This window comes from Ahaetulla prasina, chromosome 8, assembly GCF_028640845.1.
Source record: "Ahaetulla prasina isolate Xishuangbanna chromosome 8, ASM2864084v1, whole genome shotgun sequence".
Lineage (NCBI taxonomy): Eukaryota > Metazoa > Chordata > Lepidosauria > Squamata > Colubridae > Ahaetulla > Ahaetulla prasina.
The window spans coordinates 31525547-31653271 of NC_080546.1; the positions used below are offsets into that span (position 1 = coordinate 31525547).

The 127725-nt window shown below is 39.2% G+C and overlaps 1 protein-coding gene across 1 annotated transcript; it reads left to right on the top strand.

Moving 5' to 3' along the window:
* The first annotated feature begins 61126 nt into the window (after window positions 1–61126).
* Window positions 61127–119483, top strand: UGT8 (UDP glycosyltransferase 8). The gene is made up of 6 exons (XM_058193416.1): window positions 61127–61716; window positions 95350–96173; window positions 105250–105392; window positions 110362–110438; window positions 114781–115000; window positions 115842–119483. The coding sequence occupies exons 2-6, from the start codon at window positions 95352–95354 to the stop codon at window positions 116203–116205; spliced, it is 1626 nt and encodes a 541-aa protein (XP_058049399.1). The 5' UTR covers window positions 61127–61716; window positions 95350–95351; the 3' UTR covers window positions 116206–119483.
* Window positions 119484–127725: the final 8242 nt, after the last annotated feature.

The window sequence follows — 127725 nt, forward strand, 5'->3', positions numbered from 1 at the left end:
AAAACAAGGAAATTCAATAATAATCATTAAATAAATAAGTAAACAAACAAATAAACAAACAAATAAATCCTATGAAGAATAGTAATACATCATTAATAATAGATTACTATTAAATATGGTAATATTAATTAATTTGGCATTCAAAATTAATTAAATTGGTTTTGAACATATTGACAGTTATGCTAGTCTCCACGGGAGTACTATACAATAATAGAATAGAATAGAATAGAATTTTTTATTGGCCAAGTGTGATTGGACACACAAGGAATTTGTCTTGGTGCTTATGCTCTCAGTGTACATAAAAGAAAAGATACGTTCATCAAGGTACAACATTTACAACACAATTGATGATCAATATATCAATATAAATCATAAGGATTGCCAGCAACAAAGTTACAGTCATACTGTCATAAGTGGAAAGAGATTGGTGATGGGAACGATGAGAAGATTAATAGTAGTGCAGATTTAGTAAATAATTTGACAGTGTTGAGGGAATTATTTGTTTAGCAGAGTGATGGCCTTTGGGAAAAAACTGTTCTTGTGTCTAGTTGTTCTGGTGTGCAGTGCTCTATAGCGTCGTTTTGAGGGAAGGAGTTGAAACAGTTTATGTCCTGGATGTGAGGGATCTGTAAATATTTTCACGGCCTTGACTCGTGCAGTATACAGGTCATAAGGCATTTGATTTGTCATAGGAGCAGAACTGAGGATGTAATTTAAGCAGATTGATCACTGTTTTACAATAGTAAAATTGTATCTACCATTTGGGGTTGCTGTAAGCCACTAACTATTGTCCAGTCCTCTGTTCTGCAAATTGGATACTAAATAATAATAAAATATGCTTCAGACTTGTTGCACACTACTAACTCAGTCCAATTTGTGATAGGGACTTAATAACCCTAGACAATACTGGATAATTGTGATAAGCCTTCAGAGTCTCACTGAACCAACACTTTGGGAAGGATAAACTATATTTCTTTAAGTTAGTTTTTGGAAGGAGTTTCCTTTTTTGTGGCAGTATATTTGGGCTTACTTTATATTGGAGTTAACTAAAAATACACTGTCCCTTTTGTTGTTTTCAACTATGTATTTGCCAGTTGTACTAATGCCTCTCTCGCTGCCCACTGAAAAAGCCAATTTAGAAGTTTCTTCAGGAGGTTTTCTCTGAGGTTTTAATAGAAGATTGTGGAGTCAGGGAAAGTAGACAAATAATTGTACAACAAAAGGTAAAACATTCACATTTATTTCTCCTTTTTATAAATAATTTCTAAAAGGAGTTATCTTTTATGACCTGGATAACTACTAAGAAAAAAAAAGATACATACAGGATACTTTTTCAACATGCTACTGATCATTATGTTCGTTCTTGCAACTAAAAAATGTGAATCGAAATTCGAAAGATATTTTTTTCTAACATGAATTCCAGCCATTTCATTCTAATTTCCTGTCTAACCCAATTGTCTAATTATCTCAACCCTTGGACATTTTATGCCATGGAGTAATTATAGGGCTATAAGGGTTTTTCTCTCAACACTTTGGTTTTTCCCCAGCTAGACATTTTTAAAATTAGCAGATATCATGAATTACATTGTTATATTTTTGTATCCCAAAATCTCAATTTAAGCATGATCCTGGTTACTTATTTTCTTAGAATAAGTTTCTTGAAACCAGCTGAGTGTGTGTGTTTCTGTTAGAGAAGCATAGTTGTTTTTCAACATGTAAATCATGGTGGACAGTCAGAACAAGGAAACCTCAATTGTTACAGTTCCACTATTTGTTTGCGGGAGATGGGGCTAGCATTCTGGAGATCCAACCACCCGTCGTACATAACCCCCAACCGACTATCATTCAAAACTACGTACGCACGCCCCTTACTTCTTCTACACCAAACGCTGCAGATCTTAAATGCAAATTGATAAATGCAAGAAGCATTGTAAACAAATTGCCTGAATTTATCCTATTGTTAAACATTGGTACATTTGATATTATATTTGTTTGCGAAACATGGCTGAACTCATCCCTTCCTGACTCCATTATTTCAAACATCATGTTGTATCATGTATCATGTTTTTCGGTCAGATCGAGAAACCTGCAGAGGAGGTGGAGTAGCTATCTTTTACAAAAAGTCACTGAATCTAAAAAATATTCAAGTTACACATAAACTTTCTCTTCCTGAGACTATTGTATGCGACCTGTCCCTTAACATCACACTTCAATTCTTACTATGCTACAAGCCCCTGACTACGACATCGCCCATGCGAACAAATTAACCACACTGCTAACATGGGCTACCTCTTGCCCATATCCTCTCATCTTCCTGGGTGACCTTAATCTACCTTCTATTAATTGGATAACAAATGAATATACAACTGAACCCTATACAACGCTGTTACAAACCTTGGTCTAGAACAATTGGTAACTAACAATACAAGACTCAACAACTGCCTTGACCTCATCTTTTGCAACAACACAAACTCAATTTATGGACTACAAATAAAAGAACCCTTTTCCAAAGCGACCACAGCATGATAGACTTTTGTCTCAATATACGCCCTTACATAAATCGTCATAATAATGGTAGTCCAAACTACAATTTCAAAAAAGCCAGCTATGACCTTATTTTGCATTGGCAAAATCAATTTTTCTTAAGCAGTTAGAAGTAAACTTCCTTTCCCTCAAATCCAAAGTTACAAAAATGTGCAAGCATTTAATTTCTACAGATCGTTCAGTCAGATCTTTGTGACATACTGTTGCAAAAAAGCAATTGCGCAAAAAGAAGTACAGTTCTCCTTTAACAACCATGATTAACTCAGTCATTAAGTGAGTTATTAAGTGGTCACTAAATGAAACTCTCTTATGATTTTACTGCAGCTTTTCTTTGATTTACAGACTTACAAAGGTGGTAAACGTGAGTGGAGTGCTCGAGTGCGGGGTTTTTCTCCCCTGCGGTTGGAAGGAGCAGTTATTCTGGAGAGAGGAGAACTTAAAATAAGAAGATTACCGGTTTTGTGGAGCTCTGGAGAGAAGAGGTGATGGAGAAATTTAGGAGGGAAGGTTTGAGGCCCCTCCTTCTGGGGAACAGTGGTGGCGTCCAGCTTCCGCCTTCACTATGAGAATTTTGATGACATCACTTCCTTCGCTTCCTGGTTGACTAACTGTACTCTGGATTCGTTGCTCCTGTGAGTGCCCCTGGTGATCCGGAGGAAATTACAAGGATACTGTGCCTGCCTGAGGATTTTGTATTTTTTTTTTCCTTAATGGCAAAAGGTCAGAGACCAACTGCTGGAGAGATGGAGAGAATTTTGGAAAAGTTATCTAATATGGACAAGAAATTGATGAAATAAGAGCAGAAATTGTGACTATCCAAAAGGATTTAAAGGATACTCAGCAAGTTTCAGCAGAAAACAAGCAGAAAGTGGAAGGTTTGAGGGTGAGATGCGGCAGTGCAGAAAAGAGAGGAGACGACAGGCAATGCTGTGCTTGGACTACAGATGGATAAAATGTCTTATTTCCTTAGGTTTCAAAATTTGGAAGAAGTGGACCAAGAAGACTTGAGAGATGTTGTGACTAAATTGTTGGGAGAATTTCTTGGGAGAGGTGTTGATTTTCATGAATTGGGATGTGGATCGAGTTTATAGAGTTAATTCGCAATATGCACGCACGCATGCAGTTCCCAGAGAGGTTCATGTCAAATTTGTGAGAAGAGAGACGAGATGAAATTTTAGAAAACATAGGAGTGGGGCACTGATTTACAGGGGCAGGGAGATAGCCATTCTGAGGCAGATTCCCAGACAGGTACGTGAAAAAGAAAGAAATATTACTTTTGTCAAGCAAATTGTACCAGAAGGAGTGGGCTTCAGATGGCTGATGCCAGAGGGATTGATGATTTTCCGGGAGGGCATTACGAAAAAATCAGTACAATTATGGAGGCTACGGCCTATGTGGAGGAACACAAAGCCTCCTGGAATCAGATGACCCAGGAATTGAAGAAGGGAGGTTATAGATCATGGGGGAGCGGCTGCCGCTGTTGCGGCCCTGGAGTTGGGTCAGGCTGAACCCAGAGTTCTGAGATCCAAAACTAGGAAGTGATAAAGATATTTGGGATTGTGTTGGTTTTCCTTATTCTCTTTTGTACGATATTCTGTTTATTCTTGACTCTTCTTTATTACGTTTTTAAAATTTGTAAACTTAGCTACTTCGTGTCACCTGCTTGCCATATGGCTGTTGTATGTGTTAAAAAATTTGAGTAAAATTCTTATTTTAGATAAGAAAACTGAAAATTTACCATACCTGATATGTATTTGTATAAACCTTTTTTGACTAATAAAAACTTTTTGAATAAAAAAAAAAGAGAAACTCGCAGAGGAGGTGGAGTGGCTATCTTTTACAAAAAGTCACTGAATCTAAAAAATATTCAAGTTACACATAAACTTTCTCTTCCTGAGACTATTGTATGCGACCTGTCCCTTAACATCACACTTCAATTCTTACTATGCTACAGAGCCCCTGACTACGACATCGCCCATGCGAACAAATTAACCACACTGCTAACATGGGCTACTTCTTGCCCATATCCTCTGATCTTCCTGGGTGACCTTAATCTACCTTCTATTAACTGGATAACAAATGAATATACAACTGAACCGATCCATACTACCCTATACAACGCTGTTACAAACCTTGGTCTAGAACAACTGGTAACTAACAATACAAGACTCAACAACTGCCTTGACCTCATCTTTTGCAACAACACAAACTCAATTTATGGACTACAAATAAAAGAACCCTTTTCCAAAGCAACCACAGCATGATAGACTTTTGTCTCAATATACGCCCTTACATAAATCGTCATAATAATGGTAGTCCAAACTACAATTTCAAAAAAGCCAACTATGACCTTATTTTGCATTGGCAAAATCAATTTTTCTTAAGCAGTTAGAAGTAAACTTCCTTTCCCTCAAATCCAAAGTTACAAAAATGTGTAAGCATTTAATTTCTACAGATCATTCAGTCAGATCTTTGTGACATACTGTTGCAAAAAAGCAATTGCGCAAAAAGAAGTACAGTTCTCCTTTAACAACCATGATTAACTCAGTCATTAAGTGAGTTATTAAGTGGTCACTAAATGAAACTCTCTTATGATTTTACTGAAGCTTTTCTTTGATTTACAGACTTACAAAGGTGGTAAATGCAAGAGTTGGTTGAAAGTTGCTAAATTACACTTTCCACCACTGTAAATGTAAAGGGTCACTAAATTATTATTTATTTATTTATTATTTAATCAAATTTTTATACCGCCCTATCTCCCGAAGGACTCAGGGCGGTTTACAGCCAGATAAAAATACAGAAATCATACACAATAAAAATTAATTAAAAAACTTATTTAAATAGGCCAAAATTTAAAATTACAATTAAAATGATAAAACCCCATTACCTAAAAATTAACAACTAACCCCAGTTAAAATTAAGTAAAACTTTTAATCCAGTCCCGCTTGGATAAATAAATGCGTTTTCAGCTCACGGCGAAAAGTCCGAAGATCAGGCACTTGGCGTAAACCAGGGGGAAGTTCGTTCCAAAGCGTAGGAGCTCCCACAGAGAAGGCCCTACCCCTGGGGGCCGCCAGCCGACATTGTTTGGCGGACGGCACCCTGAGAAGACCCTCTCTGTGTGAGCGTACGGGTCGGTGGGAGGCATGAGGTAACAGCAGGCGGTCCCGTAAGTACCCGGGCCCTAAGCCATGGAGCGCTTTAAAGGTGGTAACCAAAATCTTAAAGCGCACCCGAAAGACCACAGGAAGCCAGTGCAGACTGCGTAGTAGTGGTGTTACATGGGAGCAACGAGTGGCTCCCGTTACTACTCGCGCAGCTGCATTCTGGACTAGCTGCAGCCTCCGGGTGCACTTCAAGGGCAGCCCCATGTAGAGAGCATTGCAATAGTCCAAACGAGATGTAACCAGAGCATGAGTGACCGTGCATAAGGCATCCCGGTCAAGGAAGGACGAACTGGCGGACCAAGCGAACTTGGTAAAGGCCCTCCTGGAGACGGCCGCCAGATGATCATTGAACAACAGCCGCCCATCCAGGAGGACGCATCTTTCCATTGGGGCCAATAACTCGCCCCAACAGTCAGCGGATGCAGCTGACTGTACCGGGTGCCGGCATCCACAGCCACTCTGTCTTGGAGGGATTGAGCTTGAGTCTGTTTCTCCCCATCCAGACCCGTACGGCTTCCAAGCACCGGGACAGCACTTTGACAGCTTCGTTGGGGTGGTCCGGGGTGGAAAAGTACAGCTGAGTATCATCAGCGTACAGATGGTATCTCACCCCGAAACCACTGATGACCCACATAAGGGTGCCATGACGCGATCTCTGCCCCCCTGTCAACACCGTCTGCGACCGGTCAGAGAGATAGGAGGAGAACCACCAATAAACGGTGCCTCCCACTGAGGCAGCCACTAAATGAAGACTACCTGTAGTCAATTATGATTTATTTGTGGCTGTAAAAACAACAGCAATGTGGAACAGGGGAGGAACTGAAAGGTACGTAGGTGTCCGTGATAGAAGATACTTTGTTAGATAGCTAATCTGCATAGGCTTTATATGTTATCACAACTACTTAAATTGTATTCATAATAAACTGCAAGTCAACACAATGCTTCAGATATATTTGTGATAAACCTCTCTAGCCATAGTGTTTGCATTAGTTGCAAATTTTAGTTTAATCTCAGGAACAGCCCAATGATCAGCATACAAGAGGAACATTAAAGGATTTCTAAATCAAAGGAAAAATGATAGATTAATGAAATTAAAAAACATCAAAACTACGTCAGTAGTTTGTCAAGCCAAAGGAAGATGCACAGAGAATCAAAACAAGTCAATGTTAGACGGATCCAATTACATACATATAAAATCAGAAAAAATGATTCACAACAGAGCTATTAATGCAGTTTGCATCACTAAGGATTATAAGCTGCTATTCCACTTCCCATTCATCTGAGAACTGATCTGAGGTGAAGATTGTATGAAGTATGGTGCCAAATTATTCAGAAATGAGTCCTAAAAAATAATAAAAGCCAAGATATTAATTATTATAATTATTAATGCTTCCTTCAGACTTATCCAAGGAGTAAAACTTGACCCAATGCAATCTCCCTAAGGACCAAATAATACTCGGCTTAGTTACAATATATCCATCAGGATATCTCAATATTTTCAAAAGGACTTTGGTAGGAATTTTTTTCAAATGTGTGAATTCTATTTATACTTCAAAAAGGCATGGATAATTGTGAGTGAATTAACAAAACCCTGTAAGGTACAAAAAGGGACAAGAATATCCATTGTCACCATTACTACTTAGTGTTAAGTACTAAAAGTACTTACTTTAATGCTGGAAATATTGAACAGAGATATAAGATGTGATGAAAGAAGAGTTGGAGTGAAGTTTAAATGAGAAACATAAATTATGGGCATATGAACCCCAGTGGCTCAGTGGTTAGAATGCAGTACTGCAGGCTACTTCTGCTGATCACTGGCTGCCAGCCATTTGGCAGTTCGGGTCTCACCGGCTCAAGGTTGACTCAGCCTTCCATCCTTCCAAGGTTGGTAAAGTGAAGACCCAGATTGTTGGGGACAATATGCTGACTCTGTAAACCACTTAGAGAGGGCTTTACAGCTCTTATATACCACTGTGAAGTGGTATATAAGTCTAAATACTATTGTCATTTGCTGATGACCTAGTAATAATTTTGGAAGAACCTCTGAAAGGAATATCAATATTAATGAAAAAATCTAAAGAATTTTTGGGGTGTTAGCTAGTTTTAAAATTAATAAAAAAAGATGAAGATATTAATAAAGAATATAAAAGTGAAAAAACAAATGTAACTGATGGAAAATGATAGATTAATGAAATTAAAAAACATCAAAACTACGTCAGTAGTTTGTCAAGCCAAAGGAAGATGCACAGAGAATCAAAACAAGTCAATGTTAGATGGATCCAATTACATACATACAAAATCAGAAAAAATGATTCACAACAGAGCTATTAATGCAGTTTGCATCACTAAGGATTATAAGCTGCTATTCCACTTCCCATTCATCTGAGAACTGATCTGAGGTGAAGATTGTATGAAGTATGGTGCCAAATTATTCAGAAATGAGTCCTAAAAAATAATAAAAGCCAAGATATTAATTATTATAATTATTAATGCTTCCTTCAGACTTATCCAAGGAGTAAAACCTGACCCAATGCAATCTCCCTAAGGACCAAATAATACTCGGCTTAGTTACAATATATCCATCAAGATATCTCAATATTTTCAAAAGGACTTTGGTAGAAATTTTTTTCAAATGTGTGAATTCTATTTATACTTCAAAAAGGCATGGATAATTGTGAATGAATTAACAAAACTCTGTATGATACAAAAAGGGACAAGAATATCCATTGTCACCATTACTACTTAGTGTTAAGTACTAAAAGTACTTACTTTAATGCTGGAAATATTGAACAGAGATATAAGATGTGATGAAAGAAGAGTTGGAGTGAAGATTAAATGAGAAACATAAATTATGGGCATATGAGCCGCAGTGGCTCAGTGGTTAGAATGCAGTACTGCAGGCTACTTCTGCTGATCACTGGCTGCCAGCCGTTTGGCAGTTTGGGTCTCACCGGCTCAAGGTTGACTCAGCCTTCCATCCTTCCAAGGTTGGTAAAATGAAGACCCAGATTGTTGGGGACAATATGCTGACTCTGTAAACCACTTAGAGAGGGCTTTACAGCTCTTATATACCACTGTGAAGTGGTATATAAGTCTAAATACTATTGCCATTTGCTGATGACCTAGTAATAATTTTGGAAGACCCTCTGAAAGGAATATCAATATTAATGAAAAAATCTAAAGAATTTTTGGGGTGTTAGCTAGTTTTAAAATTAATAAAAAAAGATGAAGATATTAATAAAGAATATAAAAGTGAAAAAACAAATGTAACCGACGGAAAAATGATTTTAAGATTGACAAAAAACTGAAATACTTGGGTATTGACATGAATTGTATGTTATACCACAATAATTAATATTTATGACATGGAATGAACTTAAGGACATGTAAGATGGAAAACGTTACAAATGTACTATAACTTTTGAATTTTCAAATTAGAAGGGCATGAACTGAGATTTGGATGGTATAGTTTTCTATATTAATGCAGATTTTAAGAATTACTATATTAGAAGTGCCATACTGAGAATTTGGAAAAGATATAAACCCAGACTGTATGTGAAAAGTTTAGGCTTTCAGCACAAGAGGAAAGGAACAATAGACAAAGAAAAATGGTTAATTTATTGAGAATTATTAAAAAAGGACCATGGACAATATAAAATGAAATTAAAAGAGCAGCTGGCTGTAGAGGGGTTTAGTTTTCAATGATTTTCATGTGCACAGTTAAGAGAAAGATTTAAGGTAGAGAATAAGAGATTTTTGCCTTTCTATGGTGAATTTATTAAACATAATCTGGCTCTTTTTCAGGTTTATTTTTAAGCCAAATAGTTTGTGCAGCTCTTGTATGTTTCTTTGTAGCTCTTCTGGGTCTTGTCAGAAAAGAACATCATCTGTAAATCTTAAGTGGCTTAAATAGGCACCATTGATTTTTATTCCATTTTACCCAGTCTACTTTGTGAAATACTCCTTCAAGGCAGACTGAGGAAAGGATAGATGATATTGTATTGTCTTCTCATACACCTCGTTGTATGTTGATTTCCATTTTAAGATCATTGAAGTGTTTTTTCATATATTGATCATAGTTTATGTAAGCAGTGCCTACGCCCTGGTTGAGCAATGCCTTAATTATTGGTTGCTGGAATACCGAGCCTTTTCGTAGTCAGTGAAAGCTATCCACAGTCCACATGGTGTACTCATGCCTTTCAATGACTTGCTGAATAACCTGAATAACCACAGTCACAACCTGGCTGTGATGCATTCTGCTGTAGCCACTTCTGAACCCTTCTTAATGTTCTCAATATTCTTTTTGCTATTATCTTAGTGAAAACCTTATAGATGACTGAAAGAAGGCTTATTAAGCAATGGTTCTTTAAATTATCTTGGGCCCCTTTCTTGTGTATAAGAATCACTTCAGCATTTTTCCATGCATTGGATCAGGGGTGGGTTTCACTTACTTTTGCTACCAGCTCATGCGTGCACCACTTCTATGCATGCGCAGAGCATATTTGATGACGTCCGGATGGATGGGCGGAGCCTCGCGCCGCTGCTGCTACCAGTTCACCCAAACCGGGGAGAACCAGTAGCAACCCACCACTGCATTGGATATTTTTTCTTCTCTGAGGTATCTTGAATATAGTTTTGCTAGTATAATGTATAAACTTTATTATTATTATTATTATTATTATTATTATTATTATTATTATTATTATTATTATTATTATTATTATTATTATTATTATTATTATTATTTATTAAATTTTTATACCGCCCTTCTCCCGAAGGACTCAGGGCGGTGTACAGCCAACGATAAAACAAAATATATACAATTAAAACAACATTTAAAACATAGCAAATTATAAAGGCTGATAAATTAAAATTTAGATTTTAAAATTTTTAAATATTAATAAACCCCAAATTTAAAATTCTACACTATTATGCCAGTCCTGCTTGAATAAATAGCTGTGTTTTAAGCTCACGACGGAAGGTCCGAAGATCAGGCACTTGACGTAGGCCAGGGGGAAGTTCATTCCAGAGCGTCACTGCCCCCACAGAGAAGGCCCTACTCCTGGGGGCCGCCAGCCGACACTGTTTGGCGGACGGCACCCTGAGGAGACCCTCTCTGTGAGAGCGTACGGGTCGGTGGGAGGCAAAGGGTAACAGCAGGCGGTCCCGTAAGTACCCGGGTCCTAAGCCATGGAGCGCTTTAAAGGTGGTAACCAAAATCTTGAAGCGCACCCAAAAAACCACAGGAAGCCAGTGCAGACTACGGAGTAGTGATGTCACGTGGGAGCCATGAGCGGCTCCTGTTACTACTTGCGCAGCCGCATTCTGGACTAACTGTAGCCTCCGGGTGCACCTCAAGGACAGCCCCATGTAGAGAGCATTGCAGTAATCCAACCTAGACGTAACCAGAGCGTGAGTGACCGTGCATAAGGCATCCCGGTCAAGGAAGGGACGCAGCTGGCGGACCAAGCGAACTTGGTAAAAGGCTCTCCTGGAGACGGCCGCCAGATGTTCATCAAAGGACAGCCGTCCATCCAGGAGGACGCCCAAGTTGCGAACCACCTCCTTTGGGGCCACTAACTCGCCCCCAACAGTCAGCCGCGGATGCAGCTGACTGTACCGGGATGCCGGCATCCACAGCCACTCCGTCTTGGAGGGATTGAGCTTGAGTCTGTTTCTCCCCATCCAGACCCGTACAGCCTCCAAACACCGGGACAGCACTTTGACCGCTTCGTTGGTGTGGTCCGGGGTGGAAAAGTACAACTGAGTGCCATCAGCGTACAGATGATAACTCACCCCAAAACCACGGATGACCTCACCCAGCGGCTTCATATAGATGTTGAATAGGGTAGGTGAGAGAATCGACCCCTGGGGCACCCCACAAGTGAGGCGCCTCGAGGACGACCTCTGCTCCCCTGTCAACACCGTCTGCGACCGGTCAGAGAGATAGGAGGAGAACCACCGATAAACGGTGCCCCCCACTCCCAATCCCTCCAACTGGCGCAGCAGGATACCATGGTCGATGGTATCAAAAGCCGCTGAGAGGTCTAATAGGACCAAGGCAGAGGAACAGCCCCTGTCCCTGGTCCTCCAGAGGTCATCCACCAACGCGACAAAAGCCGTCTCCGTGCTATAACCGGGTCGGAAGCTGGACTGGAACGGGTCTAGATAGACAGCTTCCTCCAGGTGCCGGGGGAGCTGCCATGCAACCACACTCTCTACAACCTTCGCCACAGAGAAGGAGACTGGACGATAGTTTCCCAAAATAGCTGGGTCCAGGGAAGGCTTCTTGAGGAGAGGTCTCACCACCGCCTCTTTCAAGGCGGCGGGGAAAACCCCCTCCACCAAAGAAGCATTTATAATCCCCTGGAGCCAGCCTCGTGTCACTTCCTGAGCAGCCAGCACTAACCAGGAAGGACATGGGTCCAGTAAACATGTAGTTGCATGTAACCTCCCCAGCAACCTGTCCACGTCCTCGAGAGCCACAGAATCAAACTCATCCCAAACAACCTCAACAAGATGCGTCTCCGTCATCTCGGTTGGACCATCGCAATTTTGGTCTAAACTATCCCGAAGTTGAACGATTTTATCGTATAGATAACCGTTAAACTCCTCAGCTCGTCCCTGTAAGGAGTCATCCCGTCCCCCTTGATGAAGGAGGGAACAGGTCACCCGAAACAAGGCGGTCGGGCAGTTATCTGCCGATGCAATGAGGGTGGAAATGTAGGAACGTTTCGCCTCCCTCATTGCCATTAGGTAGGTCTTAGTAAAAGACCTCACTAGTGTCCGATCAGCCTCGGAACGGCTAGACCTCCAAATACTCTCTAGGCGTCTTCTCCGGCGTTTCATCTCTCTCAGCTCCTCGGAAAACCAGGGAGCCAATTGAGATCTACGCCGGGTCAGAGGCCGCAAAGGCATGACACGGTCCAAAGCCCCAGCCGCGGCCCGTTCCCAGGCCGCAACCAGTTCTTCAGTCGTGCCGTGGGTAAGATCCTCAGGAAATGGCCCAAGCTCCGTCAGGAACCTCTCCAGGTCCATCAGGCGCCTGGGACGGAACCAACGCATTGGCTCCATCTCCCTGCGGTGGTGAGCGGCGGTCTGAAAGTCTAGGCGAAGAAGAAAATGATCTGACCATGACACCGGTATCTTCACTATATCTCCTAAAACCAGATCATTAACCCACTGACCAGAGATAAAAATCAGGTCTAGCGCGCCTCCCCCAATGTGTGTAGGGCCATCAGTTACTTGAATCAGGTCCAAGGCTGTCATGGAGGCCTGGAACTCCTGAACCACCGTTGATGACAAGCCGGCCGATGGCAAGTTGAAATCCCCCAAGACCAAAAATCTGGGAATCTCAACCGCCACGCCAGCAAGCACCTCTAGTAGCTCAGGTAGGGCTGTAGTCACGCAGCAAGGAGCCAGGTACGTGATCAACAACCCCATCTGATTTCGGTGGCCCCACTTCACAAGGAGGGATTCACAACCAGCTATCTGAGGAACAGTGGACTCCCTCGGCTCCAAACTTTCATTAATCACAACCGCCAACCCCCCACCCCTACCTTGGGCCCTCGGCTGATGGAATGCCTGGAAACCCGGAGGGCACAGTTCAACCAGGGGTACACCCCCTTCTGTGCCCAACCAGGTCTCCGTAATGCCCATAAAGTCCGCGGACTCCCTCTGAATAAGGTCACAAATCAGGGGAACCTTGTTGACCACGGACCGGGCATTGCAAAGCATCAGCCAAAGACCCAAACTCTGAGGGTCTTGACCATCCGGGGAATGAGTAAGGACTGGGGGGCCGGAGCACGTGATCGCCCTTAAACATCGAACACGTGCTCCCGAAGAACGATACGGCCCCCTGCCTCCACCATATCTGCCTCTCCCACTTACCATACAGATGGAAAGACATTCTCTGCTCTGCACAATCCCCTCCCCCCTTGTCTTCGGACCAACTAAAGTACTGTCGTGAGCACGCGCTGGGACTGGACATACCCTCCCCCCCCAACCCTTAAAATCCCCATTAAAACTCCCCTTAAAAAATCTATTAAAACAACTAATTAAAAAACCCCTAAGCCTCCTATTTTTCGCATGCCACCAGCCATGGAACTTTGACCACCAGCTTTCAGCATTTCTATTGTAACACAGTTATTTCCTGAGGCTTTGCTATTTTTTTTTTTTTAGGCACTTGATACTTCCTCCACTAGGATATCCAGCATTTCCTCTTCCAGTAGGACCCATGGAATGTCAGATTCAGGACACACAAAGCCAAGAATCACATGATGCTGGTCAAGCACAAGCATCACCTGAGCAGCTGGAGAAGTCAGATAAGGAAAATGACCTCCCAGCTCCCACACCTGGTAAGTAGAGCTGCTCTATGATGCTTCTTGTCAAAAAGCTAGTAAATTTCTTGATTAGAGTGCTGCCTGCAGTCTGTTTTAAAAGACAGCTCTGACCCATGTTCCTTTGATTCTTGCATGTTGTTCCTGTAAATCCTGTTTGTGTAAGAAATCTTCAACTTATGACTTATAGACTAGCTGACAATCCTGATTCAACTCTTGGAACTTTGTACTGAATCTGGACTATTCTTCTGCATGCACCTATTAAAACAACTAATTAAAAAACCCCTAAGCCTCCTATTTTTCGCATGCCACCAGCCATGGAACTTTGACCACCAGCGTTCAGCATTTCTATTGTAACACAGTTATTTCCTGAGGCTTTGCTATTTTTTATTTTTTAGGCACTTGATACTTCCTCCACTAGGATATCCAGCATTTCCTCTTCCAGTAGGACCCATGGAATGTCAGATTCAGGACACACAAAGCCAAGAATCACATGATGCTGGTCAAGCACAAGCATCACCTGAGCAGCTGGAGAAGTCAGATAAGGAAAATGACCTCCCAGCTCCCACACCTGGTAAGTAGAGCTGCTCTATGATGCTTCTTGTCAAAAAGCTAGTAAATTTCTTGATTAGAGTGCTGCCTGCAGTCTGTTTTAAAAGACAGCTCTGACCCATGTTCCTTTGATTCTTGCATGTTGTTCCTGTAAATCCTGTTTGTGTAAGAAATCTTCAACTTATGACTTATAGACTAGCTGACAATCCTGATTCAACTCTTGGAACTTTGTACTGAATCTGGACTATTCTTCTGCATGCACCTATTAAAAGCAAACCACTCAGCTAAGGATCTGTCAAAGACTCTGCTTTGATTTGTTGTCTCCTATTGTAAACTGCTAATTGCCATTCCATAGCAATTGTATGTATTTGAAACCAAAAGCAGGACAACACCAATGTATTGATATTGGTAATGATCTTATGGTAGTAAGGTATCTTATGGTACTTTAACCTTATCTCATCTTATCTTATCTTATCGTAGTAAGGGGTGTACATAAGAGCACAAAAGTGCCTACCGTTCCTGTCCTATTGTTCCCTTTATTATATCAAATTAATATAGCTAATGCATATTCTTTACTTACATATATATATTTTCTTCATGATATGTTTTTTTTTACTTATGACAATGTTTATGTATACTGTTATGACAAAATTAAATTAAAAAAATAGTTAAAAAGGAGATCTAGAGCATAAACTCTCCCAATTTCTAATCCAGCACTTTAATAACTAGGCATACCCTACCAAAAAAAAGTCTCTGGTGTCACATTAGTGACAGTATTTTAACATTTTTTAAAAAACATTTATATGACTGCCGGTCCCACACAGTGATTCTGGATGGCATACAATAAGACCTACTATTTCCTCATCTTGGAAAGTAAGATGGTCCAGAGGACAGGTGATATGGCAGAAAAGTCTCATGTTTTCTACTATTGTCAGAAAGTAATCTTTCCGATGGACAGAATCCTGATTCCCTTTATCTAATTTCTCTTCAAATTTGTTATGAGCTCTTAATTCTTCTTAAGATAAGAAGAATTAAATTGATTAAATAAAGCAAAGGGAAAGATAGAACTATTTTTAATATTTATTTAGATAACACAGTAAAGCCAATATGTAAAGTTAGGTGAAAGTCACTTTTGGTCTCTCCAACAGATTTTCACTGAAAGTAACGTTGGTCTTAATTATTTCCTTCCAAGTATTTACTTCAGAAGAATTCTTTTATGGCTATGCAACATTCTGTTTCAGTTTCTAAAATATATTTTGGAGTGTGCAGTGGCATGAACCCAATACTTCTATCTACTTTTTAAAAATATCCTTTTTTTCTAGGATTAGTGGGCCGTCACACAAACTCAGAAGAATGAAATGATATGCTGAAGTGATTAATGTTCATATTTCAGGACTTTCCAAAGTATCTTTTTATTTCTTATCCAGAATGCAACGTTCTATTAGGCCAATGTGTCCATGTAGTTTTGAAACAATTGTTCTATGGCTGCAATTCTATACCCACTTCCTGTGGTAAGATATTACATAAAATAAAACATGTATCCAAATAATTGATGGCAAGAATGAATGAAGTTTAAAGGATCTCCAACCCTGTTTAAAGCATTATCAGTCACCCAAGTTTTAGGGTAGTAATCATAACACAGCGATAAGTATAAACTTTTCATAATTAACTCCTCTGCTTCAATTTCTAGAAGCTATATAGCAGGAGGCCAATAGTAAGATATCTGATTGATAACAAGAAAAGCTATTGCCAATCAGCATAGATACTAAGGGGCTATTTGGATAGCTAAGCATATATAGATATATTCCAATGTTCATTTTAAGTCAACCTTTCCAGATAAGCTAAGTCAGGAATTAAACAATGTATGTAGGAATGTATATAGAGATACTCAGTTATGCAGGTAATAGCTGTCTTTTTAAAAAGCACAACAAAGAATGTTCTTTCTGCGCCAACTCAGAAAGCTCAAACTGCCCAAGGAGCTGCTGATACAGTTCTACAGAGGAATTATTGAGTCTGTCATCTGCACCTCTATAACTATCTGGTTTGGTTCTGCAACCCAACAAGACAGACACAGACTTCAGAGGATAATTAGAACTGCAGATAAAACAATGGCTACCAGCCTGCCTTCCATTAAGGACCTGTATACTGCACGAGTCAAAAAGAGGGCTGTGAAAATATTTACAGACCCCTCACATCCTGGACATAAACTGTTTCAACTCCTACCCTCAAAATGATGCTATAGAGCATTGCACACCAGAACAACTAGACACAAGAACAGTTTCTTCCAGAACGCCATCACTCTGCTAAACAAATAATTCCCTCAACACTGTCAAACTATTACTAAATCTGCACTATTATTAATCTTCTCATTGTTCCCATCACCCATCTCCTTCCACTTATGACTGTATGACTGTAACTTTGTTTCTTGTATCCTTACGATTTATATTGATACTGATTGTTTCCTGATTGCTTATTTGTACCCTATAACTATCATTAAGTGTTGTACCTTAGAATTCTTGGTGAACGTATCTTTTCTTTTATGTACACTAAGAGCATATGCACCAAGACAAATTCCTTGTGTGTCCAATCATACTTGGCCAATAAAAAATTCTATTCTATTCTAAAGGTGGTTTTTCAAAAGGCAACTGGAATCAGACCTGTATATTCACAGAAAGCGTCATTTTTAAATATTACATTCATTGCCTGAAAATCACAACATCCATACAAAAAGGCTTTAAAATTGCATTGCCCAAATTCATTAAAATTCAGGCTATAGCAATGGTATATCATTATGCCAATCATAACATTTGTTCTCCATTCTGAGACTGAATATTGGTTATATTGGAATAATGGAAAAACAATGTTGCAGTCATTTCGTCTTTTGCACTTTCTTTCAGTGTATAATTTTTTGGAAAAAAATTATTAACAGAAACATTTTGAACTGCTCCAACACTCTTTGTATTTTCTTATGAGCCCTTTTCCCCTACAGAAACCTGTCTCCTGCATTGTTTTATGCTGTTCAATCATTCTTACATTTAATTATGTGAAAAATAAAATGCTTTTTTTCTACATCTGGAAAGAAGGAACATTAAGGTAAGATCTGTACTGGTATGATCTAGGGCTCTTAATACATATGGTGGTTACAAATTAATCAAAATTTGTTTATGATCATCTTCTTTTCCACGAATACTATCATCTCTCCAGTAGTTTACAGTCTCCCTGCCACCTGAGACTTAAGTTAAATCCTAAGAGAAAATATTATATGGAAACTCTTCCCATTGGGCTTCTTCAAATCAGACTGCCAGAAGTGACAGCAAGGTAGAGCCCATCCCACTAATTGTAGCATCTTTCATTGTTTAGCAGTCAAGCTCAAAACCAGCAATTCTAATGAATTTAAAAGAAGATCTCAAGAGCCGTATGAATGAGATAGAAAACTGAAACCTGTTTACAAAAGAAGACTTTTTAAAAATGAACTTAGAGGAAAGATTTCAGCAGGATGTTTTTTAAAATGCTTTACAACTGATTGATAAACTATTGAAACAATTTAACTATTTCCTTTCTTCATGAATTATAATTATTATTACTTAAATGACTAAGCACAAATGCACACTGACACCTAATAAAATAATTCTGTTCCACAACGTAACTCTCTGCTTCTGTCTTCAGGAACTCATTGCCCTGATTAACTGGATTTGGCTTGGTAGCTCATTAAATTCCCTGTGCAGTTTCACATTTCTATCAGGAGGTCATGTTCGCAAAAGAGAGATGCCCTCTAGATAAGCTTGCAAAGCTTATAAAAGGCTTTGAATGTCATCAAAGGGACCTTACATAGGATTCTGTTAAATGGAAACACACATTGAAGATAGCAGCATTTAGGTTTGACCATAGTGACATGGTTATTAAGCAGATGTAGTAACTTTTGTTTCTTCAATGATGTAGCTTTGTCCTGGACTTATTCTTAGGATGCATGCCCCATTGTGAGTTTATCATAGGCTGGACTGGACTTTTACTTTGCATCACAAATTATATGTAAAGGAATACCTCAGATCAGCTGAGTTTTGGTATCTATCCAAATTAGCAAAAAGATGGTGAGGAAAACTTTATAGCTTGAAAGTTCTCTTCTTATGATTTGATGCATACAACACACACATACTTCCAAATATGTCATAAAATAATCTTCTCTGTATATTTATTGGGAATAACTAATTGAGGCTAGTTGGCTACTGTTAAAAGATGATGGAAAGCTAATTAAACTTGGAAAATAATTAGGTGGGACAAGGGATATCTCTGCACCTGAGAAAGTCTGAATTCTCAAAATGTCCAGATGTTATTTAAAGGCCTATGTTTGGACCTTAGAAACCTCATGAGAAAGCGAGATAACCCATTTTTTCTCTTTTTTGTTTGTCTTTCTGTCATTTCTTTCCTGCACTGAAAATGAAGAAGCATACTTTACAGAGTATTTTTGTTTTGAGAGAACAAATAACTACATCCTTAAGGGAATTTGGACTCTACCTAGGAAATTGATGCCCTTGCCTATTCTCCAATTACTTTCTCATTTAATTTCCCTTCAACCTTTCTTTAACAATAGACAAGTGTATGGAAATAGCTGACTCTTAGTAATAGAAATTGGAAATATTCTTTATTTAGATCAAATTTTTAGAATAGAATAGAATAGAATAGAATAGAATAGAATAGAATAGAATAGAATAGAATAGATTTTTTTACTGGCCAAGTGTGATTGGACACACAAGGAATTTGTCTTGGTGCATACGCTCTCAGTGTATATAAAAGAAAATATATCTTCATCAAGAATCATAAGGTACAACACTTAATGACAGTCATAGGGAACAAATAAGCAATCAGGAAACAATATCAATATAAATCATAAGGATACAAATAACAAGGTTACAATCATACGGTCATAAGTGGAAGGAGATGGATGATGGGAACGATGAGAAGATTAATAGTACTACAGATTTAGTAAATAGTTTGACAGTGTTGAAGGAATTATTTGTTTAGCAGAGTGATGGCATCTGGGGAAAAAACTGTCCTTGTGTCTAGTTGTTCTGGTGAGCACTGCTCTGTAGCGTCGTTTTGAGGGTAGGAGTTGAAACAGGAGAGTAGGATTGAAACAGGATGTCCAGTAAATATTTTCTCAGCCCTCTTTTTGACTCGTGCAATATACAGGTCCTCAATGGAAGGCAGGTTGATAGCAATTGTTTTTTCTGCAGTTCTAATTATCCTCTGAAGTCTGTGTCTGTTGCAGAACCAAACCAGACAGTTATAGAGGTGCAGATGACAGACTCAGTAATTTCTCTGTAGAACTATATCAGCAGCTCCTTTGGCAGTTTGAGCTTTCTGAGTTGGTGCAGAAAGAACATTCTATGTTGTGCTTTTTTGATGACGTTTTTGATGTTAGCTGTCCATTTTAGATCTTGCGATATGGTAGAACCTAGAAATTTGAAGGTTTCTACTGTTGATACTGTGTTGTCTAGTATTGTAAGAGGTGGAAGTATGGAAGGGTTTCTCCTGAAATCTACCACCATTTCTATGGTTTTGAGAGTGTTCAGTTCCAGATTGCTCTGGTTGCACCACGAGGCTAGTTGTTCAACCTCCTCCTCCATCATTGTCTCGAATGAGACCAATCACTGTTGTGTCATCTGCAAACTTCAGTAGTTTAACAGATGGATCGTTAGGGATGCAGTCAATGGTATACAGAGAGAAGAGAAGTGGAGAGAGCACATAGCTTTGGGGGGGAGTGGTTGTGCTAATTGTACAGGTAAAATTTATTATTGATTATCCAGAATATTTACATTAAAACATTCATATTCTGATAAATGACTGAAATACAATAAGTTTAGCTTTTGAAAATAACACCTTCTCAAATCACACATTATACCATATATTGGCCACTCATACTTTTCAGGTTTAAACCATAGTTTATGTCTTGTGCAAAGCTATTAAATGCCTCTACTTTTTCTCCACTAACAAATGATAGTGGAGTAATTTTCATTGCTTTCTTCCCTTCAACTACTTTAATCAAGATTATTGAAAAGGCAAATTATGAGTTCACTAGAAATAATAACATTATAGTCCGATGGCAAACCTATGGCATGCATGCCAGAGGTGGCATGCAGAGCTCTCTCTGCTGGCATGCGCACCATCTCCCCAGTTCAGATCTCCGTAGCATTTCTTTTGTGAGCTTCTGTTTCCCTGCAAATGATGAAACAGAAACTCATTAAAGAAAAATATCTTATCTCTTGCTGTGCTGCCAGTGTTGAGATGCCCCTCCTCCCGCTGGCCAGCTGGTCTCTGCTGTGCACACGTGCATGTCTACGCATGTGCACGATCATGCATGTCCGCATGTGCGTGTCCGCACATGCATGCGCATGCACCTTTTACTTTGGGCATGCGTGCACGCCCGGTTTGGGCACTCGGTGTCTAAAAGGTTCACCATCACAGGTCTAGACAATTGATTTACAGTGTAAATATATGTTCCTATATATATTTACCCATGTAAAGCGAATATGAGCAAAACCAAGAAACCTGGATTGGAACAATTCTATAGGCAAAAAAATTAACCCTGCCTGCAAGGGGGCAATGTTTCAAGTCCCCCAGCTGCCTTCACCATTTTAAATGAGTAAAGGACACTTCAGTGATTTTATTACTTTGCCTTTACAGAGAGCCAAACTTTTACTGCAGATTTACAAGCTAGTGAAGTACACTGAAAGAATTCATTTTGATTTTATGATCATTAGTTGATAAAAATTATATCTTGTAAATAGATTTTGCATAATTTTCCGTTTAAGAAAGAGAAGGTTGAAGGATCATTTATAGCTAGTACATCCTTTCATTCAATTAAATTTGAGTACCATGTTGCTAAGGACACTAAACTGTTCATTGCCGTATAAAAAAACGTTTTGAATATTCTGAAATTTCGGAAGATATGCTATGGGTAGCTAGGAATATTTTAATCTTAAAGATGTATGTGAAAGAAATAAAAATGAAGACTTATTTTTGAGTCTGGAAGAAGTGAAGTATCTTTGGGTATAAGATGAGTACAGTAGGTTAGGATGCTTCTTTGAGTCTCTTAAATTCACCTCTAATCAATATTTTATTTTTAAGTAAAAGCAAATACTATAAAATATCAATACTTTTTCAAACCTGTCTTATAACTGCTGAGCTCCTGAAATTTCTTTTAATTCACATGTAGTATCTTGAAGGAAAGGACGAAGGGAAATACAAAGCTTAGCCCTATTTTTTTGATAGCAGCTTTTTTATATCCAAGATTTGAAAAAGGAATATTTCTGAAATACGATGGCTTTTTTTTTTAACTCTGTGTGATATAAAATGCTTAAACAAAAGGCTGTGTTATAACAAAATGGTCATTTGACCAAATTCTGCTTTGTGGTGCATCAATGCTTCTTTGTTAGGGTGACATCTCTAAAATATGCCTTTGTCTTGAGTGGAATGTTTCTAGAGGCGTTCAACATAAGTAGCTTGGTAGGCAGTTGGTAGTCTCAGGATGAAATATGCAATCAAATCATTTAAAATCTAATTTTAAAACTGTATATTTTTTGTATCATATCCAGTTCTTTACCTTACTGAAACTTAATCCTGAACAGTACAGGTTAAACTCTCTAACTCAAGACATCCAAAATACTTTATATATAACTTATTGTAGAGTAAAGCATGAAAGAAAGGAGTATCACCTTTTCTTTCTCAGTATAACAAGTTGTTTGTTCAGTCCCTTTTGGACTTTGATGTCTCTGTTCACATATGGAAGTACTGTGAGTACTATACCTAGGAACTAAATTTGGAATCATATTATATTTGTCCTTCAATGAAATTGGGCAACTGCTTTAACCAGCAAATATTTGAAGAATGTTGAAATACAATTAATTGTCATATATGTGGTTTTATATATATAATTTAATAGTAGCAATAGGAAGAAGGATAATTTGAATCAGATACCAAAATACTTTTAGTCAATTATTAGTTAATTATTATATATTAAGATATATGAAGAATTAATCACCAATATTTCACATGTCCCATTCTCCCCATGTGACCAGATGATAGCATGGAAAAAGAACTAGATCTGCCAATAACTTTGAGGAAATAGCAGATCTCTCCAGTTGATAGATGAAAATCATCTCATATATGTCACTGCACATTGAAAGCACCTATCCACTACCTTCATAACATGGAACAATTACCACTCTTTTATTATATATTATAGAGCCAGTTAGGTTTAGCTGTACCAACAGAAAGAATTGAGAAGAATTACAGAGCTATTGGCTGAGAAATCAATAGTCTCACCTGCTTCCAGAAACAGTTACAGATCTACCCTTAGATGTAAATAATTAAAAAAATAAATAGCAGCTAGTTCCTATCCTGATTCTGAACCAGAAACACTGCATGGACAAGCAATCATGATGATATAACAGTTAAACCTCATTATTTTTCTACAACATCCTACACCAGGGGTCTCCAACCTTTGTCCCTTTAAGACTTGTGGACTTCAACTCCCAGAGTCCCTCAGCCAGCTTTGCTGGCTGAGGGACTCTGGGAGTTGAAGTCCACAAGTCTTTAAGGGGCAAAGGTTGGAGACCCCTGTCCTACACTACAGTACAACTTGTGCAATTCAATATGATCAAGTTATCATGTTTTGAGAATCTGAAGAAATTACAGGAAAATGAAATAACCATGACTTTGAATTAAACCTTTGAAATTTGGGTATCAGGCAGAAAAAGCTTTCTCATAGATAAGTGGTCAAAAGTACATGCATGTGTGTGTGTGAACTAACAACATACAAAAAAACCTTGGAGAACAATATAACTCATTCCTGAGATCTCAAGAATTCCCCATTTCTTATCTCAGTGCATCAATACAAGTCTTGTTGCCTATTTAGACATTAAATATAGCACATCAAATCAGGATAAATATAATTACCAATTGATTAGAATAAATTACCCATATTATAAATCTCCCATATTTTTTTAAAAAAAGAAACAGTTTAATATTACTGCTCTTGTTTTGAAGAAAATTCACTTATAGGTCTCCAATTCATCAAACAGAATTATTTTTTAAAAAATCCTCCTACACATATTTTCCCGAATACAGCCTGTTTTAAATGAATTGAGGATTTACTGAAATTGGAATAGAAAATACGTTTAGAAATGATCTAAACTGGTTTCTGCATTATGATCACAATTATCCAAAATTCACTTTTCTTTTGATAAATTCTAAAGCAAAATGTCCTTCACTAAATTGAAGGAGAATCATGAGAAAAAACTGTGCCTGACATCATTGTTAACTCTGATGTGTGAACAGGGATAACAATCAGAGAATATATACCGATACTATTGGTTGTCCAAAGTAACTAGGAAAGTCTCATTTCCTTTGTACATGTCATGCAGGAGAATTCACTGAAGAAAGCAATTATGTTTGGAAGAGTTAGCGGTAAAAGGAAACCAAGCAATCAAAGAACATGGTGGCTGGACACTATCAAAGCTGACACCAGCTGGAGCATAGAAAAACTCAAAGAAACAGTGCAAGACCAAAGATGTGGAGAAACCTGGCCCATAGAATCATCAAGAATTGGACTCAACTGAACCGATAACATCACGATCACCAAATGAACACAAAAACACAAGCATGTATAAATGTTAACCATGGTGTGAACAAACTACAAAGTCAGATTGATTCTGATTAAGTAGGAACCCAACTAATTGATTGGAAAGTGGGATCCTCTGGATACATTATGCAAACTTTCATGCTACATCCTAGCTCTTTTTTGTTTTAGGTTATTGGCTACTTCTTCAGGTCTATGGCAAAAGAAAGAATGTGGTCCAGTGGTGGGTTGCTCCCGGTTCACTCCGGTTCGGGAGAACCGGTAGTAAAAATCTGTCGGCATTCGGAAAACCAGTAGTAATGGCTGGCTGGCCATGCCCCTGAACCGGTCCCCCAGCTGCCATGCTCATCACCGCCATGTTCTTTGCGCATGTGCATACCATTGCCTTGCAAGCCCAATGGGATGTGCATGTGCAAAGAACATGGGGACGCTGCTGGTACTTTTTGGCAGCCTGCAGAGAAAGCGGCTGGCAAAAAAGCCTTTTTGGAGGCTTCCTGGCCAGCCACTTTCCAGCAGTGGTGACTGGCTGGGGGCCTCCGAAAACTTGGGTCAGCTTGCCTTCCTGACTCTGGACCAGCCGCCATGAAAGCTAAGCAGCCAAAAAAAGAGGCGGTGGTGGGGGAGAAAGGCAGGCAAGCGGGCCTGGCCACGGGGACCACCAGGAAGGCAGGCAAGCATGCTGGTGCTGCCCAGCTAGCTAGCTCCCTTCCCCATGGCCCTGCCATGCTTGCCTGCCTTCCGGCCCAGCCAGTGGTGAGCGGGTGGCCCTTCAGGAAGATGGAGCCATTGTGCTGGAGGTGAGAGGGGCAGTGGCAGCTGTGGTGCTGGGGGAGGGTGGCCAGATGTCACACACACACATACACACAAGCCCCTGTCACCCCACTGCCGCTTCTCATCCTTCGTAAAGTCTATCGTTAAGAGCTGGAAGATGTTTTCTTAGATCTTCCCCAAGTCATTGTTGCAGCATCAGAGATCTGAGAAAACATCTTCCAGCTCTTAACGATAGACTTTACGAGTGGTGAGAAACAGGCAGCAAAAGAAGTGGCAGTGAAGGCAACAGGGCAGGGCGTGTGTGCACTTGTGTCTCCCCCTTTACAAGGACTTGAAGGCAGCTCCTCTGAGGAAAAGAGGTGGCGAAGCCCTGGCTATCCCCCAGGAGAGGACCACAGAAGGACGCGCGTGCACACACACACACACAAGCCCCTGTCACCTCCGCTGCCACTTCTCGCCATTTCTTAAAGTCTATCGTTAAGAGCTGGAAGATGTTTTCTTAGATCTCTGACACTCCAACAATGACTTGGGGGAGCTCTTAATGATAGACTTTAAGAATGGCGAGAAACAGGCAGCAAAAGAAGCGACAGTGGAGGCGACAGGGCAGGGCACGTGTGTTTGTGTCTGTGTCTGTGTCTGTGTGTCCATTCGGAAGGACTTGGAGACAGCTCCTCTGAGGAAAAGAGGAGGCTGTGAAGCCCTGGCTGTCCCCCGGGAGAAATCGCCCTGTCTCTGCAGCATTGGTCATGTGACTGAGTGGGCGTGGCCAACTTGATGCCACTCACAGCAAGGTGCCGCCCCACCTTGCCCTGAGTGACTTCAAGTTGGCCATGCCCACTCAGTCACATTACCACCAAGCCACGCCTACCAAATAAGCCACGCCTAGAGAACTAGTAGAAAAAAATTTGGAACCCACCCCTGATGTGGTCAGCTTCCCCATTACTGTTGTAATATTGTTGTGGACTATAAATAGTCCCAATTGTCCAAGAACAACAAAGTTGCAGGGTCTTATTTTCTTTGGAAAAACAAACAGGTAGACTACAGTAGATAAGAAGAAGAAATAATGGGTAAGATTCACATTTTAATAAAGAAGATCTTAAAATGAATATAAAAATTAAACCAGAGATCTTTTTTTTAGGCTTAATGAACAAATAATTTTAAAAAAATCTGGAACCTTGCTTTTATATATGTTGTCAGCAGCAAGAATGGTTCAATGCACAAAAATGGAAAGATACTTTGATTCCCACAACCGAGAACTGACTGAAAAATTGATAGAACTATCAGAGACGGCTAAATTAACAGCTTTTAGTTGGAAAAAAAGAACACATCCAACTTTGTTTCTACTTGGAAACCACTTCTGAATTTTGTGGAAGAGATGAGGAAAAATGAAATATTGACTTTGTGTTTTGCTGATTAGATAAGTTGGTTGTTATAGAAATGGTTAGTACTTGTTAAGTATGTAAAAGGACAAAGTTGAGGCTGTGATGTTGTTATGTTATTTTCTTGCACTAAAAAGACTCAGAAGATCCTGCTTTCCTTTCTTTTCTTTTCTTTTCTCCTTTACCATACACTTCTTTCTTTACCCTTTTTCCTCCTTCATTTTCCCACTATTTTCATTTTCATTGATATTTTCTACTTTGATATGTTTAATAAAAATAATTTAAAAAGAAAATAAAAAAATGTTAAAGAACATAATTTCAAGAAACAGCCTGTATTTTTGTTTCTCTTTTTAAATTTAATTTAAATTTAAATTAAATTTAACAATATAAAATTATTTATAGCAATTTCAATTTAAACAAACTACTACAAACTAAAAAAATAGAATGGGCTAAAAAACAAATAGAAAGAAAAAATATGAATATAATAAAGAGGAAAAAAGAAGAAAGATGTTTAAAAACTACTTTCTCCTTCATCAGAGGTATAAACAATTTAGTAACCTTCTCTTAAAATATAATTAATGAGTTCTTTTTCCTATATCTCTCTCTTATGTATAAACCAACCCTTAAAGCCTTGTTATTCAGTCCTGACAGCAAAAACCTACTAAGAGTTGGACTTTTAACATCTATTTTAACTTTGAGCAAGTAAATTAATTTTAATTCTTTTCCTTTACTTTTAACATCTTGATCTTTAATCCCTCCAAATAATGTCTTGAATTTTTTTTATCCAGCTCCCTCTTTTGGTTTGCAACTTGTATATCCCCTTTAATAATTATGACATCACTTGGCTTCATTTGTATATCCAATGTAGCATCTTTTTCTATATCATTCTTGTTGCCTATAATTTTTAAATCCATCTTCAGTTCAGTCTCAGTGTTGTCAGGTAAAACTTGTTCCTCTTCCATTACTTCTTTTAAACAGTCTATCTATAATGGCAGGCATTCTTGAAATTAACTTCTGGGTCCATTGTTTAAAAATATCTTTCAGTACATCCAATGGTAAAATACATTGCTCCATTCTGTATTAGTAAACATAAGTGTTCTCCTTTAATTGTAATCTTTAGTACCTTCAGGTTTCCTCTAATGTCCAATTTCAAAGCTTCACCCTATCATTTTTAAGTAATTCAAAACAAAAGCATTTTCTCATAGGAAGAATTGCTATATTTAATTCCAAAATCAATGTTCTAATTATATTTTTCTGTTTATTAAAAATGTTTAAGCTCTTGAACTTGTATTTAAAAGTTTTTTTCACTGAGAAAGAAACTCATCCAGTGCTATAAAACCTGTCAATCCATAGATTCATAATAGTTAAAATGCAGCTAACAAGCAATTTCTTAAAATAATTGGGAAAGGAAGCATGAGAACCCAGAGTCCATAAAGGCACCAATAAAACATTGAGTGAAGCTAGCTTTCCCTTGCCTTCCAGAACTCTAAATCCATCAGAGATCACTGTTTAGTGGTCTGTTTGTGAGAAGTAACTGACTGAAGCACTTGTGGGCAATTTCAGGTTCTCTCCTTATCAAAAGAAGAATTACAAAGAGTCAGTCTACTTGAAGGCTCTTCTTTTCACTTTTACAGAGCTGTCTTCCGCTTACAATTTCTTGCCCAGAAATCCAGGGAATTTGGTTAAATTTTAGAAGCACCAAATTAACCCTCCCCTGTCAATATTTCTTTAATTATTACTACAGATTTTCTGATTTATTTATTTATTTATTTATTCACATTTTTATACCGCCCTTCTCCGAAGACTCGGGGCGGTGTACAGCAGATAAAACGACAATAATACAAAATACCATTTAAAATACCATAACAAAATTAAAAATCTAATTAAACTGCTGTATACTTAAAACTATTAGGTAAAAAATACAAAGATAAAACCCCTGTTAAAAACCCACTAAAATCCCCAATTATTAAAATCAATCAATCAGGCCAGCCCCGCTTGGCGAAAAAAGAAAGTCTTGAGCTTGCGTTTAAAGGTCCGAAGATCAGGGAGAAGACGGAGTCCCACCGGCAGCTCGTTCCACAGAGCCGGGGCCCCCCACAGAGAATGCTTTTCCCCTGGGGGCCGCCAGCCGACATTGGTTGGCTGATGACCCCCTAAGGAGGCCCTCCCTGTGAGAGCGCACTGGACGCACCAGACAATGGGAGGGAACTGGCGGCAGCAGGCGGTCCCGTAAATATCCCGGTCCGATGCCATGGAGCGCTTTAAAGGTGATAACCAACACCTTTAAGTGCACCCGGAAGACCACCGGCAACCAATGCAGCCCGCGCAGGAGAGGTGTTACATGGGAGCTACGAGGAGCTCCCTCAATCCCCTGCGCGGCCGCATTCTGTACCAGTTGGAGCCTCCGGATGCTCTTCAAGGGGAGCCCCATGTAGAGAGCATTGCAGTAATCCAGGCGGGAAGTGACGAGGGCATGAGTGACTGTGCATAATGAGTCCCAGTCCAGGAAAGGGCACAATTGGCGAATCAGGCGGACCTGATAAAAAGCTTCCCTGGCGACGGCCGTCAAATGGTCTTCTAAAGACAGCCGTACGTCCAGAGAACGCCTAAATTGCGCACCGATTCCCTGGGGGCCAACGATTCGCCCCCCATAGTCAGCAATGTGGTAAGCTGACTGTGCCGGGCTGCCGGCATCCACAGCCACTCCGTCTTGGATGGGTTGAGTCGGAGCCTGTTCGTCCCCATCCAGACCCGAACGGCTTCAAGACACCGAGTCATCACATCGATGGCTTCGTTGGGGTGGTTCAGGGTGGAGATGTACAGCTGAGTGTCGTCGGCATACAGCTGACAACTCACCCCAAAACCACAAATGACCTCTCCCAGCGGCTTCATATAAAAGTTGAACAGGAGGACCCCACACGTGAGTTGCCTAGTGGTCGATCTCTGACCTCCTGTCAACACCATCTGCGAACGGTTGGAGAGGTAGGAGGAGAACCACCGTAAAATGGTGTCTCCCACTCCCAAACCCCCCAACCGTTGCAGCAAGATACCATGGTCGATGGTATCGAACGCCGCTGACAAATCTAACAGGACAAGAACAGAGGAGCAACCTTTGTCCGGAGCCCTCCAGAGATCATCAACCAACGCGACCAAAGCCGTCTCTGTGCTGTACCCAGGCCTGAAGCCGGACTGGCACGGGTCTAGATAAACAGTTTCCTCCAGGTACCGGGGGAGCTGCCAAGCCACCACACTCTCAACAACCTTCGCTAGAAAGCGGAGGTTGGAGACCGGACGATAATTAGCCAAAATAGCTGGGTCCAGGGAGGGCTTCTTGAGGAGGGGCCTCACCACCGCCTCTTTCAAGGTGGCAGGGAAGACTCCCTCCATCAGAGAAGTGCTGGTAATTCCCTGGAGCCAGCCTCGTGTAACCTCCTGGGTGGCCAGTACCAGCCAGGAGGGACACGGGTCCAATAAACATGTGGTGGCATTCAGCCTCCCCAGTATCCTGTCCATGTCATCGGGAGTCACAGAGTCAAACTCAGCCCAAACAATGTTCTCAAGACGAGCCTGCGTCATCCCGCCTAGATCCACCCAATCAGTGTCCAACCCATCCCGAATCTGAGCGATTTTATCATGCAGATAACTTCCAAATTCCTCAGCTCAACCCTGTAAGGGGTCCTCCCGCGCCCCCTGAAACAGAAGGGAGCGCGTCACCCTAAACAGGGCGGCTGGGCGGTTATCTGCCGATGCTATAAGGGCGGAAAAATATTCATGCTTTGCCGTCCCTATTGCCACTAGATAGGCCTGAATATGTGACCGCACTAGTGTTCGGTCAGATTCGGAACGGCTGGCTCCCCAAGCGCTCTCTAGGCGTCTTTTCCGGCGCTTCATCTCTCTCAGCTCCTCAGTAAACCAAGGGGCCGGTCGAGAGCAGCGCCGGGTCAGAGGCCGCATAGGCATGACGTGGTCCAAAGCCCCCGCCGCCACCCTTTCCCAGGCGGCAACGGGTTCTTCAGTCGAGCCGTGGGCCAGATCCTCAGGAATTGGCCCAAGCTCCGTCAGGAACCTACTCGGGTCCATCAGGCGCCTGGGACAGAACCACCGAACTGGCTCCCTCTCCCTGCGGTGAGGGTTTACGGTCTGAAAGTCCAGGCGAAGAAGAGAATGATCTGTCCACGACAGGGGAGTGATGACTAAGTCCCCCACATCCAGATCATTCAGCCACTGTCTCGAGACAAAAATCAAGTCCAGCGTGTGTGTCCCAGTGTGTGTGGGCCCATTCACTAACTGGGTCAGGTCCAAGGCTGCCATGGAAGCCATGAACTCCTGAGCTGTCGACGATGTCTCGCCTACCGACGGCAGATTGAAATCCCCCAAGACCATAAGCCTGAGGGTATCAACTGCCGACTCAGCTATCACATCGAGCAGCTCGGGCAGGGCTGCTGTCACGTGGCAGGGAGCCAGGTACGTGATCAGTAAGCCCACCTGTACCCCTCGGCCCCACCGCACAAAGAGAGACTCACAGCCGGCTGTCTGCGGGACAGTGACCTCCCTCGGCTCCAAACTCTCATTAATAATAACCGCAACCCCCCCACCCCTGCCTTGAACCCTCGGCTGATGAAACCTGGTGGACACATTTCAACGAGGGGCACACCCACTTCTGTGCCCAACCAGGTCTCCGTAATGCCCATCAGGTCCGCTCCCCCCTCTTGTATCAGATCTGCAATTAGGGGGGCCTTATTAACGATGGACCCGGCATTGCATAACATCAGCCGAAGGTCGCGGCCCTGAGGAATCTGACCACTCGGGGAATGGGAAAAGGCAGCGGGACCGGAGCACGCGATCGCTTGTAAACAGCGCGGGCACACTCCATGATATGGTCCCCGCCTTCCGCCATATCTGCCCCTCCCATAAACTGTGCCAATAGAATAGTGCTCTTGTCCATGGGCATCAGTCACCCCCCCTACAATCTCTGGACCTGTCTTCATAACGCGAGCTCTAGCAAGGTCTGGCCCCCTCCCACATACACCCCCCCTCTCAACCCCCCCAGCCCTCCCACCCCTTAAAAGCCTTTAAAAGATTTAGTTAAAAACCTCCTCAAACCCCTTTTTTGTGCATGCCACCTCTCAGGATTCCAGAATCCGTCATTAAGGTAAGCCCTCGATAGAATAGGGGGCCATGTCTGTGAGAGAAGAGCATCTCGCAGACCCAAGAGTTGTGCGGGTGAGTATATCATAATACCAAATAACGGTCAGGGATCGAAGAGTCGTGCCCCAACCACACAAGATAGTCTCTTCAGTTCGGGTAACAAGATAACATCTCCCAAGGATGCTCTGCCAGTTCAAGAAAGAGGTTTCAAAGCACCAGTCAGATCCTAAAGAAATGTCCACCAGCTGATCGCAAAATGCTCCACCCGTCGGCCCAATATGTTCCTGCTGTCAGTCCCGAGTCCAAAGACCCAGAGATGTCAACGGACGATCCGCAGGAAAAGGAACCAAAGAGTCGACGGGGAACACCCGTAATCTGGCCCAGTCCGGGGGGGGCGCGATGGCCATCGCCGCCGCCCACTCCGGCCCTCTCACTGACAAAGCAGGTCGCCACCGTCTCCGCCGCCGCCCCCCGCCCCCAAGATGGGCGCAAACGGGCCACCGTAAACTCTCCAACTGATGCTGGCGAATTAACAACTCTCTGGGGTCCTGGGAACCGGGTCCACTTCCCGCCGTTGTTGTTCTCCCCAGGAACTCAGGCTCGCCAGAGTCCACATTTCTCCAGTCTTCTCCAGGTTCTCCTGGCCCTCCTGACCTGCTGATCAATAGGAGGTATAAATCTCATTTCAGAGTTGACCTCAAAGTTCAGTCAATTTTATTGCATTAAATTGGACTAGGTTCTAAAACATCAGACCATCAGACTGTAGTCAATGCATATCCTTACTGTTAACTAATAAAGCTAAAGGCATAGGAGGCGTAGGAGAAAAGCAGGAAGAACTGGAGGGTAGAGTTAAACAGATCATCACTTTAGAGTCCTTGTATTACCACAAAACATCCAAGTCTACCTCCCTTCCCTTTGAATTCCATTCCATCCTTATCCATCTAGCACCATTCTTGTGTATAGGTGTGAGCGATAAATCTTTCTGAGCTACAAGTCAAGCTATGGTCATGATGTGCCTGACAGTAGGCAATTTAGTACTGGGTTGTCTTAAGGGCTTTTTCTCTTTTTCTTGAAAACATTCTTCAACAATCTGAAGCCTTCCTTGGCTAGTGCTAACATACTTCTTTAATAAAATAGTTAAACAATATAACAAATAAATGATTTGATAAATATTAATATGATTTGTTAAGTATTACATAAAACACTTTAAATCCCTACTAATTAATGTGTTTCAAGATCTTGTTTTTATAGCCATAGTTAAAAAGCTGGGTTTTTGCCTCTGTACTTTTAGGATTTTTATTTGCAAGTCAAATTTTAACATACTCAGAAATGTGGCTTCCGGTTTTTTATTTTAAAATAGGGCAGGTAGCACCCTACTGAATGATTTTTTAAAAATTCACAAAACAATAAAATAGGATGCACCTTTTCAAGATCATTACGGTTATAGGGACAAAATGTTTGAGTGATGGGGAATTTTTGCAATCTACCATATGGAATGATGTTGCTATCGTACTTGACGGATACTGATTAAGAATAAGGATTCTGTGACTGCTACATCCTGAAGTCTTCTTCTTTCTCCTATTTCTCTATCACTGTGACTTCCTTCCATCTCCTAAAGAAACACAGCTTCCACCTTGGTAGTAACATGTGAAGCTGATGAGAAATGTAGCTCCAAATTCAGCACTTTTGTTAAAATTGAAATGCATCTTGCTACTCCCAAAGACTATTCAAAAGGGGAGCACATGTCTTAGATTATTCATAGTGGTAGATCAGGAGGGCAGTAGGTGGGAACTTCCCGATTCATGCCGATTCATGGATGAGAGTGATGTTATTCATTCAGTCTTGACCAACTCTTGGCAATTCTATGGGCGAAGTCTCTCCACATCTTCTGATCTTACACTGCTTCTTCAGGTTGGTCTATGCCCTGGCTGGTCAGCTGATCCATTAACTACAGCAACTGTTGCACAATAGAACTTACTTTGGAACAGACTTGCTTAAAATTACACTATAAATACCACAATGAAAAATCTGAATTTATGTACACAAAGTTAGTAAATTCAAAATGATCTTATAAATATTTTGCATGCATTAAGCTACAATATAAGAACAGTTGTCTCAATACCAATAATATATTTAGTCTGAAAATTTTATTGAAAGACATACTTCTCAAATACAGACTGTGGCTTATTTTTGTAAAAGCTCCCTCCAAACAAGTTAATGATTTAAGAACTATAGCAGCTGGGAACCAATAACTACACTTTGCTGCCTTCTAAAAGAGTTTTTTGAAATATTATTTGCATTATTCCAGGCTTATACAATTTAAGTCATTCTTCTGTAGGAACAGTATCAGCCTGGACAGTTGAAAGTATTTTGCCCTATTTTAACCAAACAACTCCTGAGCATTAGTTTATATTCATTCATATCAAACTAAAAATATTAATCTTAGGTAAGTACTCTACGTATAGAGAGATTTTTGCAACAGGTTTGGAAAATTTCATTTAGGATCAGCTAATGTCCTCAAAAAAAGCTTAAGATTTATTCTATGTGCTTGTCTAAGCTAGTGTAGCAGAATTCATCCTTTGACCTATTTGCCTACCTCAAATAGTGTCATATTACCTTTTTGTGATGAATAGGATTATATCACTATGGGGGAACCTCCTTGGGGTGTGAATGTTTGTTTTGAGATATTGGTCATGATGGCTGCAGAATCAAAAACTCCCAGTCTGCGTATTGCCAAATCTCTTAACAGAAACTATTTTGTTCTCAGTTTCACAAACCAGTGAAGTTCATCTGAAGTCTTCTAGATGAATTTATGAATCTGTTGCATATCACAGCCCAACAAATTTCACCATAACATCTCAAACCAGATGACTCATATGAAACCAACTGCTTGAGCCTTTGATTACTAGGAATGTACTCTTTGTTGTATCATTAGTATCATTCTTAGAATAAAAGAGAGCTTGCCACCTTGTACCAGTGTATTCACAGTCACCTTATCTTAGCTCCCTGCCCTACTTAAAAAAAGGAAGTTAGCAGTTACAAACTAAAACACCGTCCTTTAGTATCACTTTACCAGAATAACTTAACGGCATACATAAAATTTATAGAAAATAGAAATGGTGACTGTCAACAATTTTTTATTTTGTTTAGAAATTTGTCTAGCTACCTGAAAAAAATATAAAAGAAAGGATGTTGAGGTGTCAGATACTCTAGGAATTAGAAGAGATGGCAGGCATTTCTCTAATAAATCTGCATCTTATTTATTTATTAAACACATTTTTATGATGCCTAACTCACACATGAAGACTCTGGGTGGCATATATCAATAAACAGCCACAATTTTAAAAACCCAACACTCTCTCTCCATCCTGCAGCAGCAACAGATACAATCAAACAAACCACTCTGTCCCAACCCAGCAGGGTCACCAAGCCTGCTGACTGAACCATGTCTTCAGGGCATTTCAGAAAAGTAACAAGGTGAGAACCAATCTTATATCTCAGTGAACAATGCTCCACAGGGAAGGAGCCACTACAGAGAAGGCCCTCCATAAGAATTGGTGGGACCACTCCCTCTTTCAAGAAGGAATTAATCATTGCTCAGACACACTCACACATCTCCTCCCATGAGGCTTCAATCAGCCAAGAAGAGCAAGGATCGAACAGACAAGTAGCCAAACAAGTAGCAGCTGAGAGACCCCTGTCCACTTCCCCAGGTTCAATGGGCTCAAACTTCCCAGATTGGTTTGTAAGATGTAGTCCCCATCACCTCCATAGACTCTGCTCCAAAGCTGGAGTCCAACATACTCCAAATCATGTGACTGATTTTATCTGCCAGATGCACAGCATATTCTTCACAGTAATCCTTCAGGTAGATTTCAGCCTTACTACCTACAAGGAGGGACTGAGTCACCCGAACAGGGCTGCTAGGCAACTATCATCAGACCCACAATGGCAGAGAAATAATTACATTTTCCCACTCTTATCGCCATGAGGTAGATCTAAATAGTGGCACTAGCTTGTGTTTGGTCATCTTCACTCCCTGTCACCAGCGACACTCTTAGCTCACTTAAATTCCCTTAGTTCCGTTGTGCACCATGGGGAAGATTGGGAATCATGGGCAAGACTGGGCACAGCCACGCAGACGTGATCCAATTTAAAGCTGCTTGCCACATTATTCCATGAGGTTACCAAGGCTTCAACCCCAAGTTCCCTCTGGAACTAATCGGATCCATTAATCGCCTGGGGTGGACTGATCAAATCTGCCTGCTGAGAGCTGTGGCATTCAAGAAATCGAGGCTCACCAGTTAATGGTCTGTCCATTGCGGGGGAGAAATCAAAACATTCCCCAATTCCAGAACACTCTGCTCTGTTCTTCTTCTGTACTTCTGTTCCAACAGAAAAACCAATCGGGTTTATTACTGCTACCATGAGTTGATCCCTGAATGATTCTAGCTATATAAATAAGATATTTCAGCAGTAATAAACCCGAAGGGGAGTTTTAGTCTTCTCTGAGGTACATATGTGTAATATCCGCTGCATATTACATGAATTCTCATTATTTGTTTATTTAATTAGGAAGAAAATGGGCAGAGTAATGGCTTTTACCACTACAATCAGCAGGAATTTCTACAATTTTCTTTCTTCTAGGGCAATGATGGCTAACCTTTTCCAGACCAAGTGCCCAAAGCGTGTGCACATGTGCGCGCATGCCTGAACCTCCAAAAAACAATGCCCCTGTGCATGTGCCCCACTCTCTTTGCCCCCTGTACATGTCCCGCTCCCATTCATGTGCGCACAGCCCCCTGCACCTGCCCTGCACCCATCACCCCACACATGCAGCTGCCCCGCATGCCCCCACACCCCACACATGTGCACCGAGTCCCCCTGCACAAGCCCTGCCCTCCACATGTGCATGCCCCCTACATGTACCCTGCCTCCCCATGCATGCACTTCAGACACTCGAGGACCAGCTGGCCGGCGGGAGGCGTGCACACATGCACAGCGGAGCTGAACTGGGGTGACAGCTCACAGGCCATGAGAGAGGGCGCTGAGTGCCACCTCTGGCAAGTGTGCCATAGATTCGCTATCACAATTCTAGGGCAAATGGTATCTCTGAAATCGCGTTTGTAAAGGTCATGTAATTTTGAAAAAAACTATAAATCTTAAAGAGTATTCGCCAACAGGCTTAACAGTTTTATTAAGAGTAGTTTTATTGGATCCTATGTGTGTTCTTTGGACCTTTCCTTTACAATACAGCTTATTGTTGACAAATGTGGGTTTCACTTAGAGTCTGTGGGACTCTGGTGCTCTGATAAGCCGATAAACTGATAAGAAAATCATGAGTTAATTTGGGCTACTTCCTGGGACTTGAATACTGAGAGGTTTTATTAATAATCTTAAAACAAACAACTAAAGTTAGTATTTTGACCTTCTTTGAGGCTCAGACATTTGCTCTACTAAGAGCATTTAGCCTTCCTGCTTCATTAAGTCTAAAACGTAATACAGATAGTCCTCGACTTCCAAGCACAATTGAGCCCAAAATTTACGTTGCTAAGTGAGACATTGGTTGAGTGAGCTTTGCCCCATTTTACAGCCTTGCTTGCCACAGTTGTTAAGTGAATCATTGCAGTTGTTCAGTTAGTATCACTGTTGTTAAGTGAATTAGGCTTCCTTATTGACTTTACTTGTCAGAAGGTCGCAAAAGCTGATCACATGTTCACAGGACACTGCAATCACCATTAATATGAGTCAGTTGCCAAGCATCCGAATTTTGATCATGTGACCATGGGAATGGCTGCAATGGTCATAAGTGTGAAAAACAATCATAAGTCACTTTTTTTCCAGTGCCATTGTAACTTTGAACGTTCACTAAATAAACTGTTGTAAGTTGAGGACTACCTATAATTCGTGAAACTCCTGAAAGGGGGGTCCCACAGGGGTGGGGGTACTTCAGGTGGGCACTGCAGAGCACAGGCAAGCTGGCAGAAGCTAAGGACATGCACTTCTGAGTGTGAGAAGGCTGATGGGGCTGCAAATGGGCCGATGGGACTTCTGGCCATTGCTACAGAGTCCAGGTAATGGAAAATGCTCCAAAGCAGCACATCTTTGCAAAATTGGAATGTATCACAGGCATATATTCTGGAATTTAATTCGATACATATTTGGCTGTTGTTATATACTTTGGTCACCTAAAGAGAAGGAAGGACTCACTGGAGAAGAGCCTAATGCTGGGAAAGATTGAGGGCAAAAGAAGAAGGGGACGAGAATGAAGTGGCTGGATGGAGTCACTGAAGCAGTAAGAGTGAACTTAAATGGACTCTGGGGGATGGTAGAGAACAGGAAGGCCTGGAGGAACGTTGCCCATGGGTTCGCAATGGGTTGGACATGATTTTGCAACTAACAACAACAACAACAACAATAAATATAAATATAAAATGAAGATGATATACTTTTTTATTTCCCATGCACATTAAAATATTTTCAATAGTTTATTTTTTATTTATTTACTTGTTCATTTGTTGAGTAGATTTATATGGCGTCCAACTCATAGAAGGTGACTATTTTTTTTTTCTTGGGGGACTAAATAGTGGTTCTTCAGTAATCCAATTGCAGCTTCAGTCTCTAGTGTAGTACAGTAGGGCTATCACAGCATGACAGAACATCCATAACCCTGTTCTAAGAGCCTAAGGAAAAAAATATACAGTATAAATAGCTACATATGCAAATATGATGTTGAATTACACTCTTAAAATATGGAATTTGATCTTTTGTTAAAGATTCTAACTTTATGTATGTAGATACCAAAATTATATACTATTGATGTTAAAGAATGGATTCAAGATACTATATGTGTTCTTTCTCCATAGTATAAAAATAAAAAGATACAATTTAATCTAAATAATAAGATCTAATAAGATTGAGATTGGGTTAATTTTATTTTGATATCATGTGGATCTTATTGTTTTCTTTTTCTATATTATTTTCCTTACAGTTACTGTATTTTATTCATTCCCATGCATATACTTTCTTATTACCACTACTTACCACTACTCTTTTATTCCTTTTGTTTATTAGGTTTTTTTATAGTTCAATAATTATAATAAAAAACATAAAATAGCATACCCATCATAAGCAACATTTCCAACGTGTTCTAGGGCTGAAATGCTTGCTGCACTCACTGAATGACCATCAGAGCCAATTCAAAGATAACACCCATCATTGCTCTTTCTCTTTAGAGTTGCTGAAGGATTACTCACGACTTATTTGATCAGCGATCAGCAGTTATGACAAAATTACACATCAGTAATACAACATAGAAAGCTACTACATTATAAAAGTGAAAAAGAAAAACTTCAAAAAATGGTATTAAAACTATACGTAAAAATTTAACAACAGCAGATGAGATAACTCATGCTGGATATAATATTTACTCTTCACTAACTCAGACCTAGTTTTGTGATAGTTGTTTGTATACTTTCTTGTACCTTTTAGATCCACCATGTGAAAGGCTGAGGTTGTCCTTCATGGGATGAAAGATTATATTAATGAGGTAGAAATGTTGTATATGCTGGTGGAGTTATGTATTAATGCCTTGTGACCAAGTGCAGCTCAGTTGTGAAAAAGTTGGAACAGCTTTAGCAGATTCTCACAAAGAATAATCATTCGTGTTTTTATGTGTGGCTTTGATTCTTTCCATTACACTACAAGTAAACTCCTTCTGTGAAGAAAAAGGAATAAAGCACAAACCATCCCACCCTCCTGCTCAACTCAGTATTTGTCATAACTTTCTGATCTTGTTTTCTGCCTCTTTTTTGTCTGTGATGGATCAAAACAGATTCCAAATCCTACCTGTCATAGGTAGAAGCCTTGCTAGCTCGAGAGTCTTTTAATCAAAAATAGTAGGCTATGAGCAGTTCACCATGAAAGCCAAACAATTAGGAGCACAGGTACTTCAACAGATAAAGGTGAACATCTAGTGAGGGAATGGAGGACATTAAAAGTAAAACATTGGGTTTTAAGGGATGGTGCCATAGAGAGAAATTCAGATTCTATAGCATGGTCTACACTGTCTACATGAAGGGCTTCTGGCAGAGGATGACCAGCATTTTACAAGAACTGGGAAGTATATATTTGGAAAATGGCTGCCTTTGCTTATACAAAGGGCTTTGAACTAAAATTGAAGAGGAAGGGTGACCAATCTTTAGGCTCTTTAAGACTTAATTCAAAGAATAAACCCAAGACAACCAATCAAACAATGAAGCAGGGAGTCATGAGAAGGAAGGAAAATTCAGATATAAAACAAGAGATGTCAGAAGCAAATGTGGGGTCAACCATAAAAGACTCAAGATGTCTATACACTATGTTCAAATTTTGAGGAACACACTGAATGAAGTGCTAGTACACAAGGACAGGTATTCTATTGTTGCCGTTACCAAAACTTGGTGGGATAAAACTCATGATTGGAATGTGCTGTTGGAAGGATATAAACTGTTCAAAGGAAACAGACTTAACGAAAGAGGCAGTGGAGTTGCATAATATGTAAGATGTCACTATGCCTCTATTGAAATGCATAAAACCAAGGATGAAAGCCTTCTTCAATGCATATGAGTTCATATAAAAGAGCAACAAAATGACATTGCCATTGGTGTATACAGTACTATAAGCCACCCAACTAATTAGAGGAAATAAGGTGAATTTTTTGCTAATGTTAGCAATTTAAAATATGAATTAAGGTAATATTAGCTAGGAAACATGCCTAGTAAAGGGGGATTTTAACTACCCTGATCTCAACTGGGAGACTAATTCTGCACCAAATGGGAGATCAAACAGGTTTCTGATAAGCCTGGCTGACAACTTTGACATCCAAAGGGTAGAAGAGAAAATTACAGTGTTAGCTATACTTGACTTAATTCTTACTAACAGAGATGAAATGGTAGAGGGAGTTGAAGTTGTAGGAATTTGGAAGAGAGTGACCATGTCAGAGTGCAATTCAACAAATATAGACACAGGTCATTGAAAAAAGTCGAACTATTGTCTTAGAGTTTAAGAGACCAGACTTCAACAAACTAAGAGAGAGTTTAAGAAGGACTGTATGAATGGAAATCTTAAATCCTAACAACTCATGCTTGGGAAACTCTGAAAAATGAGATTATAATAATAATAAGGGGCGTGCATAAGAGCACAAAAGTGCCTACCATTCCTGTCCTATTGTTCTCTTCATTATAGTATTATATGCATATTTTTACTTATAATTTTACTTATATATACTTTTTCTCTCATGATGGGTTATTGTTTATGTTGATGATTGTATATACTGTTGTGACAAAAAAAAATTAAGACAATATTACAGAGAAAGAAAAACAAGAGACCCCAGACAGTACCATGGTTGCATAAAGGACTCTGTCACAAGCAGAAAAAAATGGACAAGTATAAAAAATGCAAAAAGGACATATAACTAAAGCAGAATACTAGCAAATAGCCCAAATCTGTGAGGACAAAATCAGGAAAGTTAAGGCTCAGAATGAACTAAGACTTGCAACAAATGCCAACATTTGTTTTTCCAATGAGAGAAGATGGCAAGGAGATGATGGTATCAGGGAGATAGCAGAATTGCTTAATTCATTATTTACATCAGTCTTCCTGCATAAGGAAAAAATAGTCCAAGCTACCAAAAGCAGTACCATAGGAGACCTCATAGGAAAAATAGGCAAGAAAATAGTAAGAGAATACCTACCCACTTTAGATAAAATCACCATGATCAGATAAATTATATCCCTGAGTTCCGAAGCAGCTGGCAGACATGATCTTGAAACTACTGAACATAATCCTTCAGAGAACCTGGAGTACTGAGAAATATCAGGGATTGGGAAAGAGCTGGTGTGGTTCCAATCTACAAAAAGGAAAAAACACTGGATCCAGGAAATTACAGTCCAATCAGCTTGACATTAATACCTGAGAAAATCCTGGAAAAGATAATCAAAGCAGTGCATTTATTAGCACCTAGAAATGAACAAGACAATTAATAGAAACCAGCATGCATTTGTCAAAAAATAGATCATGCCAGAAAAACTGCATCCTTTGACAAAGTGACTAAATTAGTGGATAAGGGAAACATTATGTGACATAGTTCACTTAGACTTCAGTAAGGTATTTGACAAAGTAGACCATAGCCTAATATAGAACAATGTGGGCTAGACAGTACCACCACCATACGGATTAGCAACTTTAGAATAGGTAGTATCTGGTTCGATAGCAGCAACTATAAGAGAGATCTAGGTGTCCTAGCAGACCACTATTTAAGTATGAGCCATCAGTGTGCTGCAGCTGCCAAAAAAAACCTAATGCAGTCCTAGGTTGCTTCAATAGAGAAATAGCTTCAAGATCACATGAAATGATAGTACTGCTTTATGCTATACTGGTGAAACCAACTCTCTTCATCTGTTCATTTACAATAAGTTTCAAAAAATTGAGAGATGGCGAACCTATGGCACATGTGCCACAGGTGGCATGCAGAGCCCTCTCTGGTGCCACGCCAGCCATCACTCCAGCCCAGCTCCACCGTGTATGTGCACGTGCCTCCCATCAGCCAGCTGGTCTCTGCTATGCATGCGCAGGGGGCAAGGCACAGGCAGGGACATGTGTGCACATGCATGAGGGCGGGGCACATGCATGGCGGGTGCAGGTTGGTGCAGGCTTTCCAGGCCCAAAACGGGGCACGAGGGGGCCTCGTGTGGGTGGGGGGGTGCATGTGCAGGGCACATGCATGGGGAATGCACACACATGCGTGTGGATGGGGCATATGCGTGGGGGGCTCGCATAGCATTTTGAGGTTCGGGCACGCATGTGTACATTTGTGCACGTGCACACTTCGGACGCTCGGCACCTAACCATCACTGATCTAACAGTTCTTATTCTATGTATGGTTAAAATGTGGCTTGCAAAATTGAGTATTATTTTATTAACATAAGACATAAGTGCAATTGTTAGTAGTTTAAGGTAGAATGCCTCCCCTTCCCCTTATTCTGCATTAGAACATATACTGATCTGTTGCTATCCCTTGGCTATTGCTGTATTTTCTATATCGGCTCACCAACCTCAAATATTTTAATTCATGACCCCAATTCCTTTAGCCTTGGGGGATATGCTAATTGAAAAGAAAGTAAGGAAAGTTCGTTAGGCTGTTTGTTAAAAAAATAAATAAAAGATCTTAATCTTTTAACTTGTTTGTGTTCACTGAACTTGATTTTCTTCTTCAGACAACTTATTACCAGATGCAGTCTGATAGTAAACCTGACAATTCAACCCCGAGCTACAAATATTTTCCAGAGTTGAAACTTTCATTTCATGCACTTCTGCTGAATCAATTTCCTCCTCAGGGCAAGAGGACCTCCTTGGATTTCCGAGAATGAATTTCAGTTAGTATATAAACATAAATGGGCTTATTTTGTAAATAGTTTAAAGCAAAGCACTTCCTAATCAAGGTCTGTACATTTGGGATTGAATAATAGCTGTTTTCTTCCATTCCAATATTTAAAGGTTGATCCCTAACTCACAATTTTTTGGCAACCTAGCACTGGTTGGCTGCTAAAAAAAAATGAAGTTTCTACCTGGTAGAAAGAAAACAAATTGGATCATACAAACAATAAGGAAGAACACACTGTCATGTTCTTTTTTCTTCTGGTTAGATAGCTTTTAAAGTGTCTTTAAAGCAAAAGAATTATATTTATAAAAGTATTCCAAATCTCAAAATCAGCCAGAGCCAAAGGCATACAGAATGCATGTCCACTATTATGTTCAGCAGACCATTCAGTTCAGTAACAGATGAATATTTTGTGGATTTACGTTCCATTTGCTTACTTGTGTAGACTATTTGCACATATACACATGAAGTTCAGCCATTTAGAGGATTTTTTTATATATATAAAAAGCAGTGGTTTTCATTTTAACCAGTCAGGCAAATAGCATGATGAGTGGATGAATAAATGTTCTGTTGGAATATTTTTCTTCTGTTTAAAAATTGTATAGGGAATAATTATTTTATAAAAGGAAAAGGCTGTCTTAACATTTGAGACAAATGGGAACATCACATAGTGAAATCCATGTATATCTATGTAAAGGAAGACATATGCCTTAGGCATAGAAAAACATATTATTGCCATTAATTCCATTCACTTTTCAATAGTCGTATTGTTTAACATCGTTGTCCTTTGTTTATTAAATTAAAGCCAACAAATATCCCAAAATATCCCTGTTATTTTTTTGCCATTAATATTTCTATTCCTTCATTTGATCCAGTATTCTCAATATTTCATCTTGTTTGCAATTTGGAAAGGTTTCAAAAGAGTTAATGAATCCTGTTTCTAGAACTTCATCAACATGCCTGAGATAATAATAATAAATAATAATAATAATAATATTTTAATTTGTATACCGCCCTTCTCCCGAAGGACTCAGGGCGGTGAACAGGCAGATAAAATATAAATACACACAATAATTTAAAAACAACCCTTAAAAAACTAATTTAAATGCCCAAAACGTTAAAAAACATACTCCCCTATAAAATAACACAATTTTAAAAACCCATCCAATAAAAATAAAAATCAGGCTAGTCCAGCCATATGAAATAAATAAGTTTTAAGTTCGCGGCGAAAGGTCCTAAGGTCAGGTAATTGTCGAAGTCCGAGGGGAAGTTCGTTCCACAGGGTCGGAGCTCCCACAGAGAAGGCCCTCCCCCTGGGGGCCGCCAGTCGACACTGTTTGGCTGACGGCACCCTGAGGAGTCCCTCTCTGTGGGAGCGTACCGGACGATGGGAGATAGAAGCCGGCAGTAGGCGGTCCCGTAGATAGCCCGGTCCTAAGCCATGGAGCGCTTTAAAGGTGGAAAACAACAGGTAGCCAGTGCAGTCTGCACAGGATAGGTGTTATGTGGGAGCTCCGAGACGCTCCCTCAATAACCCGCGCAGCCGCGTTCTGAACTAGCTGAAGTCTCCGGGTTCTCTTCAAGGGAGCCCTATGTAGAGAGCATTGCAGTAGTCCAGGCGAGAGGTAACAAGGGCATGAGTGACTGTGCATAAGGCATCCCGGTCCAGGAAGGGCGCAACTGGCGGATCAGGCGAACCTGATAAAATGCTCTCCTGGAGACGGTCGCCAAATGGTCTTCAAAGGACAACCGACCATCCAGGAGCACGCCCAAGTTGCGTACCTTCTCCATCGGGGCCAATGATTCACCCCCGACAGACAGCCGCATCTGCAGCTGACTGTACCGAGGTGCCGGCATCCACAGCCACTCCGTCTTGGAGGGATTAAGTTTGAGCCTGTTCCTCCCCATCCAGGCCCGTACGGCTTCCAGACACCGGGACAACACTTCGACAGCTTCACTGGGGTGGCCCGGGGTGGAAAAGTACAGCTGAGTGTCATCAGCGTACAGTTGGTATCTCACCCCAAAGCCACTGATGATCTCACCCAGCGGCTTCATATAGATGTTGAACAGGAGGGTGAGAGAATCGACCCCGCGGCACCCCACATATGAGGCACCTTGGAGTCGATCTCTGCCCCCCTGTCAACCCCGTCTGCGTCCGATCAGAGAGGTAGGAGGAGAACCACCGATAAACGGTGCCTCCCACTCCCAACCCCTCCAACCGGCGCAGCAGGATACCATGGTCGATGGTATCAAAAGCCGCTGAGAGGTCTAATAGGACCAGGGCAGAGGAGTAACCCCTATCCCTGGCCCACCAGAGATCATCCACCAGCGACCAAAGCTGTCTCCGTACTGTATCCGGGCCGGAAGCCGGACTGGAACGGGTCTAGATAGACAGCTTCATCCAGGTACTGGGGTAGCTGACATGCCACCACACTCTCTACAACCTTCGCCGTAGCGAAGATTGGAGACTGGCCGGTAGTTCCTAAAACAGCTGGGTCCAGGAAGGCTTCTTGAGGAGGGTCTCACCACAGCCTCTTTCAAGGCCGCGGAAAGACCCCTCCCGCAGAGAAGCATTTGTAATCCCTGGAGCCAGCCTCGTGTCACCTCCTGAGTAGCCAGTACTAACCAGGAGGCACGGATCCAGTAAACATGTGGTGGCGTTCAGCCTGCCCAGCAACCTGTCCATGTCCTCGGAGTCACAGGATCAAAGTCATCCCAAACCACCTCAACAAGACGGGCCTCGGAACCCTCGCCTGGATCTACCCAATTTTGATCCAATCCGTCCCAAGCTGAACGATTTTGTCGTATAGATAACCGTTAAACTCCTCGGCACGCCTTGTAGGTCCTCCGCCCCTCCTGTTGGAGGAGCGAGCGGGTCACCAAACAGGGCGGCGGGCGGTTATCTGCCGGCGCAATGAGGGAGGAACGAGGAACGCCGAACCCTCATTGCCACTAGGTAGGTCCTACTATAGGACCTAACTAGTGTCCGTCAGCCTCAGAGCGGCTGGATCTCCAGGCACTCTCTAGGCGCCTTCTCCGCGCTTCATCTCCCTCAGCTCCTCGGAGAACCAAGGAGCTGGTTGAGACCGACGCCGGGTCAGAGGCCGCAAAGGCACGACACGGTCCAAAGCTCCAGCCGCGGCCCGTTCCCAGGCCGCAACTAGCTCTTCAGTCGAGTCGTGGGACAGGTGTTCGGGAAACGGCCCAAGCTCCGTCAGGAACCTCTCCGGGTCCATCAGGTGCCTGGGACGGAACCAACGCATTGGTTCCGTCTCCCTGCGATGGTGGGTAGCGGTCAGAAAGTCTAGACGAAGGAGAAAATGATCTGACCATGACAAAGGTTCCACAACTAAATCATTTAAAACCAGATCATTAAACCACTGACCAGAGATAAAAATCAGGTCTAGGGTACCTCCCCCGACGTGGGTAGGGCCATCAATTAACTGAATCAGGTCCATGGCCGTCATGGAAGCCATGAACTCCTGAGCTGTCGAGGATGCTACGCCGGCTGATGGCAAATTGAAATCCCCCATGACCAGCAGTCTGGGGGTCTCATCTGTCAAGCCCGCCAGCAACTCCAACAGCTCAGGCAGGGCTGTAGTCACGCAGCAAGGAGCCAGGTACGTGATCAACAAGCCCACCTGAGTTCTACGACCCCACTTCACGAAGAGGGATTCACACCCAGCTATCTGAGGCACAGTGGTCTCCCTCGGCTCCAGACTCTCCTTGATGATAACCGCCACCCCTCCACCCCTACCCTGGGCCCTCGGCTGAGGGAATGCTCGGAAGCCTGGTGGGCACATCTCCACTAGGGGAACCCCCCCTTCGGTGCCCAACCAGGTCTCCGTAACGCCCATAACGTCCACGGTCCCTTCCTGAATAAGATCTGAAATCAGGGGGGCTTTATTAACCGTGGACCTGGCATTACATAACATCAGCCGGAGGCCCAGGTCCCGATTATCCTGGCCACTCGGGTCACGGGAAATTTCTGGGGGGCCGGAGCACGCAATCGTCAGAACAGCGAGGGCGAGCCCCCGAAACCTGATGTGGCCCCCCCCTTCCGTCATATCTGCCTCTCCCACTTACCGTAGTAATAGCTCGACCCTGACAAACTGGAACGACACCCCTCGCCATAACCCCAGGACCTATTAAGTTACACAACACATGGTGGACCTAGCCCCTTCCCTGACGGGCCCATCCACCCCCCAGAACCAAACCCGTCAGTTTCCCTCCCCCCCTTAAAATTCCCCTTAAAACTCCCTGGTAAAAAACGATTAAAACAGTTCATTAAAAATCCCCTAAGCCTCCTAGATTTCGCATGCCAACTCTCGGGGTTCCAAAACCCGTCCTCGAGATGTGCCCTCGATAGTGTGGAGGGCCAGACCTGCGAGAGAGGGGAATCTCGCAGGGCAAGAAGGTCCGCAGTTGAAAATCTTCGCATCAATAAAAATACAGTACAGTCAGCAGTCCATCCAAGCCGGTCAAGATGGCAAAATGTCATTGCAGCAAGACTAGACTTCCTGGCTGGCGAGATGGACCATGGACTTCCAGGATTCCGTGGGGCCGTTATTCTACCCCCAAACCCAGATGTTAAACCAAAGAACGTAGACCTTTTTCCATTTCAGAAAATATGAAGTCAAATATACCATTTGAACAGTAGAAAGAAAATATGTCTTTTTGAACAGCAGGCAGGAGATGGTGGTGTTATTTATTTATTTATTTATTATTTATTTATTATTCATATTTTTATACCGCCCTTCTCCGAAGACTCAGGGCGGTGTACAGCCAATAAAACGACAAGAATCCTAACAAATTAAAATACAATATCAAGTTTAAAAAACTGATTCAATCGCTGTATACTTAAAATATTAGCTAAAATTTATCAAAACTAAAACCTTAGTAAAACCCTATTAAAACCCACTAAAACCCCCATACTAAAATCAATCAGGCCAGCCCCGCTTGGTGAAAAAAGAAAGTCTTGAGCTCGCGTTTAAAGGTCCGGAGATCAGGGAGGAGACAGAGGCCCACCGGCAGCTCATTCCATAGAGCCGGGGCCCCCACAGAGAACGCCCTTGCCCTGGGGGCCGCCAGCCGACACTGACTAGCCGACGGCACCCTAAGAAGACCCTCCCTGTGGGCGCGCACTGGACGTACCGGACAATGGGAGGTAACTGTCGGCAGCAGGCGGTCCCGTAAATATCCCGGTCCAATGCCATGGAGCGCTGGAATATTAGGGGAGGGGGGGAATCTCGAACCTTTAACTATGGTGAAACTACTGGGAAATAACTAGAGTTGGTTTTAGGATCATCCATGCTGAAATGATGTACTCAATAACGCAGTTCTTTGAGGAAACAGAAAGTCTAGGAGTGCTGACATATTTGGGTTCATTAGTTGGAACCTTGACAATCGGTTTAACTCTAGCCCTTCTATTAAAGGTTCACCAATTCTCAGTCCAACAGCCCAGACAAGAGGCATGACTGTCTCAACACACAATAGAAGGACTGTAGATTAAAAAAAATAAAGTATGGTACACAGACCACATAGCACCAATGGGCTTGGCAGAGATGGGAAGGGATTACCTTTGAACATAAGACAAACAGAAGTTGCCTTCATGGTAGGCAAGGTAGATTAAGGATAGCATGTTATCATTATACCAGATCAAGCAGGAAAATGCAGATAAGTATTTTATGAGTTTTGTTCCAAAGGACAATACATTACAACCTTTTACACCATGATAATAAATGATGGCTAAAGCATTTTGACATGAAAATATCCCAACCTACAAAAAGCTGTTTCAAGTATGAAACAAAACAAAAAATAATTGCTACCAACTTGCCTTCCATTGAGGACCTGTATACTGCACGAATCAAGAAGAGAGCCGTGAAAATATTTGCAGATCCCTCGCATCCTGGACATAAACTGTTTCAACTCCTACCCTCAAAACGACGCTATAGAGCACTGCACACCAGAACAACTAGACACAAGAACAGTTTTTTCCCGAAGGCCATCACTCTGCTAAACAAATAATTCCCTCAACACTGTCAGACTATTTACTGAATCTGCACTACTATTAATCGTTTCATAGTTCCCATCACCAATCTCTTTCCACTTATGACTGTATGACTATAACTTGTTGCTGGCAATCCTTATGATTTATATTGATATATTGATCATCAATTGTGTTGTAAATGTTGTACCTTGATGAACGTATCTTTTCTTTTATGTACACTGAGAGCATATGCACCAAGACAAATTCCTTGTGTGTCCAATCACACTTGGCCAATAAAATTCTATTCTATTCTATTCTAAAACAAAATCTGGATTCCTAAAGATTTGAAAAAAGGAACAAAATATTTTCAGTTCTGACTTCAGAACAAAACATACCTGATTTTAGTGATGATGTAATAAATGTTTTGGGTTGCCATGTTGTTGTTTATGATAAATTTGTTTCTTTAAAACTTTTTCAGTCTAGCCAGTACAGTATTAGGAACAATCGTGTCTCTGCTACTGTTATCTTAGACTGAACAGAATAATGTACGAATGGAAAGCTGAGAGAAGTTTACTTAATAAGTTACTAATGCTTTAATAACACACACAAAACAAAATACAAGTCTTTGAAATAGAGAAGTCAGAATTCATGAAGGAGGTGAGATGCATATATATAACTCCGCCGCCTTCGGCATGACCTGATTATAACTCATAAAATCATCTGCTACAATGTCCTTCCTGTCGAAGACTATTTCAGTTTCAATCGCAACAATACATGAGCAGACAATAGATTTAAACTTAATGTGAACCGCTCCAATCTTGATTGTAGAAAATATGACTTCAGTAACAGAGTTGTTAATGCCTGGAATGCACTACCTGACTCTGTGGTCTCTTCTCAGAATCCCCAAAGCTTTAACCAAAGACTATCTACTATTGACCTCACCCCATTCCTAAGAGGCCTGTAAGGGGCGTGCCTAAGAGCATCAGCATGCCTACCATTCCTGTCCTAATGTTCCCTTTGTTTGTATCCAATTCGTATGGTTATTTCATGCTTATACTTATATATACTATTGTGTTTGACAAATAAATAAAATATAAATAAATAAATAAAAATAAAAATTGTGCTGTGTTTTATTTTCCAGGTAATTAATACAAAATTTTGCATACCCAAGTATGCTTGACAGATAAATTTACTCATTTGTCAAAATTATACAGCCACCCAGGTCATGTGATGTGACTCTGGGCAGTGTAAAATAAAACTGACATTTAAAACATTCTATAAAACCAGTTATAAATAAAGAACATAAATGCAGCACGGTCATGCGAGGGAAGTTATTGCATATAATACAACCAGTGCCCAGTGCTCCTTATAAGTAGGAGATCCACTTGCTGGGGGAAAAAACCAAGTTTTAAATGTTGATAATACTTCTATGTTTGTATAGAAACTACTACTTCAGTGTTTGATTAGTGGGCTGGTTTAACTTTGGAATGTGTGTGTTCAATGCATGCTCTTATTTTTTGTGTTTAGAATCTTATTCCTGCAACACAAAGTGATAAAAACATGGATTAACCTCTTCTACACATAAGCAAAACCATTAGCCTTGTGGTGCAACCAAAACCATAGCCTTGTGGTGCAACCAAAACAATCTGGAACTGAACACACTCAAAACCGTAGAAATGGTGGTAGACTTTAGGAGAAACCCTTCCATACTTCCACCTCTCACAATACTAGACAACACAGTATCAACAGTAGAAACCTTCAAATTTCTAGGTTCTATCATATCGCAAGATCTAAAATGGACAGCTAACATCAAAAACATCATTAAAAAAGGACAACAAAGAATGTTCTTTCTGCGCCAACTCAGTAAGCTCAAACTGCCCAAGGAGCTGCTGATTCAGTTCTACAGAGGAATTATTGAGTCTGTCATTTGCACCTCTATAACTGTCTGGTTCGGTTCTGCAACCCAACAAGAAAAACACAGACTTCAGAGGATAATTAGAACTGCAGAAAAAATAATTGCTACCAACCTGCCTTCCATTGAGGACCTGTATACTGCACGAATCAAGAAGAGGGCCGTGAAAATATTTACAGACCCCTCACATCCTGGACATAAACTGTTTCAACTCCTACCCTCAAAACGACGCTATAGAGCACTGCACACCAGAACAACTAGACACAAGAACAGTTTTTTCCTGAAGGCCATCACTCTGCTAAACAAATAATTCCATCAACACTGTCAAACTATTTACTGAATCTGCACTACTATTAATCGTCTCATAGTTCCCATCACCAATCTCTTTCCACTTATGACTGTATGACTATAACTTGTTGCTGGCAATCCTTATGATTTATATTGATATATTGACCATCAATTGTGTTGTAAATGTTGTACCTTGATGAACGTATCTTTTCTTTTATGTACACTGAGAGCATATGCACCAAGACAAATTCCTTGTGTGTCCAATCACACTTGGCCAATAAAAATTCTATTCTATTCTATTCTATTACCCAAAACAACACAGACTGTAATCTAAACAAGCTGACTATTCAGTGCAGCAGCCCATCTGAGCAATGATCCTTTTGCTTCCTTATGGAGATTTAATATTTTAAAAATAATCTCTCGGCCAAATCTTTGGACGGTAGGTACCATTCAGTATGGAATATGACTCCAATTATTCTTGGGCCTGGGGACAAAGAAGCATCAACGTCTCAAATTCCTATGCTCTGCTACATTTAATACATTTTTAGTTTATTATGGTAGAAAGCTTAAGTTTTTTCTTCTTTATTCTAATGATGTGCAATGTTTCATATACAACATTTGAAGATTTGAAGATAAATGCATTTTCTGTTTCTTGGACAATTCTATGACAGTGAATTTTTGGTACCGAGTACCAATACTGGAGCGCACGCATACGGAAGAGAGCAACTGGCCAGTGCACAAGTGCGCCAGACTAGCTGGCCGGCGCACATATGCACGACAGAACCTGGAAGAGCAGCTGGCAATGGCGCACGTGTCCACAGAAAGGGCTCTGCATGTCACCTCTGGCACGCGTGCCATAGGTTCGCCATCACGGCTATATGACATTACTTTTGTATTACATACTTTTACTATATACAGGTAGTGCACCAGTTCCAACCATTCATTCAGTTATGATGAGGTTGAATGGGCTAAAAACTGATTTTGAAGTTCTGGTCATTGCAGTGTCCTACTGTTATATGAACAAAATTCAGGTGCTTACCAACCAGCTTGCACTAATGATCGGTTGCTGTGTACTGTACTCAACTCATTGCCTTTTGCGATCTTCCCTCCCAGATTCCCACAAGCAAAGTTAATGAGGAAGTGAGCAGGGAAGGTTGCAAGTTGCTTGGTAAGTCTCTCTCTCCCTCCCCACCAGCCTCACTTTACTTGCACGTGTCATGTTCCCTTCTTCCCTAGCCTCCTTGCACTCACACATACTGTATGTCCATATCTCATGACTTATTTTCCTGACCTCCCTGTGCTTATTCACTCACAGATAGGAAGGTACCCCATGTCCTCCTACTCAGACCTCCCTGAGCTTGCATATACTCCACTCTTTCGGGTTCCTTAAAACCCTCCACCTAGCCAAATGGCAGTTTTGGTGGCCCCGCATGAAGGCAGAGATCGAGAACAATGTAAAAAGTTATCTGATCTGCGCAGCAATGAAGGTGAGGCCTGGAAAACCACTAGACCTCCTGCAGTCTGTGGCTGATCCTGTCAGACCATGGGAAGAGATCACCATGGACTTCATAGTAGAACTGCCAGAGACTAATGGGCACACAGTAATATGGACAGTCATCAACCTGTTCTCAATCAATCAATTTATTACAGACTTAGACCAGAGACCAGAACAAATAAAAGCACTCAGTATATATACACTTAAAAATTCTAATATAAAATAATAAATAACAACTAAAATCTATAATAAAATCCAGTGTCAATTATATATGGTCTTGACTATATGATAGTTGCAATCCCTAACCTGTGTGGCCCGTTGTAGATTCAACGCTAAAAGGGAAATGACTAAGCAGTACAAAGGGTTTGCTACAATTGTTATGTAACATCGCTGTGGTGGTGAAGACACGTGTTTGCGACGAATCCTCAGTGCTGCTGTGCAGAATCTAGCCACCTGCTCTGTAGTTATGGACTGTTCATCCTTAAGCAGCCACTGAAGATAGGTAGTGTCGGAACAGCCAGGATATCTAGCAGTTATTGGCAAATATGTTTTTTCCTAATCTCCATATAAAAGAAACATCTAAGGAGCATGTGCTCCACTGTCTCCACCTCTCCTGAGCCTCAGGGACAGAGTCTTTCAGTGAATGGTATTTATACTTGCTGTGCATGACTGCCAATGGAAACGCATGGTACTGTCCGAGTGCAAATGCTTTCTGGTGGTTTGCTGACTCCAACTGACTAAGATAGCTGGCAGGTGCAACCACACATCTAATGGCATCTGGAGCCAGAAACAGCGAGCTTTCCCTAAGTCCGCCTGCCTCTCGATGTCCTCCACCCTTTGTCACAAGGTTTGACTTGCTAGATCAGGGGTCTCCAACCTTGGTCCCTTTAAGACTTGTGGACTTCAACTCCCAGAGTTGAAGCTGAGGAACTCTGGGAGTTGAAGTCCACAAGTCTTAAAGGGACCAAGATTGGAGACCCCTGTGCTAGATCGTAGTCCATCTTGAGTATTGAAGCTGTGGAGAAATCTAGTTTGGCAAGATTGGACTCAGCAGCCTTGATCCATGATGAAAAGAATTTGTCTTGGAGGATTAATGGAGCAAGACCTTGCAGAAAGAAGTTAAGCTTTAGACAGAGATTTAAGGACGCTATACAGATTCTTGCTTTGACTTTTGTCAATCCTTCCTCCAAGCACAGAAGTGCATTTGAGATACAACACGGCATCTGGAGAATTGATCTAATCAATTTGGATTGAACTATTTCTAATGATGTAAAACATGAAGCTGATGGTCCGAGCAAGGTCCCATAAAGAAGCTGTGCTAGTGACTTAGCCAGAAAAAGCTTAATTGCAGCAGGGACATAATATCCTCCTTTTGTGCAGAAAAGTTTAAGAATGGTGTTCACTGATCTTCAGCCCAAGGCAGCTGCATATTCTCCATGTGCTTTTCTTGAACCATTGGCCTGAATGACCACCCCCAGGTATTTGAAGGTGGTTATCTGCTCTATTTTGTGGCCATTTAGATACCATGAATAAAGTTTTGGCCTTTTTTGCAAAGTCTTTGTTTTCTCATAATTTATGTCGTTTATTGTAATTACAATACTGGAAAAGGGCTTGTAAGGCTCTTTTAAGGCCTACTGGCATCCTGGAGAGGATCACAGCATCATCTGCATAGAGCAGGAGGGCGATACTTCGGTCACCTATTTTTGTGGGGGGGGGGATGATTTGGTTTGTTTAGCCATTTTACCGTGTTATTTATGTAAAAGTTGAAAAGCAGGGGAGCCATAATGCACCCCTGTTTAACCCCTTTTTCAGTTTTAACTGACTTCGAGAGGGACCCTTGTATATCACACCTCACCTTGAGGGATGTTTTAGTATGAAGGGCACGTAATAGATGAAGAAGCCTGTGGTCAATTGAGATAGCTTCCAGCTTCTCCCATAGCTTAGACCAGGGGTAGTCAACCTTTTTATACCTACTGCCCACTTTTGTATCTTTGTTAGTATTAAAATTTTCTAACCGCCCACTGGTTCCACAGTAATGCGCCGTGTATCATCATCTGCGCATGCCTCTTGCACATCATGGATCGGGTTTTGAGGTGTGTGTGCTGGCTACCAGTTCTGTTTGTCTGTTACAGCTGGATGATGTGGGGGGAGATGCATGGTTGCACTATAGCGCCATTTAGTTTCACTTACATAACGTGAACTAAACTTATGCGCAGGCAATACAAATAGTATATTTTCAGAAATTTAAATTCTCACAGGGAATTTTATGAAAACCTAATGAAAATGTTTTTAAATAATGCTATGCATTTTTTTAAAAAAAGTCAATTAAATTAAAAAAAAGGAAAGTGCTTCAGTAGGACAAAACCCCTACTGCCCACCATGAAAGCTGGAACACCCACTAGTGGGCGGTAGGGACCAGGTTGACTACCACTGGCTTAGACCAAATAAAAAGTTGTTCGATGTGTGCAGAAATGAAGGCGAGGCCTGGAAAACCACTAGGCCTCTGTGGCTGATCCTGTCAGACCATGGGAAGAGATCGCCATAAACTTCATCATAGAACTGCCAGACAGTAACAGGCACACCGTAATAAGGACAGTTATCAACCTGTTCTCAAAACAGTCACATTTTGTGCCATGCACTGAGATACTGTTGGCATGGCGGTTAGCCAAACTGTTTATTGTTCACATCTACCGTCTCCAAAGAGTGCCCCAATGTATCATCTTGGATAGGGGGGTGCAATTCACCGCCAGGTTCTGGCACAACTTTGTACACATCATAGGTTCCTCCCAAGGCTTGAGCTCAGTGTTCCAACCCAGCACCAATGTGGCCACCGAACAAGCAAATGCCATGGTGGAACACTATCTGAGATGTTATGTGTCCTAACAGATGGACTGGGCAGGCCTACTTCCTTTCATGGAAGTAGCATACAATAATGTGGTGCACAGCAGCACCGGGTTCACCCTCTTCCAAGTGGTGAATGGGGTGGAGTTTAAGCCCATACTGGAGTGGATGCAGGGTTCCCAGGGCCCGGGAACCCAGAAAGAATGGGCAGACAAGATACCAGACACCTGGGGAGCTGTAAAAGCAGCATTGCAGAAAGCAGCTGAAACCTGTAAGATTCAGGCTGATAAGAAACGAGCATCCCACAAACCCTTTCAGGTCAGTATATCTCTCCAAGAAATACCTCAGGCTGAGGGTACCATGCAAAAAGCTGGGGCCTAAGTACCTAGGGCCATTTCCTGTCGTTCGGGTAATAAACCCTGTGACAGTGGAACTGAAACTCCCATGCTGGGTGCATCCCGTGTTCCACAGCAATCTGATAAAACCCGTGGAGGCTAGCAACATCTGGCCCCTTCCTGAGCCACCAGGCCGTGGGACCAGAGACCAATATGAGATTGATGGGGTTTTAGACTCACAACTACACAGGGTTAAATTCCAATACCTGGTATGGTGGAAGGGCTATCCTGCTACTGAGGCATCCAGGGTAGCAGAGCAGGATGTAAAGTTGCACACTTCTTGTGGTGTTTCCACTGATAGTATCCCACCAAACCAGGAGGGGGAGTTGCATGCCATAGGGTCATATCTAACACATCTATCTCCTGTCTTCCAGGTGGAGCCCTGGTGGGGGGAGCTGCCTGTCAAGCCCCAGGCCAGGGCTCACCATGCCTGGGAGGGAAGAGACAATGCTGCCTGGCCATAGCATCAACCTACCAGACCGTGCCACATAGCTGAGCGCTCGACGGCTTCCGGTGGCCTCCAGGGCATCCAGGAGCCACCCATTGAACATTCCTCAAGGTTGTACCACCTGAGAAAATGGCTGCTTCTGGAGGCTCCCACGGCAGCCACACTCAATCAGCTGGGTCATCTTGACCACATGGGCATCGGCAACCAGACATAAATTGACCGCCGCCGTATGGTAGCTTACTGAGTGTGGCTGCTGGCCAGCCAAGGGGAAGGGCCCAAGGATTTCAAAAGGTGCTGGGAGAAAGGCACACCCAGTGCTGACTTTACAAGGACTTTTCTTTTTCCTGCTTGCTGTGTTCTGAGGCTCTGGCCTAGTTTGGAGTTGAATTAAAGCAGAGTTTGCCGCAGTTGCATGATTGTCCTGACTCTTACTAGTCCCCTTACTGGGTCTTGCCTAGACCGGCTGAGATACTCCCTCTTTCGCCAACCTCCCTGTGCTCACATGCACGCCTCCCCCCATGCTCCTTCCCAGCCCTCTCTGCACCCCACACATCTGTTCCTCAACTTTTCTGAGCTCACACACACACTCATGAGTGTCTTTGCCTTCTTTCTCCAACTTCCTTGAGCTCATATACATAGAAGCTTTACAACTGTATTTTCTTAACAATCCTGGTCCAAACTTCAGTTGTAACTTGAAAACTCCCTGTACCGTAGAATTTAGAAATTACATGTACAGATCCTTATTCACACAGGTAGCTCTCCCTTAACAATAATAATTAGACTGGAATTTTCATTGCTAAGCAATGCTATTGTAAAGAACAACATCACATGACTCTATTGCTTAATTAAAACCCATCAGTCCCTATTGCTATCGTTAAGCAAGGATTGTGAGTCATTAAATGAGGCTTCCTTGCAACTTTCTGCTAATTTCCAAAAAGGAAAGCCAGTGGGGAAGCCAGTAAGAAATTGCAAATTCTGAATGGTTGCAAGCAGGCTGGCAGATGAGTAAGTGGCTACTGCAATATGGTGTGTGTGTGTGTGACCAGATGCAGGGTGGCTGCTGCAGAGAACGGGAAGGCCTGCAGGTGGTACAAGTATAGATGGGCAAGGGTAGCTGGTACAGAATGTAGGAGGGCATTCAACAAGGGTCATTGGGAAAAAATGGCAGGAGTGGGAGTGATTTCAACTTTCTCTGTCAAAAAGTTCAAGGATCGGTGATTGGTATCACTCATTCAGTGGAGTCATAACTCTTAATGGTCATGGAATAAGTCAGGGGTCCTCAAACTACAGCCTGCAGGCCACATACGGCCCGCTGAAGCCATTAATCTGGCCCATGCAGGACCATGAGGCTGATTTGCCCACCCACCGGCCCCCACCTGCCAGCTGAGCACAGGATTTACCTTTGCAAACCCCATGGGCTAGAACTGGAAGGTAAGGCCAACATTTTTGGCCTGCAGAGTGCTACTGGAGGGGGGGAGGTGATAAACAGGGTGCACGGATGCCCCAGAAGGCCAAAACAGGCCTGTTTTAAGCCTGCAAGTGTTTCTGGAGGTGGGCCTACCTAGTCACATGACCTCCTAGCCACACCCACCCCAATCACATGACCTAGCCACACCCACCCAGCCCTCCAAGAGTCTGAGGGACTGTAAATTGACCCCCTGTTTAAAAAGTTTGAGGACCCCTGGAATAAGTGGTCATTGACTGAAGCCTAGCTATACTCATTATTTTAAAATACAAACATCAGTCAGCATATCTTAATAATAGTTATCATGCATTTCAAACGACTGATGTCTATGGAGATTCTCAGTCACACAGGTCATGATTGTCCCAAAGGTGCTTTTTCAAAAGGCAACTGGACTTTGTTTTTCCTTGAAGATGTTTCATTTCTCATCCAAGAAGCTTCTTTAGAACTTCTTTCCTTCAGATGAGAAGCAAAACGTCTTCAAGGGAAAACATTGTCCAGCTGCCTTTTGAAAAAGCACCTTTGGGACATAAAATGACTTAAGTTTCTCAAGGATTCAGTTGACATCCTTTTCCCACCTTACCTTGAAACATTTTAATGTTTTGAACTCATTTTTTCCTGAATGTTTATACAGAGAGATATGATATAAGGAGGGAAACTTATGGTTTTTCAGATGCCACATAACCGGATCCCAGAAATCCCAATTATAATATGAGGTGTATATGTATTACTCTTAACATAGCTTATAGGTTTATCAGAAATTTTACACTGTGGGTTCTCCCATTCATTATATTAAGAAAAAAGACATATATAGGGCAATACACACTTCAGATTTAATCTGCAAGGATTGCTTTAAAACAGCAGTTTCAAACTGGTGGCCTGTGGGTCATCACATGTAGGCCACGCCCATCCCAGCTCTGCAAAGGCAAAAAACATCACAATATGTCAGGTGACGCAATCGAATTTGACACCCGTGCTTTAGAAGATGCATGTATCACCTCCCTCACATGTATTCCATCCCCCTGCCACCAGAACTGATGAAGCTTCTTAGATGAGAAGCAAAACATTTTCTTCTTCCTTAAGAAAAAAGTCCAGTTGTCTTTTAGAGAAAGAAACGCATCTCTGAGACACCTGTCTCACAGCTGCTGCATGATCTCATGAAAAGATAAAGCTGTTTTAAGATGTTCTAGATACTTCAAGTGCACTCCAAAGTTTTTTGTACAGATTAAATCCAAATTCTGACAGCTCTCATAACATACAGGTCTGTAGGATATCAATTAAAGATATTCTAGATTCTTTGCCAGGAACAAAAGAATAGCAAGTAAAGAAGCAATGTCAACATGCATGATATATGAGTGTTCAATATCCAAAATAAAAAAATCTGATCCTTTATTTACTTGCCAAATAAACCCTACAAAGTTCAATTGTGACACATTTAATTATTAAAAACCTTGAATGCAGGTTTCAAATTTCACATTACCCAGATTGCCTAACAGTGCTTCTGAGAAATTAATCCTGGTACTTGCTATGCATATTACCCATTCTTAGGAGAAGAGCCATAAACTTGTTTTGTTTACCCAAACAGAAATACGCATATTGGAAATAGGAAAAAATCTTGGCAAAATACATAAACCAAGATGAATACCAAATATAGTAGTTTCTATGTTAATAGAGTCTAAGCCAAGTTGGGAAAGTAGAATTAAAAGCAAACATAAATAAAGTGGGTATTATAGAAAGATGTACAAAATGACCAGAGTGGGTGATGTTATTCTTTACATGATAATGAAACAACAGAATCAATATTGGAGATAACATCAAGTCCATAAATTAATTTAGAATTTAATTTTTCTACCCCTCTTGAGATTGTCTGCCTGATTTTATTTTCAGATTGATTCTATATTCTTATTGTCACTCTCCATTATATATTTCCTGTAATATTTATATCCTGCCCTCATTATTAAGATACTGGTTGATTCCAGCAGTGTCAAGACCAAGTCATGACATCAAAATAAATAGGTATCTTGTGTTTATCTCACAACGGCATGTTTAACATAAACCAAAAGTATACAGGGTGGAAGGCCAAGCCTTGAGGGTAAATAGCATAGTACAGTAACACACCACTCCACCCATAATTTAAGTGGAGCTTCAGGAAGACAATATAGCCTTGGTTTTAAAGAACAAATTGTTATTACATATATATCATTTCCATGTCATCATAGATGTCTAATTGGTGCCACCTAGGGTTGTCCATAATTCATAAAAAACATAGGTTAAATATTACCAGTGTCCCTAAAATTCCAGAAGATTCTAATTAAAAAGAGCATTAAAATTATAAATAATCAATGATTATTAGATGAGATGCTAGACATCAGATTCAGCAAGATGAAAGCTATTTATCGCTAATATAAAAGAGAGCTTCTTGACTGAGCAATCCTGCAATAGGAAAAACAGTCATTACAAACCAGGTCTAGGAAATATAGTCTTGATAACGTAAGAATCTCTGTAATATCTATATGGGGCCTGCTTGTCTCTGGAAGTGGACATTTTGTCCGAAAGATGCTTTCTCAAGAGGCAGCTGAACTTTCTGGTTTTCTTTAAATAAAACCAAAAAGTCCAGTTGCCTCTTGAAAAAGCATCTTTCGGACAACCATGACCTGGATGACTGAGAATCTCCACAGACATTAAGTAGAGATTTTGTTATAAAATCAGGTATTTTCACAGAAAGTACTGAAAACATCCAATTGAGTAATTGCCCATGTGAATAAATACTGTTTCTATGGGATAGAAAGCAATCTTGGAATAAAATGTACTTTTTCAATTGATTTTCCAGATATCTTAGGCTTTAGTGTACTAAACAAATATGAGTGAGTACACACTGTTTGTCAACAGGAGCTTCAACTTTGGACACTACAGACAAAAGTGGCAGCTGGAACTGGAAGGATGCTAGTATTGCTTTGCCTGCTGCAGCAAATTTTGCTTGGATGGCAGATGTTCAGGAATGTATAGAAATGACATTTAGTTTCATCAATACCTTAAACTACCAGACCAATCCGCCACCATCTTCCCCTTCTTTTGCTCTTCAAGGTACTACTGTAAATCTCCTCTCCGTTGTCATGGCGTTGGGAATCCTGGACGCCATCCAGGACGCCCCCGCCCATTGGCCGCCACGTGCCGTTTTCGCGTTAACCTTTTTTTTTTTTCCCCTTCCCCTGAAGGCTGCTTGTGTCACAGTCGCAACTCGCCTCTCAGATGACCCCTCCCCCCCTCGCCTGAGAGAGTCTCTAAGTGGCCAAACGGCTTGGAGGGAGGGAGACTCAGTCCCGCCTGCCGGGAGGTGGAGATGGGGATTGCCCCACGGAATGATCTAGGCAGCCTGGCCAGCGCAAGCGGTCAGAAGGCGTCCGGGGGCTTCTGGGAGCGGCTTTCGGCCCGGGAGGTGGAAGGAAACGGATTTCACCGCCGCCTCATCTTCTCATCTCTCTGGCTGGGGACTTTTGCTGTTGCAGCGCGCGAAGCTGAGGAGAACGTCTCCAAAACTCAATGTCATAGCGGTCCACGGGCAGCGCCGATGCCAAGAAGCCGATTCTGAAGTCAGTGGACGACGGCAGGGAACGAGAAGAAGTCCCGAGAAGTTGAAAGAACCCCGAGCTGCAGAAACCCTCATTTTTTATTATTATTATTTTTTGCCTGAAGCGCCTGCGAAATCTCGCAGCAGGTGCAGCGGCTAAAGAGAAGACCTTCCCTCCACGCGCCGCTACCGCCGCCGCAGCGGAGTTGAAAGATAAACGAGAACGCGCGCCGTTTAAAGAGAACGAGAAAATCCCCCTATCGCCGCGGGAACAGAAAATAATAATAATAATAATAATAATAATACTTCTAGCTGCAAAAAAGCACATTTCAACGCTCAGAAGGGCAGATTTTGGACCCTAGGTAAGTCAGCGCAGCCCAATGCCGAGCCTTGGAGAGAAAGCGGAGAGAGATATAGCACCTTTCGCTCTGACGAGAGCGCGCCCCAGAAAGAGAGGAGAGGGTTGCTGAAGGTGAAGTTGGCGCCGAAAGCGATGTGGGCGGGGGTGGGGCAAGTGAGAAAGTTGGAAGAGGATGCGCGCGACTGTGCTAGAGGTACAATTTTAAAAAAAAGGGAAGGAAAGGAAAGGAAAGGGGGGGGCTGGAGTTACGCGCGCGCCGGGGCAAGGAGGGATGGCTACGGAAGGCAGCTCGCCAGAAACTTGACTTTGTGGGTGCGTGAACCCCACGGAGGTTGGGGGTGGAGGTGGAAAATTGGCTGAAAGGTGTGGGAAGTGACGAGTGTGGGATGTGTGTTCGGGAGAGGAGCGAAGGACGCCGGAGGTTCTGATGGGGGTGGGGTGGGATCGAGAGTTATATGGAGGGGCGCATCACCTCTTCTCGGTGCGGGTTGCGCGAGCGCATCTCCCCTCTCCTTTCCTCAGTCGCAGCTGGCAAGTCCCTTGGACCGGACCGCCTCGCTCGCCGCAGCCTTTTCCCGGCCTCGGGCGCTGGAGAGTAGAGCCAGAAGTGTTCTGAATTAAGCCTTGGGGCAGCCTTTTCTTCCTCTTCCCCAGTGCTGCCTCCCCAATTACCTGCCTTTGCCGAGTCCAAGCGCCCCGGCCTTTCGCCGCCGGGCCTTGCTGCCTGTAGGGGGCACTCTCGTTTCCTTCGTGGGTGGAAGGCTGCAACCGAGCGCGGAGGGGACTGAGGGCCGACAACCTCAGGGGGTGAGGAGCTTCTTATCAGGAAAAACTATAGAGCGAGTGGGACTGCGGAGTTGGAGGATGGAGAAAATCCCATTCTGGGTTTGGGTCCTGAGGCGAAACCTAGCTTCTTCGGTGACAGGAAAAAATGGATACTGGCGGGCAAGGTTATTTCAGGGTAAATAGTATAACACACCGGCCCCGCCCCTGGCCGAAACGGGGCTTCAGAAAGAGGATACAGTATTGTGCTTTGGCGTTGAACCGCAAGTTGGTGGTTATTTCAGGAAGCAATGAACCCCAGTCTTTGAACTTCGAGGCAGTAGGACCAGAAAATAGGTGATTCTTGATAAGTCTGACCATGCTAAACCAAGGTCGCTAAAGGAAGAAGAAGAAAAATGAGAAAAGTTGTCTGGCTGTGGCTCAGATAGGGAGCTGAAAGAAAAATAGTTTTAAGCAGGGAGCACCCGAAGTTTGGTTTTTTTTAAAAAAGTTACATCTGAAAATCTTGGGTGAAATTTACAAGGGTTGAAAGATCATTGAAAGGTATTGGTTTTTCCCTCTGGAACAGCAGAAAAGGGAGCAGAATATGAAAAATATGATGGCCAGAAGATTAAATATAATTAAAGTGAAAAATAGGGGCTATATTTGGTGCTTATTAATGCAGGAATTGGTTCTGGTCCTTGGACAAAATGATAATGGAAGGACATATATTTGTGCACATACTGAAATGGATGAGGCAGTATAACCAAGGCCTTGTGACTTTAGGAAGATGAAATGTCAGGTGCAATTTGACTTTGCTGACATTCTTAAGCTGCACTACTGCAGCAATCACCTCCTTACTATCTTTTTCTTCTTATTGCTACTGAGTCTTAATGTCATTTGTGCTTCTCAGAATACTTGTCATGTAAGGTATTTATGATTTTCCTAATGGATTTTCAGGCTAAGATAACCAATGATAACTGCCTTGCCTTTTTATCATAATTTTAAACTAATTGTGTGGAGAGAGATTAGTGACAGTTACGATTCTAACATTAAAAGTGAAGTGTGAATACCTAGTACATGCTAATTGCTAAATAATGATTCATATAGAACAAATCAAATAACAAAACATACATAAGTGAATTGTATGTACATAACCTGCTTAGGCAAACATTTAGACATATTAAAATATTTTCTTGCCACGAAGTCGCCCTTTCAAATTGAGTTAAAGAGGATGGAATGATTCATGAGCACATGTGAAATATTGAGAACATGATATGGAAATGTTCATAAAGAACAACCATGGGAAATGTTACCTTTTCACAAAATAATAATTTACCAGAAAGAATAGAAATATTGTTAGTCCCCCATCCCAATATCCCACTTGGATTCTCTCAATGACCCAGCTTACCTTTTTTATGTTCTAGACACTTCAAAAAACAAAACAAAAACCCTTACTGCAGTTACTTAACGTTATTGTTTTCTAAGAATGTTTATTTTATCTCTAAATTTATATGCTGTCCATCTTTCAATCAGATGTCCTTTGGCACTTTTGCCTTATGTCATCACATTATCCACTTTGCTTTGAAATATGCACATCAAATTCTGTTTTGCAACAATGCCTGTTCAGGCTAATGTTCAATTGGCAATACTAGTCACAGTGTTGCAATTTTTCTGTAGGTGAATTATGCTTATCTCTAAGGGTTAAAGGTATATCCTTCACTTTCCATTTTCATAAATGGTTTAGGTTAAAAAAACTGCATGCTGTACTTTATTAAGTACATACAGTCTCTTTCTTTCTGAAATACTAAAATATTATAGAATTTGGTTGACCGGAGCACGGAAGTGTGGAGAAAGAGAGGAACATATGTATGTAAGTTGCCATAATGAATAGTATTAAAGCTAGCTGTGCAGTGGAGGAAGAACATAGTGCACTATCATGGTCTTGTTAGGCTAAGAAAAATGTCATGGGACACCCTTAGTAGAGGGAAAATAGTTACCCCTACCTGGTATCCTGTAGCCAGATTTGGGGCACCTGGCTTCAAGCTGGTCCTGGTTAATACTTATTTGGTAGTGGACAGATGAGCAATTTAGATTATATCACTGAGATCTGGTTGAGAGAAAACAGTGAGGTCTTCTTAGGGATCTACCCAGCCAGATTTCAGGCCTGTAGTAACTTCATTGCCAAGGCTGGGTTAGTGTTGATCTACTGTCATCAGCAGCAAGGATTGCTATTCCAAATGTGAGTGGATGTGAATGTCTTATCTGCTCAGTTAGATAATAGGACAAGCTAGGTGTACCAGTTGCTGTGCTCTTTGTCAGGATCCCTTCCTAAGTGACTAGATCTGGTTGCTAGAAATGGAGATAGAGATTTCCCCCTTGCCATGTGTTGGTACAGGAGAACTTTGGTGTCCAGGTGGAAGGGGCTAAGTCTTGTAGTGCTAGGAATTTCATTGGCCTCCACGACAACCAAGAGCCAATCCTAGGTTATATTCACTCTGATGCATGTAGACATCACGTGTTAAACTTAGGTTTTACATCTGAGCAGTTGTGTAATCTTGTTGTGGATGTTACTGTTATCTACCCTTTGTCATGGACAGATCACTTACTGATCCAGATGCCACCTATTTCTTCTGCAGGACCTGACCCATTTAGATGCCTTCTTCCTGCAGGTCAATCCCCTTGTTTATTGAGAACTTCCATGAGATGAGGTGGCAAAAGCAATGTCCAGTGCACGGGTAGAAAATAAGGTAGATTAAATTTTACTGAACACAGGTGTATGTTCCAGTTTGAGCATATACTCTATAGCAGACGTGTCAAACATGCGACCCATGGGCTGGATGTGGCCAGCAATAGGCCCAGAGTTGTCCCACAGGGCTTCCTGGAGACAGCGAGGGACTGGCCATGTTGTCCTGGCCTACCCTGGCTACACCCACCCAGTCAGCCGCGACAACCAGGCCATGCCTACCCCAGCCCCCCAAAGGCAAACAAAGTCCTGATATGGCCCACAGTGGGATCAAGTTTGACACCCCTGCTCTATGGCATACCTCTTTTCTACTTTGTTACTGCTTTGGCTGATTATCATCTGGTAGCCTTTTATGGGTGGTTAATTTACTTTTGGAAAGGAGCTACCATTTGTCCTCTGTGACTAGTTTGCTCAATGTTTTGCTTTAATTTTGATTTTATTTGAGATTTATTGAGGCAATTTGCCTGGTTACCTGCATTTCCTTTTGGCCTGTTATCTCTTGAGAAAGTAAATAGGGTGCTCTCTAAAATGTCTTTGGATCCTTGGTCCTCTTGGATTCTTCAGAAAGCTAGGGATAGGAGGTGAGCAATTTGTTCCCTGGATCTTGGAGGTTGTGAAAGGCTCACTGCAGGATGGGTTGATGCCTTCATTCCTTAAAGTGGTGCTGGATTACCCTCTCTTTAATGAGCCCTATGTAGATTTAGATATATTAGATAGAAATAGAAATAGAAGTGTCTAATATCTACTTTTCTCTTTTTAACAAAGATTATTGAAATAGCAGTTTGCTGTTATCTCAACCCTCATCTGCTAGGATTCAGAACTAGGTATGAGACAAAAATGGTATCAGTTGATCGATGATGTATGTCAAGACCATTACAGAACTAGTGTGCCTTATCCTGATGTCTTTGGATCTGTCAGCAGCCTTCAGTACACCAAACATGGAATTTTTCTGCACTGACTGAGGATTTGGGAACTTGTTTTATAGTGGTTCTGCTCCTTCCTCAGAGGCTGGTTCAAGTCAGTAGTGATTTGGTGTAGGATTTGGCCCAGTGGTTGCTCTAATTGTTGGATGCCAGCAGGATCTGTCCCACATTCTGCCCAGTTGTTGAACATTCACGTGAAGCTATTATGGGAGCTTATCTGTCAATATGAGATTGGTATCATAATTATGACTGGTTGTATGTTGGAAATATTATTAAAGTCTTTTTCCAATGTCTGAAGAATATGAGGGTCTGGATGGGAGAAAACAGCTTAAACTGTATTCCAGCAAGGTGGAGGTATTTTTTGTACATGAATTCCTTTATGTTCTCTGTTTTGTCTTAGATGGGGTTGTACTGCCCATAAAAGCATATCTGTAATGTAGGGATTTTCTTGGACTCCAGACTTCATCAGCAGGTGGAAGCCATGGCTGGGGGCGAAAGCTTTACCCAGTTTAGGCTGGTATGGTAGGATCTGACTACTTACGCCATGTCTACCTAATTGGAGTTCTGGATCATACTATATATAAGCCTGCCTCTCAATGCTACCTAGAAGTTTTAATTGGTGAAAAATATTTACTGTGGGCACATATTATGCCTGTTCTTATGGCCTCTGTACTGACTTTCTATCAGGATCAAGGTGCAATTTAAAGTGCTAGTTTTAACCTATAAAGCCCTTGATGGCTGGTGCTGGGTTATCTGTAGAACCACATTTTCCCACAAGAATTTTCTTACCACTTTGATCATGCCAAGAAAAGCAGTTAGTTAACTTTCATTTTGGGGAGATTAGGCTAAAGCCCAGAAGCATGGTTTCCTTTTCTTTTTTTCTTTTCAGATTTTTTTTATCCCATATTTTTATTATTATTTTATATAATAATTTTATATTTTTATTATTATTATATATTATTTTTTACACTTTTATAAATAATTCAAGGTGACAATCATACCTAACAGTCCTTCCTCCTCTTATTTTCTCCATAACAACAAGCCTATGAGGTGAGTTGGACTGAAAATGAGTGCCTAGACAAAGTCATGGAGCCAGGTTTCGTGCCTAAAACAGGACAACATCTCAAGTCTCCTGGTTTGTAGCTTAGTGCTTTACCTACTACACTAAATTGTTTTTTCTTATGAAAGGGCTGGCATGCTGGAATTTAAGCAGCTCAGAGCAATAATACTATCTGTTTCCTGGGGGTGGGAAATTGACAATAGATTTTCTGGAGGCTTTTAAGTGTTCTTTTTAAGCCTGTTTATAAGGCATTTGTCTTTGACATTATTGTGTTTATTTAGTATTGAGTGCCATCAAGAGTGTTTTTATGATTCTGCTGAGTTATTTGTATGATTCTGGTGGCTTATAAATCTGAAAAATAAACAGCTCTCCAGACCCAATTAAAAAAGAATAGGTATATAGTATCTTGGATGAGATTTTAGAGATAAACATTTGAAGTCACAGCTAAATGCACTTGAGGGTGCATTTTGTACTTCCTGGTGGTTAATACAATTTAAAATCATTTGGTATTTCTGAAGTGTATATAGTAAGGTTAACTATACACCATTTACCTTACATTTTTTACCACATTGAATGTATAATATTTTAATGCTTTACCATTTAGATCTAGAAAAAACTGAAAATATATACTGAACCAAAATGTTATATTGAAGTCAGATTTTTTTCAATCTCACATCCCCAAAATCTTTTTGATATGTAGTTTGCCTTCTTTCTATTTTTTATGATACATTTTATTCATGTTAATTCTTGGAAGAAAGTTTAGGAATCCAGCAGTGGTGGGTTTCTACCGGTTTGCCCTAATTCGGCGAACAGGTAGTGGCGACTGCAGGAGGCTCCGCCCACCCGCCCGGACGTCATCATGGACGCTCTGCACATGTGCAGAAGCGCCTCAAGCAAAGCGAGCGCATGTGCTTGTGCGCTCACAGTTCCAAACCGGTAGCAAAGGTAAGTGGAACCCACTACTGAAACCCAGGCATTTTTAGTAATTATAGCTTCAGTTGTACAAATAGTTTCGATTTTCATGAATAATTTTTCTCGGCTTGCAGGCGGAGACTAAACATTTGTCTCACATTGTAGTGGCTTCTGACACTGTAAGGGGGGAAAAACACCTCCTCTTTCAAATGTACAGAATGTACATCTTGTTGTATTCCTTTACCGTCTCTCAAATAAATTGGTACATCATTACATATTTGTAAAGAGGTCTACTGTGATCCTGCTTTGGATAATGTGTTGTTGTCATCTAAAGTACTCTCTCCCATATCTTTGCGAAATTTAATCTTTTACCTTAGCTATGTAATTCACAAAAAATAGGACTAAATATGGCATGGAATTGGCAAAAGCCCAAGGAAAAAAAGGATAGGAAAGGTGATACTGAAATAGAAAAATAAAGCCAGGTTAGTGTGGATACAGGGATAGAAAAGACTTTGAATAAAAAAAAATGAAAGAAATTGTGTAGGAAGTTAGCACCCACCCACCTCCTAGAAGAATGAAATGTTTTAGGAAATATTAAAAAGGCAGAATATTATATTTTCCTGGATGAGAAAAGGAGAAATGTGTTTTAAAGACAAAGCAGCTCCCTGCAGCTTCCTGCCCCCCCACCTTTAGCTCCAGGGTGATGGGATTAAGACATGGCCCCAGGACATGATATGTTTAACCCTCTACCCATCTAGCAACAGAACTCACCGCATGGCACCTGGGGAGATTACATCACCCAGCAAGATTCAACCAAGCTTGGGACTCTCTCCCTCTCCCATTCCCTCCCTCCCATATGCTTTTTTGCCCACGACCTCAAAACCATGTGGTCCTGTCCATCAATAAACCATCTTTTCAAGCAGTCTCCGTGTTTCCAGTGACTTTCTCCCCACTTGGAATTGAACCCAGATGGACATTTCTTCCAACGATAGTGAATAGCAGTAAAGAGGATATCTGGGAAAGGAATCGTTTTCTATCTAGGGGATTTGACATTGCACTGGTTGTACTCCTGGAGCTTGAATATTTCCAAACAGTGTCATTAACAAGATTTAGATAAATAGATATATAAAGATATAACTCCTTCTTGGTCTTTAAGGGCAGCTATGTTTATTTATTTATTTATTTATTTATTTATTATTCAAACTTATATACCGCCCTATCTCCCAAAGGACTCAGGGCGGTTTACAGGCATATAAAAACATCAATATACAAATTAAAATAATCATTAAAAAACTTATTATAATGCCCAATTATTAAAAAACAGAAATATAAATATTAAAATCAATTTAAAACCCCTCTCAATTTAAAATCTAAGCCAGTCCTGCACAGATGAATAAATGTGTCTTGAGCTCGCGACGGAAGGTTCGAAGATCCGGAAGTTGACGGAGTCCTGGGGGGAGTTCGTTCCAGAGGGCGGGAGCCCCCACAGAGAAGGCCCTTCCCCTGGGCGTCGCCAGACGACACTGCCTAGCTGACGGCACCCTGAGGAGTCCCTCTCTGTGAGAGCGCACGGGTCGGTGAGAGGTATCTGGTCGCAGTAGGCGGTCCCGTAGATAACCCGGCCCTATGCCATGGAGCGCTTTAAAGGTGGTTACCAAAACCTTGAAGCGCACCCGGAAGGCCACAGGTAGCCAGTGCAGCCTGCGCAGGATGGGTGTTATGCGGGAGCCACGAGGGGCTCCATCTATCACCCGCGCAGCCGCATTCTGGACTAACTGTAGTCTCCGGATGCCCTTCAAGGGAAGCCCCATGTAGAGAGCGTTGCAGTAATCCAGGCGAGACGTCACGAGAGCGTGAGTGACCGTGCATAGGGCCTCCCAGTCCAGAAAGGGGCGCAACTGGCGCACCAGGCGAACCTGGTAGAACGCTCTCCTGGAGACGGCCGTCAAATGATCTTCTAGAGACAGCCGTTCATCCAGGAGGACGCCTAAGTTGCGCACCCTCTCCATCGGGGCCAATGACTCGCCACCGATGGTCAGCCACGGATTTAGCTGACTGTACCGGGACGCCGGCATCCACAGCCACTCTGTCTTGGAGGGATTGAGCTTGAGCCTGTTTCTCCCCATCCAGACCCGTACGGCCTCCAGACACCGGGACAGCACTTCGATAGCTTCGTTGGGGTGGTCCGGTGTGGAAAAGTACAGCTGGGTGTCATCCGCGTACAGCTGGTACCTCACACCGAACCCACTGATGATCTCACCCAGCGGCTTCATATAGATGTTGAACAGAAGGGGCAAGAGGATCGATCCCTGCGGCACCCCACAAGTGAGGCGCCTCGGGGCCGACCTCTGACATATAACAAAATGTCTTTGTTATATTTCGTAATTATTATTAACATAATCGTAACATGTTCATGATTCCCTGATTTGTTGCATTCAAATAAGCAAAAACATAATGTCTTGCTTAAAGTTATTTCCATTCTTAAATTCCATTACTCTTAAATAACACTTCTTTACTCAGAGTAAAATCTAGCAATTCTTGTATGCAAAGCAAAATCGAGCAAAAATTGAACAGAACTAGCCAGTCTGTCCTAGTGGTAAAGGCACCTGGTTAAAAACCTGAAAGCTGTGAGTTCTAGTCCTGCCTTAGTCATGAAAGCCTGCTGGGTGACTTTGAGCCAATCACTCTCTCAATCCAACACACCTCACAATGTTGTTGATGTGGGGATAGCAGAAGAAGGGGGAAATATTACATATGTTCCCCTTGTTTATAATAATAATGCAGGTGGAATATAAATAAATAATAAATGTAGAGAGCATAAAATATGGAGATGGGAAGATGATTTGAATTTGGTTGTTTCTGAAGTCTGTGCAGTTATACAAAGGAGTTGAGAAAAAATTGTTCAGATAACAAATCTGAAAACAACAGTAGTACAAGTGGTGTCACTAATCACTGAGCATCACAGAAGATTCAAACAATACTTATCTTTGTCCCTTAACCAAAACCCAATATATTCAGAAGAAAAAGTGTCAGAATGTTTATTAATCAGATGTAATGGTATAATCTATGTAAAAAAGAAATAATTGATTTATTTGATTTTTTAAAAGTCTTTACTATATCTAGTTTGATAGGTTTTATCTTTTTAAACTTCTTTTTAAAAATTGCCTTCAAAATTTGCCTCATTTGTTCTTTTATGGAAAATTCACTAACAGCTTAAAGCCTTGCAATGGAATTTCACCAACGCAAACATTTTTATTTTTTCCAAAGCCCTCCAGATCTTTAAAGCTGTTTTTATCCAAACTTATGCCTTTTAAAATTGTTAGTTGGAAAAGCTCCTAACAAACTTTTTTTTTATTCTTTGGCTATCATAGATTAACACAGCTGTCCTCCTACTTTGTCTAAGAAACAATATGTTTCTTTATCAGCATTTGGTTTGGAAAGGAATAGCATAATTGCTTGTATTGTTTATGATCACCCCAATGCCCCGTTGTTGTCTCTGCTCTTACATACTAATGCAATGGTTTAAAAAATTGCAAATTCTCTTTGGCCCAGAGACAAGAGTAGGGCAAATATATGCCTGTTTCTGCATTAATTAGGCATAGGTTGCTGATTAGGACAGAGGACAAGACTGATTTTCAACAAGGTCACAGTTTCAGTGTTTGGCATCTCCAATTAAAAAGATCTCATGTATCAGGACTAGAAAGACCTCTGCTGGAGACCTTGGATAATGACCACCAATCCAATACATACGATATGCTATGTTGCATCCATCTAAAGGGTATTTAGCCAAGGTTTTGTTACAGCAAGATACCCATAAATTTCCTATTTATCTTTAAGAAATAGCCTAAATGCTTATTAGCTAATAAAATATAGCTGTTTAATGGAAGGATATGGCTTTCAGTAGCTACTAATCATTTAATCTGTTTAATTAATTCTAATTTAAAGCCATTGGAATAGGCATTTACTCCAGCTAGCTCTGATTTTGAAAGTATATGAACTATATATTAAAAAACAGTAAGTATGATAAAATGAAATAAACAGTAAAATGACATGGCAATAATGTAGCACTCTAGTATTCTACATTAGTGTTTCTCAATTTTCACAACTTTAAGATGGGTGGACTTTGTTTACCCCAGAATTCCCCTGCCAGCATAAGGCTGGGCAGTAATCAATCTGAAATTAAATGAAATACTTCATAAGATTTGTTAAACTTAATGAGAGGGCTGTGTGAACATGGTAATTACAGCAAGCCCAAAAAGTAATTTCCTTCCATTTGTCTCCAAAGATTGTTCCATTTAAGAGGTATACTTCTAATTTGTTAGTATTCAGAAGGAGTGTCAAACTCGATTTCATTGAGGGCCGCATCAGGGTTGTGTTTGACCTCAGGAGGCAGCTTGATGTAATTTGTGTTGGAAACACCTGTGGTGGCCCAAGCGCTCTGCCACTGAAAACGGATTTCCATTTTTGGCTGGGACGGCCTCCTGCAACCGCCTGCCAGCGAAAACTGAGCTTGGGAGGGCCACACGGTCCTCTTCGCCTTGAGTTTGACACCTCTCGTATACAGACCAAACAAAGTCCAGATTACTTTCATTTTCTACCCTTAGAATGGCAAAGCTATAATGGAGGAGACAAATCACCTCAGCAGTGGTATTTTAGGTTAAGGATGAGATCATTTGTGCCTAGTCTTAAATTAAAGTTATGATTGTTAATCAGCTTAAATCACTAATTTTCTAGCTCCTGTCATATTCCTTTGCTCTGAAATTTTACCTCTAATAAAGGTAAGCAAACATTTAATAGCAGAAGAGATGCTGTTGAATAGAACCTGTTTCATTACAATATGCCTTCAGTTTGATGAAACTGAACATGACTAACTCTTCACTTGGTCCATCTCCATCAAAGACCCTACTGCATTTAGTGAAATTGCACAGTATTGATCAAATATTAGTTCTTTCATCTATGTTTCCTATAAAAAGCTAAAATTTATTGTATAGCTCTAGCATCTAGATCTCATCTCTTGTGCTGCAGTTTTCCAGGACAATAAGGAAACATAATGAGGCGATAGTAATTGCCATCTGTAAGCTGAAAATCTGGCAGCAATCTTTCTGGTATTTTTTTTCTTCTTGGCAGCTTTTTCTTTTTATATTCAGTTGTTATGTTATTATGTTATTGTGAGCAGATAGGTATCATTTGATTTGTTATACCAAGATAAACCCTAACCCAAGATCAATCCTAACACCCATAATTCATTGCAGTCAGGCATGCTGGTAGAGGTTTTTAGTAGTCAAAATGCAAAACATCTGGGTAACACAATGTTGCCTACTGCTGCCATACGCAATTTCTGGGTTAGTTAATTTTACTATCTATCTGCCTCTTTCAGGGATACGTTGCCTATATCATCTTCAACTCATTTAAAAGTAATGTTCTCCGATTTATAATAACCAAAGTAATAAAATAATACATATATTATAGCATAAACTAGCAAAAGGCAAACTTATAGAAAAACATAAGTACATAAATGGTGTACATGTTAGATGCAATTGTGCCTAATTTCTCCTAAAATACTACTCAAAGGATGTATTTACTATTTCATTCATAAATGTTGCAGTAAGTAATCAAGATTTAATTTTTATAGGTGACAGCAACAGTAACTCCCAAAGTAAGAATGTTTACTGATACTGGGTTATCAGTACTTCAACGCATTACTTATATTTAAGTGAAACTGCATTAACTAGGAAAAGAGACAGTTGGAAACAGATGCTTTAGGTGCAGTTTCACATAGTCCAAAGCATTGGTCAAAGTTTGTAATAAAATGCTTCTGTGCAGTCCTAATTATAAATAATAACTAGTAAATTATAATCAGTAAATACAACATTTATTGGTTTACAGAAAACTGCCAGAAAGCCAGTTTGATATTATTTCAATTTGTAATTTGAAATAAAGAAATAATAGACTTGTGAAAATCATTTCCATGAAAAATAAGCTTGAAAAAAAATGTACCTGTTATGCATTGAATGGCATCCATGCTCAATAGCACCATATTTTGTTCTATTGGTTAAGGGACCAGCTGGAAATCAGGAGACCTTGAGTTCAAGTCTTGCCTTAGTCATGAAACCAGTGACTTTGGACCAGACACACACTGTCACACCCACAGTGTAGTTGTTGTGGGGAAAATAGGAGGAAGAAGGTGTGTTTGCCACCTTGAGTTGTTTGTAAAAATAAAGGTGGGATACAAATAAATAGTGGAACCATCAGGAAGATTGCAAGTCTTTCTTTGCATGCTTAAACATACATGTTTAATAGAAGAAGCAAGTTTAATTGAGACAATAAAAGTGAGGTGAGATAAATAAACTAATGAAAATTGTAAATAAAATTTGAATATATTTTAGAAAATGTATTATATGCCTAACTGACATTTTGTAATTAGAATTGTATTAGAATTATAAATCATTTTGTTTTAAAAATTAGGTGGGTAATTACTGAAAGCACAAGAATTTTCAGTAGAGCTTTCAAACTATGTGGCTCTCAGTGAAGTGATTCTGGGTATTGCAAAGAGAAAGTTTCCAAAGGTTCATTTTTTTCTAATTAACATTTGCTGTCTATACATTTTGTTACCTTTCCGCTTAGCAAATTTCTTTGTACTCTTTTTTCTTCATATTTAATCTGCTTTCTTATGATGTTAATTCCTTGTCAAGCAAATGAAAGCTATTTTTGCTCTACCTATATAATTATTTTTTATTTATATGGTTATATCTGGCTACGAGAAATTAGTTGGTCAGACTGGGAAAATATGGGCAACATTATTAATAACAGCATGAAAAAGACCACTATAATAAAAACAAATGAGAAAAACATCATAGAAAGAGCTCAGATATCTGCTAAAGATGTTAAACAATTTTAAATAGAAGGCACAAAGAGACATAACATTACAGGAAGTGAATGGTATCTTTATTCTCTTAATAAATGTTCATCCCAATTCTGATTTAGAAAGTAGAGAATTATTGTCTCCTAAGTGTCTGCAGTTAGAGGTTGGAGAGGGAGAGATTCAAATTTCTTGTCTTGATCCTTTTTTAAAATAAACATTTATTAGAAATTTTAAATTTTAAATACAGAAATTTTAAATACAGAGTAAAAACTAACAATAACTAATATTTAGAGTGAAAAAGGAGGAAAAAAGGAGCACAAATTCAAAAGTGCAGAAATCAAAGAAAAGGAAAAAAGGATTGTTAAAAAGTTCCAATTTTCTTTCATAGCAGCTATAAATATAAGTTAACCGCTTACTCTACGGTTAAGCATTGTTTATGTTTTCTGAATAATCTATTTTATTCTAATCTTCAAAACCAAGTATTGTGACTTTATTTTTTTTCTGTTTCCCATAAAAAGAATCCCATAAGGGTTTCCAATCATCATTAAACTTAGACAGCTTAATTATAAATTCCCAACATTGATCCTGATTTGTAGTTAGTGCCACAAAACTATGTTTTGGCACAGTCATTTCAATTTACGACCAACCATAGTACTAGACTAAAATTAAAACAGATGAGTTCGATGTCTCTCTGGTCTGTACATAGTAAGGGGAAATTATAAAAAGTGATTCTTATTCAGTGTTTTATTAACTATGTAGTGTTTTTAAAATTGATAATTCCCCATGTGAGATTACATTTTTAAATCTATGACGTTTTTGGCAGAAGTATATGTTTCTGCAAAGTTAGTATTAGAATATGCAGCTAGTATTAGAATATGCAGCTAATATTCTGGGGAAATTCAGATTTAAATCCACCTCAGGCATAGAAGCTCCTTGGTAACTTTGTGTCTATTCTCTGTCAGTCCACTTATTTCCCAGGGTTGTTGCTGGAAAAAATTGGAAGAAAGAATGATTGCATGCCATCTGAAGCTGCAAAGGAAAGATGAGATATAAAACAAATATTAAAAGGAAATAAAGATTAAGTAGAATGATTGATTGATTGGATTGACTGGGTTTTAGCAACTACACAGATTTTCTCCAAGATTGCCTGTCCCCAACCTGGTCCTTCAAGTGTTCCGACAATGAATGCACCTATCACTGTTTTAACTGACCAATCTGTTTTGTGGCTGATCGTTCTCTTCTCTTTCCTTCTACCTGTTCCAACATTATAAACTTCTTCAGACAGTTAGGTCTTGGCATAATCTGTCCCAAATGTGTTAATTTGAACCTGAATATTTACTTTGTGTGAGGACTTTGGGTTGAATTATTCAGAAATCCATTTGTTTTCTTGACCAGGAGCAGGGGTGAAATCCAGCAGGTTCTGACAGGTTCTGGAGAACCGGTAGCAGAAATTTTGAGTAGTTCAGGGAACTGGCAAATACCACCTCTGGCTGGCCCCAGAGTGGGGTAGGAATGGAAATTTTGCAGTATCCTTTCCCTGCAATGCCCACCAAGCCACACCCACCAAGCCACACCACGCCCACAGAACCAGTAGCAAAAAAATATTTAATTTTAACACTGGTCAGGAGACAACACCGAAGTGTCAGCATTCTTTTTATCATGCTTTTTCAAAGTCCAGTTTTTGCTTCTATAGACTATCACTGAAAAAAACAGCGTTATTCTGATCTTTGTGGTTAAAGACAATATCTGAATACCTTTTTCAAGGCCTTCATGGCTGCTTTTCCAAGTGCTAGTTTGCAGAGTATTTCACTCTTTTGCTGATCTGGAACCAATCTGTTTCACCATGTTCTTTGTAGACTGTCACTTTCGAATTTGTGGTTAGGTTTCAGATGAAAACAAGATGTTTTAGGAATCCCATCATTCTTAACAGATTCTGCTGCTTAATTTGACTGACAGAACTGGAGGGCTTTCAATGATATGTGAAGCACTAAGTGTTCACTAAGTGAAGCACTTGATGTTCTTGAGCTTCTTCAACATGTATCAGAATAATGCTGGTGGTTCTTCAGCTTTTTCTAAAGCCAGCATGAACATATGGCATCTTCCTTTCATGTAGGACTCTAATTTGCATTAAAGATGCTAAGCATTATTTTACTAGAATGTGAAATTAAGGATACTGTATGATAGTTCATACAGTTGTTGTATTGTTATGTAGACCGATCTCTTCCAATCTATTGAATATTCTGTCATTCTTCAGTTTGGTCAGCATAGTTTGATTAGAACGTTTATAGATTCTTTGTCTGCCACTTGCCTTATTTCTGCCTAATTCCATCAATTCCTGTAGCTTTTCAATTTGATAAGGACTGGAATGCCTGTCTAATTTCATCTCATAGTACTACAGGTTCTTATCAGTAAGAAATATCTCATAAGGTATCTGGGCTATTTACATCTCTGTTCTATAGAAATAATGAAATTATGCCTTTTACTTTATAATTAAGGTAATCTGCCTCCAGCATCTCCCTATATTGCTGCTGTTCAATATAGTTCCGAGATGGCGGACCTATGGCACCCGTGCCAGAGGTGACACGCAGAGCCCTCTCTTGGGCACACCCACCGTCACCAGCTGTTCTTCCAGGTTCTGTCGCTTCCAGGTTCTGTCACACGCATGCGTGCTGGCCAGCTGGTCCGGCGCACAAGCGCATTGGCCAGCTGCTCTCTTCCAGGTTCCAGCGCTCTCGAAGACCAGCTGGCCGGCACGCATGCACGTGACGTAACCAGAAGAGCAACTGGCTGATGCGCATATAGTAATACATACAGTAAAATTTAAATTTTTTCACTTGCTCATTGAAAAATGCTAACCATCTTTAAAATGTGGCATGTTTACAGTATATAGTAAGTGATTTCTGACAATTCCTCTCCTGTCACTGTTTTGATTGCTGGGAAGACTTATTATATTAGAATTTATCAGAACTGATTAGTTAGATGTTTAGCATTTGAAATATTTTTAGCATGTAATTTCATTGCCTAACCTGAAGATGACATATATATGCCAATGTTAGGATCAGTAGAGGGATAGTTATTGCAGGGTGCTAGGTGGCATTCTAAAGAAATATAGCAACAGAACAAGACAGTAGTAACTGGGTTGAAAGACTTTTCGTATAATTTTGATTAAAGATTTTCACATAAGATAAGAATGAAATTATTTAGAATGAACTTAAGAAAAAAAAAGAAATGATTTTTTTCAAAAAAATAGAAAAGACAGTGTAGGTAAAAAGAGAAGAAAGTGACTTCTGATCTTCTTTACAGCAGTTAGAAATTCATTATTTCTCGTCCCTCTTTAAAGTTACAATTTGGTTCTTTTCTTCCCATATTCAGCCCCTTTTAATCAGCAAATCCTTAAATCACCAATTCATTTTTTCCATTTTCAACAAAAAGGCTATAAGATGGGGGTGTCAAATTTGCAGACCGTGTTGGTCACGTGCTCTATATGCCCACCCCTATTTTAGCGAAGAGGGGGAATTGGTGATACGTCGTGTGATGACAACATAACACCATGAGTTTTACACCCCTGCTATAAGACATTTCTTTTCACCATCTTCTTTTTGCCATCTTCTGCCAAGTTCTGCCATCTTCACTATCCATTCCTCCATTATGGGTATTTCAGTATTTTTCCATCTTTGTGCATCTTGTTGAAATTATCATATACAAAATCAATCTGCCATAAGTCTTATCTAACTAACCGACTATAAGTCCTAATAAAAAAGTTATGTTTGGTCTTTAAAATTATTTACATTATCAGGAGGTTTTGTTGTTGCTGCTTTTTTGCAAGTCTACTGGGCATGGTAAAATGTCCCCCTTCATGTTTTTCACATTTCCAGCATTGGTTAGAAATACCTTTATATATCCATGATAATTTCTTGGAGTCATATACAAATATTATATCATTTTATAAAATTTCTCTCAAATGATAATACAGTGTAATTTCAGTAATTTTATCTAATTCTGTCCCAAGTCAGGGAGGCAATTTTTTAAAAGTAAAAAAAAAACACCCTAACCTGACTTTCTTTAAACAGTTATGAATATAAAATACATTAAAGTCTTGTTCTAAAACTCATAATAGTACACAGTATTTCTATGATCAGAATAGAACAGAACAGAACAGAACAGAACAGAACAGAACAGAACAGAATAGAATAGAATAGAATTTTTTATTGGCCAAGTGTGATTGGACACACAGGGAATTTGTCTTGGTGCATATGCTCTCAGTGTACATAAAAGAAAAGATATGTTCATCAAGGTACAACATTTACAACACAAATGATGGTCAATATATCAATATAAATCATAAGGATTGCCAGCAACAAAGTTACAGTCATACAGTCATAAGTAGAAAGAGATTGGTGATGGGGACGATGAGAAGATTAATAGTAGTGCAGATTTAGTAAATAGTTTGACAGTGTTGAGGGAATTATTTGTTTAGCAGAGTGATGGCCTTTGGGAAAAAACTGTTCTTATGTCTTGTGCAGTGCTCTATAGCGTCGTTTTGAGGGTAGGAGTTGAAACAGTTTATGTCCTGGATGTGAGGGATCTGAGAAAATTAGCTTTCTTGCAGATAAACTTTACAATTGGTATACCAAAAACAGATGTCTTTTTACTTCTGCCATGGAGTGCTGGAGTCCAAAAGGACAGAGATGGGAGAGAGATAGGCAGGATGGTTGAATTGAGTGCCTTTGTGGTAATACGTATGGGAGGGTTGCCATGTGCCTACATTTTGATGACATGGTGGATGCACTGCAACATCTGTAATTTCAGGGACAGATTAAGATTTGTTCAGTGTTGCCATTTGAATGGTTATGAACAATTGCTTGTACCTTGAGGACTATCTGAATAGATTATGGCTATTTGAGATATTGTTATTCTTTTCAAGTGTCTGGAATAAACTATCAAGTTCACAGTATATTTCTATCTTGTTGCAAAGTGAGATAGCTTTTCTGAGACATCTTTTTACTTTTTTTTCAAAATAAAAATAATGTAGATCAATATACTTGTCAACTCCTATACAGGCATTGCCTGTCAAACTCTATTTCATTGAGGGACGCATCAGGATTGTGTTTGATCTCGTGGGGCCAAGATTGGCATGGCCATGGTAGGCGTGGCCAGCATGACATGACTCATGTTGGGGGGGCGCCTGTGGTGACCCGTGTGCTCTGCCAGCCAAAACAGATTCCTGAGCTCTGTTTTCATCTGGGACAGCCTCCTGCAACCCTCTGCCAGAGGAAATGGAGCTCGGGAGGGCCACATACGGCCCGTGCGAGCTCTGTTTTCGCTGGCAGAGGCACTGCAGGCTGATCCTTCACTGTTTCCAGGGTGGCCCCATGGGCCAAATCTAAGCATCCCACAGGCGGGATCCATCCCCGGGCCTTGAGTTTGACACCCCTGCCCTAGACTATAATCGATGAGGTTGATTCAAGCACTTAGACATGTTGTTCGGTGAGCCCTGCTGGTTGGTTTGTGTCAACCAACAGGTGTCCGAGTTTCAAATAGATTCTTCCTCTTGCAATAGATAATGAACAAACAATACACAAATGAAACAACTGGGCTCACTTAACATCAAGTCTAAATGCTTGAATTGACCTGCCTGATTCTAGTTTAGGAATTGCATGGCTTTACTCCTTTTAGTTTAAAAACAACAACATTGAGGCTGTTTTGCTATTTTCCAGTTTTAATTCACTGCCAGTCATCCAGAATCACAAGAACAGAATTGTCAGCCATATACATGGTATATATATGTGTGGTGTGTGTGTATGTATATGTATATGTATATGTGTGTGTATGTATGTATGTATATATATATATACAGGTTTTGGTATGTTCGGGTCTTTTCCCGTGTAAGATTGAAAGTACTTTCAATCTTACATGGGAAAAGACCCGAACATACCAAAACCTGCATACATATACCCGTGAAAACCTATGAATATATATGTGTGTGTGTGTGTGTGTGTTGTATGTTTTCGTAGAGATACTCTCAACCTTACATGGGAAAAGACCCAATACGCCAAGACTTACATATGTATATATGTATGTATGTATGTATGCATGTATGTATATATATGTGTGTGTATGTAGATATATATATAGATATGTAGGTCTTTGGTTATTGGGTTTCTGTGTCTTGGCGGCGTTTGACGAAGTCTCATTCGTCATCTTCAGGCTTCTGGGAGCAATTGCTCCCAGAAGCACGAAGCTGAAGCCTGAAGATGACGAATGAGACTTCGTCGAAACGTCGCCAAGACACTTCCAATTTTACGCGGGAGAAAACCCGAATAACCAAAGACCTACATACAAACACCCGCGAAAACCTCAGAAAACATATATAGATATATAAACAAACAAACTTAGGAGATGTTCAGTCAAATTTATTTTGTTCAAAGTACAGAATGGGATGGATTAATTCTGACTTTGGTGCTAGGAGTCACAACTCAAGCATTAATTACCCTAGTAGTAGTTCAAATGGAGCCCCACTGTCAAGCAAATTTAAATCTTAATAGCACATTGTTCACCTGTGAAATTTCCAGAAATATCCCATTTCCAAATATGTTGGGGTTTTCTTTTTTGTAAATTATAGGAAATGTAAGAAAAAGAAACAACCTGCTAATTATGATTTTCCTTTTATAGATTACACTTATGCCTTCTTTGCTACATGTCCCAAGTGCCATTTGCATGAACTCTACAGGTTCTTTGCTGTAACAGTTACTTCTCAGACTGATATAGTTTCAAAAGAAAGTTCTGTAAGCTCCTGTATTATCAATGAAGAAAACTATCACTTTGCAGGTTGACAGAAAAGCTGTGCCCTAGTGTACTTTGGAATATATTGATTTATAAGTGGGAAAGAATTTAAGTTACTGGAGTTCTTGTCACCCCATCCCTTTCTTATCAATCTTAGTGAATATTTTTTGCAAGAATCATCTTTGAAAAGTTATTTTTAGGTCAGTCAGATTCCAAAGTACCTGCCAGTGACTTAAAGGTATCTTTTTGTCAATTTGCACCTATTTAAATTTTCTCTTTGTTTTTCTATGAAGCATGAATTACAGAATGAGCTAAAGCTAAAATTAGAATGCACTAATTCTAATGTTAGTGCATTTGTTTAATGTTTCTAGAATTTAGATCAGTAACCCCCAAACTCTGATAAATTACCCAAAATTGAGTAAGAACGATTTTTTGGGGGGTAAGGACACACAAATCCACTCCCCAATCACAGCAGGTACATTTGAATTTATTTAAAGTGTTTTACTTGCATTGAGCAAGGAGGAATTTTTGTTGGGTAATAAAAGAAAACACTTGGGAAACCCTTGCCCAGAAAGCTTGGGTTCTTTTTCCTAAAATGCGAGCCCAATGAACCACACCTGATAGATGGAAAGGAATAAGACTGCAAATAAAATTATCTGCAAATGAAAGGTTTCCCAGAAGCAAGTTCCAAAATGGGGCCTACACCCAGTGGTGGGATTCAAAATTTTTTACTACAGGTTCTGTGGGTGTGGCTTGGTGGCATGGCATGGCTTGGTGGGCGTGGCAGGGGAAGGATGCCGTAAAATCTCCATTCCCTCTCCACTCCAGGGAAGGGTTACTGCAAAATTCTCATTTCCTCCTGATCAGCTGGGACTCGGGAGGCCGAGAATAGATGGGGGTGGGACCATTGGTATTTAGAGGTTCTCTGAACTATTCAAAATTTCTGCTACCAGTTCTCCAGAACTGTTCAGAACCTGCTGAATACCACCTCTGCCTACGCCTGTTTACACAGTTTTGGAAAGCATTGCCATGAACCAATCATGGCAACATATATATCGCTCTAAACCAATAATCAAAATCAAGATTTTGTTGACATTTCAGTAGTAATAGTAACATACAGGTAGTCTTCAACTTACAACAGTTCATTTAGTGACTGTTTGACAACTGACTCATAATTATGGGATTTGCAGTGTTCTGAGGCCATGTGATCCTCTTTTGCGATCTTTTGACAAGCAAAGTTATTGGGGAAGCCAGATTTACTTAATCACTGTGTGATTAACTTAACAAACCGTGGTGATTCATTTAACAACTGTCAAGAAAGGTTGTAAAATGGGGCAAAATTCATTTAACAAATGTCTCGGCAACAAACCTTTTGGGCTCAATTATGGTTGTAAGTTAAGGACTACCTGTAGTTCAACCCAAGGTTACAAGCTATACTGAGATCACATTGCGTGAAGAGGAATGTATAATATAATGTATGCGATATAAATCGCATAATAATGTCAAAAGTTTACGATCTTGTGGGGCCATATTACTAACTTTCCAAGGATGCATGCGGCCTATGGGCTATGGTTTGGACATACCTGATCTAGAGGTACACTGATCTAGCTTAATTGCCTTTCAAGTGCCCTAGTATACACAAGTACATTAAAGCTAAAGTGGGGACTTCAATGGATATACACATCCTTACAGGGGAAGGACAAAAATCCCTAATGGGATTAACTAAATCTATCAACCACTTCTCCCAAAAATTTAATGTTTTCTGGAGGGACTGTTGGGAAAATGGGCTTGTACATTAATCTCTCAAGGTTGTGCTAACCTCAATCTCATTTTTTCTATTTAAATAAAAACAACATTATTCATTTTAACTACAAAAACCCTTTAATGCTCTTTAATTTTTCAATAACTTTCCAAAATCAAAATTTATAAAGCTGGGAAGAAATTGGCACAAGAGTTTATTCAGTACTTGGATTGCTTGTTCAGCCAAAAATTGTTGGGGGGTGGGATTCAGATAGACCACGAGTCAATGTAGGCTCAATTGAACATTGCTCTATTGTTTTTTCTCTCTTTTTTTTTAAATCTTGTGCCATGTTGAGGAGCACACAAAATCCAAAAAGCTTCTCTTCATAACTATTTAAAGTCTTGCAGTGTTTGGCTATTGAACCGCGTATTGTATTGTCGTTCCAGCTGCTATGAAAAGACCGCACTCTTTCCAGAAGGCCCCATGCACATACAAAAGTCTAAAAGTATGCTGAAAATCAGTATAAACATTCAAAGGCAAAACATGGAAGTTGCAATCTGAGTGCTGAGGTTCGGGGTGTGTATGTAACAGTTAATTTTCACAATTTTTTTTCCAGAATAAAACCCACACAATCCATTGCTGAAAGAAAAAGTTTTAATTAGCTGTTTTCTATTGCTCCAACAAAGGGGTGTTTCCAATCTTATTATCAAAAAACCAAGGCTTGAAGGGGGGAAACCAAAATTGTTTTGTTCACGCCCTTCTTTTTCCTGACTTTCCCTTTTAAAATCATTTGCAGCCATTGCAAAACCCAGCAGTGCTTCACCGGTGAATATATATTGATCTTGGCAACCAAGATGCTGAAGCCTCGTCAGGCCAGCCCTAAACAATTTGATAATAGAAATGGACCTATACTTGTTCGTGATGACATATATGAAGATTAAGAATGTAGCTCTTCCCCAGCCACTTTGGGCTCCTTTCAACGCATTTTTGGTGTTGAATCTCCAGCATCACTCTTATGCCAGCCCAAACACACATATTTATTCAGTGACACACTCATTCTTCCTTGCAGGGGACATTCACACATCTCTCAGCCATTCACTTTACATTTACCAATATTAAGTCTGTTGGCTGATGGTTCAGGATCAGCTTGGCAGATGGAGGTTAGGCCTCTTGACTGTTCTGGCACCAAAATTGTTGTACAAGAAAGCTTGGGTCCTTTTACCTAGCATGTGAGTCCAATGAACCATATAAGATAGGTGGAAAAAGAATAAGACTTTTATCTGTAAATAAAAGGTTACCCAGTTCAAGCTCCAAAATGGGCACACTTCTGCTAGAAGTGAACCCCCCCTTTTATATAATTTTTAAAAAGTGTACATTGCCATGAACCACATTGCCATGAACATACATCACTCTAAATCAATAATAAAAATAAAAATCTAGCCTACATTTAAGTAGTCATAGTAACAGAGCTCAACCCAAAGTTACAAGGCATGCCAAGACCTTTATCTTATCAATAGCATTCCTACACTAAAAGCATTCCTAAGTAACCTGGTATTGGGATCTTGTCTATCACCTTAGTGGACAGGCATCCTGGTCTGGCCTCCATCTAATGCTATCATCCCTTCCTAAGAAAGCAGGTCAACCAGTGGATAAACATACCATTAGATGCAAAGCACCATCCCTGACGCTATTACTATATGCTGAATAATAATTAATATATACGTTAAAATGGGCTGTCTCAACACACTAATCTTGGTTTTTAATCAGGAATGACTGCAGTAAAGTTCATACAAAACATAGCATGTTTTTGATTATTCTAACAAAAATATAATAACCGAAAAAAATTCATTAATGTTTGTATTGCACGGATTCTTACTGAAATACCATTGTTTTCTTTCCTATAAATTATTTGTTAAGTCTTGGACAGACTTGAAAATGGCTTCTGTAAAGCCCTCGACTGTGTATGCATTTTGAGAAATGTGTTATATAACAAAGAATTTGTCGAAGCTTTGTAATACAGACAAGCAGACTCTCTTACTTTAAATTATAATTTGGGGCATCTCTCCTCCTCCCCTCCAGAGGGAGACAAAAAAAACCTGTCTGGTTTTATGAGCCTTTTTCCTCCTTTCAATATGGCATCTTGGTGCTCTCTTCTAGATGGAGGTCTCATGTTTAAGGCCTTCTGGTAGGCCTTGATCTCTGCAGTAATAATATCCTTAGTTATATCTTTGTCCTTCTCAAATCCTCAGCACAAGTAGATGATTAGGTTTTAGTTTCTCTCATAATTTTGCCTGAATGATTGCTGACAGTCTCTAATTAGATGATTCCACTGCCTGCTTCTTTCCTGTACCAATTTTTCTTTTGGAGGGATTTCATATTAGGAAGTACTTCCATTTTGTTATTGCTGCATTATTAGTAGCCCACTGCAGGCCTCAGCAGGTAAAAATATGGTTATGCTCTTACATTTATGTGCCTTTTTTTCTTCTGGTATAGTAATATTTCCTTTGCTCTTAACAAATGCTAGACTCAGCATTTATTTAGACTATAAATAGACTCAATTTATTTAGAACAAATGGCAATGTAACCCTGTTTTGGATGGTGATGATTGTGATTAAGAGGAAGGTTTGATAGTGGCTGGCTCTAATTTTTTTTAAGTCATGTATAAAATACTATTACGCCAAGTTCTGGTATTACAGAATCAGAGTTGGAAGAGCCCAGTCAGGCCCTCAAGTCAAGCCAGTGCAGAATTTATTTCTTATTTCTACTTTGCAAAAGCAATATTTTAAAAATACCTTTCTCCCCCACCGCACTCTGAAATTTGTGAAAAAGATTAATGGATATATTGTGGAATAAGTTGTAATAACAGCTATTTCATGAAGGTGATAGATAGGCACACACAATTTTGCTGTACAACTCTTTTTCTCTTCTTTGGAAAAATATGTAAAGATTTGTCTGTTGATCTAATGAAACAGCTTTTCCTAATTTTAACTTATTGTGGTTTTATGCAGTTGATTTTTGCACTAGGCTATGTTTGCTTAACTACCCTTTATTGAATAAACTAGAGTATTATTTCAGAATCCATTACTAGCAATACTTGCACTACATGGAATGATATAAATTGAAAAGGCACTTTAATCCTCAATTTATATTATCATACAATTTAAATTAGAAATGATTGTGAGCATTTATTAATATAATGAACATGAAAATTAAAAATCCATCAATTTGACTCTCCATTTTCTGTCTTTTTTATACACAGTATAACAAACACAGACAAGTTTCCTTTACCAGAATCTTAACTGTTATTTAATTGGCCTATACAATATATTAAAAATTGTGCTTCCTAGTATAGGAGAATGACTATTTTAAATAATTAAATAGATTCAGTCTTTTCAAGTCTCACATTGTTGCTGTGGATTCTGCTCTCAGTTGTCTCTATGTTCATTTCTATTTTTTCCCAGGAAGGTGGTAGCATGCAAACACTGAGGTATGAAATACTGCTTATGGAAGGCTTAAATTACCCCCCTAAGATTTCTTGTCAAACAAAAGTTTGCTAAGCATGATTTTTTCAGGAAGTTTCTGAAGTTTCTATTTAGAGATTGGAGGAAGGCATAATGGTGCAGCTATCCTAAACATAGCATTTAGAGAAGACTGTTTAAAGAGGGTTTTTTTAATTCCACTTTATTATTTTTATAAATAACTCAAGGTGGTAAACATACCTAATACTCGTTTCGCTTCCTATTTTTCTTGAAACAACAAACCTGTGATGTGAGTTGGGCTGAGAAAGACTGTCTGACCCAGTCAGCTTTCCTGCCAAAGGCAGGACTATAATTCACTGTCTCCTGGTTTCTACGCTAGTGCCTTAACCACTAGTGCAAACTGGTTTCCTAGTCAAAACTCAGAATCAGTCAAGGTTTTGAAATAATTTAAGATGTTCAGTCAAGATTTTAATCAAGGATTAAAACCATATATAGAATTCAGCTATTTATTTCTTTTCTTAGAGTCCTTAATGAACTGTAATGACTAATTCTAATATATGTACATATACATACATATGTATATATACATGCACACCTATATAATTTATTATATCTATATTGTCTACATATTTGTCTTCAGAGTGAACCTAAAATATAAATGTCACCAAAATAGGCCATCTTTTTGGGAAGATTGTTCTGTTCTCCATTGCTAAATAAAGAATTCTGAGGAACTTTTCTGAGAAAACATTTTTGTTCGTTTGAAATTAACAAAAGTATAGATTAATTGTAGAAATTGAATTTGGGATTACAATATGTAAAAATAGGAACATGCCCTGTGTTGAGTCAGATTATTGCTGAGTTGTCTAGCCAGGGGATTTGTCTACCCAGGGGATCCTTAACTGATGATACATATATCTCAGTTGAGATTTAAAAATAATGAGGGTAAGAGGTAATTAATGTAATCTTTTATTCAGATCTTTAAAATTAACCCAAAATTATTAATAAATATCTGAATGCCTGTAAATGCATATACATTTTTTCTTGAAGAAGTGGAGGGTTCCCCCCACCCAGTAACATTGATGCCAGGTGTTTTGATAGGTCCTATCAGTCACTCTGAGATGCATTCGTTTATCCTAGTGAAAAGCAATCTGAGACATTCTTTGTTTCATGATTAATATATGAATTCTCAAATTATTCTTAAATCGTTAATTTTTTCCTTAGCCAAACCTAGGGGGAACTAGTTTGGTGTAGTGGTTAAAGTGCCAGGCTAGAAACTGCCTTAATTCTAGTCCTGCCTTAGGCGGTGACCTTTGGCCAGTCGTTCATTCTCAGCCCTAGGAAGGAGGCAGTGGGAAACCATTTTTGAAATCTTGCCAAGAAAACTGCAGGTACTTGTCCAGGAAGTTGGCAGGAATCAACAGCGACTCAAAGGCGTATGTATAAGCACACACACACACACTCTACACATATATACATACATATATACACATAAATGTTCAAACTTGCATAATATAATGCTTTTACAAAAGGATACTTGTATTCCAAAATGTATTGTCCTACTTATTTATTTAAATGATTTCAGCGGCTGTTCATATTACAGCAGTAACACTGGGAAACATACAGAATTAAAACAGCAACAACCCCACAATCCAAATCCACATTGTCCAAGATTCAAACAATAGCCCCATTTAAAAAGGAAAACAGCTTGCCCAATTGGCTGATCCAAATGCTTAGGGGAATCGTTAGATCTTCAATTCCTTACAAAAGATTAACAGATTTGGGGGCTGTCTGGACTTTGAGATGCTGTTGTACAGAGAAGGCACTGCCTGATTCCTGAGTTCAAAAAGATGTCACTGCTTGATGGAAAGGACCTGAAGCATGTTCTCCCTACTTGATCAGTTGGGCTGAGCAGACACTCTTGAAGGCAGGGCAGATATGGTGCAACAATATATTTCATTAGCTACATTTGAAATTCTTTCCTGAGATCATAAAGACTCTTGAGCATCATTGGTGACATATTTGCCCTAATAATCTCCCCTGTCTCTGACCTAATTGAACAGCAGAAGCCTATTGGCTGGAACTCTTCAGAAATGTTTTTTCTGATTTCAAACTACCACATTCTAACTGAAATTCAACCATATACATAAAGGAATAACCTGCTAACTGAAGGGACCTGGATAAGTGGAAGGAAAGTGAAAGTAAACTAAGAGAAAATATATTTACTATTGTGTGTCATAGGGGTAGGCCTAATAATTTCTATAATTTTGCAGGTCCTATCTCTGACAAGCTAGATTTCCTAGGGACTATTTCAACCGTACAATCTTTTTTTTTACTATGATACACTGTCACCAGACTAAGTGCTAATTAAGTGCTCATTAGTAAATGAATATACAGTTTCAGGAGAGTTAGGTAAATACAGTGCTGCGATTTCTGCCCTGTTTTATTATCTCTTAATAGTGTAACAACTAAGCAATTTAAAACCTCCTGGTAACATGAGAAGTACAAACTGAAGCTGCAAAGATTACTCAACAGGTGACCCTGTAATGCTGTTCACTAGTTAGAAGAGCATATCTATAGCCATGGATACTCTTCTTGATGAAGATTTAGGGTGATCAGAAAGAGTGCAGTGAACTGAACAAAGAAATGGGAAGATGTGAGGTAATATCAGTCTATTTATATTGTTTTCATTTATCTCCGTGAGCAATAATTGTCATCTTTCCCTTTTCCAATTTAATACATCTATTGAAAATATATAGTGATAGTGATTATCACAGGTGTATATCTGTGTGTGGAAGTATGTAAATATATTCCACAGAAAAGCTTTATGGCCAATGAAGTGTGCAAATAGTTAACTTTGAGGTCCAATTCTAAGTAGTCAAGATCCACACGATTTACCAGATATTCGGCTGACTAAATTTGTACCAAATCCAAATCCTGCACAATCCAGAAACAGTGTGTGAATAATTATTTTGGAACTCTTGTATTGTATTTGGTGTGTAATAAATAATTTAGGACTAATCTTAATCTGTCCTGTCCTTCTCCAACATTGTAACCGTTTTTCCCATCCATTTGACATTTGAAAGTGGCATAGTCCAGCTCTTCCCTTGCATCATTTCTATTTTTGTTTGTTCTTTGTAGAAATCTCTATTTGCATTAGCATTAGATCTTGGGTTCAAAAGCTATAGAAATTATTAATACCGATCCTCTCTAGCTCGAACTTTTTTAAAAATGTTTTTTGGGTTTTTTGATGTAAATTTTGGGAATATGCTAATGCTTATGTTAAGGATACTGCAAGTTTCAAATATTCCAAAGAGAAAGTTAGGAAATAATGTGATAGACTAATAGCACTGCTTCTAGAGAACGAAAAACTTTAAAAAACAAAAGGCTTGTAAATTGTGTTTTATACAGTTTGATTAAGTGTCTTGTGTTTTTAAAAAACCTCTCATTCAAAATAGCATCCATTCTAATTTTATATAAAAATGGAATTGTTCAAATCAATATTAAACTTACTATTAAAAGCAAATGGGCAGAGTTTAGGTAAGTTGCTGGAGTTAGCTACAGTAGCTGCAGGGTTGTATGTATTTTCTTCATTTCAAATAGATCATAGTTGTATACTTGTCAATAAGATATGCTTTTATAGCCATTTCAATTAATTAATTTAACCATGTTTTTGCATTATTAAGAGTGCTATCATCTAATAATTCTCTCAGTTGAAGCAATATTGTTGATAAAATATTTCTTCTGTAGAAATATGTATAAACTGACTATGTTATACTTTTGGTTTCTAAGATTTCTCAAAAAAATTCAGCTATTTTTGAAAGTGGCATATCACCTTAGCTAAAGTAAAGTTGTGTAGATCTGGTTGATTTTAAGCAACAATTTTTTGCACAATGCCAGACCCAATATTTGCACAATATTTCATCCCATTTCATCTCTTATAATTTGGCAAGAATTTGTTTGTGCGTTACTGGATAATCCCATTGAAAAATCATAAGCAAATACCTGACACTTTACAAAATGCCAAGCTTTTATCAATGTCAGGTGCAAAGAATCAGGACTATATATTAAGTTCCAGTTCAGATGATTTATTACCCACACACAGGAATCTAATCAATGGTCAGCACTAAACTGGCTTTAGACAAGAGTCAACAGAATTGAAAGGGGGGGCTGGACTTGAATCACTTTTAAAAAGGCAAAAAGTTTAAATTTTGGTATTAAACCTACTTTCCTACTTAGATATCACACTATTCCCTTTCAGGCTAAGCAGTGTTATAGAAAATACAAAAAGAGAAAGACATAGTAAACAAAATGAATAAAAAGTATTGGATAAAGAGAAAAATGAAAATGCAGATAAATTAACAAAACAGCATACATTGTGCATCCCCAAACCTTTCTGTCTTAACCATCTTTGCTTGCCTCTATCACAATGATGGCTAACCTTTTCGCTGTCGCATGCCAAAAGTGGGGAGAGCGCGGGGGGCTCGTCTGTGCGTGCACCCACACCCATAATTCAATGCACCCTGCCTCCCACGCATGCGTGCACAACCCCCCTCCTCCCCCCGCTTTTGACACGTGATGGCCTGGTGGGCCGATTTTTCACCCTCCCCAGGCTCCAGAGGCTTTCTTGGAGAGGTAAAAACCGCCTTCCCCACCCCTCCGGAGGCCCTCCAGAGGTCAGAAACAGCCTCCAGAAACAGACTTCCGATGGGCCTAGAAGGCCCGAAAATAGCTGGCACCAGAGCTGAGCTAGGGCAATGCTTGCATACCCACTGATATGGCTCCATGTGCCACTTGTGGCACGCATGCCATAGGTTCGCCATCACAGCTCTATCATATCTGTACAGCTCAATATGTTGCTTTTTTTAACTTTCTGAGTTAACTTTCTGAGTTTAACTTTCTCACAGCTCTATCATATCTGTACAGCTCAATATGTTGCTTTTTTTTTAACTGAGTCCTTCGGGAGAAGGGTGGTATAAAAATCTAATAAAATAAATAAAATAAATCTTCCCTCATTGAGGATCATGTCAAATCAATTCAATCAAAGCTTCCTTAGCATTTCTCTTCCTTTCAATCTTTTCATATATTTGCTTGAATATTTAATCCATATTAATTATCTCAATGGCCAAAGTGCTTTTTCACTGGTCACTTTTGAATTCAGCTTACATTTATTTAGCACTTAGTATTTTTGATATTTATCTCTTCTTGTTTTATCATGATCTTTTTAAATCTTGCATTCTGTTTACCTTTATATTTCTCCTGACATACTCAATTGTCATTTCAATAAAACAAAGCACTTTACACCTATTTTTGCTTTTTCTGACATGCTCTGATCTTGCAGATGTTTTCCTGCAGATGTTTTAATTCAGGCTAGATAACATCATCATTACATGAAAGATTGAATTTTGCTGCTACTATAGATATAAACAATCTGGAGTGTGGTGTACTTATGGAAATCGTGAAAGACAGAATATAAATTAAATAACAACAATATTTAATTATTTTAATCCATTTTTTCTCGAACACTAACTTGTTTAGCACTTATTTTAATTCTTAAAACATATCATGGTTCCCATACAAATTACAAAAATATTTCCAGCATTCTCTTACTTCAGTTCCATCCAAAATAATTCATTATTTTTATTTTTAATTATGTTAACTCTACTGAAAGCTTTTATTCATTTACCTGACACCAAGTATAATTTCCTCTATTTTTTAATCTTAACCTTTCTCAGTATATTCTTTGCTATTATATCTTTCTCTGCATGTACATTATTCAATATCTTTCTCTCACCCTATTTTTACAGCATTCTTTTTTCTAAACTTCAGCCTCTTTTCTGTTAGCATTTTACCAAGCATCCTTTTTCATATTTTCTGTTAGCATATGTTTCTTAATATACTGATTATACATCTCGTCAGATCAGCGCAGTGACCTCATTAAAATGTTAAAGAGCTATAGGAAAAGAGCCAAACTCTGTGACATCCCATATGGAAATAACCACAGATGTGACAGCTCCTTATACTTCTTACTGAAAATGATTATCAAGGTAGAAGTGGAAATGGTTAATAATATCAAAGCCAACTGAGAAATCTAAGAGAAACAAAAGGTATGTGCAGTTTACCGTTACAGAGTATTATTCTAAAATAACCAATATAAAATACTGTACAGATAGAGATAGTCCTTGACGTACGACCATAATTAAGAATCGGTAGCGGAAATTTTGAGTAGTTCGGAGAACCGGCAAATACCACCTCTGGCTGGCCCCAGAGTGTGGAGGGAATGGGGATTTTGTAGTATCCTTCCCCTGCCATGTCCACCAAGCAACACCACACCCACCAAGCCATGCCCACAGAACCGGTAGTAAAAGAATTTGAATTCCACCACTGATTAAGAGTTTCATTAAAGTTACCAAGAGGATTCTTTAGAGTAGCAGCATTTTATATATGTTTCAGGCTCCTGTTAAAGCATGACGTGCACAACACTATATTATACAGGGTAATCATGAAAAATATTTATTACCCTGTTTCCCCCAAAATAAGACATTCCCTGATAATAAGCCCAATCGGGCTTTTGAGTACATGGCAATAAGGCCAAGCACTTATTTCAGAGTTCAAAAAAATATAAGACAGGATCTTATTTTTGGGGATACATGGTAGCATTTAATAGCCACCAAAGCAAATTAAATCAAAGTTTTATTACCTAGGAGTACAACTTCTGATAATGGAGTAACAAACAAGAAATCTATTTTTTATATTTTTATTGAAAGTATCACAAAACTGTATTGTGGAATGTGTGGCAAGAGTACAATTCTGACATATAAGTTTTCTATTCATCAGTATTAAAAAAGGTGCTTTCTAGAAAGAGGAAGTGCATATGACACTTAACAAGTTTATATTAAAATTGTAATCAGAACTAAAATAGATTAAGAGGTTGGTTTGATATAAGGGATCACATATTCCATTAGCTGGTGATATACCTGTTTTAAATACGTCTTTAGCTATTTCATATAGTAACATCATAGTTTGTGAGGCAGCCGCGGGTCGTGTGAGTCCTTCTTCTGGTCTTGGGAGGAAACTGCTGGAAAGCCTTATGTGGCCAACAGCTGTTCACAAAATACCAGGCCAAGCGTGCTTGATCAACAATAGGAGCAAGAAGATGGCAAAGATCAGCTGGGGTGGTAGAGTGCAGGGTAACATAAGGACCGAGATGGGGGAGATAGGCAGGTAGGGGTTGCCATCAGTGTAGAAAGGTGCCAGGCACCTCAATTTTGATTGTGTGACCACCAGGGGTGCTCCAGAAGTGATAACTCTAATGAGGACCAGGTGTATATACTATAGGTTCAGCGCTGTTGTAACTTGGAATGGTTGCTGAACAATTTCTGTTTGTCTAGAACTCTGTCCCATCTCTTCTTCATGGTACATTATTTATTAGAGCTACAGTATGCAAATCTTCCAAAAGAGGTGCTTTGCAAAAAGGAGAAGTGCATATGAATCCCTTCTCTGAATAATTAAAACAGTGGCATCTTTTTCCAGGTTCATGTGACAGTTTCATAAGTTCGTTCTGGCTTTTTGTGTGTGCATAGTTTGGAAAAAAATGTCAGTACTTTAATGACTAAAAGAAGTGTTTTGTATGCTATCTCCCACCTGGATTACAGAGTACCACTTTGGAAGCTTTTACACATCGTTATGCTTTATAGAATGAAGTAAGATCAATTGAGAAGGTGACTAGGGAAAAATGGTCTGGTCACCCTATCTACCTTTAATGATGATTAAATATTAAGATATCATCTGGAGAAGGTTACTATGACATGGAAATAAATAGCATACCTTACTAATATCTGCAGATCTTAGTTAAAGAAAAATATATTGTGAGGTATTGAATAACTGGCAAGTTTTCTGGATAAAATTGTACTTGAAATGTGATTTGAAAAAATAGCTAATATATATTTCTGGCATATGTCTATATCTTTCAATGCTTTCCAGTTTCTCTTTTTCCTCTCCTATATAATACAGCTTAGTGTCTTCCTAGCTTGGTTTTTTGGATAATTTTGTTATAGGCAAACAATAGTTTTTTGCGGTAAAAATCTCATCTAAAGCTATTATTCTAAAGCTTATCCCCCCCTTTGATTGTCAGTAACATCAGTTTCAGTGACAATTTGTTAGGGTTTAAAACAATTTTCCCAAACCTGATGCCTTCCAGACATGTTGGAATATATCTCCAATAAAACAACATGAATTATGGAAATTGTAACACAACTGAATAGTACTAGGTTGGAAAAGACTGGCTTAAAATATCCAGTTGTTACTAAGTAATGGCTTTTAAATGGCATTTCAATCATGTTGAATAACATTTTTGTTTATCATTTCAGCTATGAAGTCTTACATTCCATTTTTCATTCTTCTGTGGAATGCTGTTGGAATTTCAAAGGCTGCCAAAATAGTTATTGTGCCGCCAATTTTGTTTGAAAGCCATCTATATATTTTCAAGACCCTGGCTTCAGCCTTGTATGAACATGGCCACCAGACTGTTCTGCTTCTTTCTGAGGGCAGAGAAATCCCTCCATCAAGTCATTACAGACTACAGCGATACCCAGGGCTCTTTAATACAACCACCTCAGATGAATTTCTTCATTCCAAAATGAGGAGTATCTTTTCTGGGAGCCAAACAGCGTTGGAGCTGTTTGATATTCTGGATCACTATTCCAAGAATTGTGACATGGTTGTGGGCAACAAGAAGCTCCTGCATGCCCTGAAACAGGAAAAATTTGACCTGCTACTAGTAGATCCTAATGAGATGTGTGGATTTGTTATTGCCCATCTTTTAGGGATTAAATATGCTGTTTTTTCCACTGGCCTTTGGTATCCAGCAGAAGTAGGTGCACCTGCACCATTAGCATATGTCCCTGAATTTAATTCCCTTCTCACAGACCATATGAACTTCCTAGAAAGATTTAAGAACACTATTGTTTATCTGGTTTCACGATTTGGAGTCAGTTTTTTGATTCTGCCAAAATATGAAAGGATAATACAGAAGTATAGTGTACAGCCAGCAAGGTCCATGTATGAATTGGTTCATGAATCCAGCCTGTGGATGCTATGTACTGATGTAGCACTGGAGTTTCCAAGACCTACGCTACCAAATGTTGTTTACGTGGGAGGAATTCTGACCAAACCAGCCAATCCTCTACCAAAAGTAAGGTTTGCTAAATTTTATTGTTATGAAAGCTTGTACAACTTGGGTATTATATGTGAATAGTTTTCATACTTACTTATTTTCAGGATCGGGTTGTTAGCATACTACTTTATTTTGTTTCTTACACATTCCTTCTTTTCTCTGTGGTCCTCTTGTGAAAACAGCTCCAGAAAGTTTGTGAGAGTGCTTTTGATTTGGAGGAAGATGAAATGCAAGACATCAGGAAACTAATGAATAGAATTTTTAAGTTATACATTGTTGAACCAGCTGTTCACCACATTTACATATGAAGTCAAGAAACATCTAATTCCAAGTGTAGTAATCATCACCGGATAGTTCACACTGTTTGATATTTTAATAATTTTTATTTCAGTAAGTTTAAAAAGCAGAAGAGCTTCAAGCCAAGTTAGTAAAAATTAATTGACTGGTTTTCACTAAATCTGTGAAAGAAAAGTTTAAGATTGTTTAAATATATGCTATATCTATTTGTCATTAAGACAAATTAACAGTGCAGTGAGTTGTAATTTGAGTGATATAAGTCACTAGGATTTGTTTGCTTTCTTTTGGACCTGAGTGTTTTTATATGATTCAGTAAAGGATCTTATATTTTTAAAATAATGTGTGAGTCACATAAAACATTGAAATGTTGTTTGCAGTTGTATCAGGGTATGCTTTTTAAATAATAATTTTACTGTACTTTAAAAATACAGAAAAATTTCAGCCAAAGGGTGCAAACAAATATTTTTCTTAATCATCTTTTAGAGGTAGTTACATGACATAAAATATATTTTTAATAAACTCCAGAAAATTCTGTTGATCATATCAGTGCAGTCTTGCTCTTTAGCAATTATCCATCATACTTTTCTTGCCATTTTTTTTAACTGTACCTTTTTTCTGCATTTAACCCACTTGCAAAAATTTTCTCTTTTATCCCTTGTGAATAGCAGCTGCCGGTGTGCTTACTCTTCATTGTTCAGGTGCTGAATGGCGAGAGAGAAATAAATACCTCAAACCCCCCACCCTACTTTGGCAGTGTTACTGAATGTTCCGATATTTCTTTCTTCATTCTGAAAGTGGTGAGGGGTCCAAATTATAATAAGTAAATAGGAAAACCTTAACCTAAGGAAAAATATCACAATTTAAATAAATTAAACTCTACTTTTAAATCTAGTAATATGGAGTATATGAATATAAGGGGAAAAGTTTGGAAAAATTAAACAAAGCAAACTCCATTGAATTGAGATTTCACTGTAAATTAGTACTTATTTAAAGATTATACATTTTCTAAATTGAGAGAAAGTCAATATTTTTTCAGCTTTTCGGTTATATTTTTAAAATATCTTTCTTTTTTTAAACTGACGGGATTATGAGAGAATGATACAGTGATTGCAAAAATGCACCCAAAATGTTCAAAGTCAGAGGGATTTAGACTGCAAATTGAGCTAAGAGATTCATGTGGCTTGATGAATCTGTTGGACAATTCCAAAATATTGACATTTCAGTATGATGCAAAGTGATAGGGTACTTGACAATTTTGCATCAATAGCACAGTGGGAGAATGAACAGAATACTAGCAAATATAACAAATTTCATGAGTCAAGCAAGATTTGAATAAAAATGGAGAATAAAATATTGTAATTTGCCTGCCTGCAATGTCTACTCAACCTCCTTACTGAGCATACTGTGCTTCTCGAAAAAAAACTGTTTATTAAGAAAATATTTTATTTTATTTTCCTTGTTTTCTTTGCATTAAACCCACGTTTTAAAAAAGTGACATTGCTAAGAAGATGCTGTTTTTTTCAGCACCAAACTGGAAGTGATAGAAATCACTACCTAGCTATAGGAAAAAAATAGGTTAAGTCTGTTTATATTTTTACAGAAAGTTAACAATGAAATTATATATTTACACAAATATCCTTCTGTGAAAATCTTACTCAAACAACAAATGGTTTGATTAAAAGTTCAGTTATGAACACAAAAACTGCCATTTGTTATTAGGACAGTAAAAATTTCTGGACACATGAATTGCTATCAAATGAAATCAGGAGACTGGCAATGCCTTTCTGTCAGTGAAAATTTTCCAAACTGGGACTCAGATAATATCGAGCTTCAGATAGCCATCCAGTAGCCCTGTTCCAGGTGGTCAAATCCCTCCTCAATAAGGAGGAGTCAGTGGATCTCTTAAATGAGACTTTGAGGAAAATTTACAGCATTTGCTATAAATGTCTGGAACCCATACCACATTTCTGACATCAATACAATTGAACGTGTCCAGAAATATTTTACAAGAAGAGTTCTCCACTCCTCTGAATACAACAAAATACCTTATGCCACCAGACTTGAAATCCTGGGTTTAGAAAATTTAGAATTATGCCGCCTTCGACATGACCTGAGTTTAACTCATAGAATCATCTATTACAATGTCCTTCGTGTCGAAGACTACTTCAGCTTCAATTGCAACAATACATGAGCACACAATAGATTTAAGCTTAATGTTAACCGCTCCAATCTTGATTGCAGAAAATATGACTTCAGTAAAAGAATTGTTAATGCTTGGAATACACTACCTGACTCTGTGGTCTCTTCCCAAAATCCCCAAAGCTTGAACCAAAAACTGTCTACTATTGACCTCACCCCATTCCTAAGAGGTCTGTAAGAGGCGTGCATAAGAGCACAAGCATGTCTACCGTTCCTGTCCTATTGTTTCCTTTCGTTATATCCAATTAATATAGTCATTACATACTCATACTTATATATATGCTTATATATTGTATAGTTATTTCATGCTTATGCTTATATATACTGTTTAACAAAATAAATAAATGAAATAAAATAAATAAAGTTACCCAGTTTTGGTCAGAGGCAGATCCCTTCGGAGGCAAATTTACCTCTGTGACAATCCTCATAGTTTCTGTGGGTGGATGTTTATTTATTATACCATGTAGTAATTAGTAAAACTATAGTAATGTCACGAAGAAATACTGCTTTTTTAGAAAATAGGGAAAACAGATACTTAGAACCAAGGAGAAATTTCCTGACACAACAATCAGTGGACTTGTTTCAGAAGTTGTAGGTGCTCCAACTCTGGAGGTTTTTAAGAGATTGGACAACCTGAAGTGGTTGAAATGGAATGAAGTCTGAAATGCAATGGGGTTTCCTACTTGTGCAGAGGGTTGCACTAGAAGACTCCGAAGGTCCATTCCAATTCTGTTATTCTGTTGTTGTTGATGATGATGATGATGATGTTGTTCTTAAAGTTTACTTACGAAGTATACTTTATTTGGGGGCTTGAGCAGGGTTACTTTATTAGGAAAATAATGAAAACATGCTGACATACTTCTAGCCTACTTCCAATAGTCCCAAAGAATTTTTTTAGTCTTGGAGGAAAAAAGAGAGGAATCACTTGGTGTCCTTAGGTTTAGCTTACATTTTGCTTTGCCATCTGTGTAATGTAGAATAAATGACAATCGGATTGGGAGGGGTGGGATGAGATGAAATGAAATGAGATGAGTTGGTGGGAGATCAGGCTTGAAAAATGAATCGCAAATGTTTCATTTGCAAGCCAATTCATTACATTTGTCTGTCTGTGTGATGTATTTATTAGCACACCGTTTTACTGCATTAATGGGAATAATAAGCATAGTACTTCAGAATCAAAAATGATACCAAATAATACAAGTTTGAGAACCTGGTGGTCTCAACTACAAGTATCAGCATTCTTTGCTGTTAGCTGTCCTGGTTAAGAGTTATATTTCACTATGTCCCAGTGTGAGATTTCCATGGAAACAGAAAATGAAAAATCCTTTTGTAATAATGTAATATTTCCAAGTCTTAGCAGAAGCGTCAATGATGGAGAGGATAACTTAGCTAATTAATATATAATTGGTCTAGGTGTGGAGGCATAATAATGGATTTTAATAAAAGTTTGATTTGATCTAAATTCTCAATTTGATTTTGGACTTTATTTTTATAATGTATGTATTTATATGAAGATTGAACCAGAACCACTTCATATAAAAATACACCTTTACAAATAAATACTCAGGGCTTCGTTAATAAATGCTAAAAACCATATAAAATCAAGCATATTTTAAATTGTAGCCATTTGTACATTTTTAAAAGAGATAATATAAATATATAATCATTGTACTTTCAGATTATTTTCTAAATTACATATTGATTGCAAGTATCTTTTTCTATAAATGATTTGTCACAAAAATATTAGGAAATAGTCACTGATGCTTCTGCATCTCTGATTCCAAGAGCTGAACAGAGAGCGTTTTAGACATTGAAGCTCAGTTATGTTTGTATTTGCGTGCGTTGTTTATCTGAAACAAAGCTCAGTATTAGGCACCACTGGTTACTGCCAGCTGGGACCTCACACTATATAGTCACAGCTGTGCATTTAGCATTTATGCCTGCAAAGAATAGCTAATTACAAAAAATCCTAAGAGGACAAAGAACACTCAGTAGCATAAGTACAATACCATATCTGTCTCGTAATCATGTATTTTAAAATAGTAAAATGGTTAAAACTCTGAGCAGCATCTAATAGGAGAGACAACTTCAATTAAACACGTTCACCCACTTGGTCCTTTTACTTCTAGAATATAATTTTATATAAATTTTTATTTCATTTCACTTATTTATTTTTAGGAATACACAAACGTCCTTCAGAGCAAAGTTTTCAACAAGCAGAATATATTCATTTCAGTGATATCTTGTAGTGCTATTTTACTTTTTTCAAAAAACTATAGTGATGTTCATAATCCTTTTAACATAGATTTTGCTTTTAAAAAAACTATGAATTATGGGTGATACCCGGGGTGAAATGCACCTGGTTCAAACCAGATCACCCGATCCGGTAGTGATGGTAGCGGGTGGTTCAAAAAACCGGTAGCAAAAATCCCTGTCCCTCCCCGCCATGCCCAGCTGAGCTGTGCGATCATCAGAGGGTTTTTTTTTACTTTTAAAAGCATTTTTCTTCGGCCGAAAAAATGCTTTTAAAAATTAAAAAAAAGCCTCTGATGATCGTGCAGCTCAGCTGGGATCGTCAGAGGAGCCTTTTAAAAGCATTTTTTCTACAACCTCTTCGGCTGAAGAGGTTGTAGAAAAAATGCTTTTAAAAGTTAAAAAAAAAAAAGTTGGCCACGCCTACCCAGTCACATTATCCCCCACCACTACCACCACGAAGCCACTCTGACAAAACTGGTAGTAACAAATTTTACATTTCACCACTGGTGATACCTAGTTTTTCATAGTTCTTATAACAGTATTTTATTAGTGGAATGTGTTCTAGGTAGTGTTTCTCAGCCTGGACAACTGGACTTAACAGTTGTCAAGTGGACTTTGACACTCAGAATTCTCAGCCAGACATTTTTGCAATTTATAATTTCATAATTTTATTGTATGAACCATATTATATTACTTTTTTGATATTAAATGTTATGCATAGGGTTTAATAAAGGCTTTGAGATTGAAGATATTCAAGTATCCTTAAATCACTGATAAATATGGCAGAACATAACTATCACATTTGTAAATCTTTGTTATCTATCTGATTCTTTTTCTTTTTTAATCCTTTATTGTTTTTTTAAAATAATTAAAGTTTGTGAATATATTTAATATTCCTTCATTCTACTGTTTTTTCCACAACAATAACTGTGATGTGAGTTGCACTGAGAGAGAGTGACTGGCCCATTTGATGCCTAAGGCAGGACTAGAATTCCCCAACTCCTGTTTTCTAAACTGATACCTTAACCACTTCATCCAACTATTCATTCATCATTTTATATATTTAGGATTCCCAGCTCATTAGAACAAAGCAAATTATAGGACTCAAACTCAAAGACCCATAAACTCCAAAAATGGAAGGTCATATTAAGGCTAGGAAATATCAGTTACAAGATGTTTTCTGTTTGTATCAATTGCTATTATCAGTGGTCACACTGTTACAACCTACAATTCCTATGTCCCCCCGCCCAATCTCACTGCTTCTGTTATCTATGCCTAGCCTTCAAGTGTAAAACCTAAGAGGGTTTCCTAAGTAGCTTATAATTTATTGAATCAGTCTCAGAAGATGAAGTATTCATCACAATACTTGTTTGTTTTTGGACCAGTGGAAAACAGAAGTGGATCTTCGGTGAGCCAAAATTAGTCCATCATTTCCTTTTCAGATATTACTTAGCAATGTTGCTGTTTTTTTCGTGAGACCCACAGTCCCCCTAGTTATCAGGAATGCCACTAACCCTGTTCATCATCATAGGCTCTGCCAGAAGAATTTCTGGCAATTCTACCCATGAATCATGAGAAATTTGAGCATTAAAATGGTTCTAATCAGGATGAGTCTAGTCCATGCCATTCCAAGATTCCAGCAGGGTGGCATGAAATTGCCTCTTTACTCAACCTCTATCTGAGGCTGTGGGATTGGTGTGTGTGGCCTGACATCTCTTCATAAATGGCTAATCATTTTATGGAGAAAGACAGTGTGCTGGCATATGTTCCTAGCTGCATGACTTAATTACAGTAATTGGTTCTTGATAGCCTCTTTTGTAGATGGGGGAATTCAAGAAATAAATATTTTGCAATCCATGGCAACACTGACTGTGTTCAGTATTTCAGTGGATGGAGGCATGGTCTCAATTCATTTGCAGACACCAGTGTCTCTGGTTATGTTGCAGCTTGACTGCCAAACTGGTCAAAAAATTATTTAAGATGATACCGTATTCTCATAACTCTCTGCTAGGTTTGCTGAACTTAAAGTATCCAAATATAGCTTTGTATCATGGACATTTATATTTCACTTTGGTAAGGTATTTCTGTTGGTCTCCAGGATCAAGCTAAAGACATGAACTGAGACTTTCAGTACTTTCTCCATAAAAGTGATTATACTAATAATTTATTAAACATGTGTGCAGCCCAACTTGCAATAACTCTGGATGGTTTACAACAGTCAGATAAATTATAATAAAACAATAAAAGATAAATATAGAAGATACCCAACATGATAAAACACCATAGCTTACTTTCCCTTTCCCTGGGGAAAGAACCAGCTCTTCACAATTCTTCTAACCAACAGCAAAATGATGTCATTTGGATCTTGCAATCTTTGGGCATATGGTGTTATCCCTTAGTATTTTCTAGATTTCACCCACTTTTAAGTAACATTTTTAGTTCATTACCCTTATATCTGAATCAGATATCACTCTGAAGGCTACTTGGGTACTTGACTATAATTGAAGTTTTTCAAGTCATCTGTGAATTCATACAATTTACCTACAGGTGAAACTCGAAAAATTAGAATATCGTGCAAAAGTTCATTTATTTCAGTAATGCAACTTAAAAGGTGAACTAATATATGAGATAGACTCATTATATGCAAAGCGAGATAGTTCAAGCCTTGATTTGTCATAATGTTGATGATTATGGCTTACAGCTCATGAAAACTCCAAATTCACGATCTCGGAAAATTAGAATATTACATGTAATCAATAAAACAAGGATTGTACATAGAACAATATCGGACCTCTGAAAAGTATAAGCATGCATATGTACTCAGTACTTGGTTTGAGCCCCTTTTGCATCAATTACTGCATCAATGCGGCGTGGCATGGATGCTATCAGCCTGTGGCACTGCTGAGGTGTTATGGAAGACCAGGATGCTTCAATAGCAACCTTCAGCTCTTCTGCATTGTTCGGTCTCATGTCTCTCATCTTTCTCTTGGCAATGCCCCATAGATTCTCTATGGGGTTCAGGTCAGGCAAGTTTTCTGGCCAATCAAGCACAGTAATCCCATGGGAATTGAGCCAGGTTTTGGTACTTTTGGCAGTGTGGGCAGGTGCCAAGTCCTGCTGGAAAATGAAGTCAGCATCCCCATAAAGCTTGTCTGCGGAAGGAAGCATGAAGTGCTCCAAAATCTCCTTGTAGACGGCTGTGTTGACCCTGGAATTAATGAAGCACAGTGGACCAATACCAGCAGATGACATGGCTCACCAAATCAACACAGAGTGTGAAAACTTCACGCTGGACTTCAAGCATCTTGCAGTGTGTGCCTCTCCATTCTTCCTCCAGACTCTGGGTCCTTAGTTTCCAAATGAGATGCAAAAGTTGCTCTCATCAGAAACGAGGACTTTTGACCTCTGAGCAACAGACCAATTCTTTTTTTCTTTAGCCCAGGTAAGACACTTCTGATGTTGTTTGTTGTTCAGGAGCGACTTGACAAGAGGAATATGACATTTGAAGCCCATGTCCAGGATCCGTCTGTGTGTGGTGGCTCTTGATGCACTGATTTTTGAATGACCTTTTTCTGACAATCCTCTCCAGGCTGAAGTCATCCCTGCTGCTTGTGCCCCTTTTTCTTCCACACTTTTCCCTTCCACGTAACTTTCCATTAATGTGCTTTGATACAGCACTTTGGAAATATCAAACTTCTTTTGCAATTACCTTTTGAAGGTTTCCCTCCTTATGGAGGGTGCCAATGATGGTTTTCTGCACAACTGTCAGGTCAGCAGTTTTTCCCATGATTGTGATTCTTACTGAACCAGACTGAGAGACCATTTAAAGGCTCAGGAACCCTTTGCTGGTGTTATGGCTTAATAGCTGATTAGAGTGGGACACTTTGAGCCTAGAATAGTGAACATTTTCACAATATTCTAATTTTCCGAGATTGTGAATTTGGGGTTTTCATGAGCTGTAAGCAATAATCATCAAAATTATGACGAATCAAGGCTTGAACTATCTCGCTTTGCATGTAATGAGGCTATCTCATATATTAGTTTCACCTTTTAAGTTGCATTACTGAAATAAATGAATTTTTGCATGATATTCTAATTTTTCGAGTTCCACCTGTATTCTTCAAGAGACAGTAGCTCAGCTTTGATATTTCATTTATTATTTTTAAACTGTCCGAGTCAAGTCACTTTTAGCATAGGATAACAGCATCTTAAATAATAATTGGACTATTGATTGATTGATGAAACTCCAATTAAATACTATATTATTGTTATGACATCACACTTATGGTGTGATGTATTTCCAATAGTAAGTTTGTTGATAGCAAGCCTATTATTTCTATAGGATCTGCAAACATGGGTGAATGGTGCTACTGAAAATGGCTTTGTCCTTGTATCATTTGGAGCTGGAGTGAAATACTTACCTGAAGATATAGCAGATAAATTGGCACATGCTCTGGCTAGACTTCCTCAAAGAGTAATTTGGAGGTAAGTTATAAGAATACCATTGTTTAATTTATAAATAAAGTAGGATTGATGAATGTTTTTATTTTATGGAAACCTGTGGATACTAGAGTGAATGGTCTATTCCTTTTTTCTCATTTTTACATAAAATGTCTCATTCTTGAAAACTTTCACAATTTCAGGTGTTGTATTTCAATTTCAAAAGCAGCAGTGTGAAATCTTGGGTGAAATGCAGTATTCGCCCACTCTACCAGGTTAGAGTCAATAAGAGGCAGGGGAGCAATTGGCTCCTTTTGCTTCATGAAGCAGTCTACCCAAAAGATTATTTTGCTGGATCTTTGGAATGCCTAGTGCATTTGTTAAGTGTGAGGGCGTATGTATTGTTAAATGTTATTTCCAAATGGAAAAACTGCTGAAACAAACCAATGTCGTAACCCAGGTCAGTCAATATATGGTAACATTTGGGTGTTTCTGATCAACTTGTACAATTCATTTAATCTCTTAAGTAAATAGAAATTGATACAATATAATGCAAGGTTAAACAAAATGTATTTCTGAAACTGTAATGTGTATATATCATTTAGGTATATCTGTTAACATTCAGAATTAAAAATAGGTGGATATAAAGCAGGTATCTGAAATGGGCTGCCTTTGCAGTTGATTCAGCACTATGTTTGTTTTAGAAGTTGTTAATCTTCTACTGGTGCCTTATCATTGTGGGGTATTATTAGAAGTGATTAAGGAGTAGTGCCAGGACTGTATGTCAGGAGTATAATTCATGGTTACCATTAAAACTACCCCGCTGCTGAACTAAAGTAGGTATGCATGCCTTGGTCTCAACAACCTTTGTTTGAATCTTTGTTTGAAAACCTCCAGTAATAGACATCTATAACTTGAGTAGGCAGGCTATTCTATGCTTCATACCTTTCACAACCAGGAAATTCCTATTAATTTCAAATTATATAAAGAGATATCTCTCTTTAAAGCTTCCACTTACTGTTTTTTGTCCTATCCTCAGGCACTATGGAAAATAAATCCCTATCCTCCTTCTTGTGATGATTATTCAAGTATAGAAAAACTATTATCATATCTCTAATTAGCTTCCAAATCTGTTCTTCATAGGATTTAGCATCCAAACCCCTCACTGTCTTTGGTGCCTCCACTCTTTCCAGTATCCTTGCATTGGGAAGACCAAAACTGGACAAAAAGTTCTAGGTATCGTGTACAGATAAATACAGTGTGAAGTGAAATTATCAGTTCTCATGATATTTATCTTATGCTTGTGCTTAATCTATGACCTGTCAAGACACCGAGGTAAATTTATTGAGTCAGGTTCATCTCTCTTATACTTTTCTTTTTTCTTTTTTAAGTGCAGAAGCCTATATTTCTTGCCAATGAAATCTAGGATTCCATACCTAAGAAATAAAAATGACTGTGTGAGTAAAGGCTCAGTATTCAAGTGTATTAAGATTATTTTGAAACATGAGCCTGACTTCTGAGGTATTAGCAATACTCCATTTCACCCTAGTTTTCTGTCATCTGTTGAGCATCTTTTCTGTTCCCTCATTTAAACCATATGTACAGTACATACGTACAGTACATACAAATAAATAAATATTGTTGGGTCCAAGATAGACCCTAAGTACCCTACAGCAAACCTCCTCATGTAGACAGAAATTCATTAAGGATCATCCATTGAGAATGGTTGTTTAACCAATTGGAAATCCATTTAGTAGCAGTACTATTCATCCATATTACTCTATCAGGAAGACAGGCAAGTTTATCAAATACCATATGAAGTTTTGATATACCAATGTACAGTATTCCCTGGTTCTTTAATCCAGTTGCTTTGTCAAAAAAAGCAGTAACATTGGTCAGGCAGTACTTATTCTTAACAAATCCATACTGGTTTCTAGTAAAAAAATCTTTTTTTATAAGTGCTTGCCAATCTCTTTCATTCAGGTTTCAGACTTGGCATGAGACTGAAATACTATTGGTTGTGCTTTTGGATGAGCTGTGGCAGGACCAGGGTTGGTGTAATACATCCACATTATTTTACCTCTTGGCTCCCTTCAATGCCATCGGCTATAGTGTACCTCTGTTGCAGGGGTTGGGGAAGGGCAGCAGTGTTTTTCTCTCTTCCTTGGTGGTTGGTTCCAGTAGTATTGATCAGGAGCGGGAGGTCCACTCTTAGCCCTGTTTTGTGGGGTTCTGCAGAGTTCAGTTGTCCTGTTTAACATTACATGAAGTTGCTGTGGATGAATTCATCTGTTGCCATGGAGCGAGGTTTTAGTACACTGATGATACCCAGCTGTACATCTCCACATCTGACGAGTTCAATGATGCTATTGAAGTCCTTTTTTTGGTGTTTGGAAGCTGTGGGAGTTTGGATGAGGAATATCAATCTTCAGCTCAACCCTAGCAAGACTGAATGGCATTAGGTTTGGGGCTTCCAGGGTTTCAGAAATTACTCTCCTTAGTGCTGTTATTGCTTTTTTCTCATATAATGAAACTGAATCTGGATGTGCAACTACAAAGGGGACATTAGTAGATAACTTTTAGAATGTTGGGCTTAGTTTGGGATATGCTGTGCTTGAAGCTGTGACAGAGTCCCTGGAGATCATTTCCCAAGCAGTGGTAATTATCTGGCCTGAACAAGTAACAATTTTGTTTGGGCAGTCTGATGGCTTGGGGAGGCAGTGTATGTGACATGAGAATCCTTTTCTCTTGCCTTCTGAGGTAGGCCTGGAAGATTGGAGCTGGTGGTAAAGGCAGCTGGGTTGGACCGATGGTGTATGCTAATAATCGTGGTGGCAGGGGCACCAGCCAAGACACCAGGGAAAAGAAGGGGGATGGTAGTCATCAGAAAAACCTGGGAGGCATCCAGAGGCCTTGCTTCCCAGATTACCAGATGTGAGACATTATTAGGTTGGTCATTAATAGGGACCAGTTAAAACTGATGCTTATGTACCAGCCTTCCTATTATATAGCAACTTTCTTGCTTGAGCTTCTCGCCTCCATGGTTGGGCTAATAGAAAGATTCCCCAGATAGATAATTTTGGAATATTTTAATCTTGCTTTCTCTGGGTGCTGAGTCAAATATGATTCTGGAGTTCATGACCATCATAGCAGACCTGACCTGTCCCAGATCATCTACCGTATATACTCGAGTATAAGCCGAGTTTTTCAGCACATTTTTTGTGCTGAAAAACGTCCCCTCGGCTTATACTCGGGTCTATACGGCTTATACTCAAGTTTTTTTTTTTTTTAAGCCCCTCGGCTTATACTCGAGTATATACGGCTTATACTCGAGTTTTTTTTTTTTCTTTTTTTCACATTTTACCGGACTGGAGCCCTGCCGGTGCAGTGAGAGGGCGGGGCGGGGAGCCAGCCTTCTCAGCTGAGGGAGGAGGGTTTCAACCGTAGGTGCCTCATTTCCCACCCTCGGCTTATACTCGAGTCCCCAGTTTACCCCAGTTTTTGGGGTAAAATTGGGGACCTCGGCTTATACTCGGATCGGCTTATATTCGAGTATATACGGTAAGGCCAACACAAAGCCAACTTGGGTTTTTTTCTTGTGGGAGCAATGGCATAGTTACCTGAAATTGGGGAAGATATTGTTTTCTTCCCTGCCATGGTCATATCACTTTCTGGTAATCTCCAATTCTTTGGTGTCACCGCTCTCCACAGGGAGGTTGGGCCTATTTGAACAGCTCATCTGAGATGACTAATGGACCCATTTGGGTTCCACAGAGAGTTTGGGGTTATTCCATAAAGTCTAGTACTTGATTCCCTGAAACTTTGGTAACTGTAGCTTTGGATCAGATCATGCCTAAGCAGCCTCTCCCCACTCACAGCTCTTACAGTTCTCCATGATATACAGAAGAAGGAAAGAAAGAGTTTTTAAAAAGCTAAGGGATACCTAGCACTACCATGCTGTCTCCCAGTATGGAGGATCCAAAAATACTCATATTTTGCTTCATTGCACTGTAAATAAAATTAAACAGATTCTTCAATGTATTACACTACCTTACTCAGTCTAGTGCTGTGATGGCGAACCTATGACACGCGTGCCACAGATGGCCCACGCAGCCATATCAATGGGCATGCTTGCTCAGCTCTGGCACGAATGTGCGCGCCAGGCAGCTGATTTTCAGGCCTTCTGGGCCCACCAGAAGTAGGGAAACACGCTGTTTCCTGCCTCCAGGGAGCCAGGAATGGGGGGGTGGGGAAGGCCTATTGTTCTCTCTCACCTGGCTCCAGAGCCTCTCTATGAGTCTGGGGAAGGCAAAAATGGCCTTCCCAACCTTCCGGAGGTCCTCTGGAGGCCAGAAATAGCTTGTTTCCCAACTTCCAGTTGGATAGGTTTTTGCTGTCCCCAGCCTCCAGAGCCTCTGTAGGATTCCCTGGAGGCTGGGGACAGCAAAAAAGTCACTTCCTGTCCAACTGGAAGTTGGGAAACTGGGTGTTTCTGGCCTCCAGAGGGATGGGGAAGACCGTTTTCTCCTCCCCAGACTCATAGAGAGGCTCTGAAGCCAGGTGAGAGAGAAAAACGGGCCTACTGAGCTATCACGTGCTGGGACTGGGGGGGAGCGCGCGCAAACGCAGGGGCAGGGCGCATAGAATTATAGGTGTGGGCACACATGTGCGCAACCCCTCCAGCCCCTCCCCCGGCACGCAATGGCAAAAAGGTTAGCCATCACTGGTCTAGTGCATTTTCTATTACAATATGGCATCTAATCTCCTGAAACTAATTATTTAGACTTACTCACTTTAATAAATGTCAGTATATTTATTGTATCTATAGGATTATGGTATGTACTGTATATATGGTGATATACCTATAAATATATGTGCGGATATATTTAATATTTAATTTCATATTGATTTTTTATTTTCTTTTTATTGATAAGTTGAATGTTTAAAACTAACAATGCATTAATGTATTCTTTTTGGCATGGAATTTTAAGTTTCCATTTCTTTTGTATTTTAGATTTTCAGGTAAAAATCCCAGGAATTTGGGTAACAATACAAAACTTATAGAATGGTTACCACAAAATGATTTATTAGGTAAGTATTGTTGGAAGTTGTCATTTAAAGTTAACCTTTTGTACCTTATCTGTTTTTTAATAGTAAACTTATAAATAGTCCTTGACGTACGACCACAATTGAACCCCAAATTTATGTTGCTAAGCAAGACAGTTGTTAAGTGACTTTTGCCCATTTGATAACCTTTCTTGCCACAGTTGTTAAGTGAATCACTCCATTTGTCAAGTTGGTAACACACACAAGTGAATCTGGCTTCCCCACTGACTTTGCATGACAGAAGATCACAAAAGATGATTACATGATCCCAGGACACTGCAACCATCATAAATATGAACCAGTTGCCAAGCATCCAAATTTTGATCATATGACCATAGGAATGCTGCATAAGTGTGAAAAATGGCCTTAAGTCATTTTTGTCAGTGCCATTGTAACTTTGAACAGTGACTAAATGAATGGTTGTAAGGCAAGGACTACCTGTATTTGTAATCTAAATCTGTATAGGAATGTTGTTAACATGGATAATTACCAGAGATAGCTGACCATTTCTGTTAACTTTAGATTAGAGGTAGAACGGTTTTTTTGTATCAAGGTTTACATTCTAGTTTAATGAAAAGAAGGACTAGGGGAGACATGATAGCAGTGTTCCAATATCTCAGGGGTTGCCACAAAGAAGAGGGAGTAAAACCAGGTGTGAAATGCTCCCGGTTCGCACCGTCTCCCCCGATTAGGTAGCGATGGCAGCTGCTGGTTCGGAGGACCGGTAGCAAAAATCCCTGCCCCGCCCCCCCGCCTCTGCTGAGCCGCACCATCTGCAGAGGTTTGTTTTTTTTATTTTTAAAAGTTTTTCTTCAGCTGAAACATGCCTTGAAAAGTTAAAAAAAAAAAAAAAACCTCTGATGATTGCCGGGCTGAGCAGAGATGATCAGAACACTTTAAAAGTTTTTTTTTAAAAAAAACCTTCAGCCGAAGGGGGGGAAAAAAAGAAAAAAACCAGAGGTTTTAAAAGTCTCCTCTGGCGATCCCAGAGGAGTTTCCTGATCCTCACAGGTTTTAAAACTCACTTTTTAACAGCCCCCACTTACAAGAGCCCCCACCCAAGCCCAGCCAATTCTCCCTCCTCACTTACCTATAATTACTGCTCTTTTGGGCTAGCAACGGCATGTTTTCTTCAGCTACTGAAGAAAAAAAAAAGCTTGCTTTGACTTCCTGCTTTGCTGGCTGAGGAACTCTGGGATTTGAAGTCCACAATAAAATAAAATAAAATAATAAAATAAAATATTTGTGCAGCTTTCTGAGATTTGGGGTGTTTCTGTAGTGTTTCACTCTAACTACACAAAGACACAAAATCTCAGAAAGCTGTATATGGCATTTTGTGAGTGTGTGTGTGTGAGAGAGAGAGAGAGTTGTGTGTGTGTAAAGTGTGAAAGTTGGTTTTTGAGCTTTTTGTGGCTGTGTGAAGTGTGAAGTGCAGCTGCTTTTACATTGTGTGTGAGTCAGTTGTGTTGTGTTGTGTTGTGTGTGTGTAAAGTGTGAAAGTTGGTTTTTGATACCTCTTATTGTTTTTTATACTTTATTATTTTTATTATTTATTGTTATTGGCCATGCCCACTCAGTCATCTGACCACCAAGCCACGCCCACAAATTAAGCCACGCCCAAAGAACCGTAGGGAAAATTTTTAGATTTCACCCCTGAGTCAAACTATTCTCCAAAGCACCCGAGGGTAGAACAAGAAACAATGGGTAGAAACTAATCAAGGAGAGAAGCAACTTAGAACTAAGGAGAAATTTCCTGACTGTTAGAACAATTAATAAGTGGAACGACTTGCCTGCAGAAGTTGTGAATGCTCCAACACTGGAAATTTTTAAGAAAATGTTGGATAACCATCTGACTGAAAGGGTTGTAGGGTTTCCTGCCTGGACAGGGGGTTGGACTAGAGGACTCGAAGATCCCTTCCAACTCTGTTATTATTATTACATTTCCTAAGAGGTAATGTGTGAAATGGATGGGAATGAAATCACTAGTGTCTTGAGCAGGTTGCTACAGACTAAACTATACTGCTATTTTTTTTTTATGATAGACAAGTAATAAACACAAATTACATTTGAAATACTGTATCAATTGAACATTCATAAGACATATGTGGTATATTCATACTGAAGTACAGATAGTCTTTATTTAGAACTGCCTGAGATAGTGACTGCAAATTTGATAGTAATAAAGGGTTTATTTTTTGACCAATGCACATATTTACAACAGCAAAATCCTTCAATGTAAAACCGATTAATTTCAGGCAGCAGCCATGGGTTTTCTAACAAACTAATTAAGAAGACAGAGTGTACCTTGCTTAAGCAATCTCCACCTTGGGAGGATGCAAAGATAAGGTCCGGCACAGGACATTGTATGAGAAAACTTTATCTGAAAAAGATGGCAGCAATCAGCAGTTTTTCAGCCTCTTTCGCCCTCTCTAAATTATATGATTCTCTTAGCAAGTATGAGATTTAGTGACTTTTTGCAAGAACTAATTGCAATCACTGAATGAAGACTACCTGTATTATAGGAGGACTATCTAGTTTCTTAAATATTTAAGATGATGTTCACACTTGTCAGCCTCCCAAGTAGATCAGATAGGAAATACAATCAGATGAGCTACCGTATTTTTGGAGTATAAAATGCACTTTCTCTCCCCTAAAACTGGGTGAAAATTTCAGTGCATCTTATAGAATGAATATGGGCTCATTTTTGGGCTCCCAAACCCTCCGCACATCATGTTTTCGCTGTCCCTGGTCCCCAGAAGCTCTCTGCATGCCAAAAATGGATGTACTTCTGATGAAAACGGGATGCATGGAGGGTTCAGAAGGCCAAAAATGGGCCTGTTTTTGGCCTGCAAAGTGCTTCTGGGGGCCAGGGAGGGCAAAAACTATTTTTTTCTTGTTTTCTTCCTCTAAATCTAAGTGTGTCTTATAGTCCGGTGTGCTTTATAGTCCGAAAAATGTGGTAATTCTATTTTATTGTAGGGCTATATTAACAGAATCTACAAATATGAAAGTAAAAAAGCTCCTGCTGTCGCTTTATGCAGCCTGATAAATTAATACAAATCCTTTCTAAATTTCTTTCTCTTCCTCTTACTCAGATGTGGACACCTTGCTCCCCTTATCTGATCATTCCCTAGACAGTATCTCTTTCCCATGAACAAAGCTGATTCTCACATGCTATTACATCGGGGTGTCAAATTTGATTTCATTGCGGGCTGCATCAGTGCTGTGTTTGATCTGAGGGGCTGGGGTGGGCATGGCCAGCTTGAAATCACTCATGTCAGGGGCGCATGTGGTGGCCCGAGCACTCTGCGGGCTCCCAATCTCCATTTTCAGCTGTGATGGTCTCCTGCAATCCTCTGCCAGTGAAAACAGAGCTCAGGAGGGACGCGTATTGGCAGAGGCACCCGTGGGTCTTGAGTTTGATACCCTTGTACTACATCATCTTAGGAAGTTTTGTTGTCACTCTGGCAATAAAAGTTGTTCAGTACTATACAATATATCTTTAAATTTTTATATATCTTAGTTAGATAGTTAGATTCTATCTTTCCTCCAGAAGTTCAAGGCAGTATATATACTACTCCATTTAATTTTCTTCCAGAACCATATGAGATAGTTACACCAAGACAGTTACAGGTGAAAAGTCACCCAATGAAACTCCGTGGCTGAGGTGAAAATGAACCTGGGTCTTCCTAATTCTAGTCTAACAAATTAATTTTTGCCGAGTACTAGGTCTATTTTTTTAATTGTTTACCTACTAACATAAAATAAATCTCTCTGGAGAAATACCATTTAAGGATTCACATTTCTTCTTATTCTCAGGTTTAGATAAATAAAACATCTAATTATAAAAATATATTCCTTCAGTTTGCAGGTAGTATTAATGTAAATTACTGGAATGAAAAATACCTCTTTTGGTTGCATATAAGGCTAACATGATTGCTAAATTCAGATATATTAATGTTATTTATTAAGATAGTACCTTAAGCAGATAGGGTTTTTGTGCAAAACTTTTGTCAACTCTATAGTCATTAAGAAAGTGAAGTCATTTTTGTCAACTTGTTTTTGATCTCATTTGTAGTCTAACGTAATGAGTACAGTTATTTCATTTCCTGTGTCCTATCTATGGTAACTGGGGTGAGAAATTCCATGTGTGCTTACCATCTCATCTGTAAGAAATCTGTAAGAAAAAAAAGAGCCAAAGGAATCTGAGTGGGTTTTTTATTCCAGTATTAAATTTAATGCACATATAAGTTTTAGACGCATGGATTTTGTTCTGAATTGTGATTAAACACTTTTCTTTCCTGTACCTTACCTTTTGCTGCTGTAGGTCACTCTAATATTAAGGCCTTCCTTAGTCATGGTGGTCTGAATAGCATTTTTGAAACCATGTACCATGGTGTTCCTGTGGTGGGAATCCCTCTTTTTGGAGACCATTATGACACCATGACTCGAGTGCAGGCCAAGGGCATGGGTATACTACTAAACTGGAAGACTCTTACGGAGGATGACTTATATAATGCACTGGTGAAAGTTATTAATGATCCCAGGTAAGAATTGTCTTTTCTTTTTAAAAAAAAGTTTGCTAAGTTTTCAGTAAAATAAAAGTTTATAAAGAACGTATGGTAATTATGCTATCCTAACCATCTACCATTCAGGTAGTTCTTGACTTACCAGGTCTGGGATTGTGATGGTATTGGAAAGGGTGTTTTATGGTTTGTAAACCACTCCTAACTGACACAAAATGTTGCATCACCACTTCAAGTGATTTGGGAGCTAAGCAACCTGTTTGTACTTATGACTGATTATGACTGATTGCTAACCACTCCACAATCATGTGGTATTTGCAATCTTCTCTACCCACTTTCCCAGAAAGTCAGTGGCATGGAAGATTGCAAATTGGCGCTGCCTGCTGAGTAGATTTTGGCAGGGAAAAAATTCAGTTCCTGAATGGAGAGGCAGAGAAGTAAGGAAAGGAGTCTGGGGTGCCTCAGGGGAGGTGCAGGCAGCTTGGAAGTGTCTGTCAACTAAGGAGCTCTAAATCCTGTTTGGATTTTGACAGGGAGGAATTTCAGTTCTTGAGTGGAGCCTCCCAGAATCTCCCCCTCCCCCTTAGGCATCCCTCATGCTCCTTATCTGAGGTTCTGTCTTCTCAATGACTTATGAAATTGCTTAAGGACAACAAAGAGTGCCAGGATTGCAGTTGCTCAGCAAAGCAATCATGGAACATCTCATTGAATGACTGCTTTGGTCATTCCCAACTGTGATCATAAGTTAAGGTTTACCTGTATAATAAATTATGTTTAATTATGATAAAATAGTATGGGAATGTTAGAATTGAAAATGCAGCAATGTTCTTGTTATTATTCTTTTTTCTTTTAAATTTCATAGCTACAGGCGGCGGGCCCAGAAGCTGTCTGAAATCCATAAAGACCAACCAGCTCATCCTGTTAATCGAACAGTCTACTGGATTAATTACATCCTTCGTCATAATGGAGCACAGCATTTACGATCTGCAGTTTACACTGTCTCTTTATATCAGTATTTCTTATTGGATATTGCCTTTGTTGTGCTACTTTGTACTGCCTTACTCTGCTACATTTTGGCCAGGATAGCAAAATTTATTTGCAAGCAAAGCAAACATTTTTGGTCCACTGATGAACATGTTACTATCAATGGACATTACCAGAATGGGATACCAAACGGCAAGTATAGAAGAAATGGTCACATTAAACATGAAAAAAAGGTGAAATGAGCCAACTACTCCATGTACATTAGCAACAAATCAGTACTATAATTAAATTTTATAGCTGTAACATAGTCTAACACCTACTTAAAGTAAAACAATAAACAGTTCTAATGCTCCCCTACAGTATGTAATCTTATGCAATTAAATTCTGCAGAACTAAGAAAAATCTTTAGAAAAATGAAGCACAACCTAAAATACAAAAAGCATTTTATTCTTAATACTGATGGAGAAAGGTCATTCTGGCACTGAAGTTTTCTAGAAGCCTTAATTCTCTGAAGTAATTCATTAGGTTTATTCATGTCTGCTCAATTTGTGAATAATATGTGTGTCTCAGAAAAGGAATAGTTTCCTTTTACTTACAAAGATTCTTCCTTTTTTCATGCACATTTATATTTTAGCAAAGAAATCTTGGTTCTATTTATCTAAGGTTTAATTTGTTATCTGACAATGATGTTAATTAAAGTCATCTTTCATAGTGTTCAGTACATAGCAATAAACAAACTGTAGAATTATAATGCAGCCATAAAAATCATATTCTTAAAAGGCATTGAAGAATATGATGACGATACACCGTAGTTTTGATATACTACATAACTCTTCCATTTTCTTCCATTTCTTTAAAGAAAAGGAAATTGCACAAGAGTACCATAAGGTGTAATTTTATATTTATGTAAATTTTAGTTCTGTTCTTTACCTTTCCCTAATTCATCATTTATGCCATAGTAAGGTTGTTCTCTTTCAATAACTACAAGGGCTATGTGGATATAATAAATCGATATAAAAATAAATGAGGCAGAGAAAAAAATATTCTGCATTGGCTCTTTGGAAAAGGATTATTTTTGTCCCTTGAGCAATGTAGAATCAAACCATTTTTGGTTTGTTATAAAGTTGAATGTCTTAACTATTATATTACTACAATTAAGTTTTTGTCCCCCCCAACCATAATGGTTCCGAGGTTCACTTAGTTCTGTCTATAATCTTTATAGTAATCTGGTCCATGTAATCCATGTTATCTAGTTGCCAACATCATTTATTTGAATCTAAAGGAGGTTATCTTTGGTCAGTTACACTGTTTTTGTAGAGGTTTGATATCATGCATGACATTAAACCTATAAACTAGTTAAACACTGTGCCTCTGCCTACATTCATAGCATTATTTTTCTGCACAATGCTTTTTCAATCACTGCAACCAATATAGGTATCTGTTTTTAAACAGAGAATGGGAATACAGGGCATTAAAAATATTAGGACTGTCCCGTTAAACCAGTGTTGGCAACTATATGTTTATTAAATTTCCTTGTCATCCTGTTTACTTGGAATTTGCACTGCACATGTTGTGGGTGTATACTTTATTTATTTGCAGTTTGAAATCCCATGTCTGACAGCGTTAGGAGTAAAAACAAAAGCAAATCTAAACTGTGTATTCACTAACGTGGGAAAAGTTCTTTAAAACTGTAGACTAAAATCATCTTCATACACAGTGACATGATGCTTCATTACCATCCCATCAGGAGCCTCTATATTATAGCAATAAAGTAGAAACTGCAGATGCATTTCTAAAATTTAGTACAGGCATTTGTACTTTCCAGATACTTGAAGAGTGGTGTTATTAATATGCCTATAGCTTTACCTTTTTACAATCCTATCAATATATGGCAACTGAGGGAACACAAAGAGGCAATGAGTGGTGGGAGAATGACAGAACCTAGAGTGTATGAATGAGTTAGTTTTAATGTTTTTGTATTGAAGAAAGTACACAAACACTGACCGGATGATTAAGAATAATTTAATCTCCACTGTGATAAAATTTAAGCAATAAACATGGATTTAATACAGAAAAAAGTTGTTGAAAGTATATCTTTATTCAAATATATTGTTGTATGTGTAATTAGAGCTGCACGTACTGTCTGTATATATGAATAATATATATTGTCCTAGACTTTTTCTCAGAAAATGAGAGAAGGGGTGTATACTTGTTTAGTATATGCATTCAGTGTCATTTTATGAAATATTTAATTTATTTAACAATTTTTCAGAAATGTTTTCAAATAACCATCATGGTTATCACCCATATTGCTCTCTTCCTTAGCCCCATTCCAATGATCTTCAATTCCTTTATGTTCCTTCAATTTAAACATATTGGATGATAATTTTTAAGAATGATGAATACCTATAAGGATCTCTGTTTTAAATAATGCACCGCTTTGTAGAAAGCTTATTGCCACATCTTATTTTTCAGATCTGGCTATTATGTATCAAGGGTTTATTTATTTTGTTAAGTGCCTTATCAAATGTTGCTATATCTTATAGCATTTTTAACTTTTAGAATAGCTCAGGAAGTATCTTAGGCTGAAACATAGTGGTCTGCCCAAAACCTCCAGAACTTCAAGAGTGAGGAAGAAATTGAATCTAGTCCCTCATATCCAGATTTATAAAATGCATTTGATTGCCTTGTATGTTTTAGTAATTAAAATAAACATGTGTCTTTGAGCTTGCAAGTTAAAGATTATTTGACATGTTTTCATACCCCAGTTCTAAATACATAATCAAAATACATTTTGGCATTTGATAATCTTTATGTGGTAAATATGCACAGATATTAAATAGACGATTATCTTTTTTTTTTAGTTCTAAAATAGCAAGGGTACTAATAATTTTGCATCTAGTAGTACTGTTTTGTATGGAGGCAAAAAATAAACCCAAGAACACATTTCTAATGCAGTTCATAGAGATCAATAGATTTAGTAGAATTATAACCCTTATCAATGTACTAATTAGATATAAAAATCAATCTTCACTAATCTTGACTTTCAGTTTAAAATTAGCTTTAAAATCAGTTTAAAATTCTGAAGACTTTAAACTGAAGAGAACATGAGATATTATATTTGTTAATTCAAATAGTTACTTTTTTTGCATTTATCATGATGATTTCTTCAGTTTACTGCCAATCAGATTTATAAAATTAGTATTTTGCTTGAATACCAAAGATGATGCTTGACAGTTTTATTCAGTTAATTAAAATCTAGTTATCTAACCACTTTTGAAGGTATTTATAATGACTAAATACAGTATAGAAGATGTTTAGATAAATAGGAATGCCATTTACACTATTTTATTATTAGCTCAGTAAAGATGTCAATATTTGTGAATTCAGAATGTATTCAGAAGTTAGTATTTTGAGATGAAATATGTTTAAAAATGACAACACATACAACAATGCATATTTAAATGAAAATATTTGTATTTTTTTAAACAGATCAATAAAGAAACAAATTATAATCAAAGTATGAAATAATGCATGCAAAGTTACATGAGTCACATATACAATGAAGAACATTTGTTTCATGAAGTATGTTTCACTTTAATTATTTAATTATTTAGCAAAGGGTCAAACTACAAATTTGTATTGTGGATAAATACATAGATACATACACACACATACATTACACACACATATGCACCCACACACAACAGAGATGGTATGTAGCATTTTAAGATTATTTTTTTTAAAAAAACCTTTCATAATTCAATTGGCTCAGAAAAAATACAAAGCAAAAGTGGGAAAGGATAGACAATATAATCTGATAAAAAAATAATGGTTTGCACATCACAGTATCACAAAATTAACCTTGATATTTTACATTTGTATCCTGATATCCAGTTGAAATATACCGTATAAATGGTTCGTATCATGATGTACATTTTATTACTTGTCCACACATAATAGCATAGGATTCTATATTATTCATTGGGAGAATGATATAGAAGATTTATACGTCTCTTATACAGCATTATCACAACACTGATAATCTGAATTTTAGTATTTCATCTGGATTGGAATTAAAGTAGAGAGGTTAGCCTTTAATTCCTCTGTTATGACGCAATGAAAATTGTTTCCCATCTCTGGAGAAAATCTTTCATTGACCCCAATCACAGTTTTGTTCATCGGAAATAGCAGATTGTCTGACAGAGATAATTGTAAGATTTACTTGGAAGATAGAAAAGAAAGGATTAAAATAATATGTATACAGTATGTTTCTATTAAATCCCGAGGAGGCTGATAATTTTTTCAAAATGCAATTTCAAAATACAGTTAATTAAAGTGCATTTGAAGCAGGGGTGTCAAACTTGCGTCATCACGTGACGTATCGCAACTTTTTCCTCCTTTGCTAAACTGGGCATGAGTGTGGCCAGAGCATGACTATCCAGCCCGTGTGCTGTGAGTTTAACAGCCCTGATTTAAAGTGTCAAGAATCTATTGACTTGACTATCTGAATATTCATGTAATATGTGAATAGTATTTAAATCTTGAAGATTTTCTCCCACTATTCCCCATCCCAAAACTTCAGCAGCAGTAGGATGATTGTCCCACTCCATTTCCCCTTTATAAATGGCCTTGTATGAAGTACTTGCGTTGATTAGTACTCTGTCAAGCTACACAATAATATTGTGCAATGTTTTATCAAATATGTATTTTGTAGTCTGGGAATTATTGTTCCAACTTATCTTAGAGCACTACATTGGAAAAGCCATATACTGAATTGGAACAATGATTTTTTTTTCCTGTTGTGTTTATTGTTAATTTCTGACTGACAAGTGTTCCAAATCTGGGCTTGTTAAGATGTTTTAAATTGATAATAATATAACCAAACGTAACAAATATACAGTGGATATAAAAAGTCTGATAAAATGCTAGGTTTTTGAGAAGTAAAAAAAAATCAGACCAAAATAAATCATTTCAGAATTTTTTCATCTTTAATCTAAAATATAAACTGTACAATTCAATTGAAAAACAAACTGAAATCTTTTAGAGAGATAAAAATAATAATGTAAAATAATATGGTTGCATAGTGTGTCGCCCACTTATAAATAGGGATGTGACCAGTGGTGGGATTCAAGTAATTTAACAACTGGTTCTCTGCCCTAATGATTTCTTCCAACAACCAGTTTGCCAAACTGCTCAGAAAGTTAACAACCGGTTCTCCCAAAGTGGTGCGAACTGGCTGAATCCCACCACTGGATGTGACTATATTCAGAATTAACCAATCACATTCAAACTGATATTAAATAATATCAGTACAAATCTGCCATCAATTAAAGTAGGATTTTTCTGACATTTACTTAGTTGCTTTTTAGAGCAAAAGTCATGGTCAGGAAACAACTTACAAAGCATCGAACAATTATCATGATTGGAAGGTATCTGTCAGGAGAAGGCTACAAAGAAATTCCCAAGACATTGGATACATCATGGAACACAGTGAAGGCAGTCATCAAGTGGAGAAAATATGGCACAACAGTGACATTACCAAGAACTGGATGTCCCTCCAGAATCGATGAAAGAACAAGAAGAAAACTTACAACTTGTCAAGCCTAGCTACATTTTGCAAAAATTTACATTAAACCTCACAAAAGCATGTGGAATATATATTATGGTCTGATGAGACCAAGGTTGAACTCTAGCCATAATTCCAAAAAGTATATTTGACACAAAAACAACACTGCACATCACCAAAAGTACACCATAACCACAGTGAAGCATGGTGGTGCAGCAGCATTATGCTTTGAGGCTGCCTCAGCTGGAACTGAGACTTTATTCAAGGTGGAGGGAATTATGAACAGTTCCAAATTTCAGTCAATTTTGGCCTTCAGGCCTCTGCTGTAATGCTGAAGGTGAAGAAGAATTTCACCTTTCAACCCAGCAATGACCCAAAGCATACCTTTGAATAACAAAAGAAGGGCTTCACTAGAAGATCATCAGAGTTTTGAAATGGGCCATTCAGAGCCCAGATTTGAATCCAATTGAATATCCATGGGATGGAAGAGAGCTCTACACAGGAGAAGCCCTCACAATCTCACAGATTTGGAGCATTTTCACAAGGAAAAGTGGACAAAGATTCTCAAGGTAATATATATATCATGCTGATAAGCTCCTACCCCAAAAGACTGGATTCTGTCATAAAATGGAAAAGTGCTTCAACAAAGTATTGGTTTAAGGGTGTGCACACTTATGCAACCACATTATTGCAAGCTTTTTATTTTTATTTTTTCTCCTAAAAGATTTCAGTTTCAATTGAATTTTACAGTTTATATAATGTATTAAAGATGAAAAAAAATTCTGAAGTGATTTACCTTGGTCTGATTTTTTTATATCTGAAAAACTGGCATTTTAACAGGGGTAGATAGACTTTTATATCCACTGTAAGCATTCAAAAGAACATTTTAATATCTAGTTGTTTCTCATCAATGTTTATTTGTGAATCTTTGATAATATAAACCAGCATATTCCAACTTCAGTAGTTTGTATGAAGAAAGGAATAGAATGCTCTTTTGCAGTATACTTTACAAATCTAGGATGTAGCTTATGGCTGGTTGGGAAATTCTGGGAGTTGACATTTATCCATCTTAAACCTGCTGATGTTGAGAAACATTGATCCACCATATCTGGTATCCTTTATCGGCATTTTCACGGTAATAGATTTGGCAATACAAAATACTGTATATCTGCTAATAGAAGATGGAATCCAATATGACACTTATCAGTTTTTCCTATCACAACTGTTTGCTTGGAGGATTGGAGCCAACATGACTGCATGGTAGCCAGCAAGAAGAAATATATATTTTCTGCCAAAAGCTCATTCTGTCAAAGGATGCTTGCTGCATTTTTGTTGCATTTCACCAGACTATTAACACTGATACTTGGATTATGGTTTTTGTTCCAATAGCTTCAAAGGTACTCATTGCTATTTTTATTTTTCTTGAAATTGATTTTCTTCTCAGCACACCTAGGTACCAGTGGTGAAATCCAATTTTTTTTACTACCAGTTATGTGGGCGTGGCTTGGTGGGTGTGGTGTGGCTTGGTGGGTGTGGTGTGGCTTGGTGGATGTGGCAGGGAAAGGATACTGCAAAATCTCCATTCCCAACCCACTTCTGGGGGAAGGATACTGCAAAATCTCCATTTCCAACCCACTCTATGGCCAGCCAGAGATGACATTTGCCAGTTCTCCAAACTACTCAAAATTTCACTACCGGTTCTCCAGAACCTGCTAGGTACTCAAAAGAAATATGAATATTATTAAAGAAAGCATTGGGTATGTTAAGTGGATTCAAATATGATTGTGTGTAAAAGACCTTATATGTGTTCTTCAAACAGCTGATTTTATATCTGTCAGTTCAGCAAGTTAAGTTTAACAGTGAAGAAACATTTTAATTTCCTAATGGAATTAAAAAAAAAAACACCTGGTTTTATATGACCAGGACCTGTTTTCAGAAATCAAAATATCTACATACTGACATACCTTTGTACGGTTAAAATGTTAAAATATCCAGAAATGCATTTTAATTAATTATACTGAAATCCTACATACAAGTAATCCTTGAGGTATGACAGGTCATTTAGTGACTGTTTAGAAGTTACAACTCACAAAAGCCATGTACGACCATGATTCAAAGATAAGAATTTTAGAAAAGTTAACCGGTTATTCACACTTATGAATGACAGTCCGGCTTCATAACTTTCCAGAGGTGCTGAAGCACTCCCACCTATCTCTCCACCCACCCACCCCAGCAGTGAGATGGAGAACAGACAATGAAGGGTTAAGTGTTAAAAGGGCAATGCAGAGGGAGGGGGGGAAAGCATCTTTGCCTTACAGCTCAGGCTTCAAAGAAGCCATTTCCCTTTAAACACTACATCATATCTCAGCCCATAAAATGATTTCACAGTCCTGGAAAAAGCTATAGGAAATATGATAGAACAATTAAAAAAGATTCAATAAATAATTCAAGACTCAACAGCAGATGGAAAAAAAACACTGAACAATAAATATCTCAATTTGTAGAAATGTAGGATTAATTTGAATCTTTCAGAGCATAATTATTGAAATTACACACAAACATACCTGCTTTTATATTTAGATACTTTAATAACAATACAACTAAAATTAAGGAAAGAAATGTAAACCTGAACTTTGCTATTTAAAAAAAAGAACATAATGCTGAATTTTGGTTCAGTCTTGACCCCAACACTAGATTTTGTTAACATCTTGCTCATTTAATAATAGCTAGAATTTCGGACATTAAATGTTATGACAATTGAAGAAATATATAAGTGATGAAAATTTGAGCTCGAGAAGATGGACTGTAATTTAAGAAATGGACTTATGAAATTTGAAGGACTATACAAGTGGAGAAAATTTGAATTTGAGAAGGTGGACTAATTTTAAAAATGGACTGTAAGAAGAAGTAATATGTGAAGGGATGATTGTATTGGTATTGTTCTTGTTCTTTTTTCTTTTTTCTTATTCTTTCTTATCTCTTTATTTTTATTGTGAGGGGATTTAAAGTTTTAGAGAGGGGTGGGAGTTTATGTATATTTTGTATACTTTAGCTTGTGATTGTTGGTCATAATACTCCCAGTATTTGCTCTGGGAAGTCGGGGGAGGGGGGAAGGGCGGGGGAGGGGGGAGGGGGTGAAATGATACATGGATTGGTTATTAATGTACAGTAATGATTGAAGATATGAAATTAAAATTTGAAATGATATTGGGGCTGCCCGACTGCCATTTCAGAAAGAAAGGGAGAGAGGAGTAGAAGGAGGGAAGAAAGTAGGTAGGAAAGAGTTGAGAAGGAGGAGGGGAATAAGAAAGTCAGAAAGGGTGGAAGAAGGGAGGAGTGAAGAAGGAGGAGAGGAAGTAGTAAAGTGAAGGAGATGAAGGAGGGGAAAGTAGTAGAGGGTAGAGGGAGGTGGTAAAGAAAGGAAGTGGCATTCGGGCAGGCCCAAATCAGTAATAAATAAAAATTAATGATTAATGATGGATAACAGACTGTACATAAATATGATGTTGGAAAATGGAAATAAAAAAATTTTATATATAAAAAAAATAGCTAGAATTTCAATGGGATTTTAGACAGTTTTACAAGTTTTCATGTTTCCATGTTTTTAGAAATTCAATATATGTCAAATATATATTTTTGTATCTTGGTCAAATCAATAAAAAAAATTCAGATTTACTAGAGAGCATATTATTTTTGTTATCAAATATAGTGCATTTTGTTATACACAGCACATTTAAAGTTTAAATATTTTAAAAAATTTCAAATGTAAAAGGAAATGAAGATTTTTCTAAACCTAAATTATTATGACAAATATATCTCATGTGGACATGAATTCAGAAATGTAACAGTTGTGATTGTTCTCATTTATCAAAGTCATTAGTTGATCCTAATGAGCAAAAGATAATGGAAATCTGTACCATCATAAAACACATTATTATATAAGTCCATTCAGACTATATCAAAAGCAACTAACAAAATAAGATAAAATGATTAAAATTTATCTATAGCTATATTCATAAAATCAATTACCAGGCAAATAATATAAGATATTTGCCTGTTTTTTATAAATGCAGATTAAGATAGCTGTATTATGGGTGGTATTATTGTCTACAGTTTTCGAGCTAATATTGCTTCTAATATCCATATTATACAAACATATTGCTCAATAGCTATCCCATCTTGTAGGATCTTTCTCCAACTTATGTGACTGTGATACAGGTCTCATAAAACAATGAAGAAAATAAACAGAGATTAAATGATTGGAGAGCTTTTTACCAGGTTCGCCTGGTCCGCCAGTTGCGCCCCTTTCTAGACCGGGATGCCTTATGCACGGTCACTCACGCCCTCGTCCCTTCTCGCCTGGTCTACTGCAATGGTCTCTACATGGGGCTCCCCTTGAGGAGCACCCGGAGGCTTCAGTTGGTCCAGAATGCAGCTGCGCGGGTGATAGAGGGAGCCACTAGTGGCTCCCATATAACACCAATCCTGCGCAGGCTGCACTGGCTACCTGTTGTCTTCCAGTGCACTTCAAGGTGCTGGTTACCACCTTTAAAGCACTCCATGGCATAGGACCGGGATATCTTCGGGACTGCCTTCTGTTACCACATGCCTCCCACCGACCAGTACGCTCCCATAGAGAGGGTCTCCTCAGGGTGCCGTCAGCCAAACAGTGTTGGCTGGCGACCCCCAGGGGGAGAGCCTTCTCGGTGGGGGCTCCTACCCTCTGGAACGAGCTTCCCCCAGGACTTCTACAGCTTCCTGACCTCCAGACTTTTCGCTGCGAGCTGAAGACATATCTATTCTTCCGAGCAGGACTGGCTTAATAGGGGTTTTTAATTCGATTTTAAATGGGGTTTATTTTATATTATACATTTTATATCTAAATTTAGGCCATATTGAATAAGTTTTTTAAATAGTTTTTTATTGTAATGTATTGTATTGTTTTATCTGGCTGTTCACCGCCCTGAGTCCTTCGGGAGAAGGGCGGTATAAAAAAAATTATAAAAATTAAATTATTATTATTATTATTATTATTATTATTATTATTATTATTATTATTATTATTATTATTAAAGACTTTAAACAATCTAAATATTGGTATCTTTTAAAAGATCTATACATTTAGCAAGAAATCCATCTCATCCAGGGACTTTGCCCAATTTTATAGATTACAGACAGAACTTTATTCCACTCATTGACCAATTAAATGAACAATACATTTAACATGAGTGAAGCTTACACATAATAAAATGTTGCTACATTTAGAGAAATATATTTTGGTTACTTAACAGATTGTGCAAATAAAAGCTGTCGGAATGCCCTGGAAATTTAAATAAAAGGTGTAATCAACTTATGATGAATGTCGGGACTTCCGCTTGGCACCACCTTTCTCGCTGGGTGCTAATTTATGGCACTCCGCACTGGATATGGTAAAAGCCGGTGAAAACAGCAACGAACAGCTGTTCCCGGCTTCAATTTCCCTCTCTGGTTGAAAGAGAGAGAAAGAGCAGCGGGGGAGAGTGGTAGATTCCCCTAGGGGCTTTGTTTTTGTTATGCAAAGTCCCAAAAGGTCGAATCCCATTGAATCCTCCTTTAATCTCCAGTATTCACTGCACTCCTGCAAAAGCAGGAAAAGAGGAAGGTGTCCGCTTCTGCTAACAATTGATTTCTTTTTGTGGATTTCTATATGTAGACGGAAGAAGCATGAGTGAACAATTATTGGTTTGCAAGTATTTTTGATTTCCTGACTTCCACCTTCTTTAAAAAGAGAAATTTTTTCCCCCTTCCTTTAATTGTTTAAAATGGCGTTTGAGAGCAACTGAAAGTAGAGCGAGAAAGGAAAGGGAGCCTTGCTGCGAAATTGAAACTGAATGGAGATTTTATCTTATTGTGTTGGACTGTGGATTGTTGGATTATATTACGTTGTTTAAGTATTTCATAAGGGGATTCTCAGCAGGAACTTTGTCATGAAGGTTCTTTCAGAAAAATGGATTTGTGACTTTATACAGGATTACACAGAAAGAATGTATTTAATTATTCAAAAATACGAATTGATAAAAAATGGGGACGTTTTGGATGAGAGCTTGGAGGAAATTAACCAGTGCAATCAGGACTTGGAAAATGGAATGGAGGAGATACAAACAAAAGTGGATAAATATGAAGATATGATCGTGAATAAACAAGTTGATGTAAA

Excerpts from the sequence above, each read along its gene's own strand:
- UGT8 (XM_058193416.1), top strand. The coding sequence starts at position 95,352 with ATGAAGTCTTACATTCCATTTTTCATTCTTCTGTGGAATGCTGTTGGA. Across the intron at positions 96,174-105,249 it reads CAGCCAATCCTCTACCAAAA|GATCTGCAAACATGGGTGAA; the intron begins GTAAGGTTTGCT and ends TTATTTCTATAG. Across the intron at positions 105,393-110,361 it reads CCTCAAAGAGTAATTTGGAG|ATTTTCAGGTAAAAATCCCA; the intron begins GTAAGTTATAAG and ends TTTGTATTTTAG.